The sequence below is a fragment of the Schistocerca gregaria genome, chromosome 2 (genome assembly GCF_023897955.1).
Source record: "Schistocerca gregaria isolate iqSchGreg1 chromosome 2, iqSchGreg1.2, whole genome shotgun sequence".
Taxonomy (NCBI): domain Eukaryota; kingdom Metazoa; phylum Arthropoda; class Insecta; order Orthoptera; family Acrididae; genus Schistocerca; species Schistocerca gregaria.
Window position 1 is genome coordinate 669,120,220 of NC_064921.1, and position 144,179 is coordinate 669,264,398.

Sequence of the window (144,179 nt, forward strand, 5' to 3'; positions counted from 1 at the left end):
ACCAAAGAATGTGTCGCGTCTTCTTTATATTTCGCCGATATTCTCCGAGAGTAAATTTTGACTATGACCGATGATCTTTCAACGTTGTGAATATGTTTAACACATTCCTTTACTAATTTTTATTCCCACAAATTGTAGTGACACTGTACTTTGCTATTTAGCGTGTAGGCTCACCTGATGATGGGGCTTGAAGCCGCAAAACCGGTTGTGTTTTAATAAACAACAGTTTTACCTTCTGCAAGAGGAGTTCTTTCTAACACCATGCCTTTCAACAGCTGCGGTTGCCAGGAATATAAAATTAGTTTCTGCTAAATTTATTTGTTGATAAAATCTTGTTTAATTGTTGTGGAGAGGAGCTTGCGCAGTAGCTGAGCAGCTGAAGACGTGCTTTAAACACAAATACACTCTCAGCTGAAACAAAAGAAGTCAGGTAACAAGAAGAGTCATTGTGTACCTTCTAGAACCTTACAATAGAAGACTATAACATTGTCAGTACTACATAGCCACTTTTGAGCTGGAATATTTAAGCAGCCGAACAGAATAAATCACGGACGGTACCCACAGCACTGTTGTAGGATGACACTGAACATTTTAGTCGGAATACGTCAGCTCGAAATTTAAAAGACAATGGGAGAACCAAGGTGGACGCATTAGGTGCTATGTATAGTGTGCCAGGTAGTTTCGGCGACTTTACAGATGCCATTCTCCCATCACTCTTATGCCCTTTTTTCCCCTAGACACCAATTTTGTTCGTGTACGCCACATTCGCTACTTCATATTTAGCTACAAAATCCTTGCTATTATTTTTTACTGTAGTTTTGTTTTCTTCCAGACGATTTCATGCAGTTACTTCGTCGTGTTCTTTCTGTGCTGCAGTTGCAGAAGGAAGGAAGAACGATCGAAGAAAATTTCGATGACGACGACCAGCATCGTTCTGATGGGAGATGACATTGCTGAACTACAACGGACAGTTATAGACGTGTTTCAGTTTACATTCAAAATAAAGAAGCTTTATGTGTTGCAGACGTAGTTGACCAGAGTAGTTTGTGTTTCTAATCAGCCCTGAACAGTGATGGCCAATATACAATTTCTCTTTATTCTTAAAGGAGATTCTTAGTAACTCTCAATTTAGTGAATAAATTTACTTCCATCTGACTCACTTAAATAATTAAATGCTGAAACGCATAGACGCAACTGATTCTACATTTTTCAAAAGGTATTTCATTTGAGTAATTGCAATGCATTACCGGGTCAGGCATAATTAAGCAATTCTTTGTTGTGCGTGTGATTGAATGTGAATGTTCTGACGCAAATGACAATATAAATGAAATTATTTTCAACTTGTTTAGTCTCTGTTTAATGAATTCGATTGTTGTGAAGCGTATTGACACCCGGAATTCTAAACTCTCCAGTACACAATGGAACTGGCGTCAGGTACGTTTCACGGGGGACTCCGTGCCTCCTGATGCAGTGAACGGAAGCGATTCGCATTACATGGTGCGATTTGCGCTGTTTACACTAACATCGCAGAGCTTCATTTTGTCTCACGATAGCCGTGATTCCAGCACGTGAAGTAAACCGGCACTGCAGCCAGCCGCTTGACGCTGATCGTGTGCACCATAGCTTATCGTTTATCGCGCAGAATTTCGATACACGTTAACCGAACAGCAGTTCTATTCTTATAGCCCTCTGCTGATTATTAGTATATTAATAGGCTACTGTGGTTGTCTAATGGTTGAAAATACGATTATTATATCAGACTTAGTGGGTCTCTTTTCTGAAGTTTAGAGCGAACAGCCAGTACTTAAGAACTGTTCCATTTCTTCTCATTCTAGCAAATTAAAAAAATCCAAAGTTCTCGATAAAATATATAGACTATATAACAGAGTTTTCGAAACTCTGCGCCACCGTAGAATAAAATTAAAGGGGAGAAATGCCACCCTGACGCTTCCCCATCCATAATCAGACACGAGAATAACACTAATACATATTGGTCTCAGTCAATTCCACTCTAGTTGGAGTCTAGTGATAATTATTTAGGCCGGAATTTCATCCTCTGGAATTCAATTTTTCCTGCTGTTGCACTTAAGATTTAATAAAAATAGCACACACAGCACATTATTAAGTATACTATGTGATAGTATTTTGTAATAAATCGTGACATCATAAAGTCGTATGTAAAATGCACCAGCGGCAAGACGTAATCAATACCTTCACTGCGCGGTAGCAAAGGTAACGTTACAGATGACAGTGCCACTAAGGTGGAGTTAGTAAACAGAATGATTCGAAAGTCCCTCACCAAAGACGATGACGTAAATATTCAAGAATTCGACTCAATAACAACTGCCAACATCAGTAACTTATAAACATACACATTAGGTGTATCTAGGTAGGTTAAATCTCCTAATAAAGGTAAGGCATCCTGTTCAGATTGTCTGCTAATTACGTTCTTTCACAGTATGCTAATACAGTAGCTCCATGCTTAGCAATCATATACCAACGCTCGCTCACTCGGCGAATGATCCGTACCTAGGGAATGGAAAGTTGCACGGATCACACGAATACCCATGAACGTAAAAAATTGTTAAGTGGTAACCCGCTGAATTACAGACCCACATCACTAACTTCGTTTTGCAGTATGATTTTGGAACATATACGGTGTTCTAAAATACTTCGAAGAAAATAATTTATTTACAAATAGCCAACAGGGTTTCAGAAAATATCGTTCTTGTCAAGCACAGCCGGCCGGAGTGGCCGTGTGGTTCTAGGCGCTACAGTCTGGAGCCGAGCGACCGCTATGATCGCACGTTCGAATCCCGCCTCGAGCATGGATGTGTGTGATGTCCTTAGGTTAGTTAGGTTTAATTAGTTCTATATTTTAGGTGACTGATGACTTCAGAAGTTAAGTCGCATAGAGCTCAGAGCCATTTGAACCATATGTGAAGCACAAGAAGCTCTTTGTTCTCACGAATGAGTGTCATCGACAGGGGATGTCGAATTTCTTCCATATTTTTAGATTGCTAAGGCTTTTGATGCCGTTACTCACAAGCGAATTGTAATCAAACTACGTGCCTACGAATATCTTCCCAGTTGTGAGACTGGGTTAGTGATTTCCTTTCAGAGACATCACAGTTCGTAATATTCGCCGAAAAGTGAGTCAGACAGAAGTGTTATCTGGATTTCCCCAAGGAAGTGCTATAGATCCTCTACTGTTATCGGTCTACATAAATGAGTTTTGACACAATCTGAGAGGTCCTCGTAGTTCGTTTGCAGATGATGCTGTCATTTACCGTCCTTTAAAATTAACAAATGATCTAAACCAGTTGCAAAAGTGGCACGCAGTTGACTCTGAAACATGAACAGTGTGAGATCATTCACGTGAGAACTGAAAGGAATCCGCTAAGTTTCGGTTACACGATAAATCACACAAATAAGTTAAACTAAATACTTACGGATTACAAATATGAATAACTTCAGCTGGGAAAGTCACATAAATAGTACTGTCGAGAAAGTGAAACAAAGACTACGATTTATTGGGAGAGCACTTACAAAATCCAACAGACCTGCTAAAAAGGCTGCCTATACTATATTTGTTCGCCCTCCTTTCAATATTACTACGCGGTATTGGCTCCGCATGAGAGGGAATTGACGGAGAACATAGAAAAAGTTCAAAGAAGGGTAGCTGGTTTTTTTTTCTTTTATCGAGAAATAGAGGAGAGAGTGACATGGATATGATACGCTAATTGGGGTGCCAATCTTTAAAACAAAGGCGTTTTTCGTTCTCATGAAATTTCAATCACCTCCAAACGCGAAAATATTCTGTTTGCGCCCACCTATATTGGGAGAAATTATCATCATAATAGTAGAAGAGAAATCAGATTTCTGTGATCGTTTTTCCCGCGCGCTAATCGAGAGCAAAACGGAAGACAAACAATTTGAAGGTGGTTCGATGAAACCTTTGCCAAGCAATTGACTATGAATTTCAGAGTAGTGATGTAGATGCGCACATAGATCGCCAGTCTTACAAACACTGCGTCGTTACGTTGAATCATGGAGGAAATCAGGATAATGCTATTCGCTTCTAAACATTCGTGCGAAATGTTGTGATTTTCAGAAACGAAAGTGAACTTTCTGTTACAGTGTACCCCGATAAGGATAACACTAACACTGAATCCGTTCACACTAACTTATTTTCTGTACCGCCATCCTATTCATATCAAACCAAAAAGTCCCGTCACATCATTTCTACTTCTATTGATATTGCCTGATTTTCGTCTGACCGGATATCCTTACCTTCCTTCCATTTTACTTCACTCAGCCCCACTGAGTCTAGCTTGAGCTTTTGCACTTCCTTTTCTGATTTTATGGCTTCCCTGCCAAAATCAAACTTCTGCCATCCCACTCTTCGGCTCGCAGAATCTAGTCCTTTCACTGGTTGTCCAACCTTTTTCTTATGGTCCCCTCCATCGTTTGGTACTCAGCTCCCGCAGAACTGAATTGGGGGAGAGGGGTGGAGGGCAATCCGGTGTAACTTGCCAATGGAGAGATCATCGTGACATTTGACCAGCTTCATGTCACGTATCCTGTGGATACACATTGTGTTTCTTTAATGCAGTGTTTTCTATTGCCTTCTGCAACCAAATGCCATTGATCATTGCTCATTCTTCCTCCATTTATGGGTAATCTGCCAGCGCAATGGAATGAAGAGGTCATGGTCCTCTGTCCGGTCCACCGTCGTCTGACGGGGCCGTTGAAAGAGCGAGGTCGATCCCTCATACCGGACATATTCGGACGCCACACTTGGGTTGGTTGGGTTGTTTTGGGCGAAGAGACCAAACAGAGAGGTCATTAGTCTCATCGGATTAAGGAAGGACGAGGAAGGAAGTATGCAGTGCCCTTTCAAAGGAACCATCCCGGCATTAGCCTGGAGTGATTTAGGGAAAGCATTGGAAACCTACATCAGGATGGCCGGACGCGGGATTGAACCGTCGTCCTCCCGAATGCGAGTCCAGTGTGCTAACCACTGCGCCAACTCGCTCGGTCGCCACGATTGATGATTTTATTTAGAATTTAAGCAGTGACTAGTTTCAGATACGGAACTCAGTAAGTTTTCATTTATAATGAAAGGCACTAACCTTTTTCATGGTTAGCTTCCCTAAGCTGTTTCGTCTCTTCCTTAATTAACTGAATTCGGTTTCTCTAAAATTAACTAATAACTTCTTTTTTTAACCAAAACTACTTCTTTAGAAAGTGCTATTATTTGATTTATAAATCATTTTATTTCATTTTTGTTTCAAAAGGCAGCTCCCTAAAAGTCGACTTCATGAATCGAAATAAATAGATGAACTGTGCCTCTACAAATCAAAAATCTTGTTAGACGATAAATGGATAGTAAATGAATTAATGACGAGCTTCTTGTCATCCATTTTCTTAAATACATTATTAGAGACAACATAGCTTCGTTGCATAACCACGCATGATAGCCTATTAATTATCGATCTTGCCGGTTTAGAAAGATACAGATAAGAAACAAAGACTGATAGAGGTATTATGACTCGGTGAAGTAAAGCCTGTCACTCAGTTCTTAAGGGAGGGAATGAATCCCATTCTTCTTGAGCTAAGTAATACGTGTCGTCCCACTCGTAAGGGATGTCGGGAAACGAGTTGTACAAATATTAGTAAAAGATGCTATGAAAATATATTCGTACATGACGTACCGCTCATGTAGCGTATTCTGCTAAATACATGTTTATGGAGGAAGGTATATGATTAAACTCCCTCACAGTGCGCTCTCCGGTCGTACGCCATAGTGGGGTAATTTTCATTTCCCATTTCGTTCGATCATATCCTTAGAGTTCTGCGTCAACATAATGTCTAGACGATTAATCTCCTAAGTGCGCTGTAACCAGGTTGTCTTCACGTATTCGGTTTGGGAACAAGGGATCAATGATTTCGATTCTTTGAGATAGAGTTTTGCTCCGGTTGCATCTGGAAACGTTTATTATTTTCCGTCTAACGGTGTGTTTCTCCTCCGAAGTTGAAGATTACACTCATGTCAAAGCTTGGCAAACTGTTTTTGTATTAAGTATCTGATGGGCTTGATAGCGAACTATGGAATTTATGCTACAAATGTTCAATTGCTACGACAAACAAAGAAATTCAAATGGGGAATCCCTATCGTAGTCTTTGTTTAATCAGCGCTGTAGTTATTAGTTGTCCATTACTCTTCAGCCTCGATCCTACGCTTCTTACACACGTCTTTATCAAATTGTTTACTGGTTCACTAAAACCCATTTTCTCCAAGTTTTAACCAAGGACTGGTGATTAACCCTGTAACTGTCTTTAGTAGAGTGCCGGAAAGCTTTTGCCAATCCCGTATTGCGTAGCCATGTTAAATGTACATTATCTCAATGTTGTTGTTGTTGTCGTCTTCAGTCCTGAGACTGGTTTGATGCAGTTCTCCATGCTGCTCTGTCCTGTGCTAGCTTCTTCATATCCCAGTACCTAATGCAACGTACATCCTTCTGAATCTACTTAGTGTATTCATCTCTTGGTCTCCCTCTACGATTTTTACCCTCCACGCTGTCCTCCAATGCTAAATTTGTGATCCCTTGATGCCTCAGGTCACGTCCTACCAACCGATACCTTCTTCTAGTCCAGTTGTGCCACAAACTTCTCTCCTCCCCAATCCTATTTAATACCTCCTCATTAGTTACGTGATCTACCCATCTAATCTTCAGCATTCTTCTGTAGCAGAACATTTAGAAAGCTTCTATTCTCTTCTTGTCCAAACTAGTTATAGTCCATGTTTCACTTCCATACATGGCTACACTTCATACAAATACTTTCAGAAACGACTTCCTGACACTTAAATCTATATTCGATGTTAACAAATTTCTCTTCTTCAGAAACGCTTTCCTTGCCATTGCCAGTCTACATTTTATATGCTCTCTACTTCGACCGTCATCAGTTATTTTACTTCCTCTCTAGCAAAACTCCTTCACTACTTTAAGTGTCTCATTTCCTAATCAAATTCCCTCAGCATCACCCGATTTAATCTGACTACATTCCATTATCCTCGTTTTGCTTTTGTTGATGTTCATCTTATATCCTCCTTTCAAGACCCTATCCATTCCGTGCAACTGCTCTTCCAGGTCCTTTGCTGTCTCTGACAGAATTACAATGTCATCGGCGAACCTCAAAGTTTTTACTTCTTCTCCATGAATTTTAATACCTACTCCGAATTTTTCTTTTGTTTCCTTTACTGCTTGTTCAATTTACAGATTGAATAACATCGGGGAGAGGCTACAACCCTGTCTCACTCCTTTCCTAACCACTGCTTCCCTTTCATGCCCCTCGACTCTTACGACTGCCATCTGGTTTCTGTACAAATTGTAAATAGCCTTTCGCTCCCTTTATTTTACCCCTGCCACCTTCAGAATTTGAAAGAGAGTATTCCAGTCAACATTGTCAAATGCTTTTTCCAAGTCTACAAATACTAGAAACGTAGGTTTGCCGTTTCTTAATCTTTCTTCTAAGATAAGTCGTAAGGTCAGTATTGCCTCACGGGTTCCGACATTTCTACTTATTAAACTGATAGTTCGGTAATTTTCACATCTGTCAGCACCTACTTTCTTTGGGATTGGAATTATTATATTCTTCTTGAAATCTGTGGGTATTTCGCCTGTCCCATACATCTTGCTCACCAGATGGTAGAGTTTTGTCATGACTGGCTCTCCTAAGGCCGTCAGTAGTTCTAATGGAATGTTGTCTACTGCCGGGGCCTTGTTTCGACTTAGGTCTTTCAGTGCTCTGTCAAACTCTTCACGCAGTATCTTATCTTCCATTTCGTCTTCATCTACATCCTCTTCCATTTCCATAATATTGTCCTCAAGTACATCGCCCTTGTATGAACCCTCTATATACTCATTCCACCTTTCTGCCTTCTTTGCTTTGAACTGGGTTGCCATCTGAATTCTTGATATTCATACAAGTGGTTCTCTTCTCTCCAAAGGCCTCTTTAATTTTTCTGTAGGCAGTATCGATCTTACCCCTAGTGAGATAAGCTTCTACATCCTTACATTTGTCCTCTAGCCATCCCTGCTCAGCCATTTTGCACTTCCTGTCGATTTCATTTTTGACACGTTTGTATTCCTTTTTACCTGCTTCATTTACTGCATTTTTATATTTCCTCCTTTCATCAATCAAATTCAGTATATCTTATGTTACCCAAGGATTTCTAGCAGCCCTCGTCTTTTTACCTACTTGATCCTCTGGTGCCTTCACTACGTCATCCCTCAGAGCTACCCATTCTTCTTCTACTGTGTTACTTTCCCCCATTACTGTCAATTGTTCCCTTATGTTCTCCTTGAAACTCTGTACAACCTCTGGTTCTTTCAGCTTATCCAGATCCCATGTCCTTAAATTCCCACCTATTTACAGTTACTTCAGTTTTAATCTACAGGTCATAACTAATAGATTGTGGTCAGAGTCCACATCTGCCGCTGGAAATGTCCTACAATTTGAAACCTGATTCATAAATCTCTGTCTTACCATTATATAATCTATCTGATACCTACTAGTATCTCCAGGATTCTTCCATGTATACAACCTTCTTTTATGATTCTTGAACCAAGTGTTAGCATTGATTAAGTTATGCTCTGTGCAAAATTCTACCAGACGGCTTCCTCTTTCATTTCTTAGCCCCAAACCATATTCACCCACTATGTTTCCTTCTCTCCCTTTTCCTACTGACGAATTACAGTCGCCCATGACTATTAAATTTTCGTCTCCCTTCACTACCTGAATAATTTCTTTTATCTCATCATACATTTCATCAATTTCTTCATCATCTGCAGAGCTAGTTGGCATATAAACTTGTACTACTGTAGTAGGCATGGGCTTTGTGTCTATCTTGATAACAATAATGCGTTCACTATGCTGTTTGTTGTAGCTTACCCGTACTCCTATTTTTTATTCATTATTAAACCTACTCCTGCATTACCCCTATTTGATTTTGTATTCACCTGACCAGAAGTCTTGTTCCTCCTGCCACCGAACTTCACTAATTCCCACTATATCTAACTTTAACCTATCCATATCCCTTTTTAAATTTTCTAACCTACCTGCCCGATAAGGGATCTGACATTCCACACTCCGATCCGTAGAACGCCAGTTTTCTTTCTTCTGATAACGACGTCCTCCTGAGTAGTCCCCGCCAGGAGATCCGAATGGGGGACTATTTTACCTCCGGAATATTTTACCCAAGAGGACACCATCATCATTTAATCATACAGTAAAGCTGCATGTCCTCGGGAAAAATTAAGGCTGTAGTTTCCCCTTGCTTTCAGCCGTTCGCAGTACCAGCACAGCAAGGCCGTTTTGGTTAATGTTACAAGGCCAGATCAGTCAATCATCCAGACTGTTGCCCCTGCAACTACTGAAAAGGCTGCTGCCCCTCTTCAGGAACCACATGTTTGTCTGGCCTCTCAACAGATACCCCTCCGTTGTGGTTGCACCTACGGTACGGCCATCTGTATCGCTGAGGCACACAAGCCTCCCCACCAACGGCAAGGTCCATGGTTCATGGGGGGATTATCTCAATAACCAGCTAAAAGATTTATCATTTATACAGTTGATCATCCAGCGGGGAGTCTTCGTTTTATTCTCTTGTTTTTAACGCGGTTTATGGTTTTGATGTCGGAGTTGAGCCACGTAAGAGGACGGAAATTTGACAGCCTATTACTCTAGGTAGAACTAACATTCCTTCAGTAAACTGTGATTGGAGAACGTAACCCGCTCAGGATTCATCATAGTTTACGGTGTGTCCGCTTATATGAAATCCCAAAATATTCTTAAAATTCTATGGACAATCAGTTTAATCCATTAGATTTCCTCTTGGGAGCGTCTATGATGGTGCGTTCTCATTTGTTATCCTAGCGATTAGCTCTGTGTTTTACTTGGAGCAATTCACGATGTTATGTTACTCAAAAAGTTACCTACCAATTCCTTTCTTGAATTCGGTGCTGAGTAAAGATCCATATAATATCTCGTTGATCGTGCTATGTTGAATATTTTCGTTTCCACCACAGTCTAAAGGCTTTATGATCAACTTTTGTTTGTCCCCATTTTGTTTCTCTAATGGTATGGTAGATGGATGCAATTTTATGGCTGATTTCTTTGATATATGCAGCTCATACTACAATGCAGATGATGTTTCGTGAACTTGTGCTCTTATCTGTGCGAATTGGACGGAACATTTCTTTATTTGTAGATTTCTGCGTTCCGCCCACCCTAACACTTGCTTCCGATAGCCGACCCGTTTGTTTGCACCTCCTTCCTTAACGCATCGTCGTCTGGTAGCGACGCGGTCACTTGCTACACGAAACGACTTACAAAAGGTTTCTGTCTTGTGTGCGTTCAGGGTTATATGGCAAACGCCATGGTGAATAAAGTTCAGCTCCCATACCTCACGATCTTGTGGATTATTTATCATACCGTTGGAGGTATTCATTCTAACTGGTCTTTTGGCGGAGAGGCTACTGCCTTAAGTTTATCGTATACTTTAGGGTGGATATGGATCCAGGTGTCTTTGAGGTCTACGCCTTGCGTTAAAAGTTTGGACTCTGGGCAGAAGTTATAATTCACGTCCTGATCTATGCAACTGGTGTCTCCTTCTAGTAATAAATTTCAACGTGTGATAGTAAGAAATACTGCGATTCAGTCTCCTGCCGTTTGTACTAGCGGGAGCGTATATATTGAGGAGAAGCATGTCCTCTATCAGGGCATTATTGCCACTCTCTGATTCTAGTCACGCTCCAACTGTACACTGTAAACGCTCCTTGTATAGAATTGCCGTTCTAGAGGCTTCACCTATATCGAGTACCGCATTAAATCCTGTTATATCTCAAGTGTTTCGCGTGGTCACTTCTTGTACAATACGTCTATATCTGGCAAATATAAATAACTGGTTAAGTATTTTAATTATACGTCTCATTGGATTCGGCTTATGCTGACAGTCGCTATTTAACGTGATTGCATGCTCACATCCTTTATTCAAAGTCCTCTGGCCAGACTAAGTTGCTTTCTTCCTTTTACGGAGTATCACCAGAAATACGCAATTATCATTCAGCCAGACCTGGAAATTCCAACGCTGTAGGTTGTACATGCCGTGTATTTTTGTCAAAGGCGAACCTAAAAGTATTTTACATGATCGAATCCATAGACATGATTTGCGGTACCTCCACTCCACAGCGGACACCCAAAGGTGCATGAACAAGAAGGATAAAGTGCTCACACGTTCGGTGGCTTCAAAGGGAACTCGATATCTCGTTCAGCAGCACTTTTAACCACTCAGCTGCAGAACGGAGCTCCGCACGTCCTGTCATTGTAGGTTGAGCATTAGGCCGCATCTGTTGTACCAGGGTGCAATTGATTGTAAGAATACAAAAACATCAAAATTGAACATTCGATCCTTTGCGCTTGTGATCACAATCTGGCATTTCTATCGCCCTTTTTTCTGTCTAGCATGGTATATTTGTAAATTACCAGAATGAGATTTTTACTCAGCAGTGGATTGTGCTCTGATATAAAACTTCCTGGCAGTTTAAAACTGTGTGCCGGATCGAGACTCGAACTCGAGACCTTTGCCTTTCGCGGGCAAGTGCTCTACCATCTGAGCTACCCATTTACGACCCAAGCCCCGCCCCCAAAGCTTTACTTCTGCCAGTACCTTGTCTCCTGCCTTGCTAACTTCACAGAAACTCTCCTGCGAACTTTGCACAACTAGCACTCCTGGAAGGAACTATATTACGGAGACATGACTTAGCCACTTCCTGGTGCTGTTTCTGCAAGGATCGCAAGAGAGCTTCTGTGAAGTTTGGAAGGTAGGAGACGAGGTACTGGCAGAAGTGAAGCCTTGGGGAAGGGGCTTGACTCGTAAATCGGTAGCTCAGATGGTAGAGCACTTGCCTGCTAAAGGCAAAGGTCACGAGTTTTAATCTGCCAGGAAGTTTTTTATTTATAAATTGTAGGTATGATCTGACTATCGCCTTGTACGTAACCACTTAGGGTATTAAAGTTGCACCTTTCTATTTAAATTTCATTCATTTATTACTGTGTTTACACTTCACTATATATGTTTTTATCGGTGGTTCAACATGCTGCACATGCATTATTTCAAAATTAATAATTTCTGCAGCTCTCTCTAACAAGCTTTTATTACGACACCAAGTTTTGCTTGTACTACACCTCCTAAATATTGATTTCAGTTGAACAGTTTCACTTGACCACAGTGCGTTGTGGGAGACGTTTCAGTGACATACTACTTTGTTGAGACTCGCTGACGCACTATGTGCATTTAAATCAAATACAATTACCATAATATATACATAAAAAAAATTGCATCACTTCGGTTCCAAGAGTTCCGAACCTGTACAGAAAATTGGAAAAGCTATCAACATCATTTCCGCCATTTTTCACTGCTCATGAAAACCAAACATTCCATGTTGTACCACCATACAGAGAGACCTTCAGAGTTTGTGGTCCAGATTGCTGTACACACCGGTACCTCTAATACCAAGTTGCAGGTCCTCTTGCATTGATGCATGCCTGTATTCGTCATGGTATACTATTCACAAGTTCATCAAGACACTGTTGGTCCACGTTGTCCCACTCCTCAAAGGCGGTTCGGCGTAGACCCCTCAGAGTGGATGGTGGATCATGTCGTCCATAAACAGCCCTTTTCCTTATAATCCAGGCATGTTCGATAGCGTTCATGCCTGTAGAACATGCTGGCCACTCTAATCGAGCGATGTCGTAATCTCGAAGGAAATCATTCACAAGATGTGTACGATGGAGGCGCCAATTGTTGTCCATGAAGATGAATGCATCGCCAATATGCTGCCGATATGGTTGCACTATCGGTCGGAGGATAGCATTCACATATCGTACAACCATTACGGCGCCTTCCATGACCACCAGCGGCGTACGTTGGCCTCACACAATGCCATCCCAAAACATTAGGGAACCTCTACCTTGCTGCACTCACTGGACAGTGTGTCTAAGGCTTTCAGCCTGACCAGGTTGCCTCCAAACACGTCTCCGACGATCTTCTGGTTGAAAGAATATGCGACACTCATCGGTGAAGAGAACGTGTTCCCAATACTGAGCAGTCCATTCGGCAATGTGTTGGGCCTATCTGTACTGCGCTGCATGGTGTCGTGGTTGCAAAGATGGACCTCGCCATGGACGTCGGGAGTGTAGTTGGTATCATGAAGCCCATTGCGCACAGTTTGAGTTGTAACACGACGTCCTATGTCTGCACGAAAAGCATCATTCAATATGGGGTTGCCATCAGGGTTCTTCCAAGCCAAAATCCGTAGATAGCGGTCATCCACTGCAGTAGTAGTTCTTAGGCGAGTGATCGAGGTATGTCATCGACAGTTCCTGTGTCTCTGTGTGTCCTCCATGTCCGAACATCGCTTTGTTCAACTCCGAGACGTCTGGACACTGGCCTTGTTGAGAACCCTTCCTGACGCAAAGTAACAATGCGGACGCAATCGAACCGCGGTATTGACCGTCTAGGCATGGTAGAACTACAGACAACAAGAGCCGTGTACGTCCCTGGTGGGATGCACAGGAACTGATCGGCTGTCGGACCCCCTCCGTCTAAAAAGCGCTGCTCATGCATGATTGTTTACCTCTTTGGGCGGGTACAGTGACATATCTGAACAGCCAACGGGACTGTGTCTATGATACAGTATCCACAGTCAACGTCCATCTTCAGGAGTTCTGGGAACTGGGGTGATGCAAAACTTTTTGAGTACGCTCTAGGTTTCTTTATTCCTTTCATCAGCCTTAGTTATCATTACAGTTAATTTGATTTTAGACTAACATTTGGAATATCAGAACATAATGACGGTTTCTTAAATTTCGTGTGGCTTATATGAAATTTAGGGACTCCCTGCTTTTTTGGAATTACTAGTGTCACTCAATCTTTCAAATTGCAGCATCTTTTACAGCAGTGAGTGTTGCGATTGGATTTAGTATACTACCGTAAATCTTCACATTACACTGAGGTGACGAAAGTCATGGTACAGTGATATGGTCATGAACTGATGGCGGTAGTACCGCATACACGAAGCATAAAATGGCAATGAGTTGGTGAGGCTGTCATTTGTGATCTCGTGCCTCACGTATAAAGGTTTTCGAAGTGTTTATAGCACATGACGGGAATTAAAAGGCTTTGGATACGGAATATTTGAAAATTGGGATATTCTATTTCGAAAACCGTTAGGGAATTCATTGTGTAAAGAGCGTACAGAGAACACCACAGACAACTTAGTGACCGGCGCCTTCACTTAATGGCGAGAGTAGCGACGTTGGCGTATAGTTATCAGTACTAACAGACAAGCAACACTACGTGAAGTAACCGCAGAAATAAATATGGGATGTACTACGAAGGTATGCGTCAGAACATTGAGGCGAAATTTGGCGTTAATGAGCTATGGCAGCAGACGACCGACGCGATGCTGTGCTAACAGCACGGCGTCACATGCAGCGCCTCTCCTGGTCTCGTGACCATATTGGTTGGATCTTAGACAACTGGCAAACCGTGGCCTGGTCAAATGAGTCCCTGTTTCAGTTGGTAAGGGCTCCTGGTAGGGTTCAAGTGTGGTACAGACCTCACGGAGCCATGGACCCGAATTGTCAACAAGGTACTGTCAGGTTAGTGGTAGTTCCAAAATGGTGAGGGCTGTGTTGATTGGGTCCTCTGGTCTAACTGAACCGATCATTAACTATAAACCGTTATGTTCGGGTACCTGGAGACCATTTGCAGACAATCGTGGACTTCTGTTCCCAAAGACTTCTGTTCCCAAAAAACGTAGAAGTTTTATGGATGAAAACGGGCCACAACTGTTCGCGATTGGTTTGAGGAACATTCTGGACGATTCGAGTGAAAAATTTGGCCACCCAGTTCGCCCGAGATGAACACCATCGAATATGTTTATGGGACATAAACGAGAGGTCAGTTAGTGCACAACATCCTGCACCGGCTACACTTTCTCAATTATGGATTTCTATAGAGCCAACATGGCTCAATATTTTTGCAGGGGCTTCCAGAGGCTTGTTTAGTCCATGCTACATCGAGTTTCTACACAATTCCGGGGGGAAAGGAGGTCCGACACTATATTAGGAGGTATCCCATGACTTTCGTCACCTCATTATATTTTATATGTCTTACGGCTTTTCAGAAAAGCGATGGATCTCATATCAGAGATTACCTCACAGCAGTTCAATACATTTCTTGATAAAAGTATCTCCCTTTATTTTCAATATTTTAAATTCGTCTCTTTTTCTAAATAGTGTCATCTTCTCTCAGCTGTTGTATTTATCATTTCTTTGTGTCATACACGACGTGGTGTCATCAATGTTTCGTGCCCCGGCTCCATCTTTTGTGGCTAACAGCATCTACAGGCGTTGGCAGAAAAAACTTTGACAGTTTCTTGTTTCTCCTCTCAGTTCTAATGACTGTCACGAGTCTGTACCACGACCTATTCTTTTAATGGTTAACTATGAATTATGAACCATGGACCTTGCCGTTGGTGGGGAGGCTTGCGTGCGTCAACGATACAGATAGCCGTACCGTAGGTGCAACCACAACGGAGGGCTATCTGTTGAGATGCCACACAAACGTGTCATTCCTGAAGAGGGGCAGCAGCCTTTTCAGTAGCTGCAGGGGCAACAGTCTGGATGATTGACTGATCTGGCCTTGTAACAATAACCAAAACGGCCTAGCTGTGCTTGTACTGCGAACGGCTGAAAGCAAGGCGAAACTGCAGCCGTAATTTTTCCCGAGGGCATGCAGCTTTACTGTATGGTTAAATGATGATGGCGTCCTCTTGGGTAAGATATTCCGGAGGTAAAATAGTCCCCCATTCGGATTTCCGGGCGCGGACTACTAAGGAGGACGTCGTTATCAGGAGAAAGAAAACTGGCGTTCTACGGATCGGGGCGTGGAATGTCAGATCACTTAATCGGGCAGGTAGGTTAGAAAATTTAAAAAGGTATATGGATAGGTTAAAGTTAGATATAGTGGAAATTAGTGAAGTTCAGTGGCAGGAGGAACAAAACTTTTCGTCAGGTGAATACAGGGATATAAATACAAAATCAAACAGGGATAAAGCTGCAGTAGGTTTAATAATGAATAAGAAAACTGGAGTACGGGTAAGCTACTACAAACAACATAGTGAACGCATTATTGTGGCCAAGATAGACACGAAGCCCACGCCTACTACAGCAGTACAAGTTAATATGCCAACTATCTCTGTAGATGACGAAGAAATTGATGAAATGTATCATGAGATAAAAGAAATTATTCAGGTAGTGAAGGGAAACGAAAATTTAATAATCATGGGTAACTGGAATTCGAGAGTAGGAAAAGGGAGAGAAGGAAACATTTATTTTTTTTCATCAGTCTACTGACTGGTTTGATGCGGCCCGCCACGAATTCCTTTCCTGTGCCAACCTCTTCATCGCAGAGCAGCACTTGCAACCTATGTCCTCAATTATTTGCTTGACGTATTCCAATCTATGTCTTCCTCTACAGTTTTTTCCCCCTACAGCTCCCTCTAGTACCATGGAAGTCATTCCCTCATATCTTAGCAGATGTCCTATCATCCTGTCCCTTCTCCTTATCAGTGTTTTCCACATATTCCTTTCCTCTCCGATACTGCGTAGAACCTCCTCATTCCTTACCTTATCAGTCCACCTAATTTTCAACATTCGTCTGTAGCACCACATCTCAAATGCTTCGATTCTCTTCTGTTCTGGTTTTCCCACAGTCCATGTTTCACTACCATACACTGCTGTACTCCAGACGTACATCCTCAGAAATTTCTTCCTCGGATTATGGCCGGTATTTGATATTAGTAGACTTTACTTGGCCAGAAATGCCTTTTTTGTCATAGCGATTCTGCTTTTGATTTCCTCCTTGCTCCGTCCGTCATTGGTTATTTTACTGCCTAGGTAGCAGAATTCTTTAACTTCATTGATATCGTGACCATCAATCCCGATGTTAAGTTTCTCGCTGTTCTCATTTCTACTACTTCTCATTACATTCGTCTTTCTCCGATTTACTCTCAAACCATACTGTGTACTCATTAGACTGTTCATTCCGTTCAGCAGATCATTTCATTCTTCTTCACTTTCACTCAGGATTGCAATGTCATCAGCGAATCGTATCATTGATATCCTTTCACCTTGTATTTTAATTCCGCTCCTGAACCTTTCTTTTATTTCCATCATTGCTTCCTCGATGTACAGATTTAATAGTAGGGGCGAAAGGCTACGGCCTTGTCTAACTCCCTCTTATTATTCCCTCTTGGTTGTTGTACATATTGTATATGACCCGTCTCTCCCTGTAGCTTACCCCCTACTTTTTTCAGAATCTTGAACAGCTTGCACCATTTTATATTGTCGAACGCTTTTTCCAGGTCGACAAATCCTATGAACGTGTCTTGATTTTTCTTTAGCCTTGCTTCCATTATTAGCCGTAACATCAAAATTGCCTCTCTCTTGCCCTTACTTTTCCTAAAGCCAAACTGATCGTCACCTAGCGCATTCTCAATTTTCTTTTCCATTCTTCTGTATATTATTCTTGTAAGCAGCTTCGATGCATGAGCTGTTACGCTGATTGTGCGATAATTCTCGCACTTGTCAACTCTTGCCGTCTTCGGAATTGTGTGGATGATGCTTTTCCGAAAGTCAGATGGTATGTCACCAGACTCATATATTCTACACACCAACGCGAATAGTCGTTTTGATTTTAGAAATTCTGATGGAATGTTATCTATCCCTTCTGCCTTATTTGACCGTAAGTCCTCCAAAGCTCTTTTAAATTCCGATTCTAATACTGGATCCCCTATCTCTTCTAAATCGACTCGTTGTTTCTTCTTCTATCACATCAGACAAATCTTCACCCTCGTAGAGGCTTTCAATGTATTCTTTCCACCTATCTGCTCTCTCCTCTGCATTTAACAGTGGAATTCCCGTTGCACTCTTAATGTTACCACCGTTGCTTTTAATGTCACCAAAGGTTGTTTTGACTTTCCTGTATGCTGAGTCTGTCTTTCCGGCAATCATATCTTTTTCGATGTCTTCACATTTTTCCTGCAGCCATTTCGTCTTAACTTCCCTGCACTTCCTATTTATTTCATTCCTCAGCGATTTGTATTTCTGTATACTTGAATTTCCCGGAACATGTTTGTAATTCCTCCTTTCATCAGTCAACTGAAGTATTTCTTCTGTTACCCATGGTTTCTTGGCAGCTACCTTCTTTGTTCCTATGTTTTCCTTCCCAACTTCTGTGATGGCCCGTTTTAGAGACGTCCATTCCTCTTCAACTGTGCTGCCTACTGCGCTATTCCTTATTGCTGTATTTATAGCGTTAGAGAACTTCAAACGTATTTCGTCATTCCTTAGAACTTCCGTATCCCACTTCTTAGCGTATTGATTCTTCCTGACTAATGTCTTGAACTTCAGCCTACTCTTCATCACTACTATATTGTGATCTGAGTCTATATCTGCTCCTGGGTACGCCTTACAATCCAGTATCTGATTTCTGAATCTCTGTCTGACCATGATGTAATCTAATTGAAATCTTCCCGTATCTCCCGGCCTTTTCCAGGTATACCTACTCCTCTTGTGATTCTTGAACAGGGTATTCACTATTACTAGCTGTAACTTGTTACAGAACTCAATTAGTCTCTCTCCTCTTTCATTCCTTGTCCCAAGCCCGTTTTCTCCTGTAACCTTTTCTTCTCTCCTTCCCATACGACTGCATTCCAGTCGCCCATGACTATTAGATTTTCGTCCCCCTTTACATACTGCATTACCCTTTCAATATCCTCATACACTTCCTCTATCTGTTCATCTTCAGCTTGCGACGTCGGCATGTATACCTGAACTATCGTTGTCGGTGTTGGTCTGCTGTCGATTCTGATTAGAACAACCCGGTCACTGAACTGTTCACAGTAACACACCCTCTGCCCTACCTTCGTATTCATAACGAATCCTACCCCTGTTATACCATTTTCTGCTGCTCAAGGAAACATAGTCGGTGAATATGGATTGGGGCTAAGAAATGAAAGAGGAAGCCGTCTGGTAGAATTTTGCACAGAGCATAACATAATCATAGCTAACACTGGGTTCAAGAATCATGAAAGAAAGTTGTATACATGGAAGAACTCTGGAGATACTAAACGGTATCAGATAGATTATGTAATGGTAAGACAGAGATTTAGGAACCAGGTTTTAAATTGTAGGACATTTCCAGGGCCAGATGTGGACAGTGATCACAATAAAACTGAAGAAACTGCAAAAAGGTGGGAATTTAAGGAGATGGGACCTGGATGAACTGAATAAACCAGAGGTTGTACAGAGTTTCAGGAAAGAGCATAAGGGAACAATTGACAAAAATGGGGGAAAGAAATACAGTAGAAGAAGAATGGGTAGCTTCTAGGGGTGAAATAGTGAAGGCAGCAGAGGATCAAGTGGGTAAAAAGACAACCCTTGGGTAACAAAAAAAAATATTGAATTTAATTGATGAAAGGAGAAAACATAAAAATGCAGTAAGTGAAGCAGGCAAAAAGGAACTGCAAAATGGCTAAGCAGGGATGGCAAGAGGACAAATGCAAGGATGTAGAGGCTTATCTCACTAGGGGTAAGATAGATACTGCCTACAGGAAAATTAAAGAGACCTTAGGAGAAAGGAGAACCACTTGTATGAATATCAAGAGCTTTGACGGAATCCCAGTTCTAAGCAAAGAATGGAAAGCAGAAAGGTGGAAGGAGTATATAGAGGGTCTATACAAGGGCGATGTACTTGAGGACAATATTATGGAAATGGAAGAGGATGTAGATGACGATGAAATGGGAGATATGATACTGCGTGAAGAGTTTGACAGAGCAGTGAAAGACCAGAGTCGAAACAAGGCCCCGGCAGTAGACAACATTCCATTAGAACTACTGACGGCCTTGGGAGAGCCAGTCATGACAAAACTCTACCGTCTGGTGAGCAATATGAATGAGACAGGCGAAATACCCTCAGATTTCAAGAAGAATATAACAATTCCAATCCCAAAGAAAGCAGGTGTTGACAGACGTGAAAATTACCGAACTACCAGTTTAATACTCACAGCAGCAAAATGCTAACGGGAATTCTTTACAGACGAATGGAAAAACTGATAGAAGTCGACCTCGGGGAAGATCAGTTTGGATTCCGTAGAAATGTTGGAACACGTGAGGCAATACTGACCCTACGACTTATCTTAGCAGAAAGATTAAGGCATGGCAAATCTACGTTTCTAGCATTTGTAGACTTAGAGGATGCTTTTGACAATGTTGATTGTAATACTCTCTTTCAAATTCTGAAGGTGGCAGAGGTAAAATACAGGGAGCGAAGGCTATTTACAATTTTTACAGAAAGCAGATGGCACTTATAAGAGTCGAGAGGTATCACAGAGAGGCAGTGGTTGGGAATGGAGTGAGACAGGGTTGTAGCCTATCCCCGATGTTATTCAATATGTATATTGAGCAAGCAATAAAGGAAACAAAAGAAAAGTTTGGAGTAGGTATTAAAATCCATGGAGAAGCAATAAAAACTTTGAGGTTCGCCGATGACATTGTAATTCTGTCAGAGACTGCAAAGGAGTTGGAAGAGCAGTTGATCAGAATGGACAGTGTCTTGAAAGGAGGGAATAAGATGAACATGAACAAAAGCAAAACGAGGACAATGGAATGTTGTCGAATTAAGTCGGGCGATGGTGAGGGAAGTAGATTAGGAAATGAGACACTTAAAGTAGTAAAGGAGATTTGCTATTTGGGGAGCAAAATAACTGATGATGGTTGACGTAGAGAGGATATAAAATGTGGACTGGCAATGGCAAGGAAAGCGTTTCTGAAGAAAAAAAATTTGTTAACATCGAGTTTTAGATTTAAATGTTAGGAAGTCGGTTCTGAAAGTATTTGTATGGAGTGTAGCCATGTATGGAAGTGAAACGTTGACGATAAATAGTTTAGACAAAAAGAGAATAGAAGCTTTCGAAATGTGGTGCTACAGAAGAATGCTGAAAATTAGATGGGTAGATCACGTAACTAATGAGGAGGTATAGAATAGAATTGGGTAGACGAGGAGTTTGTGGCACAACTTGAGTAGAAGAAGGGATCGGTTGGTAGGACATGTTCTGAGACATCGAGGGATCACCAATTCACTACTGGAGGGCAGCGTGGAGGGTAAAAATCGTAAAGGGAGACCAAGAGATGAATACACTAAGCAGATTCAGAAGGATGTAGGCTGCAGTAGGTACTGGGATATGAAGAAGCTTGCTCAGAATAGAGTAGCATGGACAGCTGCATCAAACCAGTCTCAGGACTGAAGGCCACAACAACAACAAACGTTACTACAGGAACAGGATCAGCACAAACTGCTGCTGGTTATTCATCAACTTTATCTTGATCACCACCATTCATTTTTAAGCCAAAAGTTCCATTTCAACTCAGGATTTATATCTTAATTTCTCTGAATGCTTGCCTGAATGAGTTTTTTGATCCATTGGTAACTGAGATGACCGATTTGTTTAGTTAAATGTGCAATCCATTGTTGGTTCATCACAAGCTTGTATTGTTTCTAGTATTATTGCTAAGAATCTTATAGGTATAAAAAATATAAATTTAGGAATGCTCTAAACACAATTATTCAGTAGTTTTAATTCCATGTTCATTGTCACCTCCGGAATTACATCTGAATTAGAAGGTTCCCAATTTCATAACTGTCAACTTATAGACTCTTTTGAAATCACTGTCTTAGACATTTTACGTGACTTAGGGCCGTTAGCCTCGTCGACGTCTAACAGCACGTAGTAAGAACAAAAGTTGGAACAGAAACTTTTAATGCGGATCAGTGATTGTTACTCAGAACAGCCTTGAAATTAATCTAATTTGAACACAGTTGCTCGTAGACTATTTATCTTTGTTTTTAGGAAACTAGTCCAGTTTGCTAAACTGCATTTGCTAGCTAACTAAAGCTCGGCTCTCCACACTATTCCCTAGGAGATGAGTGATGAAACATGTGTTAGTTGTGATGAAAATTCTCCGTCGGCCAACAAATGAACTTATGTATGCAAAAGCGCTGAAGTTGACAATCGTATTTTAGAAATTCCTTTATTGCTATTACCGGCTGCCGGCTCCCAGAAAGTGCTCCACGTGGCATCATTCGCGTGGGAATTCGCTAGCTGTTTGACCATCCGTCCTCCTTGACCAGCAGAAGATGCTGGTCATGTTACTTTGCCTTCGTAATTCCATTTTTTCTGGAAGTACACTGTTCGACACAATTAAACAATCTCTTCTTCAAAAACCTGTAATTGTTTCCCAGTGTAACATAGAAGTTGAAATTTTTTCTCAAAGACGCCTACAACATTCCACTGTGCTGGTGAAAAGCGTGGTGTCCTGCGACGTCATCCTTGGGTTCGGTGACGTTTGCAGCAGCAATGTGTGATCAAATGGAGCCGGCTGCTGTGGCCGAGCGGTTCTAGGTGCTTCAGTCCGGAACCGCGCTGCTGCTAAGGTCGCAGGTTCGAATCCTGCCTCGGGTATGTATGTGTGTGATGTCCTAAGGTTATTTAGGTTTAAGTAGTTCTAAGTCTAGGGGACTGATGACCTCAGATGTTAAGTACCATAGAGCTTAGAGCCATTTGAACCAGTTTATCAAATGGAAGTTCATGTGAGGTGTAATGTGTGTTATTGAAGTTGCATTGGCATGAACGTTCACCACGACTCTGCTCAATGCCCTCCTGGACGCCTCACAAGATGGGCAGTCCCTGGCAACCCCTCCCCCCCCCCCTCCCCAATTTTTACCCACATTTCATCCCCTATTTTAGCACCTACGTGATGGAAGTCAGAACAGCGTCGCCAAACGTTTAAATCACGCTGTTGTCTTAGATATGATCGAGAAAACATTTCAGACACACCGCCGCCCAGAATTGACACGAAAAACCCTCATGGAATGGCAGTTGTGGCTTGGTGGTTTCCGTTTTGGGCATGTCTTTTATCCAGTAAGAGGTATACCGCAGATGGAGAAAAATAGTCTGCTGCCAGTGATAGAGGGAAGTGCAAGTGCACTCTGCATGAGATTGGCTATTTGTGCAAACACTGGTAAGTTGATGGGAACAAGCAACAGCTAGCACTTCGCACAAACAATGGTTGTCCCCATTTTATCGTTGCCATCGATGCAGGAATTTTCCCGACATTATTAGGCGTTGCAAATATTAGATCGTATTATTTCAAGTATACTGTTCAATAGTAGATCTCACGGTACTTCGATCTTCCCAGTTCATTAGAGACGTAAAGAAGATGCAAGAGCATTTTAGCCCCGAGACATCTGCACTGCATCAGCCAAGACAAGCTATAGACGTTTTTCGTTTAGTACTGTGTAGGAGAGCCATACTCTTAATTCAAACTGTGGGAAATGTGGTTTCGATTTAATACATGAGCAGTGAATTATAACGAACGTTACAATTCCATTTCAAGCACCCATTTCATTTGGCTTAAATCCTATTTTAAAGTTAAAAATTTCTGGATGGAAAATTTTATCATGGAAAGCAGTGGTGGTGTTGTGTTTTAATGTAAGTAAAGGGGTATATCAACTTTGTTGGGTCGTATTATTCAGTCCGCTATAACATCTAACTTTTGTATCTACGTGCATCACGATGTTCCAAAATATCTGATGAATGTCCGAAACGCGTACCATTGGAATAACGAAGTCAACTGGTATCCAGTCAATGAATGGCTTTTTTGTCAGCAATCTATTCAGCATTTTGCAAACTGCGCCTATTTATCAACATGGTCGCATACCTCCTTCAAGACTTCGTGTCGCAGCTACGTCCCATTGTTTCTTTTGCAAGCCCTCGTCACCAGTTTTGTGAAGGCCTCGTCGCTGCTGCTGTGGAGGCCGAGTTGTCACTGTAGTTGCGGTAGGCCGAGTTTGTGGGATCGTGAAACGGCTTCTGGTACAGTACACCGTTAAGACAATTTCTCCCTGCCACTATTACACAGCTATGGCCCGGTCGGGGTTAGATAACAGGATAAGAGAACGAAGGTTCTACAACGCTTCAACAAATTAGTAACCAAGTCACACAATCTTTGCGACTTGTTGAAATATAAGTCTGGAACACAAAAAAGGTCCTCAGTGGCTAAGTGGAAATAATACAGTAGTAGGTAAACTTTACAGCACATTGCAAATGCAATTACAACAACTGTCTGTTCAGTTCAAAGAGTTCACTAAGCGAAGTTCGCTGTCTAAGTCAGCCCTGGACGATGACACATAACCAAGTGCGCGAGAGCTGCTGTTCTATCTCCCGCGTAGGCTTCTGTCCGTTGTCGGCTGGTCATTGGCGGATTGTACTCGGCCAGCAATTGGCCGATGTGAAGTCAGCATCTTCATCCTCAGCACCGCCCAGTGCGTTGGTGGAACTCGCACGTGTGTCGAGTCTCCATGGCACTGGCATCAACCTCCATCTTTGAGCCTGTGGTGCTTTTACCCTGGCTGTGTCCTATTCTGACGACACAGCAGTTTCACTCTTTGCTTCTCTTTTATTGGCTCGAATTCGTTGACTCAGAGTTGAATGACTGATGCCTAAAGACCAGTACTAACATAGGTTTCTTAAATAATACTTTAATACGAAGTAAATTAAAATCTGTAGATTTCATTGTGGTATAACAAATGTTAATTCACATTCATGAAACTATATATTCAGTAAGTGTTCTAAATCGGGAAAACAATCTGGCTTCTCCGAAATTCTTTCCTTAGGGACGTGTCGAGCATTTACAGTTAATATTAAATTGTTTCCAGAAGGATTTTTCTCAAGGTGATTCAGTACTGACACTGTCACTGCGCTTTGGGGGAAAACATCTCCAGATAGACCGATAGATGAAGATAAGAAGTGAAGTGCATAATTTTGTTTAGCTACCATCTCCTAGATTGTTCACTAAACGCTTCGGACGAAGTAAGGTGGCCAAGTTTCAAAGAGGTACAAATGCGATTAACTATAGTAAGAGTGCCCAGATTACGAAAAAATAGTGTTCAAAGTGTCTATATCGTTGACGTATTTGTAAGTCGAAAGTTTTGTAGGCGTGACCAGAGTTTCGTAACATAAGACGATTATAGTAAGCTATATCCTAAGTTTGAAAATTTCTCAGGTATTCAGCTGGGTAACGTCGTCCAAGAGCTGCGATATTTCGGCAAGCCGACTTCTTGCCATCTTCAGGCGTTCTTGGGGTCTGATTGATGGATGCCGACTTTATATAATCTCCACCCCTCGCCCACAGCCTCCGTCTGGGCGCTTCCGAGCGGTCCGCGACCGGTGGTGGGGGAAGGGCGGCACTGCGTGGTGGGGGAAGCGCGCCGCCCCGCGACGGATCATGGGTCGCAGTCCTTCCGCGGCTACGGCCGCTTGCCGAATCTGCCGTCGTGGTGACAATGCTTCTTCTTCTTCTTCTTCGGGTGTTCTAACAGGTGCGGTTTTCAGTGCGGACTGTCGTTGTGTTTTAATCATACTCAAAGCTGGATCCCAGGCTTTTCTTAACTGGAAACCGCTGCTTTTATTTATTAGTTCATCATGCTGAAGGCACTGAGCTAGAAACAAATTACATTTTGCAACTATCTTGACGCATATTTTACCAACTGCATACTATACCATCGGCGATGCACAGTTTCTCTTTCGTTGGCCGATTCTTCTCGACGTGAAAGAACCTTAGATGTTATGAAATTTTCCTCGCTCTCGTACAAGGTGAAGTTGTTCTGGCCAGACGCCAACTTAGTTGTGTGCCAGTAGCTCACACTTCGACAGTACTGAGTTCCGATATGCACAGAATTCGCGCTTGTATCGCTCGAAGGCGGCGCAGTAGTGAGGTCTCTATACACCGCTTGACCACTTGTCTCGGTGGTATGTGGAAGGGCTTGCTTTGAAAGCTAAGCCCGATGTGGCCTTTTCTGGCCACAGTATGGAGTTTAAGTGCTCCTTCCCATATAGCAGTGCTGTAGTGGAATTAGTAAATAATATGAACATTCGAGACCCTCTTGCCGCAGCTGACCCGTTTTCTGACATACCCTCGCCATTTGCTCTCACGGCATTTTAACTGTGGCAATTGTTTAGCGTTCTGTCTAACTGTTCATCCCTATTTATTTTTTCCGTTGTTTCTTTAGACACACCGTGTGTAAAATGTAAGTACGAGAAATGGAGGCGGGTGACGAGAGGTCGGAACATGTAATGCACCCAGGAACACTGTAGCACAACATCGTTTTTGCGGTCCAGCTGTTTCATGGTGTCGGGAGGCACACACTGTCAGGTGGCTTGAGGAGTATGGATGTAGATGTAGATGTATACTGATTTCAAAAACTTTGAACTAGGTACACTCGTCGGTCAGCGTTATTCTCACCCTGTACTTCTTCCCGACGTGTGTCTTTCAGCAGTGCATTCCGCCGTGACTTCATTTTTACGGAAAACAATGCGCAACCGCAGCGAACTACATATGGGCAGAGGATGTTTGGCGAGTGGACTAGTTTGCCCGTTTCCCCGACTTAAATCCCATCAAGAACCTATGGGATGCTTTAGGTAGAGGTGTTGTAGCATATACACAGGCCTCAGCAACCATGCAGCAACTGCCCTGGTGGAGCAATGGAACGCTCTGCTACACTAAATCCTTACTAACTTTGCGATACACTCACTGGTAAACATTATTGCGAAATTGTACTCGCTCCTCACACGTGCGTCTTTTCAGAGGTGCATTAGTGGATGACAATGACCGATCGCGGCGAACTAGGAACGTGGAGGGGCTCTTACAACTAAAGGATAATCGGCGAGTGGACCGGCCTGCCAGTTCCCTCGACTTCCATCAAGCATGTGTAGGATGCGGTGGAGAGACTATTGTAGCGCATCCATAAATACCATCCAACAGTTGTCAACCGCGCAAGTGGAGGGATGGAACGCCCTACCATAAGAACTCCTTGCTACCTTTATGGTCACCACGGAAGTGCGTCGTGTGTATTGCAGTCAAATGGTTCGAATGGCTCTGAGGACTATGGGACTTAACAGCTGAGGTCATCAGTCTCCTAGAACTTAGAACTACTTAAACCTAACTAACCTAAGGACGTCACACACATCCATGCCCGAGGCAGGTTTCCAACCTGCGACGTAGCGGTCGCGCGGTTCCAGACTGTAGCGCCTCGAACCGCTAGGCCACTCCGGCCGGCGCATTGCAGACAGTGGTGATAAGATGCCCTACTAAGAACGATGTCCCATCTCTTGTAATATCCAGAAGACGATCAGGAATTGCGGCGACTTCGGTATAATTATTTTCTTTGAATAAAAGTGACTTTTCTTTTCGTCTCACTACGCGGCTCGCGTTCGTGCCGTTTATTGCTTGACAGCTTGTCTTTGCGGTGCCATCATCTCCTTTCCTTATTCGATTTGCTGGCGTCACTAAGGTGCTCGTTTGCTTCCCCGAGAGTAGCAGCAGAAGCGGTTATCGATAAGTGCACTGTCGTAATATTGTAAGTCGGCTGTTTAGGTTCTTATGTTGGTAACGACACGTAGCGCTCTATATGAAAATCACTGACTCTGGTGTGTGAAGGTTGTGGTTCGTTTGCATTGTTGGAATAGTCGCCATTGTAGTGTTGGGCTGTTGGCTGTTAACAGCGCATAGCGTTGTGCAGTTGGAGGTGAGCCGCCAGCAGTGGTGGATGTGGGGAGAGAAATGGCGGAGTTTTGAGAGCAAATGATCTGGACCTGTGTCCATCAGAGATAGTAAATTTGTAAGACTGGATGTCATGAACTGCTATATATATTATGACTTTTGAACACTATTAAGGTAAATACATTGTTTGTTCTCTATCAAAATCTTTCATTTGCTAACTACGCCTATCAGTAGTTAGTGCCTTCAGTATTTTTTATCTTTTATTTAGCTGGCAATAGTGGCGCTCGCTGCAGTGCTGTAGTTCGAGTAACGAAGATTTTTTTGAGGTGAGTAATTTGTGAAAGGTATAGGTTAATGTTAGTGAGGGCCATTCTTTTGTAGGGATTATTGAAAGACAGATTGCGTTGCGCTAAAAATATTGTGTGTCAGTTTAGTGTTGATCAGAATAGGTAAAGAGTGAAATGTCTGAGTACGTTGTTTCGTTCAGCTGTTTGAAAAACAAATAGCGTAAGAGTTTTATCAGTAATTCATAAATTTTTCTAAGGGAACGTTTCACAATCTCTGGAGCGACCGCTAGTATTTCCGAGTCGTTGTCTGTAGGAGTTCAGTTGGAGGACGGAGCGCCAGTGAGGTGTGGACAGACAGTACTCGCCGACCGCTGGCGACACACATGAACTGTGCGACCGAAGGAGATTGGAGCGGGAACGATCGCTGGTTGGTCGTTCGGTTTGCCGTCTCATTGGGCGACGTGTATTTGGTCACCGACCGCTACGGGTTCTCTGTGTGTGTGGACTTGTGATTCGTCCTTGTTGTTCCACAGTGATGCAGTTTTTAGCATTGTTCGAGTTCTTGTGGAACTGTGTGTAGCTTGTGAGATTTCGACTGAGCAGTTAATTTTGATGTTGTCTGCATACTGGAGTAGGCAGTCGGTCGGTTGGGACGTAGAAGCGAGGACGTAGAAGTCTACGCGGTCAGGTTATTAGCGTAGTGTTCCGTAGTGCGTTTTTCCTCGCCGTGTGATTCTGTCCGGCACGGTGTGTAGTTCGACAGCCCTTGGTTTTTGTTCATACTTCTTGAGTGGTTATTGTGCCTTGGCTGTATGTAGACGCCATTATTTGAAGACGTAGCGTTGCTGGTATCTTCGTCCTCGGCTGGTATTTTACGTTGTCGTGCCGTTGTTCGGCCGGAAGGGAATTGATTATGTTGTTGGTCGGTCCTTCAGCCGTCCCTGGGTCGGGTTGCTGTCTCATTACTTAGTCTTATTCTTGGCTGCCTATCTCACCTAACCTTACGCTAGAGTTACCTCCTCAGGCCGACCCTTGGACACTTCTTAGTACGACTATTCTGTTGTTTTGGATTCTGATTTTCTTTTAGTCTCAAGTACTGTGCGAGGCCTTCAGCCGTCTATTAATTTAGTTGCCTCAGTTTTAAAATAAGGCCTTCAGCCGTGCGTATTCTTTAAGGCAATTTTAGTAACCTGTGTTCTGGCCTTCAGCCGTATTGTTTCTGAATTCTTTTAAGGGGATGTGTGATTAAGTGTTTTAGCAACATAAAGTTTGTGTGCTTGTCAACTAAGAGCAGCTGATTTGGGCCCCTTTCCACAACCTGCTCCGATCTGTCCTGCCAAACCAGATTTCACATTTCTTTCAGTTACCTTCTGTGCTGTGGTGTGCTGTAGTGTACTGTAACCGTTCTTTCTATTTATGGTCCAAATTTCATCGGGCTATGCTACTTGGCACTGACACGTCAAGTGAAAATCTGTCTTGTCTTTAAGTTTCCTCAGGGGTGTCTATCAAGACCACCGCCTGAACGGTACCACTCAAAAAGACACAGCTGATTTCCTAGCCCTTCCTTCCCTTTTGTGATCTAGTATTCTATTTCTTGTGACCTCGTTGTGGATGGAAGCTTAAATATTAATTTCCCTATCAGAAAGCTCGTTCACAGTTTCCTAGAGTGCGCTTACGTAACGATTTCTAGCGATGAAACGCCACGCAGTGATGAGTGTGATGTACGCGGAGCTCTGCAGTGAACCGAGGAAAGGCGCAGGCAGCAGAAGAGTGTGCGTGCCTCCATAATAATTCAGAGCCCGCCACGAAAACACTAGCTTATGAAAAAGAGAGTTCAGTTACGCAGCCATAAGTTACACAAAGAGGAAAATGATAGCACATACTACATTTCACACGGTTTCGGTAACATCTTCTTGTATGAAGCGACGGAACGGCTGCAGTGACAACGTGTACACGTTCCTTTACGGCGGGCCCTGTTGTTTGTGCTGCCCCTTCTCCTCCCTGTATCGGCCAATATTGCGTGCGGCGATACGAGGTATGAAGTGTGGGCGGACCGCCTGGTCGTAAACCGGCAGACGCGAGCGAGCAAGCGGAACACTCAATATGAGAGGAGGCGTCCACGGTTTCTTGTGGCCTCACGAGGTGTACTCCACGGCGGTCTGCACGAGGTGTTCACAACACACACGGTTTCTTTGTTACTGACGTAGGGTAGACGTGTGCAGCATCGGCTAGCTTAGGCCTTTCAACTTTACTGTGTAACTGTGGTGGTTAACACTTTCAACACTGCCCTCTTTAGATGCGGCACTTGGCTGTGAACTAACATATTTAAAGGATGTTTGAAATTAGATTGCAAAGAACAGAAAAATGATAGGAATATCGTTCTTGCATCATTTAAAAGGAAAATGTTAGAGCTTTACACGAATGTGAGTTTATTTTACAATATGAAATGCAAATTGGTGTTATAATTAAAAAAGAAAACACAAAGATTTCGTAGATTAAAAAGGTTTACTTGGTCTCTCTCTTGAGTAATTCAATTATTAGTGTATCTAGAATGAAATTTTCACTCTATAGCGGAGTGTGCGCTGATATGAAACTTCCTGGCAGATTAAAACTGTGTGCCGGACCGAGACTCGAATTCGGGACCTTTGCCTTTCGCGGGCAAGTGCTCTACCATCTGAGCTACCCAAGCACGACTCACGCCCCCTCCTCACAGCTGTACGTCTGCCAGTACCTCGTCTCCTACCTTCCATACTATACAGAAGCTCTCCTGCGAACCTCGCAGAACTATCACTCCTGAAAGAAAGGATATTGTGGAGACATGGCTTAGCCACAGCCTGGGGGATGTTTCTAGAATGAAATTTTCACTCTACAGCGGAGTGTGCGCTGATATGAAACTGGTTCGCAGGATAGCTTCTGTAAAGTTTGGAAGGCAGAAGACGAGGTACTGGCAGACGTAAAGCTGTGAGGACGGGGCGTGAGTCGTGCTTGGGTAGCTCAGTTGGTTGAGCACTTGCCCGCAAAAGGCGAAGGTCCCGAGTTCGAATCTCGGTCCGGCACACAGTTTTAATTAGCGAGGAAGTTTCATTACTGTATCTAAATTTAAAAAAATACTATTGGAATGTCTAACTGGAGGTACCTGTAAGCTAGAGTATTTTAATAGTTGAGATGTAGTTAGGTCAACGTCACACTGCTTGCACCACCATCTACTTTCCTTCCCGATGCGCTTACCCATCTGTTTCTTCCCCCTGTCTGAACATACTTTGCAATACCAAGTAGTACTCTCCTTGTTTGCAGTGCATGGGACCTTCTCTGGAAAGAGCCTTGCAAATGTCCCCTCAATTTATGAGGATGAAACGGCTTGTTGTTGAAACATATTTGCGCCCTTTTCAGCCAATTTCTTCCCCACTTTGTGAATGAAGTGTACTAGGTATACGTTCTTCCTAGTCCTATCTTTGTATAAAATAAAACTGTTGACAGTTGACATGATAAACAAGTGGAAAAACAGCTTTTTCCACCACTTCAAAGTTTTTCGGGCAAACGAATAATAGCTGGAGAACTGATCTGCTCTGTCAACTCCAGCTATACTCTTGTTGTAATCAATAATAACGTCTGGCTTTGCAATTTCTACAATATTAATATGCTATTGTCTTACCTCAGACACGTTCTATGAATAGCACAGTGTCTTTATTTTTATTTTTATTTATAGTACTTCATTACATCGAAAGTAAAAGGGTTAAATTACAATGCTTGTAGAAAATGGCTTCGAGTGTTGGCCATTGTCTTTCCAGGGATAATATCGGTTGTTAATTATACATTTCATTGATACTTGTTGAGTAATAATAGTGCACTTAAGTATAGGAACTCATTGTTACTATTTCAGATTAGCTAACCAATTTTTAGCTCACTGTTTTATAGATATTGCAAATAAAACACAAAATTTTCACCTGACCGACACATAGAACAAATGCCCGCTTCTGCACTTGATACATGGCATCCAGTCCTCTTCAAATAACTCCAGACACATAATGCACTTTACAGTCTTTTCTGTTGACCCATTATTTCCAGTAAATTCCAATTTTCTTCGCTGCTTTGTAATTGGCTATATGTGGCCATCCTTTCCGTGATTACTTTAGTTAGGAACACCCAACGAATGTTCAGCTTTCTTCAACTCCTATTCGCACCAATTTTTTAGCTTTAAATTTCTTCTCTACGGTAGATATATTTTTCTAACTGTTGAAAACGCTTTAGCTGCTTCCCCTGCGGTCACCTTGGTGGAGATAAACTTACTCACAGCCATTTTCATGCACACTTTCTTCCATTTTCCACTTACTTGTTTTTCATTTTCCGCCATTTTAATCTAAAAAGAAGAAAGAAGAAGAAAACGTGATTCAAAATTCAAATTATTCTTGGCCAATACTGAATGACAATCCGGTAGCCAGTACTAAACGACAAACTCGCAACTGGATCTAGTCATATTGTAGGTTCTTTTACAGAAAATGCCATGAAACATTTTCTTACATAACACAGATAACGGAAATATAGCAACGAAATAATCACTTCCATTAAAAACATGTACCACAGGCGCCGTTATCTTCGGTGTATGAAGAGCTACATCAGCCACTAACAAGCTCTCAGAGCGGACAGAGCACTGAAAGAGACGAAGAAGATATCCGTCTCCAGTGCACATGGCTACACAAGCTTGTTTCTGCCTACTGTACAGTTCTGCCATTTTGTGCTGGTAAGAGAAATCACGGTAGTAGCTGGTGCTGTACTCCACGACTCTCCTCTATACCACAAGGTCATAACAACACAAGGAAACGGACACAAAACGTTTTTTTAAGTGTTTCGTGAATTCGGTACCTTGCTTGTTAACACACTCACTGAGGTCGCAATCTCACATTAACACTTTTATCTTCTCGCCTGCTATTCAACCATAGCCAAATCTTTCACAAACTGTCAGTCATAACTTTTTATTTTACTTCATATAATTATAAGAGTTGGAAAAAAGTAAGTAAACAGTTTCTACTCACCACACAGTGGAGATGCTGAGTTGCGATGGCCACAATAAAAAGACACACACAATCATTGCTTTCAGCCATTAAGGCCTTTGTCAGCAGTAGACATACACACTCATGCAAACGCAACTTGCACACGCATCTGCCTACACTGTGAGCAGCAGCACCAGTGCATGATGGGAGTGGCGACTGGGTGGGGGCAAGGAGGAGGCTGGGGCGCGGAGGGGGAGGGATAATATGGTGGGAGTGGCGGAAAGTGAAGTTTTGGAGTTTAGACGGAGGGTGGAAGAGAAGGTGCGGAGGGGGGAAGAGGGTAAGTAGCGGAAAGAAGAGAAATAAAACTAAAAAGAAATTAAAGGACTGGGTGTGACGGTGAAATGACGGCTGTGCAGTGCTGGAATGGGAACAGGGAGGGGGCTGGATGGGTGAGGACAGTGACTAATGAAGGTTGAGGCCAGGAGGGTTACAGGAATGTAGGATGTATTGCAGGGAAAGTTCCCACCTGCGCAATTCAGAAAAGCTGGTGTTGGTGGAAAGAATCCTTGTGGCACAGGCTGTGAAGCAGTCATTGAGAGGGGGGTATCATGTTTGGCAGCGTGTTCAGCTACAGGGTGGTCCACTTGTTTTTTGGGCACAGTTTGTTGGTGGTCGTTCATGTGCTCAGACAGCTTGTTGGATGTCATGCCCACATAGAATGCTACTTTCATTCTCTCATATTGTTAAATTCCATCCTGGATTTTCCATTGTTTGATTAAGTAAACTGTTTATTATTTCATCAGTCATCACCATAACTGTTAATATTAGGCTGGTGCCTAAGTTAAAAGCGTTTTTCCATACATTTAATAAACGCAACAGATACACATAACTGAGATCTCAGTCATTAACAACGTGTTCTCCTTCGCTGTTTGCCACAGTCTGCCAAAGCTGGGGTAACTTTCCGATTCCACGACTCTAGAAATCACGTGGATTTCAGGAAAAAGAATTCATCCAGCTTTGTTCGGAGTGCATTTTGATACGGTAAGGAAGTTTCTTGAAGGTTGTTCGATAGAAAGCCGAAAATGTGACCATCTGAAGGCGCAAGATCAGGTGACTAAGGTGGGTGTGGAATGACTACCGAACCAGCCCCCTGTATAGTGTTTTTCATCAGTGTAGCAGAATGCGGACGGGCGTTATAGTGGGGTAGCTTTACTTCACACAGTCTTCATGGTCGTTGTTCTTGGACTGCATCCGCAAGACATCTCAGCTAATGACAGTTATTGATAGCAGTGGCAAATACACCTTGGGGAAGCAATCAGTACTACACCACACCGTCGTTGTTCCACCAGACGCATAACGTTATCTTTCGCGGATGCGCGCTGGTCATTCCACGGCCAATTCCAGCTTTCTTTGGACTCATCCTTTCTTTTCCGTACGTTAGCATAAAGACACCATTTCTCGTCACCAGTAACGACACAGGATAGCGACGGTCGATGTTCTACACGAGCAAGGAGAGATGCAAATAGGACCATTTTGGCTTAGAGCTTGCGGTACCCGTACATCCGATTGTTGACCTTTCCGCTTGCATGCAAATGTCGCATAATCGTAGAATGATCACAGTTCGCCGTATCTCACAGCTCTCGATTACACTGACATTGATCATTGTGGGTTAATGCTTTTAAACGATATGCATGAAACCACGAAATTTTTCCCCAATGTCGACAGTCACTAATGTCAAAACGATCCTAATTAATACTAGAAACCATTTTCTTGCTATGCTCTGCCCAATGGCATTCTCCCCTTACACGGTGCAGACGTTTCTGGCTGCCTCGGCTGCAGCCACACACCTACCGAACTCAAACAGAAGCATGTGTTGGAAATGCTCCTATTTCTCCACTTGGTACTCCGTTTCCCAGAATCCACAGCTCCAGTCATAATCTCCAACTGACAAAATAACAATATGTTAACTCAAATGGCAACATCGAACTATAAATAAAAAATGACAATCAGTAAGTAAACCTATAGCTAGCGGAGTACCAACATGCAAACAAAAAAAGAATTACGCTACAAACGTAATGCACTGACTTAATAAATTAACCCCACAATGAGACGAAACGGTCACTGCCTTCATGGAACTACACTACTGGCCATTAAAATTGCTACACAACGAAGATGACGTGCTACAGACGCGAAATTTAACCTACAGGAAGAAGATGCTGTGTTATGCAAACGATTAGCTTTCCAGAGCATTCACACAAGGTTGGTGCCGATGGCGACACCTACAACATGCTGACATGACGAAAGTTTCCAACCGATTTCTCATACACAAATAGTAGTTGACCGGCGTTGCCTGGTGAAACGTTGTTGTGATGCCTCGTGTAAGGAGGAGAAATGCGTACCATCACGTTTATGACTTTGATAAAGGTCGGATTGTAGACTATGGCGATTGCGTTGTATCGCATCGCGACATTGCTGATCACGTTGTTCGAGATCCAAAGACTGTTAGCAGAATATAGAATTGGTGGGTTCAGGAGGGTAATATGGAACTCCGTGCTGGATCCCAACGGCAGTCGACATGACAGGCACCTTATCCGTATGGCTGTAACGGATCGTGCAGCCACGTCTCGATCCCTGAGTCAACAGATGGGGTTGTTTGCAAGACAACAACATCTGCACGAACAGTTCGACGACGTTTTCAGCAGCAGGGAGACCATGGCTGCGGTTACTCTTGACGCTGCATCACAGACAGGAGCGCTTGCAATGGTGTACTCACCGACGAACCTGGGCGTACGAGTTGCAAAACGTCATTTTTTCGGATAAATTCAGGTTCTGTTTACAGCACCATGATGGTTGCATCTGGTTTTGGTGACATCGTGGTGAACACACATTGGAAGCGTGTATTCGTCATCGCTACACTGGCGTATCACCTGGCGTGGTGGTACGGGGTGCCATTGGTTACACGTCTCGGTCACCTCTTGTTCGCATTAAGGCCCCTTTGAACAGTGGACGTTGCATTTCAGATGTGTTACGACCTGTGGCTGTACCCTTTATTCGATCCCTGCAGAACCCTACATTTCAGCAGGATAATGCACTACCTCATGTTGCAGGTCCTGTACGGGCGTTTCTGGATATAGAAAATGTTCGGCTGCTGGCCTGGCCAGCACATTCTCCAGATCTCTCACCGACTGAAAAGGTGTAGTCAATGGTGGTCGAGCAACTGGCTCGTCACAATACGCCAGTCACTACTCTTGATGAACTGTGGTACCATGTTGAAGCTGCATGGTCAGCTGTGCCTGTGCACGCCATCCAAGCTCTGTTTGACTCAATGCCCAGGCGTATCAAGGGAGTTATTACGGCCAGAGGTGGTTGTCCTGGGTACTGATTTGTCAGGACCTATGCACCCAAATTGCGTGAAAATGTAATCACATGTCAGTTCCAGTATAATATATTTGTCCAATGAATACCCGTTCATCATCTGCATTTCTTCTTGGTGTTGCAATTTTAATGGCCAGTAGTGTATGTTTTCGGTTGCCTTCCGTACAGTTATTGTACCCAGATGTGTACCTTGTCGTCCGAACCAAACAGACGGCCACAAATGTCTTTCTTCAGGCTCTAAAATTACGGAAGTCGCATGCCGGCAGATGGAGACTGTATGGAAGATATGTAAGATCTTCTCAGCGAATCTTCTGGAGCGTGGTCGATACAACCTTGACAATATTCAGTCCCAACAACAGGAAAGACATTCGTGACCTTCGATTTGCACGTCGCGGGACAATCTTGGTTCCAAAGCCAACCGCAAACATTTTTCCATGAACGCGCTGTCCGTCTTGTCACACACTGCGATAAATGTAGTATGGCAATTACTTCCGAAATAATAAACAGTTTCCTTATTTTAGTCCATCTGTCCTGTTTTATTTGGCTGCCCCTTATATTTCTATTACTTTACTAGAAGTGTGACATTTTTAATTATGATCGAATGGTGATGTGGACGATTAAGGCTACAGAGTAATCATAGGGGTTAACAAATGTTATGTTAATTATGTCGTTTGTTACACGAACATCAGTAATCGAAAATACAGTATGTCTGAGAAATTCCTGTACGCCTAGCGAGTGTGGAGAAATCGTTTCACACCGAAGTTCGGCTTAGCTACAAATCCTGACACTAATGATTAACCTAATATGGAAACGCTATCTGAAATAATAGTTATTTGATATGGTGACATGACGCACTCATATCTCATGAATGCTAAAGACCACCCCTTAACTGACAGCTGCAGCTTTTTATATATTATTATTATTTGGTAGTTAATTAAAATATTCTTTATTTATTTATTTATTTATTATTATTAAATATGCTTTATGTGTGCTTTTATTTTAATTATTGGTTTAGTTATTGGTTTTAGTTGGTTCCTATCTCCTTTTATATTTACTCTCCTGAAAACCTGGAAAATATAAATAATGCGTTTTAAATACCACAGGGGAGCAAGAGGTGTATTCCGCATCGGCGATGTCACGCAAATTCCTCGTCGTTTTCTGCTCCACCTGAAACTTCTAAAACCTTTACTCGATTCGCAGTTCGTTCGGCGCAACTGTGTGCTTTGTTGTCTGATGAGTCTGGATGATTAGTCTAACAATTTAGCAAGTTAAGGTTTATTAACTCGGAGATAATCTCACGACGAATTATGACCGTGGAAAACGCAGGTTAGCACTATCGTTCCAAACTTCATCTCCGAGCGAACTACGTCTCGTAATATGTGTACCGTGATAATTAACTAATTTCGGTATGGAGATGCACCTTGAATATTTGATGTTAGTTATTGGATTTTATTTTATGCAAAAAACTAATTGAACATTTAGAATATACCGTAATGGTGCCTCACAACAATACAATGTCTCTCCTCCCCTCACGTGTCCGTTCTCTTCATTTCCTTCACATAGTCCGTAAAACAAAATTTTTTGTTCGGTAAGACACGGAGATGCGTTCGTAGCACGGAACGTCCGATTCTCGCAGTCGGTGTATGCTGTTCAGCACAATGTAAATTCGTCGCCCCCCATCTGATATTCGTAGATACTGATAATCTCTAGTTCGTTCAAATTCACGGGGGGAGCCAACAATGCCAATAATCATAAAAACATTTTTCGAACTCCACCATAGCTGGTCTCAAGCCATGTTGAGAAAGGAGGACGGGCAGGAGTAACACCTCGTTAAAAAAACCTTGGTTCACCTGGCGTGGGTGATAGTCACTCGTGAGGGCCCCTTGCCAGGAATACGGCGAAGATCTCAACGGCAGCGAACGCGGAGGAGATGGACTCCGGTACGGCGGAGCTGGCGGAAGAGGCAGCCTCTTGTCCACAGCCAAAATGGACAGAGGGCACGACGGTTCCACATGTTAGTGGCGGCACTCCGACAGCGTCTGTTCCACATGTTAGTGGCGGCTGAATAAATAATATTCCAGGCTAACAACCTGGTCTTAATTTGGGAATTCAGGGATGACCTTAGATTCCCTACTCCTTACAATTTACAGCTTCAAGTCGCAATATGGAAAGTTCGCACATTGGATGCTCTACCCGAGGTGGTATCTCGGATGAGGAATCCACCATTACATCATGTAATGCAATGAGACCTAGGATTCTGGGGAGTCACTACATTTGCGATGAAGAAAAGATGAAATATATAGAAAAGCGTTCCAAGTTTCAGTTCAAGAAGAAGTACTACTTTGGAACCTTGAATGTAAATTCTCTTCTGAAAACTGGGAAAGAAAAGGAATTAGAATTATTTGTGCGGAAGAATGATATACAGATTATAGCAGTTCAGGAAACACTATTCTTAGATGAGGATGTAGTTGATAGACAACATTATAGAATTTATAAAGGGAAACCAGCAGTGAGAATAACGGAAAACATGCAGATGTTTGGAACAGCGTTTTATGTAAACAAAAAAAATTCGTAGATAGTGTAACAGAATTTAGATTGGATTCAGAAAGGATATCCATGTTAACAATGAAGTGCAAGAGTAAAAGTCACACCCTCATAAACTGTCATGCACCTATAAATGCTGACAACAGAAGAAATCTAGAGAAAGTAAATAAATTCTGGGATCTTTTAAAATCTGAAATTTCTATCATACCTAAAAAACGTTAAAATACTTATAGTTGACTTCAATGCGCAAATTGGGAGGGAAAAGAAATTTAGAACTATTGTAGGTCAATATCGAGCACACTCAAGAACAAACAGAAATGGTGAAAGACAGATCAACATGTGTAAAATGTTCCAGTTAAAACTCATGTCCACACATCCAAATCTAAACCTAGACGAATTTCAACTGGATCACGTAGCCATGTCTAAAAGGTACATATCGGAAATTATGAATGTTAAAATAGTCAGAAATGGGGAATTCGAATCAGATCATTATCTCTCTAAGATGAAATAAAATTTCTCCCATCTAAACCAAAAAGGCGACCAAGAAAGAGATTAGATACAACACCACTACAGCTAATATTACAAAAGAAAATATAGAAAAATATAGAGCATAAATTGAGACAAATAAGAAGGTGGTTGGCATGAACTCCAGATAAAAATAACTCAAGCAAAAGCTAGGATTAGCCAATAATAAAAAGAAGACATGATGGAATTAGGAGTGTGGAGAAGCACTAATACAAAGAGCTCAAAAATGGAGAAAATGGAGATGTTCGTAAAAAGAGGAAGACCTTCGACAATTCAGACAACAAGGAAAAGAAACATCAAAAATAATCCAGAAAATCAAAACGAACTTTCCAAATTGTCAGATTATTGAAATAGAAGAGAATTCACCAAAAATAATTCTAGAAATTTTTACCAAACCTTTAAATACATACTTAAAGGATATCAGACACCAAGTATTTGTTTCGAAGATGAAAATGGCAAAATAGGATTAAAGAATAAAGAAAACTGTGAAATTTTAGCAAATTTTTTGAAAAGTTGTTAAACTGTCCCGTTCCAACAGCTAAATTAGAATTTCCAGTGATACCTCAAAATCTAGAGGAAGATATCCCGCCAACAGAGCTAGAAATTCATGAAGCAATCAAAACACTCAAAATCAATGAAGTAAGTGGTGAAGGTTCCATTACAGCAGAATTATTGGTCAGAACCAAAAATCATAAAGGATCTTAGCTGCTTTTTGAGAACATTTAGAAAACTGAAAAGATTCCAGTTGAATGGAAAACAGCATTAACCCACCCGTTACATAAAAAGGGAGACAAACAAAATGTCAGTAATTACAGAGGAGTGTCACTTCTGCCAGTGGTATACAAAATATTATCAGAAATTCTGCTCAACAGGGTGGTAGATACTTTAGACAAACAACTAGGAGAATATCAGGGTGGTTTTCGAAAGGGAAGATACTGTGCAGAAAAAAATTTTAACTTAAAGTCAATAATTCGCCATAGAATGTTAACCAGCAAACCAGTACTAGTGTCATTTATAGATTTCAAGAAAGCATTTGACTGTATAGATAGAGAAACGATAGAAAAGATCATTAGAGAATTTGGTGTTAAATCAAAGCTAAAGAACATAATTCGTGAAACACTAACAGGTACAGTACCCAATATCAAATTTATGGGAGAAGTATCTCAGACTTTTGAAATAAAAACTGGTGTTAGACAAGGTAACAGTTTATCACCTTTCCTGTTTAACTGTGTTCTAGAAAAAATTGTAAGGATCTGGAATTCGGAGCTAAAAAATCACAAAATTGAACCAATAATTCTGGGAAAGAAAACAAATGGAATTAAGGTAAACTGCTTGGCTTTTGCAGATGATTTCGCAATACTTTCAGAAAACCTGACAGAAGCAGTTACTCAAATAAACATTCTGGAAAAGTTTGCAGACAGAACTGGTCTCAAAATTTCAGCTGAAAAAATAAAATTCATGACAAATGCACCAAAATACATAGAAACACAAATAGGTACAATAGAGCGAGTAAATAAATTTAAATATCTTGGAGAAACTATACAACAGAATGGACTAGAAAAATCTGCAATACATGTAAGAATTAACAAAATGGAAAGAGCATATGGTTTGACCAAAAATATTTACAACAAAAAATGTATATCTAGAAAAACAAAACTAAAACACTACACCACAGTGGTACAGCCAGAATGTTTATATGGATCTGAATGCCTAACGATAAACTATAAGATGGACAAACTAGAAGTACTGGAAAGAAGGATTATTAGAAAAATAATGGGTGCAATGAAAACTGCAGATGGTTAGAAAATAAGAAGTAATGAGGAGATCGACAAAAATATAGAGAAAATATCTGAAGTAATGGCCAAACGAAGGTTAACCTGTTTTGGACATCTCTACCGAATGGATGGAAATAAACTAACAAAACAGATACTCCTATATTTCTGGAAGAAGAAATCGACAATAGCATGGATTACAGAAGTAAGAAAAGATCTTGAAAGAAACAACATCAAAGAATCAGAAATAGCAGACAGAAACCGTTTTAAAAACAAAATACTAAATTTGGAAGGCTTTCAAAGCAGAATAAATAAAAAATCGAGAACAACATGGGCAGAAGAAAGGAATAGACTTCATGGGGAGAAAATGAGGGAATACTGCAAAAATAGGAAACAACAAAGGGAGAAGAGGAACTGAAGTTATTAACGTGATCCTAGTTGGTCAATACGATTGAAAAAAAAAAAAAAAATTCTTCGCTGGCGCAACATGATGTGATGACATTGGAAGCATGCATGGCAAACAAATTAAACGTCTATGACGTGACTGAATCGACGTACTGATATTACAAAGGGCGCAAGGCAGGAACGTAGTCTCATCTAGGCATCGATGAAGGAAACAGAAAACTCCAAGAGTTGGTTTAAATCCACGGAGATGCGATAGCACGGTTAACATTCGCTGAAGACGTTGCTATCCTAAGTGGAAGAGTAAATATTACTTGCCCTGTGCAGAAATGATATATGAGATAACATTACCGTCAAACTTGCTGACCAAGCAGAAGACGAAAGGATACTGCTATCCTGGAAACAGAGTAACACGTGGCGTATGTAGCACGCAGGACATAAGGAGACAAGAGCAGGCAAAGACAGCATTTCTAGTCAGAAGAGGTATGCTACTACCAAACTTCGGCCTTACGAGGAAGCCATATCTGAGAATGTTCGTTTAGAGCACAACATTATATGTAAATAATTCATAGACTATGGAAAAACAGGAATAGAAAGTACTGCAAGCATTGAAAATATGATACTATAAAAAGATCTCAAAAATTAAATAGACTGTGAAGATAATAAATAAGAATCATTCTCCGTAGAATCGGAGAGGAGAGATTAGGTGGAAAACATTGAAAAGAAGGAGAAACGGAATGACAGGACATGTGTTAAAAGACCACAAACCATATGAAAACAAGATGTTACAGTGCAAATTACAAAATATGTGTGAATTTCTAAGGGACCAAACTGCTGAAGTCATCGGTCCCTAGACTTACACACTACTTTAACTTATCCGAATAACAACACACACATGCCCGAGGGAAGATTCGAACCTCTGGCGGGAAGGGCCGCGCAATCCGTGGCGTGGCGCCTCTAATAGCGCGGCTGTAAATTACAATCACAGTTGTTAGCTCTCTTAACAAAAGTGGACGCACAAAAGGAGTCATGGGAACGAAGCGAGTTGAATTTTATTTGCGTAACGTTATTAATAACGATAGAAAAATAAAGGAGGAACCGAAATTGTTCATGTTATTTTAATTATGCTTCAATTTTGTAATATCAACAAGAAACGAAAAATGGTTTTTTTATTAAATATAAACCAACCAAAATAGTAAGTATGCCTCACTCACATCGTAGTTCTAGAATTTATTCGTGTACGTCCTTTGGAAATGGAAGAGTTCAGAAGAAGCTTATTTATTATGTGGAAAAATACTGTACGTAAAAGTACCAAGCATAAATATAAATAAATCTTGTCACAATGCGTATTGTTGTGAGACACAGTATGAAGGCCAATAGGCTCAGTGGCCCCTTTACTACTGTTCCAGTGGACTATAGTATGTCTCTCCCATTAATACAAAAAATAATTTTATTTGTTTCCATGGACTACGCATACTATCTTCACAGAACACAGAAGTCGTCTTAAGAACCACTTTTTATTTCTGCCTCATCTCACAAATTCATAGAAAATCAACATAAAATTAATTGCTCAAAAATAAATAAAAAAGAGTATAATAAAATGTTAAGCAATAAATTAAAAAATCAAAGTAACTTTTACAAAATATAACTAAGTTAGAAGTTGGTTTGATTTTATAATTTATCTTCCAAGGGTTTTTCTGTCCCTCTGTTTCTTCTTTTCAAAAAAACCATTTTACGGAGACATACTAAGCAATCTGAACTCGTGATGAAATTTTTTTGTGACGTGAGTCTGAAATAAATGATTAAAATAGTCTTGGTATAAAATAACTGCATTACATGGTCAAAAGAATTTGTACGACTCTTTAGTGGATATTAATACGTCATAGTGCATCGAACTCTGCTGAGGATACTTTCTGTGGGGTATCTAAATGTCAGTGAACGAATGGCAGCACATCTTCCCGCAAGACTCGAAAGCAGGCAAGGCAGAGATGGTGAGTGATGAGGTCTGGAGGAAGTCGACGTTGTAACGCAGACCAAAGGTGTTCACTGGGTTGAGTTCGAGACTCTGTGGAGACCAGACGATTTCACTAACTTTCTTTTCCTCTAACTATTGCCTCACAGATGCTGATTTATGACAGGGTGCACTATAAATCTTACAGAAGCCATAATCGTCTCTCAAATATTCCGCTCCTGTAAGCAGTACACTATGCTGTACAATGTGTTCATATATTTATATCCGAATTTAGTGTTTTCTGAAGGACAATAAAGGATCACTAACATAACCACGAAAAACACCCCCACGCCGTAACTCCGCCTCCCCCATACTTTACTGTTGGTTCTGAAAATGATGTAAGGGAATGCTGTCTGTGCGTTCGTCAAATCCAGACCCTTAGAGCGGAACTTCACATGGTACAGCGTGATTCATCACTCCAAATCACTCCTTTCGCGTCATTCAATGTCGCTTTTTATACCACTTCAAGGGTCGCTTAGCACTGACTAGGCCTACAGAAATGTGTGGCTTATGATAAATAGCTCACTATTCGTGCCCCATTCTTTTTAACTCCTAACGTACAACCATTTTGTTAGGTGGCTTACCAATGGCGCCTGAAACTCACGTGTGATTCCCCCTGGTGGTATCGTGCTATTTCATACGACCATCCTTCGCAATGATCGACGGTACTTGTCCATCAGTACATGGGGTTTGCCTGGTAGTCGTTTAGCTGTGATTCTTTGTTAGCATTTCCACTTCACGGTCATTGAGGAACTACAGAATTGTTGAAATGTCTCTTACGGATTCGTTACTAAGGTGACATTCAGTTACTAGTACAGATCAGAAATCACTGAGCGTTCCTGATCGACTCATTCTGCAGTTAGAATTTCTCTGCCGACAACGCTGTACTACCCGCGTCCTTTTATTTTTGCAGAACCTCCTTTCGTAACATCTAGTGGTCAATTCCGCGTTACATACAGGTAGCCGGGTAACTTGATTTGATAGAGTATAAATGACTTCCGTCTCGTTTATTTATTTATTCAAAAAATGATTCAGATGGCTCTAAGCACTATGGGACTTAACAACTGAGACCATCAGTCCCTAGACTTAGAACTTCTTAAACCTAACTAACCTAAGGACATCACACACATTCATGCCCGAGACAGGATTCGAACCTGCGAGCATAGCAGCCGCGCAGTTCCGCACTGAAGTGCCTAGACCCGTTTGGCCACAGCGGCCGGCCATTTATTTATTGAAGTATAATGCCAGACAATAGTCATATAGTAATATAGTAATGTAAATCTCTTTCCTCTGTGTACTGGGCCCTCATAAGCCTGATTCAACCTACACATATTCCCTTAGAAACGTATGGAACTCGTAATTTCTCTGGGGACTTCCACTGCTTCTGCTGTTTTTGTGCAGAGCTTTCCTGATTCACGAAGACCTTCTTCCCGTTGTCCTTCAGATTTACTCAGATGGGCATTTTTGTAATCTTCTCTGGAAATGTAGCGCGCCAATTATGTGCGTCATGTTAATGAAAAAACACAGCGCACAAATGAAAGTCAAATTACTGCCACTGTCATCGACCGCGATAGACAGATATCTATATTTGTATTCAGAGAGTCGGTGATAACTGTGAAAATAAACTCATTTAATGTAGGAGTGTTTCTAAATTCCCTTACAAATTCGTACGTCATGTAGATAATGATTTTTAATGATGATATGTGCGCAGGTACTAACAGTTTCTCTGTAGAAAAGGGAAACATGTTGTTGCATTATCCCATGTCTGGTGGAAGAAAGAGCAGTTCTCTGTTGCAACAGGAATTACTACATTTCTATTCCAAAAAATAACGGAAAACTACGACCAAGAAGAAGTTCATAATTCGCAATGAAGGCCCTTAGTCTTTCTCAAAGAAACCATCTTGGCATTCGGCACGGATGATCAAGGAAAGCCATAGCAAATAAATCTCCATCCCTGTACTGCTGTGCTGGATGTTCCTTGACGTCTTAACACATGTTCCTTTTACTAATGTTTTTCATTCTCGCCTCCTCAGCCCCGTTTCTGCAGAGAACCTGCGACGGGTCAGGCTCTTATCGCGCAGTTTCCTTTCCCTGAAAGAAAATCCACCTACCTCGTTTCTTAGGTAGTTGCTGCACTCGCCTCTCCTGATAGCAGCTACTGGAAAAATTGCAGAAAAGCAGTGTTGAAGAAACTGCAATTTAATAGCCGCTCACCGGAGGCCGCGATACATGTTTGCTGAAATACAATCTATGAGCAATCTTCCTAAATAAATTGAGTTATTGGAATGGTAGTAATTGTTTACTCAAACGAGAACGCGAAGTTGGTAATTCTATTTAAGCTCTTTATTGTCTTTAAGCCTGATCATCAGCCCGCTAATCTACGTTTGAAGAAAGTTCAGTTCACAATTCTATCCACACTCAAACCCCGCCAGAATTAGCTTTCAAAGTTACGGAATTTACTTAACTGCAACACAGACGATTTTCTAACATACACGTTTGCAGTCGATGTTCAATAATAGTTCGTTTTTTAACGTTAATGCTCGCCATAAGCACTTAGTAAAAGTTTACGAAGTACCGCCACGCTTTTAATTATTAAAGTTACTCGCGTCTTTCGCGGAACGAAAAGTCACAACTCGCTCAAACTCACACTACGCGTTACTGGACTCTTCCAGTCTCAAATCGCACAGTACCGAACCGATGAAGCCGTTTTATGACTTCATTTTACACATTATTCGCGAGGACACATCAAGCATGTCTCTTCTCGATCACAGTTCCTTCGCGACCCCTCCTCCACTCGCGACTCACTCTCCTAGTCTGCTAACCGTCCTCGCATCTCATTGGCTCACACATCACACAGCCAATCAGAATTAACTCTTTGGGTGCGCCTCGCGCCAAAATCTAGCACGCACCAGTCATGACTTCTGAATCATTTACGTCATGATTTCTTGTTACACAAAATTTACTGTATAATTTAACAAACCGAAAGGAAAACTAGACTTTACTTTATTTCCAGAAATTATTTAAATACTCGCGAACGTTCTGGCTGCTTGTACAATACCATACACTCTTGGACATCCGACATTCACTAAGATGGGGAACCACTGGCGACTCTGTTCCCACGGTTACATCGTCTGAACACTTGCGAGTTCCAACCTAGATTTTATACACTTGCAAAGAATGGCGAATGTCCCTCTTTCATTCACTCAGGCACACTCATTCACTCTCACCTACTCATATAAAATAACTGTTCACAAAAATTCAAAACATTTATGGTTTTAACAAAGTTATAGGTGAATTTCTAAAAGTAAAATTCTCAAAATAAATACAAAAGCACGGAAGGTGATTTTGTTTCATAGTTGGATGGTCACTGAAGGTGATCTATACATAATGGTATTTATTTAGACTCGAAAATTGTAGAAATTTGCGTTTTCTGTAAGATTTTTCTAATTTCCAAAATATGCAGGTTTCAAAGCTCAAATTTGGATGACTTATTTTTATTCATAACAGAAACTAGTATATTAACATTTAATTTCCTCAGGTTCCTCAGTTAGAAGTTATTAAAGATGAAAGTTCCACGTTATACACGCGGCTAGTTAGCGCACAGGTCTTACATTCTCACGGTACAGACATGCCATATGGTCGTGACGTCAGACGAACGGACACCGGTAATCTGCCCGCTACAGCACATATGCTAATCTGATGGCTACTTTACAGTCTGTCTACATTTCAAAGTAAATATTTGATAGAAAACTGAGCGCTCGCACTAGTTGCGACGCCACACACCTCCTGAGGAAACTAAATTTTTTCATTCATGACAAACTTTTAGTTTTCTAAAAAAATTTCTATTAAAGATTTACTCAAACTGCTATTTAACATTTATAGTTCCTGTACATCAATCATCCACTTATACCTAGGGCTGACGACCTACAAAACATCTTATATCTAAACATGCACTTTTATCATCATTCAAAAAAAAAATTTTTCAGATTACAAAAATCTATTTACAAATTCCTGAAAGAGAAAACAAACCTAAATACTATCTTGATGTACGTCACACGCACACTAACACTACTATCGCTATGGTGAGCGTCACTTTTTTACCACTTACACTTAAGATTTTGATAGCACTCGTAGTTCAACCGGGTCCTGCTTGGGAGGTCCATTTCAAGTCTCGTGCTACCACCTCTGTTTACTTCGGCGCACCTGAAACATCAGCTGGCCTCAGTTCCCTTTCTAACTGCTACGTCTTAACCTACAGCAGCGATAAATGGCGCTATCTGCTTGACTCTAAAGTCTCATATTTTTGATAAAATTTACTTTACAGTATGTACAATTTTCAAACTTTTTTTTTTTTTTTTTTTTTTTTTTTAAGTGAAAAGTGAATTGACTTTCCTAATGCAGTACCGAAGTGGCACATTTACTCTTTAATTACTTCTTCATCTCATAATCAAACAAGTTATGGTTACATAAGAAATACTAAGAAAAACAATTCCTACAAATAGTTCACAAATACATAATAAATCTCCGCCAGCACTGGTGACTCTCCAGTTCCTGTACAATACACAACAATATAAAATATACACAAAATTATCAATATTACAATTCTGTCTCCAGGCAATCTCCTGTAGTCCTGTATCATAAATTAAACACTGAAAAATACATATTTACTTATTCATTTATCAACACTACAATCCTTATACTAATCTCTACGACAAACTTGGGGAGCTTTGTGTGTCTCTGGTCAAAAATGGAATCGATGTCATGGGTACTTTCCTCATCTCACATATCTGGAGTTACTTCAATTTCTTGTCAACATCAGGTTTTCTCTAGTCACATTCGGGTTTAATTTACAACTCTCATACTCATACTTCACACACTCAGGTTAGTATTTGTTAAAGCGTTTCCTACTAATCTGCGAAACCTCGTTACCCATACTTTCTAACATACATCCACCTCCTGAGTTACCAACGTCGCCTCAGCTCTGTTTACATTCGTAGCCTCACTTCCTTTTGTTTACAAACATCTCCTCTGTTTACCAACAAACGCCACCTCTGGTTACCAACATTAAGCTTTTTATTTACTCACCTTCGTAGCCTCACTTTTTCCTAATATCGAGCTAGCCAAACACTATGCTCATTCTTTCTCCTTTTCTCACATATTTCTCTTCATTTGACAGTCAGTCCTGCTGCACTGTCCCTTTAACTTAACTTCCTTTACCCCTTTGACAGTCAACCTTGTTGCACTGTACCTTTACTCATTTTACCACTAAATCACCTCCTGAGGCTCTGACTTCATTGAACAGACAGTTTTGCTGTACTGCTCCATTTCCTTTCCTAAACATTAGCTTAATGCTACGTCTTAACATATCGTTCTGTTACTTAACAAACAGCTTCAATGTTCGTCACCATATTTTCTGAGGCTCTTACATTTCTTAGTTATTTTACCTTTCTAAGGGCATTACTCACACCTTAGGCCAAACATTTACTTTACTGAGACTTATTACTTATCTGAGGTATCTTAATCCTTTTTGATTTTCTCTTACACTCATCCCTTACGCTTAACCTATACTGCACTGAGGTTCTTTCCTACTCATTACTTAAACACTTTATCACTTAAAAACTACGATAGAGAAGAAGGAAAGACGATAGAATTTTAGTTCTGAATGAAAGAAGAGGTAGGTTGACAATACGGAAAAGAAAGTGGAAGAAATATTGTCAAACGACTCGAGACCTAGTGCTCGTCACGCACTTAGCTCTGCAAAGAGTGCAAAGCTCTCTGAGGTATCTACTCACTCCTGGCCACGTCTCTCTTTTGAACATATCTTTTCAAATCCACAATGTTCCTAAGCCCTAACACCTTATGTGATTTCACAAACTCCAGTCTATAAGCATTTGGGTGAGGCTTCTCTACGATTCTAAATGGGCCCACGTACTCATCGGTAAACTTCTTTGTTTCTGACGTAAGTTTCTTAGATCTTTCCCTAGTTTTCACTAGCACTAGATCCCCTACCTGAAAACTAGTGGGATCAGCTCTTGCGTCATGCCTTCTCTTTCTTTCCAGGGCCTTCTTTCTTATATTAATACGTGCCAGTCTCTCCTTCTCTTCGATGGCTATGTCTGTGAGATTTGGAAACTCGACCAGGTCGAATAAAATATTATTCGGCCTAATGTCACACATTAGCTCTACTGGTGCATATCCTGTGGCTTCATGCTTCAGATGGTTTATTACTTCTTCGAAGTATTCAATATAATTGGCCCAAGCGGAGTGTTTTTTATGACAATATGTTCTACACAATCTGTTTAACTCCTTCATAATTCGCTCACACATGTTCCCTTGAGGAAAGTACGCGGAGATTTTTATGTGATCGATACCTCTCTGTTGTAAACATTCACTAAATTTCTTAGAGATAAACTGGGGCCCATTGTCTGACAATATTGCCTTTGGCACTCCTATCTTCCCAAAATAGTCCTTCTCCAACTTATTCACTAATACTTTAGAGTTGGCTTTCTTAATTGGGTAAAATTTTACGTACTTAGTAAACCCATCCACCATCACAAACACATATTCACATCCCCCTCTAGACACTGGTAGTGGACCAAATAAATCTACAGCTACTAAATCCAGCCGATTTTGTGGTTCTACTGAATACATCTGTCCTTGGATAGTTCTATTGTTGGCCCTAACTTTCTGGCAACGATCACAGGATTCTAATCGCTGTTGCACCCTTCTCCACATATTATCAAAAATTACCACTTCACTTAACTTAGCTATACATTTACGAGCGCCATAATGCCCATACTTACAATGTACGTAGTCTATAAGTGCATCTACATGTTGCTCCGGAAAACATATTTTCCAATTCTCCTCACTGTCTTTCCTGCGCCTAAATAAGACATCTTTATGCACTTTATAGTAGACCAGTAATTTTGGGTAGTCTGGATGACCTAATCTACTCTTTACTAATTTAATGTTGTCATCCTGGTTCTGTTCCCTCCGTAGGTTCTTACAAATGCGCTTAATTAAGCCATCGTCCTGGAGCTGCATGATGGCCAACATTACTTCATTATTATCGGTATTTCTTAAAGATTTCCCTTCTTGTCCTGTATCTTTCACACTTCTTGATAAGGCGTCCGCCACGATGTTCTCGGAACCCTTAATGTATATCATCTTATAATTAAATTGCTGTAAATACAGGGACCACCTTCTTAATCTAGCATGTTTTAGCTGACATGAGTCTAAATATGTAAGGGCACTATGGTCTGTGTAGATCCAAATTTCATGTCCTAAAAGGTACTTTTCAAATTTTTGCAGGCCGAAAATAACAGCTAATGCTTCAAGTTCAGATATACTATAATTTTTCTCGGATTGTTGCAATGACCTGCTCGCAAAGGCTATGGTCTTGTGGACTTCCTCTTCTCCTTCTTTTTCCAACTGAAATAGTTCAACTCCTAACCCGTAACCACAAGCATCAGATCCCAGACAAAATGGTTTCGAAAAATCGGGATGGTTCAAAATCTTACTATTAATAAGAGCTTCTTTCAATTCTTCAAACGCCTTCTGACACTCAGAAGTCCATTTATAAACTACATTTTTCTTTAAGAGTTCTCGCAGGCACGGTGCATTGAATAATTGTCCAGACACAAATTTTCTATAAAACCCAAACAAACCAAACATCCCCTTTAATGCTTTACGTGTTGTAGGTGCAGCATAATCCCTTATTGCTCTAATCTTTTCTGGATCCGGCATGATACCATCGCCACTCACTATGTGCCCCAAGAATTTAATTTCTTTCTTCACAAATTCAGTTTTGTCTAGCTTCAATTTCATACCCCCCAATTTTATGGCCCTCAATACTTCATCCAATAACATACAGTGTTCCTCCCACGTTAGTGTCGATATCAAAACGTCGTCTACATACACTGTAATTCTTCTTAGTAGATGGTCCCCTAATACCTGCGACATAGCTCTTACAAAGGCACATACACTTATATTTAAACCAAACGGCACCACCTTATACTGATAACATCTACCTTCGAATAAGAATGCCGTGTACTTTCTTGATTCCTTTGCTAACGGTAGGTTCCAATATCCACAGGTCACATCCATGGATGTAAAGAACTTAGCACCTTTAAACTTTTGTAGCAGTTCTTCAATATTCTCCGGACGGTCACTCTCAGGTAGTACTATTTTGTTTAATGCTCGAGCATCCAACACTAGTCTAATTGAGCCATCCTTCTTAGGAACTATGACTAGCGGGTTATTGTACACACTAACAGCCCTTTCAATAATTCCCCACTCTAACATATTTTGAATTAAGTCACGTACTGCCTCCTTATGTACTTCTGGGATTGCAAATGGTTTTTTGAAGAAATGAGCGTCTTTCTGCACTGTCAAAAAACACTCATAATCCTTTACGAGCCCTGGTTGATCTTAGAAAACTTCGGCATGTTTGACTAATATTTGTCTTAAATCGTTTTTCCTTGCTTCATCAATATCAATTAATTCTAGTAATTTCTCCTCGATCCTATTTCTGACACTCACAAGCTCAGACGGATCCTCTACTTTTTTGCCACCGTACTCATTATAGCCCTCCAAGAATTTCTCTGTTTTACAAATACATATAGGAAAATCATTCTGCTCAGGATCCTCACATAGCTGCTTACCGATGAAAGGTATAGTAATTAGTTTACCCTTAATTTTTACCATAACATCATTGGTAGAAAAATTCACCCATCCTTCATATTTATTCAAAAAGTCAGCCCCCACCAATATGTCTACACTCAGTCCATTTATAACTAAGAAGTTCTGTCTTATTTCTACTTCCTTAAATGCTATGGGTAGAAACACTTCCTGTTTTACTGTCTTCTTAGTCTTACCGGTTGCTACTACAATGTTCAAGCCACTTACTGGCATCTTAACCATCTGTTTACTGTTAGGGAGTTCATTTACCAAGTTCTGGGATACTGCACAGACTTCCGATCCAGTATCTATCAAACATTTAACTGGTTCATTTAATACTCTTAGCTCTACTATCGGTTGCCCTAAGTACTCTTTATTTATTTTGGGTTCTGCTTCCTCCAATAAATCTTGCACAATTTCTCTCCTTTCGAAGCCTGTCTTTTGGGTGGCAATCACATTCACACTTACAGGGTTTATTTCATGCTTATTATCACCCTCAATTCTAGTGGCAGCTCCTATTAGCCTATCCACTATTGCTAAGTCAAAACATTTTTCCAATGTTTCCCCCTCTTTCTCATTAACCTCCTTTTCTACGACCCTATCCAAGGCGTCGTCATTAACCTCTACCTCCTCCTCTAATCTATCCTCTTCTTCGTAACTATCTACAACATCAATTATCTTATCAAGCACAGTCACAACCCTGCCATTATTACTGTTCTCACCCCTATCCGACAGCTCTTCATTAGTTTTACTGTGCATAATGTCTTTCTGATTATTACCCTTATAACTAGTACTTAGTTCTTCAATAAGTGGCTTCTTATGATTATTCTTACAGTTAATTGGTTCATTAACCTCCACTTGACTTAAAGCTACTATCTCTGTCTGTTTTACGTTATCCTCCCTAAATTTTGTAGCAACAACATTTATGTTAGGTGGTCGTTCAGGCTGCTTTCTTATGAATGGTTTTGCCAGCGGATTTAACTTTAAACGCTGTTGCCTACGATCGCCAGCACACTCGTAGACAATTAATGGTTTTCCGAGCGCGGTGCGTCATCACTATGCCTCCAGCTGACCGCCTCACCTCCTGACATCTGTCGGCCGCTGTCATACTGCTCGCGTTCATTGAACCTGTTAACATATGTTCTTCCTCTACCACGTGAACTGCCACGGTATCCGCCGCCTCTCTGAACACCCATCCTATTAATGTTTACATCCGCGCGATTGTCATTCTGCCAAGCAGGCGGGCGATGCTCCCTCCTCATGTTTTCTTCTTCTTTTTGGACGGATTCAACCCTTTCTAAATACTGTACGAACTTGTCAATGTTATCTCGGGGCGCAGATATGATCTTAGTTTTCCAGTTCCACGGTAGCTTATTTTCTACCCCTAATATGATCTGTTCTGTTTCTAACTTATTACTAAGGTAGGACAGAGTTGTTACCCACCTTTGAACAAATCGTTTGATGCCCTCTCTCTTGGGGTCATACTTCTCTCCCGACCAGAACCGATTAAGAACATCCATCTGCTTACTCTTTCCCCAGTATTCCTCAAAGAACGCTAATTTAAATTCTGACAATTTCGCGTATTTTTCAGAGGCTAAATTCCCCCATACTCTGGCCTCTCCCATCAAATTTGAAGTGATAAAGCCTATCTTTTGTTTATCGCTCCATACTTTCGGCAAAACGTCTTCAAAATCGTTCCAAAATTCTCTGGGGTGCATGTTCTTACTTGGGTCAAATTTTAAAAACTGTCTGTGGGTAACATACGCAACCTCGGTAGATTCAATTATTCCACTGGAAATTATACTACCACTATGGTTAGAAACACACTGTTCTACTTTGGTTAGTCTGCATTCATGCCCACAAAGTTGCTCATTCACACTTTCACTGAAATGGCTTATGTGAGTCTCTAAATTATTGACCTTATTTACAACTTGCTCTCCAAGTTTCTCACACCGAATTTTGGTATCATTTACTTTACATTCTAAGGCGGCATGATTAATTTCATTGGAATTCTCTACCACTTTTATGTGCTCACATACTTTATCTAATTCTACATCAACATGGGATTTAAATTGCTGTTGATCCTCAGTAACCTGTTCGATTCGTGTCGTCAATTCACTTTGCACTTGAACAATATTTTCTGTACATTCTAGTTTAACCTGCTGTATTTCAACATTTACTTTACTACTGAGCACTGCTAAATCTTGCTTCCAACAGTCTCTGAGATCGGATATTTTGGAATCTAAATCAGCGCCCATTTTAGTCATCTCATTACTTAAATCAGATCCTAATTTAGACATTTTTGAATCCATTTTACTTGACATATTAGTTTCCATTTGTGACATATTAGTTTCCAATTTTGATATACTGGAATCCATTTTTGACATACTGGAATCCATCTTACTTGACATATTGGAATCCAACACGTTCATCTTAGTTAATAGATTCATCAGCATACTGGCGACATTATCCTTCGCCCCCTCATTTGCTGATACAATGTCCCTATTAACATTAACTACCGGCATGGGTAACTGTAACTCACTGGGCACTGACATATTTGGATCTGACTCCAAACTATAATTAACATAGGATGAATCAGTCAAACTACTACTGAAATTGGGTTGAGACACGTCTAAACTAAAATTCATGGGGTCATTTTCCCCTGTCTCCATCCCACTATCACAACTTAGTTCCGCCTTTTTGTCACTTGGTTGAAACTCAGCCATTTTTCTCAGTTTGACTCCACAAACACACAAAGTTTTCAAAAGCACTGTACTTAACTTTGTGCTTCGGCGTGCTGCGTTGCTGCTAGATGAAACTGCGGGTCCGTTCACCATACACTGCAATGCTGTACCAGTTTCCGGGCCCCCGCTCGAATCAGCGCTGCCAACTGCCACTGCTGTCGTCGCCTCTGCGTAGTCTCCGTAGCTCGTCGTCTGCCAGACGCCGTCGTAGACTGCTATTCCAATCGGCGCGTAGTCACCGAAAAATTCTTCCGTTCCGTACAACACATTACAGTTCACGGACACTTTCACTGTCCTTCCTATTCACGTGGCGATATCAATTTGTACGCTACACAGTTCCTACACATAGCGAACACTTCTGTATTGTCCGGTAATTGTCACTACTGCTTTTTTTTGAAATTCACTGGAATTTACTATTTTTATTTCCCGGCCGATGCACCACTTGCGACGGGTCAGGCTCTTATCGCGCAGTTTCCTTTCCCTGAAAGAAAATCCACCTACCTCGTTTCTTAGGTAGTTGCTGCACTCGCCTCTCCTGATAGCAGCTACTGGAAAAATTGCAGAAAAGCAGTGTTGAAGAAACTGCAATTTAATAGCCGCTCACCGGAGGCCGCGATACATGTTTGCTGAAATACAATCTATGAGCAATCTTCCTAAATAAATTGAGTTATTGGAATGGTAGTAATTGTTTACTCAAACGAGAACGCGAAGTTGGTAATTCTATTTCAGCTCTTTATTGTCTTTAAGCCTGATCATCAGCCCGCTAATCTACGTTTGAAGAAAGTTCAGTTCACAATTCTATCCACACTCAAACCCCGCCAGAATTAGCTTTCAAAGTTACGGAATTTACTTAACTGCAACACAGACGATTTTCTAACATACACGTTTGCAGTCGATGTTCAATAATAGTTCGTTTTTTAACGTTAATGCTCGCCATAAGCACTTAGTAAAAGTTTACGAAGTACCGCCACGCTTTTAATTATTAAAGTTACTCGCGTCTTTCGCGGAACGAAAAGTCACAACTCGCTCAAACTCACACTACGCGTTACTGGACTCTTCCAGTCTCAAATCGCACAGTACCGAACCGATGAAGCCGTTTTATGACTTCATTTTACACATTATTCGCGAGGACACATCAAGCATGTCTCTTCTCGATCACAGTTCCTTCGCGACCCCTCCTCCACTCGCGACTCACTCTCCTAGTCTGCTAACCGTCCTCGCATCTCATTGGCTCACACATCACACAGCCAATCAGAATTAACTCTTTGGGTGCGCCTCGCGCCAAAATCTAGCACGCACCAGTCATGACTTCTGAATCATTTACGTCATGATTTCTTGTTACACAAAATTTACTGTATAATTTAACAAACCGAAAGGAAAACTAGACTTTACTTTATTTCCAGAAATTATTTAAATACTCGCGAACGTTCTGGCTGCTTGTACAATACCATACACTCTTGGACATCCGACATTCACTAAGATGGGAAACCACTGGCGACTCTGTTCCCACGGTTACATCGTCTGAACACTTGCGAGTTCCAACCTAGATTTTATACACTTGCAAAGAATGGCGAATGTCCCTCTTTCATTCACTCAGGCACACTCATTCACTCTCACCTACTCATATAAAATAACTGTTCACAAAAATTCAAAACATTTATGGTTTTAACAAAGTTATAGGTGAATTTCTAAAAGTAAAATTCTCAAAATAAATACAAAAGCACGGAAGGTGATTTTGTTTCATAGTTGGATGGTCACTGAAGGTGATCTATACATAATGGTATTTATTTAGACTCGAAAATTGTAGAAATTTGCGTTTTCTGTAAGATTTTTCTAATTTCCAAAATATGCAGGTTTCAAAGCTCAAATTTGGATGACTTATTTTTATTCATAACAGAAACTAGTATATTAACTTTTAATTTCCTCAGGTTCCTCAGTTAGAAGTTATTAAAGATGAAAGTTCCACGTTATACACGCGGCTAGTTAGCGCACAGGTCTTACATTCTCACGGTACAGACATGCCATATGGTCGTGACGTCAGACGAACGGACACCGGTAATCTGCCCGCTACAGCACATATGCTAATCTGATGGCTACTTTACAGTCTGTCTACATTTCACAGTAAATATTTGATAGAAAACTGTGCGCTCGCACTAGTTGCGACGCCACAAACCCTCTCACTGATTTTCAGAATATTTCTGCAACTTCGCACTCTCCTCTGCATATAACGCTGAATTTTTCTGTGCATTATTGAACTGGTGTCTTTGCTTTTAGTTTCCCCGAGAGATATTATCACTGTTCTATATGCTGAATCTGTCCTTCAGATACCATTTCCGATTCGATTTTCTTACATTGTTTCTGTAGCCATTGCGTGTGTCTGATCAATTCTGTGATTACAACTTTTAGGTATGTCTGTTCCTGTTAGAGTGTACTGCCTTCAAAGTCACTTCATTCCTCAGTACTTCAGTATCCCACTTTTTAATGCGATGATTCTTCCTCATGGTTCTCTTAAACTTCAATCTACTCTTCATCGTTACCAAATTGTGAGCTAACTCTCCTCTTGGGTACGACTTACAGTCCAATATAAGATTTAAGCACCTCTGTCTCACAGCTATGTAGTTCAGCTGGTTACTTCCCGTGCGTCCAAGCGTTTGCGAAGCGCACCTCTTTCTGTTGTGATTCTTGGCAGTATATTTGCCATTGATAGGTGCAGTTTATTGCAGAAGTCAGAGTCTTTCTCCTCTCTCATTGCTACTACAGTTCTTGTATTCTCTGGTAACTCAGTCTTCCATTCTTTCCACGACTAGGGGTTACCGCTGTATGTTAGATTTTCATCTTTTAAAAATGACTTTCCCACTTAGTGCCCTCTTATACGAGTATGCTGACTATTCACGCGCTTATAACGTCGGCATGTTACCTGGACTGTTGCTATCGGCATTTGTTTACTGACATTCCGATGGTAGTAATCCTGTTACTGAACTGTTCTTAACAACTTAGTAAACTGTTCACAGTGAGTCATACTTTTCTGTACCTTCCTATTCATAACTAATCCTACCCTCATTATGACATTCATACCGCTGATATTCCATGCACCGAGTGATAGAACATTACAATTTCGTTGACTTCTCAATGTGTTTTTCGCGACCACCTTCTCCTTGCCTATTTTCTGGATGTCGGAATGTTGGCTAATTCGGAATTTTAGCGAATGAAGAGATAATTAAGACACTTTTTCAGTTACAGAACGCACTTCCTGTGGATGCCATTAGATCTTTAATGTCCGCGGCTCGTGGTCTCACGGTCGCGTTCTCGCTTCCCGAGCGCCGGGTCCCGGGTTCGGTTGCCGGCGGGTTCAGGGATTTTCACCTGCCTCGAGATGACTGGGTATTTGTGTTGTCCTAATCATTTCATCATCATTCCTGCAAGTGGTGAGATTGGGCTGAGAAGAGGTTGGGAATTTGTACAGGTGCTGATAACCGCGGAGTTGAGCGCCCCACAATCCAAACATCATCATCGTCACCAGATCTTCAATATCTTCTGCGTTACCATGCTATACGTAATTTATCACTGTTGCGCGTTTTGAGACAGTTTCACACCCTAACGACATTATGATGAGCTGAAATTCTTCATGTTCCTTCGCCCTCTACCACAAGGCCATGGAAGATTGTCATTTTTCGGAATTTAAACAGTGGATGGGATCGAATTTGGGCCCAGGACGTTTTGATTAGCAGTCGTTATGCGGGGGCGTTCAATAAGTAACGCAACATATTTTTGCCTCAGTCAATTTTTGTTGAAAAAAAAAAAAACGGAATTTGATGCGGGACATCGTGCAGTTTTCCCCATACAGTTTCATGAAGTTCCGCTAGGTGGCGAGCTATACGTTGCTTTCAAAATGGCTGCTGTGACGGAGGTGCATTCCAAGCGTAGAGCTGTCATTGAGTTTCTTTTTGCATAAAACTAGAACATCATTGATATTCATAGGCACCTGCAGAGTGTCTGCGGAGATCTGGCACTGAACAAACACACGATGATTCTATCATCATCGAAACAAGGTCGCGAAAACGTGTCCGATCTCCTGCGTCATGGCCGACCGCACGCAGCTGTGACACCTGCAATGCTGCAACGTGCGAACACTCTCTTTCGTGGTAAAGAACGGATCACAGTCAAACACCTTGCTGCTTTGCAGGGCGTATCTGTTGGTAGTGCTGACACACTCGTACACCAGCTGGGGTACTCAAAGGTGTGTGCCTACTGAGTTACTCGCCGCCTAGCAGAAGACCATAAAGAGCACCGAAGGACCATCTGAGATGAATTGCTTTGCTTGCTCGTGCGAGGCTGATGATACAATTTTTCACCGAAAGGAAACCAAACGGTGATCCATGGAACGGTGCCACACCATCTCTCCTCCAATGAAAAATTTCAAATCCACACAGACAGCCGGTAAAGTCATGGTGACGGCCTCTGCAGACTCCGAAGGGACCCTGTTGATGTCCTCTCTCATGGTGCAACGGTGAACTCTGAAGTGCATTGAGACTTCCTCAGGAAATGGAAGAAACGACTTCAGCGCGGTCGTTGACACCGAACTACAAACGAACTTTTCCTTCTTCAAGGCAACACAAGGCCTCACACAAGCCTGCGAACCCGAGAGGCCCCAACAAAACTTCACTGGACTGTCCTAAACCACCACAAAGCCCGGATGGATCTCACACCTTCCGTCTTCCATCTGTTTGGTTTGATGAAGGACTCACTCCGCGCGAAGCAGTATGTGGATGATGGGAAGGTTATTGATGCAGCAAGGCACCTGACGTCGATCAGTAGAGTGGTCTCATGCGGGTATCATGCTTTCTCAGTAAGGTGGCGTAAGGCTGTCACATCGAACGCAGATTATGCATAAAAAAAAAGTTTTGTAGACAAAAGAGTGGGGAATAATATGGTGTATTGGTATACCGAATAAAACCAATCTGCTTTGAGAAAACCAAATGTTGCGTTATTTATTATCGCTCCTCGTAATACTCCTACCCCATTCACCGAGCGAGGTGGCGCAGTGGTAGCACACTGGACTCGCATTCGAGTGGACGACGGTTCGATACCGAGTCCGCCATTCTGATTTAGTTTTCCGTGATTTGCCTATATCCCATCAGGCAAATACCCGGATGGTTTCTCTGAAAGGGCACGACGACTTCCTTCCCCATCCTGTCCTAATCCCATGGAACCGATGACCTCGCTGTTTGGTCCCCTCCCCGGAATAAACCAACCAGTCTAGCCCATTTACGCATTGACGACAAGATAATAAGCGATACTCAAACTGTCCTAGGAACAGGCCTGGTGAATGTAGTTATACGTCAAATATTGGAAACAAAGTGACAAAAAGCCCGAGTATCTATAATTCAGCTACAATGTATTATTAAGATTGTCAGCATGTTTTGTTATGACATTCAGATTTGCCAATATACTCCTCTGCTGAAAATCTGCTTGGAAACTGTGCAGGCTCGTATAACACACCGTTAACTAAGACTGTCTCTCATTAGACATTTCAGTATAATGGCGAAGTACAAGTAAGATTGCCCATTTGATAACTACCCGATACGAGAAGAATATACAGTGTGAAGCAAAATTCACGCACACAGGCTTCGCAGCCCGACTCCCTCACATGCCAGCGATAAAAAAATGTCTGTCGCAAAATTTCGTCCGGCGAGTGCATCCAGCAGAAAAAGGACGTTAAAGAGTGGCAATCTTGGGACACTGTAACAACATGTCTATTTAACTAGCTTTGTCAGCCACATGTTACTTATCCTCTGCAGTTGGTGCAGAGGATACAGTTTTGGGTTAGCATGCAGGAGGTCGTGGTTTCGATCCTCGGTTGGGGTGCATTTTTTTATTTTCTAATTTGATTATGACATTTCATACTATAACATACGCCGTTTCTTACGTACATGTATCTTAAATTTACATTATGTAACTCTGAACGTACAAATACTTGGTTAGACAAATAAGAAATAGACAGTTGAAGCAAATGACCTGTCATAGGATAGAATAACTACAAATACAAATCAGTTTCGACATGCTAAAGATGCACCCGTTCCACGTAATGCGCATTAATCCTCTGACAGATATTGTTCTGCATGATGCATTCCGACGTATCTAATTGTGAAATGTTCTGTTTCGAATTACCCTGTGTTCCTGACGGTAACAGACGCGACGTTTCCACAGTCCCATCGATAGAATAATAATAACAATAATAATAATAACGCATTGAAATACATACAAACAGCATTCGGTTGCCAGACTCAGTGTTGAAAGGCGTGGGACCTTGGTGATAACACATATAAATAGTAACCGAGTTTGAACGTTATTCGCAAAGCACATTGGTAGTCCTATTGGTAAGACCCTAATGAAATGAATGATCCTGGACGAGGCAAGAATAATAGTTGCTACTGATCTCTTGAATCATTCGAGGAGGATACAAAGAAAACAGGTTTCGCATCTAGTGGATGAAGTAATTGTGATATTCCATGACATGAAAAGGGCGTTTTTTAAAGCTGACAATTTCTGCGATTGTACTATGTAAGTGCAAGTGTTTTCTAAAGGACCCGCAGCAGTCGCTGATGACAATTAAGATGCCAGGTACCGTACCGCCTGTACTACATTTACCAAATAAAAAACATAAGCCTCAACCCAGGATCGAACCATCAACCTGTTGCAAGCTAACCCAAAGCTCTATTCACTGCACCAACAGTACTGCACAAGAACAGTGTGCTGACAGAGGTAGTTACTATACATGTCGTTACAGTATGCCAGATTGCCACTCTTTAACGTTCTTTTTCTGCCGGGTGCACTCACCAGAAGAAATTTTGTGGGAGACATTTTTTATCGCTGGTATGTGAGGAGTTGCGCTTCGAAGCCCGAATGTGCGAATCTCGGTTCAGCCTGTATAAGCAAGTTACGGTGGAACAATAGAAAACTACGTAAGTGATACTTCGGTTTCGTTAATAACCTGTAATTCGTTATCTTGATATAGGGTAAGAGTAAATATGCAATGTCTTAAGCTTCCTTACCAGGCTAAATCTTCTTGTTCTACATGTCCGGCAACCCCCACATGGTTTTAGAATGGCGTTAGGCGTTTAAGAGTATATTCTTGCTGCATTTTCTTATCACATCTCCGTACTAGTTTAGAGAATAGCTCGTCCCCATACGGGCACTTAGTAAAAAGAACACACTCTTAGAAATCGGATTAAACTTTGCATATATCTTCACACAGATTTGCATATCCGGATAAAATCAAGGTATTAGCAATGTGATTCCCGAGTAACACATCGTCCTTCTGTAAGACGGGGATGAAATTTTATAAAGGGAATCATCTTTCTTACTAAGCAGTGCTGACTGGAAGTCTCAGAAAGTCCTGTTCCAACTAACATAATTTCTTCTACATTTATTGAGATCACTCTACATTACCGTTTTCTTAATGCGTGTTTCAGGTTAGGACATTTGATTTAATCATGGTTGACGGAGGTGCTATCAGTGACTTGAGTGAGGCGTAACAACACTTCAGTTGCTTAATCCATTACATAACAACAGCATGGCAGCACTATAGAACAACATTCAAACACCTGCACAAAATAAGTAAAAATGAGAAATTCATAATTCAGTGCAGTGCTAATGAACGACTGTGGTGCCTTTCACATTTAGCTTGTGTGTCAGTTACATTATGTGGAAAAGTAACTCTTTAAAATGAATTTGGTGCCAGTAACTATAATTTAGTAATTTATTATTCTGCTTTTTCCTTTTTGGCCATGTGAGAACCATGTTAATATAGGTCAGTTTTGTTTCTTCTGGTTTCTACTCTTGTCCAATATTCTTTCATTCTCATACGTTGCAAACCTTCTTCGCTCGTGTATCTATGATGATTATGTCCTGAGTCCAGTTCTGTCTATAAAAACAAAGTGATTTTCTGCTTTGAAATGTATTCTGTTGTAAATCTCCGTTCCTGTATTCACTTTTCTTCCTGATCCCTTTGTACCTTTTGGATCCAGCCTACTCTGTTTATTTGTTTACAACGAACTGCATCATCTGATGGGTTACATCATCTGATTCGCTGTAAGGTTTGGCCGAAGAATATACACCTTACTTTCTTGTTGTCTAGTGGCCGATCTCCTGTTCTTCGAGGTCCCAATATCTTCCTGAGAATTCTTTGCGCCACAAGTTCTGCTTACTTAAGTACATTTGCTTTTAGTATGTTCAAACTTTCTGTTGCGAATAAGTCTTCACAGTGGATCAATATCAGGTGATTCTTATTGTAGATGTGTACAGGTAGTTGCTATGCTAAATCCATTCTGTTTATACGTTCTTCTTTTTCTATCAGACACGTTTCTATGCACTCTCCTGGACCTTCTGGATTGTTCTTTCTTATTTTATCGTGCATCTAGTAAAAAAAATGGTTCAAATGGCTGGGCGCACTATGGGACTTAACATCTGTGGTCATCAGTCCCCTAGAACTTGGAACTACTTAAACCTAACTAACCTAATGACATCACACACATCCATGCCCGAGGCAGGATTCGAACCTGCGGCCATAGCAGTCGCGCGGTTCCGGACTGCGCGCCTAGAACCGCGAGACCACCGCGGTCGTGCATCTAGTAGCTGCCTTTATGTCCGTAATATACTGCGTCTCCTTGATAAAGAAGATTGTCTCTACAATAGCGTAGTTTGGTTACCGCCACTTCTATTGATTTCGACAATACCACTATATCGTCTGTGAATGTCAGACTGTCTACCCCTATCCCAGATTTCTTGTATCCCAGTCGTATTTCATCCACTCCTTTCACTTCTCGTCACCATTCCCTGGTCATCTTATCAAGCTCACAGTTGAGCTCCCTGTCTGACTGCTGTTTTGAACATCAAGGACTCTGTAAACTATTCTCTGAACTTGACCTTGGATGTTGTAGTGCTTAAGGTCTGTGTAGTTAGTTCACGGGATATTCTGTCCATACTCAACCCCAAAATTTGGAACAGTGTTGGTCTGTCTAGAAAATCAAAGACTTTCTTGACAGGAACGGTTTAAGGCCCAAGCGACACTCGGCGCACTGACCTGAGAGGAGCACCTGAAGCGTCCCTAATAAAAAATTTGTTCGTACGATAATTAGTACTGAGAACAGTCTGTTATCACGCTCACTATATTCAGGTTTATTTTAAAGGTCTCAAAGAGATCAAGGAACAGAAATTTATGTATGAGGGTGGGAGAGAAGAGAGGAGGCGTGTATTTTGGAACAATTTTTCACGTGTGGGAAAACGTTACGTCACCGGAGTAAATTTTTGTAACTTTAGAATGAGAACGCAGCATACATAAACTGAATTCTACCATTTGAAAATGGAGTAAGAGAATTTATGAAATTTCTAGGGGCGAAAATCTGGGAAGTGTTTCAAAATAGAGCTCTCCCCCCCACAAACTACAGATATATTATCTTAATGAAAGTATAACACGTTGTTCGTAGATGTAGAAGGTATACAACCCAAGTGCTATATAAATGTTACAAAAAGTTAAAAAATGGTTCAAATGGCTCTGAGCACTATGGGACTTAACATCTATGGTTATCAGTCCCCCAAAACTTAGAACTACTTAAACCTAACTAACCTAAGGACATCACACAACACTCAGTCATCACGAGGCAGACAATATCCCTGATCCCACCGGGAATCGAACCCGGGAACCCGGGCGCAGGAACGCTACCTCACGACCACGAGCTGCGGACACAATAAGTTCGATAATATGAGTTACATATGGGTGCTGTTATTGTGTTCTGTACCCGTCGTGCCCGTTTGAAACTGCATGGCAGACAGAAAAGCGAAACACATCAGTTCCCACTTTCAAGTTGAACAATTAGGCGATTGTCACTGGCTGAGACTTATATCATGCCTGACGCCCATTCTTGCCGTAAGACGCTCTACTAGAAATAGGATGGAGAGCGTCTCTCTACTAGAGAGGGATATGGTCTAGTGAGGGCTTGAAAACGTGACTGGAAAGTAAAATGCTGAGCTGTGATTCGAAGATCTGCATATGTATAACAAAAACATTTTCCTGGTTGGCCTGTTTCCAAATAAGGAAAATAGCTTAGGAAAGGGGAGCGAAGGGGTTGGGCAATGGGAATTGCTTAGAAAGGGGCATGGCTTAGGAGAGAGTGACGGCACGTTGATTAACAAGGAAGCGTTGATTAGGAGAGGAAAGGGGCGGTGTTTAGGAAGAGGACATAGCTTAGGGGAAGGAAGCTGCAGGATGGAGGATGATATCGGGGGGGGGGGGCGAATTAAAGCTCATATTTTATCCAAAGACTACTTGGGGTACTTCTAAGATAGTCTTTGCCACACATACGATTCCAACATTCACTTGTTCAACCTAGTGACCGCTTCTATTTATTAAGTTGGTTGCAGCGTCAGGAAAATCGACGTGTCTGTCACATACGTATCTTTCACCACCATTATCTCTACCTATAAATCACTCTCCTCGTACATCAAGTAACTACTTTGCTAGGAATGACCTGCGGCATGTTTTAATACTGTAGTACTAAATTTTCTTTGATATAATTCACATTGATGTTAATATTTGAATGGTTCTTTGCTAACGAATGATAAGAGCAATTCAGTTTTGAGAATTAATCTATTACAGTAAGAATGACTGGAGTCATCTAGAGGCTTTTTGAAAAACAACGCCTTCCTACCTAAGCCAAAAACTTAATTAACAAAAACTCATGTGTGTAACGGTTTCACCAGTGTTCTTTATAGTGATCTTTAAATACATGTGTTTGTGTAAAAACGATATGAAGTTATTTTGAAATAATACTCTTTTATTAATAGTGCGTTAAGACAGGTTAGACCACGATACGTACAATGGAAGAAGAAGTGCAAAAGTCATGAATAATCAAGGAAAAAAGAACAGGTCATTGAACTGAGGAGAAAGTTGATCCACAAACAAACAAAAAAATGATTTGCTACTGTGTTCAGAATTTTGTGTAACATTTAATAATCTGTGCTCAACTAAACAGCAGGAGAGAAAGAAACACGTACTTCCTTTATTGCTGAACTCCCCATTTTCACACAGATAACTTCGATTTGGATCTCTTAACTCTGCTTCTTGCAGTGCACGCAGCATTTTGCGAAAGACATCGTAATGATAGCATTTCTTGGTATAAATTTAACACTAGTTCGTGTACACGCCAGTGCTATGTTCTTTTCGTGGTATGTTAAAGCGGTAAATGAAAGGAGTGCGTTCCCGAACAAGAGTACACATTTGTAGAATCTGAATCATATATTGTTATGCAATTTACGTTGCTACAGACGCAAAGCCTCAGAGGAATGAAGTATCATTTATAATGTCCTCAATGCAGTTGTATATCGTCAAGATGCCTCATGCAACCTTGGAAGACACTGGCCTACGTCGCTTCTTTATGTCACAGTTGATTAAGGACTCTTTCCAGTGGCCCCTCCGGCCGGAGGTTCGAGTCCTCCCTCAGGCATGGGTGTGTGTTTTGTTCTTAGCATAAATTAGTTTAAGTACTGTGTTAGTATAGGGAACGATGGCCTCAGCCCTTAGGAATTCACACACACACACACACACACACACACACACACACATCACACACACACACACTTTCAAGTAGACTTAAGTGGACAAAGTAGCACCGTGACGTACATATCCTCAATTGAAGAAAACCTTGCCTGACGTACTGTGTAACACCGAGTCTGTACAGAAACTTCGTCCTACGGGAAGATGATATCTTCCAGACGTTTCAGAATTGGATGCCGTGCACTGTTCGCTCAACAACAGAAGCGTAATTGTCTACAGCACGTAAATAGATGTGTGTGACTCCGCCTAGTCCAGTGTTGTAATTGCCTCTTTACCCACTGACGCTGCAGTCAGTCGCCCGTGACAGAAAGGTCCAATTCAACTTAACTTTACGATAACCACACATTGACCTGCATCTTTGGCTACATGCCCGTCGGCGGCTATACGGTGAAGGGTTTTGAGTGGATACGTGGAGAGAAATACTCTTGCTTATATCCCAAATCTTGGGAATGGCTTCTAAGGAACTACTTTCGCTCTCTCTCTCTCTCTCTCTCTCTCTCTCTCTCTCTCTTTCTCTCGCTCCGTGTACAGGCCCTGCCGGGCGCATCGGTACATAAATCTTCTGCCAATGGCGTCATGGAATGTGGTGTGGAGGGCCGCAGGGTCACCATATCGCTCTTCCTGCCAGTGTCACTTTCCGTGACCTGGAGCCGCCATTGCTCCGTCAGGTGGCTACTCAGCCAGCACCAGCACCACGAGGCTGACGGCACTCCGTTCCACTCCACTTACCGAGGAAAAATCCCTGGCAGTACTGGATATCGAACCCTGATTGTCCCATGAGAAATCAGCCATGCTGACCACTCAGTTAATGAGGCGCACAGTCTAGGAGCAACACGGTCATAATCTGTGCTGCTGTTATTCAGCTTGACACGGATCCGTTTTGACAGCACAGCAGTAAACATTCACGATATTGCCGTCAACAGACAGGCGCCGAACATTATATTCCTGTCTCGAGCCACCGTTACCAACGTTGATACAGTGTTGGCAGTTCACATACTACGTGTTGGAATTTCCAGCTTCGCGTAAATCCACAGAAATTCCTCAATTAAATTCAGATGACTTTATATATTTCGTTTGTTGACGGAGCCCTGTCAAGAATACATGGTTTAATAACTCCGCGTGACGGTCGAAACCACAGACCATTGTTTCAGAAATTCAAAAGTCTTTGTTACAGGATCAGTATTTTCAAGCTTAGTACTTGTCTCTTACTTCAAAGACGGGCTTTATTGTCTTCTATTAGCTTACGCACAAATACTGGTTATACGTCACGTCTTTAGAGGCGTTCAGTTCTCAATTTTCTCTCTTGTGCTGCCAAAGCGTGTGTATTCACAACTTACTCTTCATTTAAACGTGTCACATTTGCTAAGTTTGTTAAAATGTTGACACTCCATCTTTAGGCTTTCACACTTGAACAGTACCGTTAAAGGTATTGTGCAGGAAGAGCTTAAATTCAAGCAAATTGTAACTGTTTTAAGGTATTGATTTTCCTTCCTAACTGGTTACACAGTGAGGTAACAAAAGTCATGAGGTACTTCCTAAAATCATGTCTGATCTCCTCTCGCACAACGTATTGGTGCAACTCTGCGCCGGCCGGAGTGACCGAGCGATTCTAGGCGCTACAGTCTGGAACCGGCCGACCGCTACGGTCGCAGGTTCGAATCCTGCCTCGGGCATGGATGTGTGTGATGCCCTTAGGTTAGTTAGGTTTAAGTAGTTCTAAGTTCTAGGGGACTCATGACCTGAGCAGTCAGTTAAGTTCCATAGTGCTCAGAGCCATTTGAACACTTTCTTTCTCTCTCTCTCTCTCTCTCTCTCTCTCTCTCTCTCTCTCTCTCTCCTCTCTCTCTCTTTTTTTTTTTTTTTTTTTTTTTTTTTTTTTTTTTTTTTTTTTTTTTTTTTGCATCTCTGCATGACATCAACCCTACAAGTCGGAAGTCCCCTGCAGAAATACTCTGCCATTCTGGCTCTACAGCCATAATTAATTGCGAAAATGTTGACGGCGCAGGATTTTGTGCACGAACTACCCTCTCGATTACGTCTCATAAATGTCCGATGGGATCCATGTTGGGCGATCTGGATGGCCAGGCCAAATCGTTTGCTCGAACGAATGTTCTTCAATTCAAACTCAAACAACTGTGACCCTGTGACATGGCACATTCCTATGAATCCCATGAATGGCTGCAAATGGTCTCCAAGTATCTGAACATAACCATTTCCAGTCAATGACGACACTGTCCATTCTAGGTAAACATAGCCCACACCCTTTTGGAACCACTTCCATCTTGCACAGTGCCTTATTGACAACCTGGGTAGTGTGGTCTGCGCCAAACTAAACCGTACCATCAGGTTTACCAAATGAAATCAGGACACATCTGACAAGCGCACGGTTCCCCAGTCTTCCAGATATCATCACGAGCCCATGAGAGGCACTGCAAGTGATGTCCTGTTGTTAGCAACGGCACTCGCACCGGTCCTCTGGTGCCATATCCTAACGAATACGTTCGTCCTACGTTCCGCATTGATTTCTGCAGTTATTTCAAGCACTGTTGCTTGTCGTTTAGCCCTGACAGCTTTAATCTAACACCGCTGCTCTCGGTCGTTAAGTTAAGGCAGTCGGCCACTGCGTTGTTTGGGTGGGAGGTAATGCCTGAAATGTTGTATTGTCGGCGCACTCTTGACACTGAGCATCTTGTAATACTGAATTCTTTAACGATTTCCGATATGAAATATCCCACGCGCGTAGTTCCAATTACCATAAAAAGTCTGTTAATTGCCATTGTGTGGTGAACAAATTAGTCACAGAGCTGGAGCACGAATAAATTATTTTTTCTGTATCTGTTTTCTAATCACTCGTTGAACCCTCTGTACTTGCACTGCCGAGAAAATATATGGCGACCCGCGGTATTTTGCACGGGTAACGCACCTGCCAGCCTGCACAATTTTTCAGAGTATCAGTCTGCAATTTAGCCTCGTCGCGTCCTCGGGCAGAAACGTGAGGTAGGGTTATGGAGACAGAGATAGATAGGCAGGAAGAGAGAGACGGAGACAGAACAATCATTCAGATTTTTATTTGCTCGGCCGTACTGACTGTAGAGAACTGGAAACAAATGCGCCCGCTGCATTAAAAGAATAAAACGTTTCATCGCGTCCATGAAATCAATTTAATTAAATTGGGCTTTGACCGCCGACGTGTAGCAAGGCAGGCAGGAGCTCCAGCCGCGGCACGCACACGCCGCTGCATTCGGCTGCTGGCCCCTCCTTTATGGTGGCCACAAATAATAGCTATCTGCGTTCCCCAGCTCTTTCATTTATGACGAAAATCATGGAAAATGATGCATTTCAGTGCACAAAAATACACAGTAAGACCTTACTGGAGATACTTGCTGGATGTCTGAAGAGGTATTACATATACACTCCTGGAAATGGAAAAAAGAACACATTGACACCGGTGTGTCAGACCCACCATACTTGCTCCGGACACTGCGAGAGGGCTGTACAAGCAATGATCACACGCACGGCACAGCGGACACACCAGGAACCGCGGTGTTGGCCGTCGAATGGCGCTAGCTGCGCAGCATTTGTGCACCGCCGCCGTCAGTGTCATCCAGTTTGCCGTGGCATACGGAGCTCCATCTCAGTCTTTAACACTGGTAGCATGCCGCGACAGCGTGGACGTGAACCGTATGTGCAGTTGACGGACTTTGAGCGAGGGCGTATAGTGGGCATGCGGGAGACCGGGTGGACGTACCGCCGAATTGCTCAACACGTGGGGCGTGAGGTCTCTACAGTACATCGATGTTGTCGCCAGTGGTCAGCGGGAGGTGCACGTGCACATTGACCTGGGGCCGGACCGCAGCGATGCACGGATGCACGCCAAGACCGTAGGATCCTACGCAGTGCCGTAGGGGACCGCACCGCCACTTCCCAGCAAATTAGGGACACTGTTGCTCCTGGGGTATCGGCGAGGACCATTCGCAACCGTCTCCACGAAGCTGGGCTACGGTCCCTCACAACGTTAGGCCGTCTTCCGCTCACGCCCCAACATCGTGCAGCCCGCCTCCAGTGGTGTCACGACAGGCGTGAATGGAGGGACGAATGGAGACGTGTCGTCTTCAGCGATGAGGTTCGCTTCTGCCTTGGTGCCAATGATGGTCGTATGTGTGTTTGGCGCCGTGCAGGTGAGCGTCACAATCAGGACTGCATACGACCGAGGCACACAGGGCCAACTCCCGGCATCATGGTGTGGGGAGCGATCTCCTACACTGGCTGTACACCTCTGGTGATCGTCGAGGGGACACTGAATAGTGCACGGTACATCCAAACCGTCATCGAACCCATCGTTCTACCATTCCTAGACCGGCAAGGGAACTTGCTGTTCCAACAGGACAATGCACGTCCGCATGTATCCCGTGCCACCCAACGTGCTCTAGAAGGTGTAAGTCAACTACCCTGGCCAGCAAGATCTCCGGATCTGTCCGCCATTGAGCATGTTTGGGACTGGATGAAGCGTCGTCTCACGCGGTCTGCACGTCCAGCACGAACGCTGGTCCAACTGAGGCGCGAGGTGGAAATGGCATGGCAAGCCGTTCCACAGGACTACATCCAGCATCTCTACGATCGTCTCCATGCGAGAATAGCAGCCTGCATTCCTGCGAAAGGTGGATATACACTGTACTAGTGCCGACATTGTGCAAGCTCTATTGCCTGTGTCTATGTGCCTGTGGTTCTGTCAGTGTGATCATGTGATTTATCTGACCTCAGGAATGTGTCAATAAAGTTTCCCCTTCCTGGGACAATGAATTCATGGTGTTCTTATTTCAATTTCCAGGAGTGTATATTCTGTTGGCTTATAACAATCACTACATCATCAGCTGAAGGCATATCTTTCACAATGATAAGACCATTACTTTCTAAACGTGTTATACTGTTTTATTATAATTTCTCAGTTATGAAATATTGATTTTCTGTAGAAACGTACAGTGTTCAAAATTTGCATTTGTGTGTGAAATGTCCACTCAGTTTGCCACTTGCAAGGAATGAGAATGGGTATATATCAGAACTAATCTTCATTTCCTCATTGTGTGTAACAAAACTACTGCTGTATCCTGGGGCTTATATCCTCCTGCGTTGCGACGATGTCTGTCGGGTTGCCTACTCGGCAGATGTCAACAATAAAATAACATGTTTATTGACAAGCTGCTCTCGTAAACTGACATATGGCCGGGAGAGCGGTGTGCCGACCACATGCTCCTCCGTGGTCCTCCAGGGACGCCTGCGAGCTGTGAATAACAAACGTTATTAACATTATTCATCTTTATTCTTTATGTCTACATATTTGAAGCCTTCTGCCCCTTGAGGTCACTGAATTATAGCGTGCAACATGGTTGTCTGTAATGTAAGTCTTTCTATGCAAGAGAAGCAGCGTGCTGCAGTCGAATTTCCAATTCGCAGCGTTTTTCCACGCATGGAGCACTCTCTCGTTCGGCATGACAACGCCCGACCACACACAAGCACTGCGACATCTGCAACAATCCAACGGTTTGGGTTCAGTGCCATTGATCATCCTCCAGACAGTCCTCGCTTTGGTCCCACACGATTTTCATCTGTTTCGAAAATTTAAAGTACATCTTCGACGACATGACTTTGACAGTGATGAAGCCAGTCCAGCAGAGGTGAGATCGTGGCTCCGCCAATAAAGTGAAACATTCTGCAGTGACGGTATCAACAAACCAGTCTCTAGTGGGGAGAAATGTGTTCGCCACCAGCGTGACTATGTTGACAAATATGCTCAAGTTAGAAAAAAGTGGCACGCTGTGAACAACTAGAGATAGAATGTTCATATCGACAGGAGGTGTACATTAGTATGTTGTGCAGAAATGATAAGCATTTCAGTCACCTCGGTTCAGCATGTGTCCTGTTGCATAGCAGGCACAGGGTCGGTCATCGGTCATGATAACTTGTTCCATGCGTGATGGCAGCGACGGATATCAGGCGCGAATGGCGTCCTGTGGTATAGCCATCCAGGCTGCATTCATCTGAGCCTTAAGTTCATCTGTGGTGGTTGGCACAGGGGTGACACCACGGCACCTATCGTGTCACCATAGCCCATACATTTTCGATTGGCGACAAGTCTGTTTATCTGGCGGGTCAGGATAAAGGCTGACATTTTGTGACACCAAAAATTTACGTGTATGTACAGCGACATACAGCCATGCATTGTCTTGCTGAAAAATGGCGTCTATTGTGTTGTGCAGAAAGGGCAGGGCTACGGTTCACAGGATGTCATTCATGCAGGTTACACTGGTCACAGTGCCCTGGACACGCACTAATTGTGGTTTGTGGTTGTACCCAATAGTACCCCACACAGTAAGGCCTTATGTTAGCGCTGCACGTCTTGTGCAAATGCAGTGAATGTGCTGGCGCTCCCCGTGCCTGCGGAGAGCCAAAATAGGGCCATCATTTTCAAGCAAGCAGAACGTCATCCGGTGCCACTCCTGTCCCCAGTGAAGTCGTTCCGTACACAGCTGCCCTCTAGTGTCTGTGCGCGTTGGTCAAAGGTAGGCGGAGAAGTGGACGACGCACACGTAATCCATGTCATAATAAACGGCGACGGACTGTCATGCCTGATAATGTGCGAGGTGTTAACACTCTTCCAACGTTGCGCAAAATACGGGTAGGATGCAGATATGTCCTACAATGCCGTTTGGGTGAAGTGTCGATCTTCTCTGGCGGTGGTCTGCGTAGTGCGATCTGACCCATCTCGTCGTATTCTACGGCCTTCCGTGAACCATTCTGCACACACCCGTACCCAGTAGCACACTAATGCTTTGAGTTGGCGCTGAAGTACTTCTCCCATACGAGTAGAAATTTCCCGGATGGATACATCGCATTCTCTCATACCAACATCGCGCTCTCTTTCAAAGTCACTGATCTGACGGTAAGCGCATACGTCTGCGAGGCATCCTACACGTACGCTCAAGTCACACTGATCCATTACCTTCGGTTTATAGCGACAACGATAGCTGCCGGCATATTTTATGGATAGGTGGTGATGCGCCACAATATCGAAGTTGACCTTGAATCTGCCGGCCGACATGATTCCAATGCTAATTATTTATGCAGAACGTAGTGATCTACATGTCCTTGGAATATGAACGTTCTACCTGTATTCGTTCAAAGAGTTCTGTTTTTCTGAACAAGAATGTAAATGTGTAGACACGAAGAATAAAGAAGTAGGTTGTTAATAACGACTGTTTTATATAGGAAGAATTAAGAGATTTCACATAAAATATTCGGGCGCATTACTTTTCAGCACGCCCTCCTATATTCAAGAATTTTCTGCTATTTCCTGTACAAACACGAAATCAAAGATTTTGTTGAGTTTGATAAAGTAACTCACGACTCAATGCAGAATCTCTTCTACAGCTCACATAGATCTTAGGATTAAATTTCAGGGGCACTCGAAAATTTTGAGCTAAGGACAATTGTATTCAACAAACGATTAGAGATAAATTTTCAAAAGCTGTGCATTTCCGTTGTTTCCCATCCGTTGAACCTACAATGCACATTGCACATCACTATCTAGATGCGATCCAGAAATTTGAAAATTCACGCTAAGATGCCTACAACTTTTCTTTATAATGAAGCAGAAGCGTGGCACCCAGCAAAGTCATATTTCGGTCTGCCGGTGTTTCAAACAGCAAGGTGCCGACACCTGCGAAAAAAATTGCCTGAGCTCAAATATCGTGTTAAGTCTGAGATCCGTTAGTTATGTTACATTGGCACCAAATTTCACCACGATGGTAAGGTCCACACAGCGTCTCTTACCCACATTTCACATCTTCTTTTGACGCCTCTGTGATGGACGTCAGAACTGCGATGCCCTCACACGTTTTTCTTACGTGTGGCCAAGAAAAATATTTCAGAATCACCTAAAAATCGACACGAAAAGGCCTTACGAGGTGGGAGAAAGGGAGTCAATGAAACCACCCTTTTTTTATGCGCTGAGTAGCATACATTTCGTGGCTGAGTATGACAGTTCGGCAGGCGTGATGAGAAACATGTCGACGTTCTTGACAACTTCTGCTGACACCCCCGGACGCTTCGACCCTGCTGTAAGGACATCATGGGCCAACAACGCCACTGAAGGTGATCGCACCCCTTTTGGAGTACAGTGCGACCACAGTTTTCGCTCTGGTGCCTACGGTGGAACCACTAGAGACCGTTCAAAACAGTTCGACGAAAGCAGTAAAGGGTTTTTATGCTTCCTCAGCCTGTCATGTTTCCCGCCCTTCAAAAATGGTTCAAATGGCTCTGAGCACTATGGGACTAAACTGCTTAGGTCATCAGTCCCCTAGAACTTAGAACTACTTAAACCTAACTAACCTAAGGACATCACACACATCCATGCCCGAGGCAGGATTCGAACCTGCGACCGTAGCAGCCGCACGGTTCCGGACTGCGCGAGACCACCGCGGTCGGCTTTTCCCGCCCTCGTATGGTGTGATCACAGGAGGTATTATATTGAAACATGCGTTAGCAAAACGGCAAATATTCCCTCTAAGAACCCGCAGTTTGTCAACATGCTCATGAGACCTGCGCGCATTGTTGAATTTTGAAAATGTGCCTGTATTTCGACAACCATTCAGAAGAGTGGCGCTCCGCTGCTGCTCTAGCGTTAGAGACTAGGCATCCCTTTCAACACCCCTTAAATTCCACATGTTTGAATAACTTTGTAGTCCGCCCCGATAACTGAGTGGACCCCGCCGACGACTCCAGATCTCTTTCACCACCACACAATTCCCATGGACATTGGACAGATTCACGGCACAGGAGCATGGGCCGACGATGTTGAGGAAGATACGCTCCCTCCACCGGATGAGTTGCCTCCGCCGGACAAGGCTGCCTGTTAACATCAAAAGCGAGACACTGCAGCTGATGGGACGGGACTTCCTGTCGGTGCCCACCTCTTACTTCCCTTGGTGGTGGTAGATGCGCGTCCACCACCACTGAAACAAACGTACCGGTTCGCCACACTGAACATTAACATGATCGGCACTGCACCCAAGCTGCAACTCCTATGTGACATGCTTCGGTCCTCTGACGTCGACGTCGCGCTTCTTCAGGAAGTACGCGTTGCCACACTACCACCAGTCTACTGCTACGACTCATACACGTCCACATGTGATCAACCAGGACGTGGAGTGGCTTTCTACATACGCGAAGGAATCCCACCCAAGGACACGACAATCCTTCTCTGTGGAAGAGGCATGGCTGCTACCATCTTCGACACGCGCGTCATCAATATCTACGCTCCGTCTGGCTCCACGAACCGTCGGCAGCGGTTTACTTTCTTCGGACATGACGTGGCGCCCCTGTTTTCTGGACGCTATGATCGCCTTATCATGGGAGGCGATTTCTACTGTGTCCTCCATCCGCAGGACCAAATGCCTTGTTATTCGCCATGCCCGGCGCTGCTCACCTTAATCGAAGATTTTCATCTAGTGGACGTTTGGGAGAAAATTCATGGCAATACTCCCGGCTTTACCCATTATACAGCACATTCTGCGAGCAGACTGGACCGGTTTTATGTCTCTGGCCACCTTGGCAATGAAGTCGCCCAAGCTGAACGATGGCCCCTTGCATTTTCGGACCACTGTGCCGTTATTTGCTCCCTGGCTCTGCCACCTCAGTTAGTGTTGCGCAGCAGAGGTTACTGGAAGCTTAATACCTCCCTCCTTAATGATCCACACTGCCGACAATATATTGCCACTACATGGGCGTCTTGCGAAAGACGCCTTCCGCAGTACACATCCACGTTCCATTGGTGGCTCAAAAGTGCCAAACCTGCGATCAGAAAGGTCTTCATACAATGTGGCAAGGAAGCAGCAGCATGGCATAGAGACACCACAAATTTTCACTACGCCGTCCTCCGTGAGCTCGATGCGCTCCCTCCATCACCTGACCCCCATAGGGAACGACAACGTACTAAAGCTCGTCTCCTCTCTCTTCAAGGTACACGACTGCATGGTGCCGTGGTCCGTTCCCGGCGACAAGACGAAACTCCATCCACAATCCATGCCGCATCCGACCATAGTCGTCGACGTCGACTTTTCGTCCCCAACATCACGACCTCCGATGGTGTTCACCACACAACATAGGCGGCAGTGGTGTCTGCCTTTGCTGAACATTATCGCCAATTTTATGATGATGAACCGATGGCGACGCCCATTCCTGATGATCTCCGTCTTTCCCCTGATCGGACCCTCACCGTAGCGGAGTCAACGTCCATGATGTCTGCAATCACCGCAGAAGAGGTGGTAGATGCGATCAACAAAGGGGCCAAGAACAAATCACCAGGACCAGATGGTCTCCCAGTGGAGTTTTACCGGGCGTTCACCACGTTAATGCTTCCTCGTTGGACGGAAATGATTCAGGAACTCTTTACTCCGTCCTTCCCAATTCCACCTGAATTCGTCACTGGCATTCTGCTACCTGTGCCTAAACCGAAGGGAGGGTCTCATGTCTCTGCATAGCGCCCCCTTACACTACTGAATGCAGACTATAAAATCTATGCACGCCTCTTAGCAGCGATTATACGCACCGTCTTACCTATGGTCCTTTCACCTGAGCAGACTGCACGTGGTTGTGGGGCCACCTTACAAACAGCCCTATCAGAATGCCGTGACCTCATTGCACTGGCGTCGGTTTGTCGCTTTCGTGCAGCACTGGTATCCGTCGATTTCACGAGTGCCTTTGATAGCGTTCGACACCCATTCCTCCTCATGGTGGCGACATGTATGGGGTTCCCATTACTTTTTGTCGATGCCATTCGCCGGTTACTACTTCCCGCGGTCTCGATGGTACAAGTCAATGGGAGGCTTATAGGACCGATTCCTATACGCCGCTCTGTGCGTCAAGGATGCCCTATGTCTAATTTACCATATGCCATTGCACTTTAGCCCCTCATCACTGGACTTCCCTCTATACTGCAGTGCCTCACTTTGCGTGGCTACACCTTTAACTGCAGGGCTTATGCGGACGATCTCCTCTTTCTCGCCTGCTCCTCCACGGAACTCAATGACACCATCCAATGTATTCACCAGTATGGACGTCTTTCTGGTAGCATTCTTAATGTCCGTAAATTGACTATGATGCACATTGGGCGCGGCCTCCCGGCTATGGTGCCGAACCCACTCCCAGTCAGTACCACCCTTCGTTACTTGGGTATCGAATTTACGAGCTCCACACACCACACAGTGGCCCTGGCATACCGGCGGCTTTTGCAGTCGATTCGGCACCATGTCCGCGGTCAAGTGCACCGTAACTTCAACCAACTCCAACGTGTGTCCTATGTCAACATGTATGTAGCCCCTATTCTGGTACACGTCGCCCAGATCCTCCCAATGCCGTTACTCCTTGGCCGCCGCATCCAATCAGCCTTTGGATATTTCGTGTCAGCAGGGGCACTTTTCAAAGTCCGCTACAACACCCTAACATTGCCTCCTGCAAAAGGTGGCCTCGGACTCGTCAACTAGCGGGCACGATCTTCTACACTCTTTGTCCACACTCTGTTGCGGCACTGGCAGGGGACGGTTCCGTCCTTAACACGCAGTCTCTTAGAGATCCTCCGACCAGCTTCTCTCGATCCACCGATCAATGTGGCACCTATTTCTCCATTATTGTACCACGTCGCCAATTGTTTCGTAGAACTCAGCTACGTTCGCGCCGATCTTCCAGTCACCCGTCCTCCCCATACAAAAGATTATTATCGTTTGTTTATGCTGTCCAACCCTTGCGACCCCATGGTGCTACGGCATCCTGACATTAACTGGCGCACGGTTTTGGGGTGTGTGCATGCACCCTTTTTACCGTCGTTTGTGTCTGCACTCTGCTATGTTTTAGTCTATGGAAAATTCCCGACTAATAGTCGACTTTATCGCATAGGACTGGCCACTTCCCCACTCTGCCCTGACTGTCAGCTCGAAGACACAGACGAGCACCGTCTTACGTGCCCCCTGAAACAAAACGTATGGCTCATCATCCAACGAATCGTGGGCTTTTACCTCCGTGCCCCGCCAACGACGGTAACCCTGATTTCCTGTTGTTGGCCCAGACATTTCACTACCCTCTTGCTAAGCACCATACCCTCATCTGGTTTCGTGGACAGGCTTTAGAATACCTCTTTCAGAGTGGTCCGCTTACAGTCCTTGACTTCTGGTACAAAATTGTGACCGCACATAGCACTCTCACCCGAAAACCGTCTTACCGACAAACTTTTGCCGGTAATCTCCGCAGCGTCTTCCTTTACCCCCCTCAAAGTTGGGGTGTACCATGCCTATCTGTCACATGATGCAACACCCTTATCCACGTTCTCATGCATCGACAAAAAAAAACGAAGACAGAATATGTTACATTTTGTTGTATTTAATGTTTTTATTTTTAATATTTTTTTTGTTTAACTAACAGTCATTTGTATACGTTTAAATGGTACCTTGAAGAACTCTTGCATAGTGAATATTTATGTACTTCTAGTTTGTTCAGTACAAATTATTAAAAGAACAAAAAAAACAGGATCTGTTATATTTTGTTGCAATTAATGTTATTCTAATAATCTGTTTGCCTAACACTCATTTGTATATGTTTAACTGGTACCTTGAAGAACTGTGGCTTTGTGTATATATATGTACTCTCCGTTTGTTCAATAAAGATTTAAAAAAAAGAGCGCTAATGCGATACTTCCTGGACTCGAGTAGGTGCACTGGCCCCGGATCGAATCCGGCCGGCGGAGTAACGATGAGAGCCGGTATGCCGGCCAGAAAAAAAAAAAAGTGGTCAGCGTGACGGATTTCTATCTTACGGGGCCGGGTTCGATTACCGGCTGGGTCGGGGATTTTCTCCCATCGGGGACTGGGTGTTATGTTGTCTTCATCATCATTTCGTCCCCATCCGGCGCGCAGGTGGCCCAATGTGGCATCGAATGTAATAAGACCTGTGGCAAGGCAGCCGGACCTGCCCTGTAAGGGGCCTCCTGGCCAATGACGCGAAACGCTCGTTTCATTTCCAATAACATTGTATACAGAGCGAACAAAAATACGCGCACTCGGACTTCGCTGGCAGTACAAAAATGTCTCTCACAAATTTTCGTTCTGCGCATATGTCAGGTAGTAAATGGCCGTTAAATATTAGCAATGTGGCAACGCTGGAATTACATGTACGGTAACTACCTCCGTCAGGAAGTGGCAGTACTACTGTGCAGTGGAGAGCATTTTGGGTTAGCATGCAGGAGGTTGAGGGTTCGATTCTAGGTTGACGTTTACTTATGTTTATTTTCTAAAAGTGGTCTCCATAGTACGATATCTGGCGTCTTAATAGTTATACAGCGATTACAAAGGGTATCAAAAAAAAAAAGAAAGAAAACTGCCGTTACGTGCTACGAACACAGAAACGGAAGAACAATCGCCTTTATTGCTCAGCTCTTAAAGAAACGCTACTGCTGTCATCAAGGCCGCTCTGCTGGAAGTTGGCCGCACTCTCTCCATTCGCCACCTGCTGATGGCGTCACGTCATGCGCCGCAATGTTGCCCGTGATTCCGGAGACTGCTACAGTCGCTGGTCCTCGCCGCCCTCCACCCCGTTTGGCCAGTTCTGTAAGACCATGGGATGAAGGTGGATGTACTGGTCACCTGTGGCCCTCGGACTGCGCCGCTGCTCCCAGGACAGGACCGGACTCGAACCCGCGCCCTGTCCCAGCGCTGCTATGCCTCCCACAGCATACACCTCGCCCAGACCCCAGTATGCCAGGTGGCAAGCGAACGTGTCCTGTAGACTCGAGTGGAACAGAGCCCCGCCTGGACCTGCTGTAGACCGCTGTCATTGCCCTCTTTCAGGCAGAATGTGCAATCTCCAAATTCCAGTCTGCCGTTCCGTCCTGTCCCAGAGGCAGAATATACGAACTATTATTCTTGCCACGTTCAGGTCCATTATATTTCGTTATGGCCTTGCGTCATCAGTATGGATAGCAACGTGGTTTGCAAATAATTTCTGTGGCTCATTCGTGGAGGGTACAGAGAAGACCAGTTTGGAATCTAGTGGATCCAGTGGCGTGAAATAATTTGCGTCCACGACGTGCAAAAGGTTTCTTTAAAACCTAACCAATTGAAATGATTATATTTCCATTTCCGTGTTCGCAGTACGAAAGACCCACTGTAATTTCTTTATGCGGATTAAGGCGTCAGATATCCTATTAAACAGACTTAGCAAATAAAAATAAAGAAGCATAAATCCGCAGATGAACCCTCGACCTCTTGTATGCTAACCGAAACACTATCCACTGCAGAGCACTTCTCTGTTTGGTGACAGAGGTAGTTACCATACCTGTGCTTATAGTGTTGCCTGATTGCCCATTTTTATCGTTCACTTCCTGCCCGAAATATGCACAGGACGAAATTTTGTGAGAGACGTTTATGTATTGCCAGTACGTGAGGAATCTCACTACGAAGTCCGAGTGGGAGAATTTTTCTTCGCTCTATGTAGGCAAATTATGTACATATTTGGAGATGTAGTCACAATACATGTAACCTCAAAATGTGTACTTTGAGAACATGCTTCTCGCACCGTATTTTCAGACACCGCCTCTTGCGCGTCTATGCAACACATCCATATAAAATCGATCATTTAGACGATGTAGGAGAGAGCGGAATGCTGGGAGGAACCGTTACGCAGTCGGCGCGTTACGAGCCACACTTTGACCGATGTTTTCCTGCAATTCCCGTGAGAGGGCCGCCCCTTCGCGGCCGCAGTGTACAAAGCGAGTTTCCAGCCAGGCTACAGCGGTGTGTGACCGCGAACGCGGGCCGGCGCGGCGCGGCGCGGCGCATCGGCACCGGAAAGCGGGCGCCGGGACGCCGGGCGTCGGCCGGAAGCCGGAAGTGCTGCCGCTCCGGCAGTTACTGTAGTTCGCACACGCTGCCGCGGGTTGGGGGAGGGCGGACCGGCGGCGCTGCGAGGAACGGCGAAAAAAAGGGAAAAGCGGAGAGGAGCACGTGAGGGAGGGAGCAGCCCTCTGGAGCCGTGTTCTGTTCCGGCGCCGGCCTTCACGGCAGGTGAACGCTCGCTAAACTGGGCCTCCTCACCCACCCCCGCTGCCACTTCTCTACGGCGGAGCCCTGCGGGCGAGACACCGGCTACAAGCAAACACGCAAAGTTACCTCCAGCACCTACCCCCCCCCCCATCCTTTAAACAGTTACGGCGCCAGTAACTGTAACGGATAACAGCCGACCTGCGATCCTTCATGTGCGTCATCAGATACTTTGTACGACAGCTGCTAGTATTACCACTACGCACATTTACATATATCTTGTTTCACTATCAGAGCCGTGCCATACAGACGATCGCAAGACTACATCGGAGGACAACTGTAATTTTTTTAAAAAAATTGTCGAAAAATGTGCTGCAATAGGTTTAGAAATACAATATTTGTTATCACCATCGCTTCCATTACGCTGTTACCGCGCTTCTTTTGGCATCCTGTGAGAAAAACGTTAACTGTAAACAGTACTACACTCTTGCAATGAGCTTTAAAGAATGGGACCAATGAACCGCCAAGGGCTGCTGCAATGTGTGTTTAGTCAAGGAAAAACAGTTGAAAGACCATCTTCTGACTGATTTTCATCGTGTTAAATAAACATTCGTTAATGTGATATATATATATATATATATATATATATATATATATATATATATATATATATATATATAAAAACAGAAAGAAACTTCCACATGGGAAAAATATATTAAAAACAAAGATTCCAAGACTTACCAAGCGGGAAAGCGCAGATCTCTGCCCTTAACTCTTTGCCTTTAAATATGTCTGTTTGTGCCTGTGTATGTGCGGATGGATATGTGTGTGTGTGTGTGCGAGTGTACACCTGTCCTTTTTTTCCCCTAAGGGAAGTCATTCCGCTCCCGGGATTGGGATGACTCCTTACCCTCTCCCTTAAAACCCACATCCTTTCATTTTTCCCTCTCCTTCCCTCTTTCCTGACGAAGCAACTGCCAGTTGCGAAAGCTCGTAATTCTGTGTGTGTGTTTGTGTGTTTTGTTCATGTGCCTGTCTGCCGGCGCTTTCCCACTTGGTAAGTCTTGGAATCTTTGTTTTTAATATATATATTGAAACGTCCCCTTTGAAAAATTATACAAGACTGGTCTATGTGAAACGTCCTCTTTGAACAATTATACACGAATGTGTTTAAACAGACACACAATATCTTTAGCGCAACGCAATCTGACTTTCAAAAATCCCTACAAAAGAATGGCCCTGACTAACATTAACCTATACCTTTCACAAATCACTTACCTCACAAAAAATCTTCGTTACTCGAACTACTGCAATACAGCGAGCACCACTACTGCCAGCTAAATAAAAGATTCTAACTACGGAAGGCACTAACTACTGATAGGTATAGTTAGCAAATGAAAGATTTTAATAGAGAACAAACAGTGTATTTACCTTAATAGTCAAAATATATATGATAGTTCATGACATCCAGTCTTACAAATTACAAAACTCCGCCATCTCTCTCCCCACGTCCACCAATGCTGGCGGCTCACCTCTAACTGCGCAACGCTACGCGCTGTTAGCATCCAGCTGCCGCTGCCCAACACTACAATGGCAGACAACAATGCAGACTAAACACAGACTGCACACGGCACAGCCAGTGATTTTTTCATACCGAGCGCTAAGCGGCGTTACCAATAAGAAAACCTAAACAGCCTACTTACATAGCCCCCATGCTCCCCACAAAAAATTTTTACAAATTGTTTTGGGCAGTGGCCAATAACGATTTGATAAAATTTTTCATAATTACTATAACAAAGATATCAAATACACACACTTATTGTTACAATGTTGGTCAGAAGCCAAAATTTTCTCACAGTCCATAAAGACAGTCCTGATCGTTCATCACAGTAAAATTGCAGTGTTTTTTTTTCAAAGTCTGAGCAATAAAAGAAATTGCACTTGGAAGTAGTGGATTTCTAAGCAGTCTTGAAGAAGTAGTGTTGTCCTTCCAACGAAAGACAGTGCTGACTCTTGACATGCAGACAGGTAATGGGCCACAACAGAACAAACCCACAGCAGAGTCAGTCGAAGTTTTGAAGAATATTGGTAGGTAGGCCATCACAGAGTAGACCCCTTGTAGTCCTGGTAGAGATTACGGTATTGGTGGGCCACCAGAGGTGCAGACCCACTGCAGTCCTTGTAGAAATAATGGTATTGGTGAGTCATCAAAGGTGTAGACCCACTGTAGTCCTTGTAGAGATGGCCAGCAGCCATCTGTTTGACTGTGCAGGTGCACAATCACCATTGAAGAGTCTTGCGGATAATATAGCAAGTCCATAACCACCACATGTGCACTCACAAAAATTGTTTTTGAAATGTCCTTACAACCAGCAATGCTGTTATCCAGTCCCTTACTGAATTATTAACACACGTGCAAACACTATCAGTCCCTACTTCTCACATATTGTCCATATACTATGACCAACAGAAATGTGTGCAGTGAAATGTAATTTACAAGTTACTTAATTTGATGAACTGGTGTCAATTACAATATTATAACATAAGAATACAATAACAAAGGTACAAAATACATCATTAAAGAACATAACAATACAGATAACATTAGCAGTAGTACAGGCTTTACAAAAGAATCGAAATAACAAATACATCAGTGTTACAAAAATTACGACATAAGTACATACATAAAAGATCAGAATAACTTTTGAAACATCAACTTCACACATGAGCATTAGAAAAAAACAGAATAAATAACGTTTAAACATCTTTACGAAGTAAATAGCATGTTATTAATGCAAATTATATTTGAGGATAACAGTATTTCTCATCATAGTCAATGTAGCTTAGTATTAGAAGAGAAAAAATTCTATGAAACAGTACACAGAGACAGGAAGAAAACAAATACACAAGGGTACACAAACAAATAGCAGGATAACACAAAAGGAAAGGACAGGGTTTGTTTTACTGCAGTATTGTGCAAACAAAACTTTCTTTACTTCTCGGAGATCTCCCTTCATTCTTCATTATTTCCAAAAAGTCCTATCTATACCTGCTTTCTGTACTTTCCTCATATAACCTCTCAGTGCATTTCTTCAAATCCATCGCAACTCATTCTCTTATATATGCTACCCCCTCTTAAGCTAACTTAAATCTACTGAGCTCAGATGCTTAACTAAGGGACGAGGCAATGCAGCAGCACAAAACAATTAATACAAACAGCAATGAAAAAAATGGAAATTGGCAAAAAAAGGCAGCAATATTACAACTAATATAAGGCAATGCGCAGCAAACAAGAAAAATAAATCAGTAGTCAAACTAGCTTAACAGAGTAATACAAAGTGATATTTAGTAGCACTATGCCAGGAAAACAGCAGCAGCAAATGCAGTAACTTATATCTAAACATGGTAAAGCTCAAGCATAAAAATATTACACTAAAGACAACAATGCAGATAAGGGAAATGTATATTCACATCTTAATATCTATGTAATTAAACTGGTGCACCACAACAACTTATTGTAAAAAAAAAATTACCATGTACTTGAAAAGAAAATTATGTATGCAGTTACTGTTACTAGTCCCTTCTTATTGTTCTTTCCTTTCCAAGTGCTCCTTTTTGAAGAATGTGGATCATAAAATCGTTATTAAATAGATCTGTTGACAGAAAGTGTTCACATTAGCAAATGCATTTAATTTTATTTTACAAACCCAATGCTGCAACACAGCTGGAAACTAGATATCAAATGGAATAAGCAACTATGGACAAAGCATAAAAATATCATTCAATAGTCATGTGACATTTCATAAGTTAGTAGAATTCTCTCAACTCTCGTAGAAAGACGTTTGTTATAATCAGGTGTCAGATGTATCTTTCTCAGTAATGAGCGTGTCGCATTTGCGGTGTTTTCTACAAAGGAATGTCAATAGCGAGGATAATGGACTCCCTTTTTTTTACCTGTGCCTCTGAAAGGCACAAACTAATGGCTTTCTTTTGTCAGGTGGTTGTCGCGCAGCTGGGTGCCCACGACGCATTACGTCCAGGTGGTCACTTAATTGTCTTACCGAAATATTTACGACACCAGTTTCCGCTACAGTGGCAGTCTCATATAGAAAAAAATTGACAGGTCAAGAATTTGCGTTACAAATCTGTAGAAATAAAATCACTTAAAAATAATAGTGTTCAAAAATTTTCGACAGCATAGTGATACATTCACGCATATACATAGTTTTCATAACTCTTAAAGTACAATTCCTGGTTTCCAACAACCTTTTTCACAAACCAGAGTCCCTAACCACTACTCATTATTCCTTACCTTATTCGTCGACACTTCTTCAATATTTCATCATAACAGATACTTAGCATAACCAAATAACTCATATAGCATCAGCTTACACATACCTCAGCAGCATAATTCACCTAGTCATCGTAATAATATCATAACACCTCAATTAAATTCTCAAAATCGTCGTAGCTTCCTCCAATAATTTTAAAACCTAAAAAAAAAATTCTCTGCTCATGTCAAAAGTGTCATCTACCTCAAAGTACTTTAAAAATCATGATCCCATACCAAATACATCATTCAAAACTCTCATAGTATCACAATGGTTCCAAAACAATATGAACATTTCACAAAGTGCAGCCAAAATACCATTTCGTAAGTGTGAAGTTATCCAACAGTGTAATTACGTAAACATCTGTCACTGATGTAGTAAAATGAATGTTTGTCTCTCCCAGTTAAATGATCAGATAGCTGTGCAATTAATGTGTTAGAGAGATACGGTACCGATGTGTAAAGTTGTATAAGCAAATACCATATTCGCTAGGGCTCCTTGTGCTTGCCATACACATGATACACCCCCCTGAGGATTAATGTAATTATATCCTCAGGTGTTACAGATTACAGCAATGGAATGAAATGTATCACGGAAAACTTTCTTTGTAATTCAAATATGTTGAAAAATAAATAGTTTAATGCGTGTCCTGTAGCGCTAAATGTGCGTCTTGCTGTAAGACAATCTCTGTGGAAGTGTCGTAGTTATTGTCCTCCGAAAGCTACGTTCTGCAGAAGTCAATGTACTTACCTCATGATAAATAAAAGTGAAATGCTTTGCGTATAGATATCGTATTACTACGCTTATTGCTGTGATGAAGTAAGTACTGTACTGTAACGTATTGTTGTGCTACAGAAAAGGCTGTCTCATTGTAGCTATACCACAAACGTTACTACTAAAACATGTTTTACTTTCCAGAATAATACAGAAAAACTGTGCAGATATAAAACAGATAAACTGCAAAAGCAACATTGTAAATTGTCACTCATTAGTAGCGTCGTGATAAAATCATGTAGCTGTCACATAAACTAACCACTGTATCATCTGGTATCTCACAGAAAGTACTTTAAATCCAGAATGTATTTTCAAGTAAACCAAAATGTTGCATTAAAATCTCATTAGCAATACTGGTAAATGTTCTAAGTATGTGTGCTTTATAGTCGTTACGTAATCGTGCAACTAACAAGCAAGAATGTACACACGCAATAACACTGTGATGTCTGTTCACTATAACAATGCACACGTAAATACTGTCTAAATATGTTCCGTAGGTTCTAGTCTGGATAGTAAACTTCAAACATTGTTGCATGTTAACAGTTTCTCAGTGTGACAAAGCATACTAGAAATGTGAAGTGAAATGTTATATGGCAAAGACAAAGTTAAAAAGCAGATTATCTTTCAATAAACGGTTTTACATGTGAAATGTAGTACAACCCTTTACTCTTTCTAGTGCTCAGAGTTAACTTGAACGCAATTATCATGCGGTATACGTCGGTAAAGAATACTCGAATTTTTCTCAAGGTTAGCGTCTATGTTATTTTTCATTGAGCCAGCCGGCGCACGCGGCTGCCTGCGGTGCGGGTCATTGTCTGTCTCTTTGTTGGCGCGCGCCGTTATTGGGATTAGGAGACCTAGCTTCTACAAATTCACCTTGACGAGAAGGCCCTGACTTGTTTGAAGCTCGCCAGTTCTGATGGAATTCAGCTCTGTCGTTTTGTCGGTAGTTTACATAGTTTCTTGTTTGTCGGTCATGTGGTGGAGAATTTCTCTCGGAATCGTAACTGCGCGCTGAACTGTTGCGTCTGAAATTATTCTGTCTCCCTTGATAATAATAGTTCTGGTTACCATATTGTCTGCTTCTATGGTTGTCTCTGCGATGTTCATTACTACGGAAATACGATCTTTCTCTGTAACTATTATTACTCCGCCAGTGGTTGTCATATGGGTGGCGTTACCAATAAGAAAACCTAAACAGCCTACTTACAATATATATATATATATATATATATATATATATATATATATATATATATATATATATATTGGAGCATCTGTCCTGTGCTTCTTACACACCTGATAAACCCATCATCCGAATCCTTCTTAGCCTTCATCTCCTTGTGACTGCTATCAACTTTTCAATCTTATCACTAAGTTATCTGACCATAACATATTGCTACTCTCTTTCAAATGCTTGCAAGAAGGGATTCATCCTGCTGCAGCTTCAACATTACAGTTCCAAATGAAACGCATTTGCTGGCACCTGCGCAGGCTATATACGCTATCTGATCAAAAGTATCCGTACACTCCTATCTAATGTGGAACTAACTAATACATGTCAAGATAGTAAGAGCGATCAGTATAAAGAGAGGTGTCGACCATTGTGTTGTCAGTAGAGAAACAGTAGCAGCAGAATGGGTCAGTAAAAAGCACTCAGTTCCTTCGATCAGCGTCACTGAATGTCATATGGGTAACAAATCCACCAAAAACATTTCAAACTACAATGAAAGTGCACAAGTGTCTGTTAGTGTGATTGTGAACAGGAAAGGCAAAGGAACAATCACAGTTAAATCAACACCAGGCAGACCACATACAGTCACCGATAGGGACACAGGGAACATGCAACATTACAGGGGGCTGTATAACAAATCGCATCAAATCAGCAGAAGGAATAACTCGTGAGTCAAAGTGCTACCAACAGTCCTCCAAGACAACAACTATATTGAGTTAACAAAAGAGTATAATAATCGAGAAACTTCTCACAAATCACATCCTTTAGCAGTATTGTTTAGCGATGCTTGAAGAGCAACACCACTGGATAGTGGATGGCTGGATCCAAGTGACTGGGAGTGATGAACCGTGCTATATCCTGCATCAGTCCTATGAATGGTTGAGGGTGTTGTAAAAGCCTGGACGACGTAGTGTAGTTCTGTGTCAAGTGCGGAAGAAGTGATGTTACCTTATGCGGATATGTATTGAGATTAGAGCGTGGCCGCCTTATTGCGCTTAAGAAAACGAAAAATATGGACACATTTTGCATCGTTATGTTGTCCAGTGGTGGATCGTTTCTGACGCAAATGAGTTTATCAGCATGACAATGTTTTTCTTCTTTTTTTTTTGTCGTCTGTCTTTTGACTGTTTTGTAGCAGCCCACCACAGGTGCGTCTCCTGCGCCAACCTCTTCAACTCAGACTAGCATTTGCACACTACATCCTCAATTACTTGCTGGATGTATTTCAGTCTCTACCTTCCTTTGCAGATTTTACCCTCCCCAGCTCCCTTTAGTACCATAAAAGTTACTCCTTGATTTCTGAACAGATGTCCCATCATCCTGTCCCTTCTTCCTTCCAGTATTTCCCATATATTCCTTCCCTCTCCAACTCTGCGGAGAACTTCCTCATTTATTATCCATTTAATTTTCAATATTCATCTGTAGCATCACATCCCAAATGCTTCTGTTCTCTTCTATTCCTGTATTCCCACAGTACATGTGCTCCAACATGCATTCTCAGACAGTTCTTCCGCAAATTTAGGACTACGTTCAATGTTAGTAGACTTTATGTCCAGCAGTGTCCCTTTTGCCAGTGATAGTCTGCCTTCTACGCCCTCCCCTCTTCTTGCGCCATGGACTATTCTGCTGCCTAGTGTAACGGGACATCCTCCTCTAGCACTACGTTTTCTCAACAGCAGTTGAAGATGACAGGTCAATATTATCTCAGTTGCTTTTCTGAAAACTTTAAAATAATTTTGTACACAATATGTGTAAGCTAAAGTTTATGAAAAGGAATTACTTTATAAAATATTTTAGTTTCGATGTTATAATTGGTAAGTACTTGTTCTGAATGTACTCGTAAATTATTTTTTAGAAATATTTGAAATTACGAATTATTGGCACAGTTACAATTTCTATTGTTAATTATCCAATCCTGTACTTTTTATTATGAATATTTCTGGATTTATTTATGAAATAGTAATCGAAATTAAAGCTAATAAAAAATCATTTCTTAATAAAAATTGTAAACCCTTTAGAATATTGTTATTTCCGCAGAATGTGGGGTTCGTAAGCACTCCTGTGGTACGATCCGGTGTATTTTTTTTATTTTTGCCCGAAAAATGTAATTTCTGCTTTTCCACGTGAAAAATCAATGTAGGCTACTTTATGATATACTAAAACGTTACAAAATATATTTACTTAAGAAAAAGCTGGAAGAACAATCTTCAGGTTTATTTTGTTCAAACCAAACGTGAGGACCTGATGTGACATTTTTTAGCTTCAATAACCAGACCCCTATACAAGAAGAACTGAAGCCAACTCAACATGACAACATAAGTAAACTAGAAAGTTTGTTGTAATCTTCCCTCCTCTCAAATCTTCATAAAAGATTTTAATGTGGACAATAGATGGAAGTAGGAAGGAGGGGGGTAGATTACACTAGGTACCAAAATTGCTTAACTTCATGTGCTTCCTATCATAAGTTCTAATGTAAAGTTTCTCGCTATTCTCATTTTCGCTACTTCTCATTACTTTCGTCTTTCTTCGATTTTCTCTCAAACCATATTCTGTATTAGTTACGCCGTTTTTCAGCCAGTTCTGTAATTCTTCTTCACTTTCACTGAGGATAGCATTGTCATCAGAGAATCTTGTCATTGATATCCTATCACCTGAATTGTAATTTCACTCTTGAATCTATTTTCTATTTTCTTCATTACTTCTTTGATCTATAGATTGAGTGGTAGAGGCAAAAGATTACATCCCCGTCTTACATCCTTTTTAATCCGTGCACTTCTTTCTTGATCTTCCAGCTTTACTGTTCCCTCTTGCTTCATGCACATATTGAATATTACACTCTTTCCCTATAACTTATTCCTATTTTTCTCAGAATTTCGGACATCTTGCACCATTTGACATTATAGGTCTCATTGTGCAGGTCGACAAATCCTATGAACGTGAATGTGTCTTGATTTTTCTTTAGACCTGCTTCTACTATCAACCGCAACATCAGAACTGCCTCTCTGGTGATTTCACCGTTCCCAGTATAGGATTCATCTTCATCTAACTGATAGTCAATTTTCTTTTTCATCCTCCTGTATATTATTCTTGTCAGCAACTTGGATACATGAGGAGTTCAGCAGATTGTGCTATAATTCTCATTCTTGCCGGATCTTGCTTTCTTCGTAATTGTATGGATGACGCTTTTCCAAAAGTCTGATGGAATATCGCCAGTGTCAAACATTCCAAACACCAGCGTGATTAGTTGTTATGATGGCTTTAGATTTACGGCTGGATGTTATCCATCACTTCTGCGTCATCACTTTTAAATTCTGATTTTAATACTGAATCCCGCATCTCTTCCCGTAGACACCTATTTCTTCTTCTATTACGTCGTGAGATACGTCCTCGCTGTGAGAGAGCCCTTCGATGTCCTCTTTCCACTTACCCGCTTTCACTCTGCGTTCAGTATTGGAATTTCCATTGCCCTCTTAACGCTACTACTTCACATTTTTCATGCAGCCATTTCGTCATAGCTTGTCTGCATTTCCTATTTCATTCCTAAGTGATTTGTCTTTCTGTATTACTGAATTTCCCTGAAGTTTTTCTACTTTCTTCTCTCCTTGATTAACTGGAGTAGTTTTTCTGTTACCCATGATTTCTTCGCAGTTACCGTCCTTACACCTAAGTTTCTCTTTCCAACTCCTGTGATCTCTCTTTTTAGAGACATACATTCTTCTTCAACTGAACAGCCTACTGAGATACTCCTTATTGTAGTATCTCTAACCTCAGAGAACGTCAAGCGTAAATCTTTATTTCTTAGTAATTCCGCTGCACCCTTGTGATACTTGAACAGAATATTTGCTATTACTAGGTGAAATTTATTGCAGAACTCAGTTCCTCTTTCTCATTGCTGGTATCAATCCCATCATCTCCTGTAACCTTTTCTTCTACTTCTTCCCTTACAACCGCACCCAATCTTCAATGACTATTAGATTTTCATTTTCCTTTACGTACTGAATTAGCCGTTCAGTATCCTCATATATGTTCTGTATCTCTTCGCTTGCCATGTCGGCATGTGTACCTGAATTCTTTCCCTTTTTGTTCGTTTTTGTTCTAGTGATTTGGTCTGGGCGGGGATCATACGACGGCCTTTATACGACCCCTCTCATATGACGTCTCCCTATGGTTCATTGTTGAATTCTGAAAACAATATATAGGGAGAGAGAGTAAGAGAGACAGAGAGAAAGAGAGAGAGAGAGAGCAGCCAGTCCTCTGACTGAACACTCTGAGCAACCGAGCCGGCACCCCAAGGCCACGGTTGTACGTTGTCATAAGACAGCATCTGTAATGTCAAGCTTTGGGGATAATTATATTCCTAAACAGACCGGGCTACCCAAGATCTCTCCCTACCTGCGGCCAAGAGAAAACCTTTGGGTTGTGTTAAGCCTTTCACTTCGCTCTAGTCTCCAGTGTTCAAAACCACTGCTTCCTCTGGTTTCGGTACTTGAATACCACAGACATCCAGAACCCCACTGAAAATATTCCGAATAACGATCAATCCGTCGTAAAGGTGGAGAGTATACACAACATACATACACAACATACATTAATGTTCACTAATAGTTCTCTGGACAGGTTTGACCAGATAGTGCAATAGTTCCTTTTAATTACTTTCATAGTTTAATTTCGTACTGAAATACACTGAATTTTTATACATGTTTTGTTTGATCCACCCTCCAACAAGCTACAAGAAGCATCCATGTATTGTTGTCAACACTGAACACGGTATCTCTCAAGCTGTGTAACGAAAGACATTTATAAAATTGCGTCGCTCATATATAGAGGTAGTATGATCTTACAAACTAGTTTACGTTACAATGTTTTGTAGAAACGTGCACAGAGAATTAAATAAAAAGCTCTATAGATGAGTGCAACGTGTAATAAGTGACGAACTATTGCAATTGGATTTCATTATCTTTTTTAAATGAATGAAATGACTAATATATTGGGAGGGAGACAGTTAAAAAAATATTTAAAAACGTAGAAAGAAGACACACCCAGAACAGAAATCAGACACGTAGCCTACGACACATAGCCTATGACACTGCCACACTTTGTTTACACACCGGTACTTAATGTGTATCGAGACAATGTGTAGTCTGATGTGAAACGTTTGAGCCAGTCCCGTCTCAGAGTGGATTAGACACGCATGTGATATATCACTTCACTTGAAGTAATAATATAAAATTTTTTATTTGTCTATACCGCAAATTTATACAGTGATATGATCGGTTTCTATAGCGCTAGCTGTTGTGTTGAGGCCTTGCTCCTACTCAGTCAGCAAGCTACAGCTCAGATGGGTTGTGCAGGCATGGACCTCACAGGGGACAGTTCTTCGGACGTCAGACAAGGGATTGTTGTGATCCACCCGGCCACCAGATGGCAACCCAAGTGCTGCCAAACATCGCTGACTCCACAGCCCTTCTTTCCTCTGGAGACCACATTACGGTAAGCTGTACTTGCAGTATCCTGCTCCCAGCAGTTTTTAGACCTGGGTCAGGGCCATTTTTGACAGTTAGATCCGAGTGTGTTTCCTGGGCCAGACGCCAATTGCAAAAGCATCCCCACAATCAGGGTCTCACTCTGGAACCGCCACTACAATGATGACGCCCACTACATCGATTTTCGCCTCCGGGAGCTGCCAGCCATAGACCTAAACCATTCATGGCCTCTACATCGAAGAGACGTAACCTTCGACTCTGTGATCAGAAAATAGACTTTATACTATTTATCTTTGTTTTTCATCAGCAATACACCAAACTTTTGTGCGTCCCTTCGAGACTGCAAAGTTTGTTCAACCTCTCGGGACTAACATTTCCACTTCCCTTCCGAACTTTAACTGTGGCATGCTAAGCTTATCGACATTGGATAATCAAACTTTCAGTTTATTGTCACGTTTTCAGGCCTCTAGACTACAGATATTGATTGCTCTTTCAAAATTCAAGTTGCGTATTATTTCCAGTTATTGATTTCCTAACTAACTACCTTCGGAGTAGATTGTTTATGTGTGTCACAATAAACTTCATATTGTTTATACCTCGCTGTTGTTCCTGAATCGTCTTCGGCGGACACATATCTAGCAATCGTCTTCAAATGAAATTGTCATTGCCTTGTGTGACGCGCCGTATGCCGTACAACCAAGTACTGCGTCATGATTCAGTACGTGAAATAGAAACAATCACACAGATTCCTTTTAATATCTTGACATCTATCTAACGAAATACATTCAAAATAAATTGGTCGTTATTTACCTTAAGTCGCCCAGGCGGGAAATAACGTCTGTGTTTCATGAAATATTCAGCAGCACTACCAACATAATTACACTAGACAACCGCCCTGGCTTTCAACTGGTAGCACTAAGTAACCTCAGCAGGACAGTTTGTTTTGGCGTAGCGGTAATAAATAGATTGCGCAAACGTTGCTCGTAAATCAATCTGTCTTTTAGTGAAAACCGTATCAGCACTGTAATTCCTCAGATTAGCCTTTACATACAGACAATACAGACAGAGAAACGTAGCTGAGGACTTCAATTTATAATATGTGTAGACATTACTTGAATATCTGCTATTTCTACTGCCTCACCCGCAGTCTTCATTAAGACGTATTTGGCTGACTGCTGAACGTCCAGTTTCTGTCGCTTGGGGCACCATGCAGACTTGTCAAACTCCATTTTCACAGCCTCAGACTTCCCTTCGACGGAATGCTACAAATTCACGCCTCCACTCTCCGCTCCTGCTGTTCTAATATGCAATACGACAAGCCTGCAGTTCTCCTCCGACGCAGGAAACGAAATACAGTTGCCATGGACACAATACCGTTCTCTAACTACCAGTCACGAACAGCGGAGTTGAGATTGTAATTTATTACCAAGAAATTTTTGTGGCTCATTCTACTACTTCTGCTGGGAATTTCCACATAAAAGTTGAATTCCTACATATCATAAAAAACCGTGCAGTAAAGAATGCTCTTTTTAGATATGTCCATTCCTCTTCAACTGAACTGCCTACTGAGCTATTCATTATCACACTGTCTATAGAATCAGAGAAATTAAATCATCTCTCTTCATTCATTAGTGCTTCCATGCCCCACTTCTTTGCATATTGATTCTTCCTGACTAGTCTCTTAAACTCAGATTGCTCTTCATCTCTACCAGATTGTGATTTAAGTCTGTATAAGCCCTTGAGCCACCTTGCGGTCCAATACCTGACTTCGGAATCTCTGCCTGACTATGATGTTATCTAATATCATGCCTTTTCCAAGTAAACCTTCTTCCCTTGTATTTCTCGAAACAGACTATTCGCTTCAGGAGCTGTCAGCTACAAACTAAATCATTCGTGGCCTTCGACTCTGTGACCAGAAAATGGACTTTGTACTACTTATCTCGGTGTGTCATCGGCAATACGCCAAGCTTAAATTTTGTGCTTATCTACGGGACTTCAAAGTTTGTTCATCCTCTCGGGACTAACATTTGCACTTCCCTACCCTATGGCATGCTAATTTCAGATGGTAATATGAAATTTACTGTCGAACACATTGTCTTTCTCCTTTCTCATTCATACTACGAAGTCCGTATACTTTCCTAATCATTTCTTCTACTTGTTATCCTACAATCGGTTTTCAATCCCCCACGACTATTAGATTTTACGTAGTGAACTACTCGTTTGAGTATACTTATACGATGGTTGGAATTAACATGGTGGTAACTCTTTATTCACAACCGATACAAAAGAGTTACATGTTTGCACCTGTTACTGACCTTCAAAGTAGTGACCAGCGTTGTGGAGAACCTCTTGCCAGCGATGTGGAAGGCGTAGTATACCGTTAGCAGAGCCTGTTTTGTTCATGGTGCGAATAGAGCGGTGTACTGCCTGTCGAATCCCTGGAACAATTCTGAAGAGAAAGCCACGATGTTGTTCCTTCATCCACAGCTTGCGCTGTATTCGCCCATGCATTGTATACTTGTGCTGTTGTTTTTTGTAAGTTTCTATGTTATCAGAACGATATCTAAGGTAAGAATTAAGTGAAGTGATGAATATTTGTTTTTATGTAGAAAGGCCCCACTTCCAGACTCCACTAAATGCTCTAGAATAATAATAATAATATCCTTAACGATAGTCGAATAGTTTTAATGCAGGGTTAACTTTGAGAGAAGAATTCAGGTTAAAAAAAGACACGAAACCTAGACTGACGACTCGTAAGGAGATAATAAAAGTTCATGATATTTAGAGAGAATAGAGCAATCATTGCAAGTGTTGTTGAGTAAGAATGCAGTCGCCATGTGTACATGCAGTCAACATCTTTTTGAGCTACCGTGGGAGGGAGAAGAGAATTATGAGACTCAAGGCAGCGGATATTCCACAGATCGCTTGGGGTGCTTTGACTGCAATGTATGATAGCACTGTGAGGAAAGGAAATGTTGTGTAATACACACCAAACAACAAATCAGAGAACATTGCTCACATGTATACACTACTGATATATTGTAATTGTGTTGAAATACCAGTAATCATGCAAGCGTCGTATATTTTGAGAAGCAATACAGAAATTTCAGGCGTGCAAATATTTAGTTTGAAGGTCCATTGTGGTTGCATGTTTCAAGGTATAATGCAGTTTTATTTTTCTTGACTTTTCGTATTACGATAAGCAGCCTGTGTGTATGTGTGTGTGTGTAAATATAAACGATAAATACTTTGATCAAAGTATTTACTGTCGAGATGTTGACTCTGTCATCGTCTTTCAAGATACCACTTTGGACGTGTTGTGTGTGAGTGTATAAACAAAGTAGTTGTTCCCCTTTTACTGTAGAACATCGTAATAAAACACCTTCCTTCATTCCTTCCTTCCTTCCTAAAATCTTATTGCCGTTTAAAAGATAAAAACATTTTACTTCATTCCTAAAATCGTGTTTAGCTACGGTGTTTGAGGGTGGCGGTATTTTTATTACTATTTTGCAGACATTTTAGAACATTGTGACATTTGACAAGCATCACTGATCATCATCATCATCATCATCATTTAAGACTGTATGTGCCTTTCAGCGTTCAGCCTGGAGCACAGCCCCCTTATAAAATTCCTCCATGATCCCCTATTCAGTGCTAACATTGGTGCCTCTTCTGATGTAAAGCCTTAACCGATACCAGGTACCTTCTCCTTAGTCTACCCCGACTCCTCCTACCCTCTACTGCTGAACCCATGAGTCTCTTGGGTAACCTTGCTTCTCCCATGCGTGTAACATGACCCCACAATGTAAGCCTGTTCGCCCTGACTGCTACATCTATAGAGTTCACTCCCAGTTTTTCTTTGATTTCCTCATTGTGGACACCCTCCTGCCATTGTTCCCATCTACTAGCACCTGCAATCATCCTAGCTACTTTCATATCCGTAACCTCAACTTTAATGATAAGGTAACCTGAATCCACACAGATTTCGCTCCCATACAACAAAGTTGGTCGAAAGATTGAACGGTGCACATGTAACTTAGTCTTGGTACTTCCTTCTTGCAGAAGAGAGTAGATTGTAGCTGAGCGCTCACTGCATTAGCTTCGCTACACCTCGCTTCCAGTTCTTTCACTATGTTGCCATCCTGTGAGAATCTGCCTCCTAAGTACCTGAAACCGTGTTTTGTGTTCACATATCTTAATCTCACCCAGCCAGTCTATTGTTTTCAACATATGATCCTTAAATAGTATGAATAAGAGTGGAGACAGGTTGCAGCATTGTCTTACCCCTGAAACTACTCTGAACCATGAACTCAATTTACCGTCAACTCTAACTGCTGCCTGACTATCTATGTAAAGATCTTTAATTGCTTGCAAAAGTTTGCCTACTATTCCATAATCTCGTAGAACAGACAATACCTTCCTCCTAGGAACCCGGTCATATGCCTTTTCTAGATCTATAAAGTATGGATACAATTCCCTGTTCCACTCGTAACACTTCTCCATTATTTGCCGTAAGCTAAAGATATGGTCCTGACAACCTCTAAGGGGCCTAAACCCACACTGATTTTCATCCTATTTGTCCTCAAATAATACTCGCAGTTTCCTTTCAACAATAACTGAGAAGATTTTACCCACAACGCTGATTAAAGAGATACCTCTGTAGTTGTTAAAATCTTTTCTGTTTCCATGTTTAAAGATTGGTGTGATTACTGCTTTCGTCCAGTCTGAAGGAACCTGTCCCGACTCCCATGCCATTTCAGTTATCCTGTGTAGCCATTTAAGACCTAACATTTCACTGTATTTGATAAGTTCCGACTTAATTTCATCCACCCCAGAGGCTTTGTTGCACTGCAATCTATTGACATTTTCTCCACTTCCTCAAATGTGATCCTATTTCCATCATCATTCCTATCCCATTGTACATCGAAATCTGAAACATTACTGATTCCTTCTTACTTCCCTTTCGAAGACTGTTAATTACACTCCAAAATGGTTTTCCAGCAGCTTGACCCAAAGTATCCAACCTGTTACCAAGGTCTTCCCAAGATTTCTTCTTGGATACTGCAATTATCTGTTTGTCTTTGTTTCTTTCTTCAACATAATTTTCTCCGTCTACCTGAGTTCAGTATGTAGTCATTTTTGATACGCCTTCTATTTCCTTTACAGGCTGCCTTGACTGTGTCATTCCACGAAGCTATTTGCTTCATCCTACCTTCACACACTACTGTTCCAAGACATTCTTAAGCCACTTCTAGTACTGTGTCCCTGTACCTTGTCCATTACTTTTCCAATGATTGTTATTGACTACATTCAACTAAGTGGTACCTTTCTCAGATCACTGTTATTTACTTGTGCCTGATTTCCTTATCCTGAAGTTTCTCCACTCTTATCCTCCTACATATGGACCTGACCTCCTGCACTTTCGGCCTCACAATATTATTTTCACTGCAGATTAAATAGTGATCAGTGTCATCAAAGAATCCCCTGAATACACGTGTGTCCCTCACAGGCTTCGTGAATTCCTCATCTGTTATTATATAGTCAATAACAGATCTGGTTCTCCTGCCATCCCAAGTATACCGGTGAATGTTCTTACGTTTAAAAAAAGGACTTTCTGATTACTAAGCCCATACTTACACAGAAATCCAAGAGTTGTTTCCCGTTCCTGTTGGCCTCCATACCCTTTCCAAATTTACCCATAACCTTTTCATACCCTTCTGTTCGATTCCAGTCCTGGCATTAAAATCACCCATGAGCAGAACACTGTCCTTGTCCTTTACTCTAACAACTACATCATTGAGTGCCTCATAAAAACTATCCATCTTATCTTGATCTGTCCCTTTACAATACGAATATACTGACACAATACTAATTTTCTTGCTAGACACTGTCAAATCTATCAACATCAGTCGTTCGTTTACATGCCTTATTGCAACTACGCTGCCAGCTTTACCTTCTTCCCAGAGTAGCCCCCATTGATATTAATAGCTCCCCATCTCGTTACCATTAGTTTGCCGAGTCGTATTTTAGGAGTCCCTGGTTTGTCAAGTAGAGGTTGGACTCCGTCACCTCGAAAGGTCCGAGGCATTTTGCTCTAATTGTTGCCAGCATAATATTTAAAGTACCAGGGAAGTAAGTTGCTAGACTTACTTGCCCCGGGTCCCATTGAGTTTTACCCCTAACGGTTGAGGGACTAGCCAGTGGGTTTGTTAGTCTTTGCCGTCTGAGCACAAAGGTGACCACGACTCAGAAGATGTCCGAGATGCCCTGCCTTATTCCAAAGTAACTGGTGTCCCGACTGTCGGGACCACTTACTTGGCCACTCATACGTTGCCCGTGGTTCATCAACTAGGACATGACTACAGGAATCCACACCACTACCACTGATATGATAAATAATTAATTTGACGCTCTTCTGTGTCTTACACTACGGTACAGCAGTCAGACTGCAAGCATTTTACCAGTGCAGCCGTCTGTTGGCGAAGACAGGCAAAAAAGAGGCATAAATGGGCACTCCGTTTTATTTCGCGCTTATCTTGGTATTTTATTTAAAATAAAACTCATGATCAAGAACTACTTGTAACTTCGTTAGTTAGATCGCATAAGCACCAGGTGTCGGTCTTTAACTATTGATGGAGGGTGTGTTTGACACTCGTCTGTCATTTCATTATCAGTGATATAAAGCTTCCAATGAAATTCATAGATAAAACTGGTAGGACGGTCCATAAATGACTTTCGTATCCAGTGGTGAAGACATAATTGACAAATCTTTTGGTGTCCACGATTCAGGTCGATTGTTTATTTTATATGTAAAGTTCCTGCAAACGCTATTTTTGGACAAATAATTCGAATATTGTTTTAACGATGGCTAAAATACTAGGCTCTGTGTGGAGGATGAGGGAAGAAGGTGGCACATTATGCACCGTGTGTGTGTTTTGTGCAATTTTAAATAAATATCACGGAAATAATACAACTTGTCGCCATCTTTATGGCTGATTTTAGTACTACACTCCGATTTGTTGTAAAAGAGAGGAGGATGGGGGGGGGGGGGGGTGGCCATGGGGTACAACAAACACAACTGCACTAGCTGCATATTTTTAAATTTATTTTGTTTATTTATATTACTTGTTTGCCGAACCTACATGCCAACTCGTTGCCTCCTTTTAATACTTCACTGTGATTGGCTTGAGAGAGAGGAAAGGTTTCTAAATTTCCTGCTAGCGCAGCTAGGTCATATCCACCATTTTCGACTTTTTGAGTGTCTGTTTCATTTTTAATACAGCACTGTGATTGGCTGGGTTTAGGATAAGTAAGGGGAGAGGATTAGGAGGAGCATGATTCCGTCCTCAGCCATGGTCACTGTCACATTTCCAAAGTAACTGCTCTATCCATGGGTGTAGGCACCCCAGAATTCAAGGTAAATTGGTTTTCAGTAGTCAGTCCAGAGTGTAGATGTGTCATAGGTATGTTTTCCGATTCCTCATTCTACGTCTTTCGAAGATCTGCTTCTCTCAGAAGCAGTTCACCATGTAGTCAGTCATGATACAGTTACGGGTCATTTTTGTTATCTTCAGTCTGAAGATGGTCCGATGCAGCGCTACACACTAGTCTTGTGTTTACAAGCCTTTTCATCTCCAAATAACTACTCCGACCTACCTCCTTCTCATTCTTCTGTAGAACCACATTTCAACAGTTTTTGTTTTCCTCAGTCTGAACCGTTTATCGTCCATGTTTCACTTCCAGACAAGGCTGCACTCCAGACAAAAACCTCACAAAAGACTCTCTAACTTGTAAATCTATATTCCATATTAACAACTTTACATTCCTTAGAAACGCTGTTCTTACCATTGTCAGTCTACGTTTTCTGTCCCCTCTACAGAGGCCATCATAGGTTACTTTACGGCCCAAGTAACAAAATTCATCTACTACTTTCAGTGTCTCGTTCCAGCTTCAAATAGTTTTTATTGTGCAATTTAACTAACGAATTAATGATATGTACCTCTTGATTATGAATTTTATTTTAAGTAATACGTCGAAACACGCGAAATAAGATGAACTGCCGATTTATGCCTCCTTTTTGCAAGTCTGCACCAACAAATGGCTGTAGCGATAAAATGTTCAAATTCGACTACATTTCGTTACCCTTATTTTCCTTTTGTTAGTGTTCATCTTATATCCTACTCTCGAGACACTGTTCATTCCGTTCAACCTCTCGTTCACGTCCTTTGCTGTCTATGGCCGAACTGTAATGTCATCATGGAACTTCAAAATTTTTCTTTCCTCTCCCTGAACTTCAATTTCATCAGAAAGTTTGTTGTTTGGTTTCCTTTACTGCTTGCTCTACGTGTAATTAACATCTAGAATAGGCTACAATCCTGTCTCACTAACTTCTCAACCATTGCTCCCTATTAACTCTTCATCGTTTGTGCCTGCCATCTGGCTTCTTTACAAGTTGTGTATAACCTTTCGCTCCCTTTATTGTACCCTTGTTACCTTCAAAGTTTCAAAGAGTGTATTCCAGTCGACACTGTCAAAACAGATCTTCAAACGCTATAAACTTAGGTTTGTGTTTTCTTAGCCTATCTTCTAAGATATAGGCTCAGTATTGCCTCGTGTGGTCCTACATTTCTTCGGAACCTAAGCTGGTCATCCCGAGGTCGCCTTCTACCAGGTTCTTTCCCATTCTTCTCTAAACAATCCCTGTTAGTATCTTGCACGCGTGTTATATTAAACTGATTGGTAATTCACATCTGTCAGCATCTGCTGTCGCCTGTTTCATACATCTTGCACGCTAAGTGGAATGGTTTTGTTATGGCTGGTCTTCCCAAGGCCTCTCGCGGAGATGATCTTGGGGAATTTATCACTTTGAACATTGTAAAATGCACAAAAAACCCCTTATTTAACATTATAGAGCTGCCCTTCTATAGTTTTTGTCAAAAACATATATTAGCTTCACTAAAACCGATATCAAAGTGATCCATACCTTACAAGAAACCCATCATGCTAGGGTATTTTGCGACGTTAACAGATGCTTGATATTATCTTGTTATGGTGATATGTACTGTTCGCCTGGGAGTGATAGCTTCCATTAAAAAGACATTGCGGTCTATGCTTTAATAACTATATGCAGCTAAATGTTTCTTGGACTGTAGAATAACACTGTGCATACGAAAAACACATGCATGTTGCCTGCTGTAAAACGCAAGTATGCTTATACGTCTGTCGTTGCGAACACAAAAATTCAACTCTGCAACCAAAAAATAAAAATTGTTTATATTATTTACAAAAAATACGTAATATTTCGAGTATATATCACATATTTAGTACTATTATTGTAAATTAACTTTCTGTAATAGTAAACAAATTAAAATATAAATGGGTCACATATTGACGTTACTGTTACAACGCTTTTTGATGACGTTTACTTGATTTTTACGAAATACATCACTCTTAATACTGAATACAGCTATTCTCAGGGTTTTATCCTTCAAGTCAGAACGCATTTATGCATTTCTCACACTGTAACAGTAATGTGGAGTTGCATGTCATGTGTGAAAGTAATACATGGAAATACAGTAATATGCATGACTGGAAATTAAACACATGTAACATTTTAAAAGCAACATTAATTTTATTAGTCATTATTAAAACATGATTATTCTCGCTCATTCATCATCGTCGACTGCATGCCAATATTTAGCACACAATTGTCCCTTGTTCACGTTTAGCTCTGTACGCCCGTGCTGAATGCAACCATGAAGTCATACAATTCAATACCCACACGAACTTTATATCCCATAATACATTCCACTATGTAATGGACACGCTCTCTGACACTGCTGTGCACAGTATCTCCGCATGTTCAGCCAGATGACTGGTAACCATCTGTAATACAAAAAAAAACTAAGCGAAAGTTTCACAGATGGAATTTCGGTGGTGTCTTGTGACACCTGCTTTGAACTGCAGACGGTAAATGACAAAGTTTGGATGGATATAAACGAGGTGGTGTAGCTTGTCTGACTAGTAATCGAAACGTCGCAGTCATGTATTCTAGCCCAGCCACTGCTTAGATTTTTAAGATTTTGAATGAAAATCATTAGCAGTGGAGGCCACAGATTTTCAGCATAAGAACTCATCTTCCTCCTGTCAACGACCTAGTCGAAGAGAGTAGACGAGCGGACAGAGGTTCAGGGGTCCGCTCTTGTTATTGCGGAGGGGGGGGGGGGGGCAAACTGCCTGTAGAAGGTGAAAGAACAAGCATGTGGCCTGTAATTGAAAATGTGTCATGAAGACCTCTCCATTGGCAAAAGATTCCGCATTAGTACATCATTCGGATTTCCTGGAGGGGAATGCTCACAGGGAGTTCACCATGAGAGGAAAATGGAATAACCAACGAAAGGGCAACACTCCACGAGTCTGAGCGTGAATGTCAGAAGTTTGAAAGTGGCAAGGAAGCTAGAAAACCTGGAAAAGGAAATGCGAAGACTCAAATGTAGATATAGTGGGGATCTGTGAAGTCAAATAGATAAAAGACAAGCATTTCTGTTCAGAAGAATATAGGTTAATATGGACAGTAGCAGACACGATGTAACAGGAATAGGATACATTTTCAATAGGAAGGTGAATGAGGTACTGTGAACAATTCAGTGACAGCGTTGTTCTCATCAGATTCGACAGCAAGTCGACAACGACAGCTCAGTTATACATGCCCTGTCATATGAAGATGAAGCGGTAAAAGTTTATGTTGATACTGAAAGGATAATTCAGTACGTTCAGTGAGATGTAAATTTAATAGTCATGCGGGATTGGAATGTGATTGTAAGAAGGAGTAGAAGAAGGAGTTACGGGAAATGTGTGCGTGTGGTAGTAGAAATCAGAAGGAAGAAAAACGAATATTTAGAGCGGCAATAATTTAAGCTAGTAATGGCGAATACTCTTTTCAAGAATCAGACGTATAGGAAGTACACTTGGAAAAAACCTGGAGACACTGGAAAATTCCAGGTGGATTACATCTAGGCCAGACCGATATTCCAAAATCACATACAGGTTGATTCTTATATAGAAATTACAGCAACCAGCCACTTTTAATAACACTATTTATTTACTAAATAGCGCCGTTACCGGTTTCGAGCCGATAGGTTCATCATCAGACGGCTATTTCACGTTTTACATTATAATTTCAGTTTTGATTCCCCATCTGACGAAACTTCCTTGGGGTGGTGATGCCAGTGAAGAATCCGCGCTTATGTTCCACTGCTGGTTGTTTAATGTCTTGCAACCAGCAGTGGAACATAAGCGCGGATTCTTCACTGGCATCACCACCCCAAGGAAGTTTCGTCAGATGGGGAATCAAAACTGAAATTATAATGTAAAACGTGAAATAGCCGTCTGATGATGAACCTATCGGCTCGAAACCGGTAACGGCGCTATTTAGTAAATAAATAGTGTTATTAAAAGTGGCTGGTTGCTGTAATTTCTATATAAGAATCAACCTGTATTTTGTATACAGCCACGGGCTCAATATGTCAGTTTTTGACAAAATAGCAAAATCACATATATGACTGTAAGGCATAAACAGAAACAGATCAAAATTTAGTAATGATGAATAGTAAATAGATGTCTACTTTTTGCGTGCAGGAAGCATTTCGACCGACGATTTAGATCATGTAGTGTATGTGCAATGCGGATTAGACAAATTTCTGTATGCACATGGCCACACTGCTCAAATTAAACATGATTTTATTGTTACTAATAAAGTGCCAGGAGTTGATTATACGCTGTCTCTGGTCAGCCGCGTGACCCTTATGGCAAGGGTGGGCGCTCAGTGTGTCTTTACCCATGTATGCTGCAGGCAGCTTCTAGGATCCATGCGTGGTCCTACTGACCATACTATTAATAACACTGCACACGGTACATCTCCAGTCGACTAGTGGCAGTCGTGACTGTGCACAGCCCGAAGCTGATGGCAGTGGTGGGGGCAGCAAGTGGGATCGAGGTGTGCTCCTTATGCTGCTGGTGCTACACCGCATTTGAGGTGCGGGTCAGCCCTATGGCGTGGCCCAGTCTGGTGCACTTTGAACACATCACTGGAGATGGCTTAGGAAGTGGTGCGAGGGTACTGCCTAGTGCGATATTTGTTTGGATAAGTAAACTTCCCTATCTGATCCTACAACTCACATGCAATATTAATTGCTTGGACGTCAAATATCTCGTATATAACGTTAACCTACGCATGTCGTTGTTGTTGTGGTCCTAAAATATCCAAATGGCTCTAAGCACTATGGGACTTAACATCTGAGGTCATCAGCACCTAGACTTAGAACTACTTAAACATAACTAACCTAAGGACATCACACACATCCATTCCCGAGGCAGGATTCGAACCTGCGATTGTAGCAGCAGCGCGGTTCCGGACTGAAGCGCCTAGAACCGCTCGGCCACAAGTTGTGGTCTTCAGTCCAAATACTGTTTTCACGCAGTTATCCATGCTGCTCCATCCTATGCGAGTCTCTTCATCTTTGAATAACTACTGCAACCTACATCTTTCTGTATTTTCTTACTGTACTCATCTCTTGGTTTCGCTCTACGACTTTTATCTCCCATACTTTCCTCCAGTCCTAGTGATCCCTTGATGTCTCAGAATGTGTCCTATCAACCGATTCCTTCTTTTGGTCAAATTGTGCCACAAATGTTTTGGCTCCCCAATTCTGTTCAGTACTTCCTCTTCAGGTAATTGATGGACGGACCTAATCTTCAGCATTCTTCTGTAGAAACCTTTTCTACCTTTTTATCTAAAATGTTTATCGTCCATGTTTCACTTACATATATGACTACACTCTATACAAATACATTCAAAAATCACTTTCTAAGACTTAAATCTATACTCCATGTTAACAAATTTCTCTTTTTCAGAAATGCTATTTATGCCATTGCCAGTCTACATCTTATATCCTCTCTATTTCGTCCATCATCAGTTACTCTGCGGCCGAAATAGCAAAACTCATCTACCATTTTACGTGACTCATTTCCTAATCTGATTCCCTTAGCATCACCAAATTTAATTCAGCTGCAGTCCATATCCTTGTTTTGCTTTTTTTGGTGTTCGTCTTATATCCCCCTTTCAAGACATTGTCCATTCCGTTCATCTTCTCTTCCAAGTCCTTTGCTGTCTCTGGCAGACTTACAATCATATCGTCAATGCTCAAAGATTTTACTTTTTTCCCTGAACTTTAACTCTTAATTTCTTTTACTGCTTGTTCAATATACATTTTGAATAACACCATGGATAAGCTACAACGCTAAGTCACTCGCTTGTCAACCACTGTTTCCCTTCCATGCCTCTCGACTCATATAACTGCTGTCTGGTTTTTGTACAAATTTTAGATACGCTTTCGCTCCCTATGTTTTACCCCTGCTACTTTCAAAAATTCGGAGAGAGTATTCCAGTCAAGATTGTCAAAAGCTTTCTCTAAGCCTACAAATGCTATAAATGTAAGTTTACCTTTACCTAAACTACCTTCTAAGATAAGTCGTAGAGTCAGCAGCACCTTGTGTGTTCCTACATTTCTCCAGAATCCAAACTGATCTTCCTTGAGGCCTGCTTCTACCAGTTTTTCCATTCTTCTGCAAAGAATTTGTGTAACTATTTCGAACTATGACTTATTAAAATGATAGTTTGGTAATTTTCACACTTGCCGGCAACTGATTTTTTTGGGATTGGAATGTCTGGGTGACCTCGAAAAGTAGTTGCGTACACTAATTATAGTTGAAAGTGAGTATTTAGATGACATTGAAAGTGGGCAGAGAAAGTATGTAGTTGAAAATATAGTCACCATCGAGTAGCTGTTTTTGACAATCAAAAAATTCTTGTACTTCATAGCTAGACCTAGAACAAGGCTGGAGATGCCTTGTTTTGAATGTGACTCTGGCAGTTACAGATGCGGCTAAAATTTCCTAAATACAATAATCAACATAAACTAGATTTTCATAATTGTACGTCATTTTTAAACGTCCATTGTAATATCACCTTGTCAGAATTATTTTGGGGAGTCTAATAGTGCCATCATAGTGCTTCGACCAAATTGGGTCGTAAATTGTAGCCATAAATATAACAGCTCGTCTACAGGGAGAGGGAAAGGGATTGTAGAATGGGAAGGAGTGACAGGTGTGGACAGTTCATATATCACGGACCGAGAAATCTCTTTGGTCAGTTACCCTTGTCGTATCGGTATCACAGCAAAAACCGGACTGGGAGACGCACTGTTATAATTGTAGCATTTGAGTACAGATCATACCATTTCAATGTGAAATTTAGGTCCTCAGAGAACTTTGAAGGAAATGTTGTTTGAATGAAAAGCGCCTTTATCTCGTATTTACTGGTTTTAGTGAACCGGCAATAAACTAAGAACGTAAAACTATTTTATTGCTACAGAGTATATTTTTATAGAGTAATTACGGAAATAAGAGAGGTTATGGTACCCACTGAGATGCATTCAGTCATTTTTCTTCTCTCCATGAGTTTGCGAAGTACCTTATGATATAAGTGGCTCATATTGTATGTAAGTAGGACCAAATGGCGGAAGTCTTACCCAAGTCAAAAACGTATTGGGAAAATTTTCATAAAATATATTTTTGCCTACCTAATTAAAACGGTGTGGTTCTATGCCACAAGGGAATTATGCACTCCCTTAATTTATATTTCGTCATTCGCAATAACTCGTGGAACGATATGAAATGTTACCACTATTACAACAGATTTCCACTGACAGCTTAAAAACGTAGTTAAAAGAAACTCTATAAACTAATTTATTTAAGAGCAGTTGAATGGAATGGATAGTGTCTTGAAAGGAGGATATAAGATGAACATCAACAAAAGCAAAACGAGGATAATGGAATGTAGTCGAATTAAGTTGGGTGATGCTGAGGGAATTAGATTAGGAAATGAGACACTTAAAGTAGTAAAGGAGTTTTGCTATTTGGGGAGCAAAATAACTGATGATGGTCGAAGTAGAGAGTATATAAAATGTAGACTGGCAATGGCAAGGAAAGGGTTTCTGAAGAAGAGAAATTTGTTAACATCGAATATAGATTTAAGTGTCAGGAAGTCGTTTCTGAAAGTATTTGTATAGAGTGTAGCCATGTATGGAAGTGAAACATGGGCCATAAATAGTTTGGACAAGAAGAGAATAGAAGCTCTTGAAATGTGGTGCTACAGAAGAATGCTGAAGGTTAGATGGGTAGATCACATAAGTAATGAGGAAGTATTGAATAGGATTGGGGAGAAGAGGAGCTTCTGGCACAACTTGACCAGAAGAAGGGATCGGTTGGTAGGACATGTTCTGAGGCATCAAGGGATCACCAATTTAGTATTGGAATGCAGCGCGGAGGGTAAAAACCGTAGAGGGAGACCACGAGATGACTACACTAAGCAGATTGAGAAGGATGTAGGTTGCAGTAGGTACTGGGAGATAAAGAAGCTTGCACAGGATAGAGTAGCACGGAGAGCTGCATCAAACCAGTCTCAGGACTGAAGACCACAACAACAACCATTATTACCTTCTTCTCTCGGTCTCTGACTAGATGTTACATATTATGCCAGCCTTGCTGCGGCAAGTCCACATCAACATTAATAAAAGGTCTAGCACTGTGACAGATGGACTGCATGGGACACACTCATATTTAATGTGAGACTCTGAAGTACTATCATTTCGTTAGCAGAAAAGCACGACTTCGTTCTGAGCTAAAATGTTCCAAAATGGATGAGTCCTCCGTAATTACCTTCCATCTTCTTAAACATTTGATTAAGACACACGGAGCATGCTCCTGGCAAACTTCTAGTTTGCTTCTATATAGTCATCGCAGCTTTGGAATTTAGTCTATCAAGCAGACCCGTTGCTGCGAATCGACAATTCTTTTTCTGAAATCCACTGTTACAAAACCGTTATTTTTATGGGAAACTAGAGTTTTTCCTGTATGTGGAATATTCCTCTCTAAATACCGCTTAAAGGGGATGTATACGAAGTAGAAGAAGAAGAGCGTGTGATCTACAGAGGCGACTATCCATGGAGTGGAAGTTACTGGAGGTCAAATGGCCCCTGGCTCCCTACAAATATCTGCTTCCGCACAATAAACGGGAAGCACAGCTATCCAGAAGTTCAACTTACCGGAACTGACAGCCGACGACGTCGCGTCAGCATTTTGGACGCAGTGTCGGGATAATATTGGCGCGAAGAGTCGACGTATTATTCCTCGTTTGGCCTGAAGATTAGCTGCTACTAGCTGCTGACATTTCATTTCTCACGCTAGGTATTTACTGCCACATCAGCCATTCTACATGTTAGGGATGCAGCGAACGTACTAGGATGCACAACGACGTCAGTATGTGGCGTACATTGTTATGGCATCCACCTGCGTCACCAGATACATTACACTTATTTCGAGCTCACATCTCAGGCCTGATAGACTGCAAGTGACATAATTAGGGATGGTTGACGAATTAGTAACACAGCTGGTGCCGTATTGCTTTCCATCTAGTCCGCAAAGTCTTGCCATTATGTCGACATCCAGAAGGATATCGAAGGTAGTCGGCCATGGCGAACTTACAGGAATCATTTTTACGTCCAAGTCAAAAAGAAATATGAAAGTAACAAAAGCAACAGTACAAAACTTGTAACACAACCGGTCCTTACCAAACTGGCAATTGCCGATAGTGTTAACCTTCTGTGAAGAGTGTAGCCTGATCGTGACTGCACTCAGTGACAAGAAATCGGACTATGATTTCGTAACCGCGAAGTAAGTGAAACAGTAACAACAACAAAGGAAACGGGTTTTGACCTGACGTTCTACTAATGCAAAAGTACACTGTAATTTTATATACATACGGTCGCCACTTTAATTAGGCTGTGCGGTATCAAGTTTTATACCAAAGCGGAAGTAAACTTCACCAAAGAAAATTAACCTCACTTGATACCATAACTAACCTCTTCTAACACCGTTACTCTCAATATTCTATACTAACTTGCCTAAGGAAACAACACAATAGCTAACCCTTACGCAGAACAATAAACGCCGTAAACGCGGCAATACATACAGTCTCACTATAAAACTTTCCCTGGCAAAAATTAGTGTGCAGTGTGATTAAATAGAAATTTATTGAAATTTGTGGTAAGGTCTTATGGGACCAAACTGCTGAGGTCGTCGATCCCTAAGCTTTCACACTACTTAATCTTACAGGGTGTTTCAAAAATGACCGGTACATTTGAAATGGCAATACAAACTAAACGAGCAACGATAGAAATACACCGTTTGTTGCAATATGCTTGGGACAACAGTACATATTCAGGCAGACAAACTTTCGAAATTACAGTAGTTACAATTGTCAACAACAGATGGCGCTGCGGTCTGGGAAACTTTATACTACGATATTTTCCACATATCCACCATGCGTGGAAATAATATGGCGTAGTCTCTGAATGAAATTACCCGAAACCTTTGACAACGTGTCTGGCGGAATGGCTTCACATGCAGATGAGATGTACTGCTTCAGCTGTTCAATTGTTTCTGGATTCTGGCGGTACACCTGGTCTTTCAAGTGTCCCCACAGAAAGAAGTCACAGGGGTTCATGTCTGGCGAATAGGGAGGCCAATCCACGCCGCCTCCTGTATGTTTCGGATAGCCCAAAAGCAATCACATGATCATCGAAATATTCATTCAGGAAATTAAAGACGTCCCCCGTGCGATGTGGCCGGACACCATCATGCATAAACCACGAGGTGTTCGCAGTGTCGTCTAAGGCTGTTTGTACCGCCACAAATTCACGAAGAATGACCAGATAGCGTGATGCAGTAATCGTTTCGGATCTGAAAAATGGGCCAATGATTCCTTTGGAAGAAATGGCGACCCAGACCAGTACTTTTTGAGGATGCAGGGACGATGGGACTGCAACATGGGGCTTTTCGGTTCCCCATATGCGCTAGTTCTGTTTATTGACAAAGCCGTCCAGGTAAAAATAAGCTTCGTCAGTAAACCAAATGTTGCCCACATGCATATCGCCCTCATCAATCCTGTGCACTATATCGTTAGCGAATGTCTCTCGTGCAGCAATGGTAGCGGCACTGAGGGGTTGCCGCGTTTGAATTGTGTATGGATAGAGGTGTAAACTCTGGCGCATGAGACGATACATGGACGTTGGCGTCATTTGGACCGCAGCTGCAACACGGTGAACGGAAACCCGAGGCCGCTGTTGGATCACCTGCTGCACTAGCTGCGCGTTGCCCTCTGTGGTTGCCATACGCGGTCGCCCTACCTTTCCAGCACGTTCATCCGTCACTTTCCCAGTACGTTGAAATTTTTCAAACAGATCCTTTATTGTATCGCTTTTCGGTCCTTTGGTTACATGAAACCTCCGTTGAAAACTTCGTCTTGTTGCAACAACACTGTGTTCTAGGCGGTGGAATTCCAACACCAGAAAAATCCTCTGTTCTAAGGAATAAACCATGTTGTCCACAGCACACTTGCACGTTGTGAACAGCACACGCTTACAGCATAAAGACGAATTACAGAAGGGCGCACCCACAGACTGCGTTGTCTTCTATATCTTTCACATCACATGCAGCGCCATCTGTTGTTGAAAATTGTAACTACCGTAATTTCGAAAGTTTGCCCGCCTGAAAATGTACTGTTGTCCCAAGCATATTGCAACAAACGGTGTATTTCTATCGCTGCTCGTTTACTTTTTATTGCCGTTTCAAATATACCGGTCATTATTGAAACACCCTGTACTTAACTCGAACCTCCCACGGGTGGAGCCGCGAGGACCGGGACAAGACGTCTTCGACCGCGCGGCTACCCCACGCGGCACAGTATAATGAACAAATACAGAAGGAAATATGAGTCTACTAGCAGTAGCATAAACTATTACTTTAATTAACCATCACAAAAAACTTGAATTTCAAACAGTACCAGTTACTATGGGCTTCAGAATTTTTTACCTGAAACTACTCTATACAAATGGGTAATACAGCTACATCTACATCTACATCTACATTCATACTCCGCAAGGCACCCAACGGTGTGTGGCGGAGGGGACTTTACGTGCCACTGTCATTACCTCCCTTTTCTGTTCCAGTCGCGTATGGTTCGCGGGAAGAACGACTGTCTGAAAGCCTCCGTGCGCGCTCGAATCTCTCTAATTTTACATTCGTGATCTCCACGGGACGCATAAGTAGGGGGAAGCAGTATATTCGATACCTCATCCAGAAACGCACCCTCTCGAAACTTGGCGAACAGGCTTCCCCGCGGTGCAGAGCTCCTCTCTTGCAGAGTCTGCCACTTGAGTTTGCTAAACATCTCCGTAACGCTATCACGGTTACCAAATAACCCTGTGACGAAACGCACCGCTCTTCTTTGGATCTTCTCTATCTCCTCCGTCAACCCAATCTGGTACGGATCCCACACTGATGAGCAATACTCAAGTACAGGTCGAACGAGTGTTTTGCAAGCCACCTCCTTTGTTGATGGACTACATTTTCTAAGGACTCTCCCAATGAATCTCAACCTGGTACCCGCCTTACCAACAATTAATTTTATATGATCATTCCATTTCAAATCGTTCCGCACGCATACTCCCAGATATTTAACAGAAGTAATTGCTACCAGTGTTTGTTCCGCTATCATATAATCATACAATAAAGTATCCTTCTTTCTATGTATTCGCAATACATTACATTTGTCTACGTTAAGTGTCAGTTGCCACTCTCTACACCAAGTGCCTACCCGCTGCAGATCTTCGTGCATTTCGCTACAATTTTCTAATGCTGCAACTTCTCTGTATACTACAGCATCATCCGCTAAAAGCCGCATGGAACTTCCGACACTATCTACTAGGTCATTTATATATATTGCGAAAAGCAATGGCCCCATAACACTCCCCTGTGGCCAGAGGTTACTTTAACGTCTGTAGACGTCTCTCCATTGATAACAACATGCTGTGTTCTATTTTTGTTAATTGTTAATAAGAAAAGTTTAGATGCAGAATAAATAATTGTACTGGTTGCTGCACTTGCTCAGTCTTTACTTTTATTTAACGCATATGTTAAGTAGCTTTTGGGGTTCCTTAAACTGGTATGGTTTGAAGAACCATCATCAGTTGTAAATGAAAACACACAATTAAGAAAAGGGCAAATATCTTTCCTAACAACTTTAAGTATAATGAATAATGCAAAAGTAGTTCAATAGTTAACAAATTGTCATTGCACTCCAGGTCAAATTGGATTTGTAAATGACTACCCAACTTGAAAAACCACTTTAAAACAACATACACAAAGCAAAAAACAATTACAGGTTACAAATCCGTTGAAAGTTAAATAAAACTGCTGTCTTTTCATAACTTTTACGAAGAGACAGCTATAAGAACTTTATAATTTTGCAATTGATTATTTTGATGGCAGCTTCTTATGTAATGAAAAGCTTTTAGCGTGAACACACTTAAGAAAACTGAAAGATGTAAAATTATGTGGAGTAAGTCATTTACTACTGCACAGAAAACTAAACAAATTTCATACTCCACAAAGTTAAAAACATGCAATATATTTTACTGCCAAATTTGTCATTCTAATAAAACAGGATAATCGGAATTAATTCACTTAGGAAGGACCCTGTCTAGGAATGTGACTGGGTACAACCACGTGTGTGCGCACACAAGTCAGGAGTTCCACAAAAACGTCTTATTCAACACATATTATCTGGTCCATTGGATTTACACATCTAGATAACAATTCTGCTAAAAGTGATTGAGCTTTTGGCAAACTTCAGTGGCTATAAAATTGGCGGGAAAGCAACCATGGTTCCTGATGTTAGTCACGCCCTGATTTAATTCTTCTTGGCGTCATAAATTTAATCGAATGGGACCAATAATGATACGATGGTCGGTAGGACCATTTTCATTACATCCAAGACTGATTTACATGTTCGCAAGTTCTTCTTGCCTCAATTTATACATCCAAATCAACCACAATTGCTGACCAAGACTGCTGCTAGCCACTCTGTCTCACACTCGACTATGCCACTCGCCGCAAAGTATTCAAGCGCATTGCGCGCCAAGTCCACCTTTTCGTGTCTCGCTAAACTACTTCTGTAACGGAGGGGCGATACTACAGTTTTTACATCTAACTTCCCTACTTATGTGCCAGTAAAATATGCATAGCTTTTATAAGTTATCACATTCACTGAGTATTACGTATAAAACCAGAGGTACACTTACAAGATTATTTCTTAAAACGCAAAATTACTGACACTCGTCTTACACATTTACACAGTCAAAGGTCTTGACTATGCAGATACACCAGTGTACAATGTCAGCAGAAAACTTATACGAAATATACATAAATACAATGATTACTGGCGTTACAAACTGACACTTCCTAAAAATTTCAAATTCAATTGTGTGTGAAATCTTATGGGACTTAACTGCTAAGGTCATCAGTCCCTAATCTTACACACTACTTAACCTAAATTATCCTAAGGACAAACACACACACCCGTGCCCGAGGGAGGACTCGAACCTCCGCCGGGATCAGCCACACAGTCCATGACTCCAGCACATGAGACCGCTCGGCTAATCCCGCTCTGCTGACTCTTCCTCTTTGTAGCTTTACGAGACTAATAACAATATTTCACAATGAACAACTTTATTTAATTCTGTTTACTAAACTCCCAATGGAACGTAAGCGCGATCCAGGAATGTATGACTGAAGTAAGTGAATGCAATGAAGCAGCTGAAACAAATTGTTACGTTACGCCAGTACAGAGAAACAGGGTACAGCAGATATTCGCAATTGCAATGGAACAAACGAAGAAAACTTACAATATCGACTCGGGTACAGTTTCTGTAGTGCAATGGATAATGACGTTACAGTGCAAATGTCATGATTCTGCTCCTTGCAGTGACCTTAGAGATGGTACACTGCGGATAAGCATTACTTGCTAGCTGCACGATGTGACTGCCTGAAGCAGTGTCTGTTCGTGTTCAGTACTGCTAGTATTTCAGTGTACGTTATGTTGTTGGACATTACGGCAATCGCAGACTAGCATTCCATAGAGGGTATACATTTGGTGTCTCAGAAACAATCTTTAGTGTTCAAAAATATGGCAGGAAACGTCTTCGTCTTCGATACTGTGAAACAAGTCACTCCTATCTCAAGCTCTTTTCAATTCCACATTTTTAGTAATAATAGTATGGAGCAAAACAAGTAAAAAAGTATCCTGTAGACATAGGCTCCAAAGTGCGTACCTCTGGTCATTGACCATTCCTCCTGGGATATAGGCCTACATAGTCCTTCCTTAGAGTCGTCAAGCACGTTTTCTCTGGTGTTTCAGCAGACACTTGAAATTTAAATTTATCAGTGCGTAGTTACACTCAACCCAAACAAACACCGCTCATCTCGTCTTTCATGCGACACCCATTGTCGACGGAAAGCGACGGTTTTTTTCCCTTTAGAAACGGAACTTCACATGCTCATTTGATGGGGAGGTCCCAAATTAATCTAGTGCAATATTTGTTACATCGATTTATGTTAAGAGGGACAGCAAAACAAGAAGAGTTACCAGCACCGAAGGAGCGACTGAGCAGCCCTCGTTCATGGAGATGGCGGTCAGCGCCAGCAAGGGCAGCGCTGTCACGGCTGGAGTACTGGTTAGTCTTCCTGTTTGGTTGTCCCTGTTAACACATGTCGATGAAACGAGTATTGCACTAGACAAATCTAGGACAACTCTTCCGAATAGGCACATAAAATTTGGGTTTAAAAATCATTTTGTCTGTAACAGGAAACAAATCGGCGCTTTTCGTTCACGCTGCGTGTTGCAAGAAAGACATGACGAGCAGTATTTGTTTGGGCTTACTCCAGCTAGAGACAAAATGTGCCTGACGACTCTAAGGAGGTAAGGAGGTATATTTTTCCAGAAGGAATGTAACATCCACTAGGTCATCATTGTAGGAGTATATGGTAACAAATTCACACCAAAAGAAAGATAAGTGTCAAAGTAAAGGGTACCCAAAGAGTCGCATCAACATACGTTGTACCACCCATCTGGCGGTAGCGCAAGCTTTTATTCTCGCATGCAAATGATCATAAACGTTCCGAATGGCATCTTGCGTTAGAATGACCCAAGAATCTGGCACGTTTTATTGCAATTTGGCAATGGTTCTTGCAGACCCTGTAGCAGGAGTACGTTCCCCGTTCACCACGGACCTATAGCCGAGCGATCTGGTGATCTTGCTGGTCAGGGCAAGCGTTGTAGAAAGAGCACATTACACATTCCGGAATAAGCCGCTCACCAGGTATACGCCGTACATGTATGCTTCCACCACTCTCAGACAAACAGAGCCCACTATCATCACTGCCATCAGTGCCATTCCACCCTCCAGTCTTTTACTAAACCAGAGTAGCTGTGCTTGCGGTATTATGGTCAGAGGCACACATCACCTAAGTCTTCTTGCAACCAGTTTTCCAATGGTTCTCCCGCAGAAGGTTCGATTCCTCCCTCTGGCATGGGTGTCTGTGTGTGTTGTTCTTTGCATAAGTCAGTTTAAGTAGTGTGTAAGCATAGGGACTGATGACCTAAGCAGTTTGGTCCCTTAGGAATTTACACATTACCAGTGGTTCTTGGTGATGCAGCAGGTGTAAAATGCGCCCGAGTTTCTTCACCAGATAATATTCGGTTGACCACCGCTGCTCGCACAATGCGGTGACCCTGACGAGCGTCTGTACTATCTCCAGACATGCTCTATGGGTGTTGGAAAGTTCCACGTCCCACTGCTGAAACCAGCATCACACCACCGATACACTGTGTTCAACAAGAGTAGCAGTCCATCTATCCGTTCATCCGGCTTCCGCAGCTCCACAGTCCGATCACGATCAAATGGCTGAAGTTGTTCAACAGGAATTATACGAATTTATTGGGGGGGCATGGTTGTACCCTTGTTGCGAATACTGCCTGCAGAGTCAAGACAGAGAGCGTATAGACAAGCTTCCTGAGTTCGATCTGATCGACAATGACCGCAACAAATGAGTCACTAACACTGCAACCCCTCAGCACGCACATACCACTGAACACAGTCCTTGAAAGAGTTGGTTTTTTCTGCGACAGAGTTTGTTTACAAGATGTTGATAAAAAGTATTCCATATTTTGAGAGTTGGTAATACTGAACAAAAGAAAAAAAGAAAACTCTATTATACATGGAGCCTAAACAGCATAGCTAAAGAGCAATGAGTAATTGTTCGTCTTTGCTGCTGTGAAACGCTACTCTTTGCTTTCATGAACGATCCACTGAATGCAATAAATGAATGACGAAACAAATCAAAAGACATTATTTCTTGCTGTGAAACAAGAGCATCAAATGTGCCAAAATGAGTTGTATATGATGCGAACGTAAATATCAAGCGACGCTATAGCTTACTCTGTTACCACAGCTTTTACTTCTCATTCACATTCGTCGGTTTGGGCAGTTCACAATATCAGTGTAATGTACCCTCATTTGTTTACAGCTTTCTGTGGTCGTTCATAGTAGCAAACAGTTTACGCAGAAGAGATGCGTTTCATCGTAGCAAAGATGAACAGTTGCTTCCAGCTCTTAGGGTATGCACTTCAGAGCCCATATTTACTAGTGATTTCTGTATTTTTTGGTCAATACTACCACTTCTCACAATATGGAATACCTCTTAATATCCTACGTACACTGAAGAGCCAAAGAAACTTGTACACCTACCTAATATCCTGTAGGGACCCCGCGAGCACGCGGAAGTACCGCAACACGGCGTGACATGGACTCGACGAATGTCTGAAGTAGTGCTAGAGGGAATTGACACCATAATCCTGCAGGGCTGTCGATAAATCCGTAAGAGTACGAGAGGGTGCAGCTCTCTTCCCAACAGCATATTGCAAGGCATACCAGATATGGACAATAATCTTCATGTCCGGGGAGTTTGGTGTGCAGCGTATGGGGTGTCGCATTGTCCTGCTGTAGTTGTACAAGTCCGACGGAATGCACAATGGGCAGGAATGGATGCAGTAGATCAGATAGGATGCTTACGTACATGTCACCTGTCAAAGTCGTTTTTAAACGGATCAAGGGTCCCATATGACTCCAACTGCACACGCCCCACACCATTACAAAGCCACTACGAGTTTTTACAGTCCCCTACTGACATCCAGGATCCATGGATTCATGATGTTGTGTCCATATCCGTAAACGTCCATCCACTAGATACAAGGGTCACCTCAAAAGAAATGCACACTACTTTTGTAAAAATACAGTTTTCATTCTGCATGTGTGGAAGTTTTATAGTGTGTAGATACATCCTTCCCGCTTGTTTTCAAATTTAGTTCAATCTATTCCTGTAAGTGGCGCCGTCACAGCATGTCTTCAAGGTGGCTGCTACACTTGACGTTAGTCAGGAGCAACGTGCTGTCATAGAATTCCTGTGCTGTGAAAACGAGACAGTGGGAACATCTAGTCGGTGGGCAAGCAGATTATGTGATGAAAGCGAGCACGGCAATATTGAGGATAGTCCTCACAGTGGCACACACTCCAGGCAATGTGCAGGGAGTTAACGACGAGAAATTCTGATGCATATGTGACGACGCTGAAGAAACTTCAAGCTCGACTGAGTTGTGTTCGACGACATCAGCAAAAGCAGGATGTTTTGCTATTGCACGACAATGTACGGCCACATGTGAGCCAAAAAACCATGGAAGCGATCGCAAAACTCGGATCGACAAAAGTGAAACACCCACCTTACAGTCCTGACCTGGCTCCATGTGACTATCATATCTTTGGGAAAGACTCTCTTCATGGAACAAGGTTTGAAGATGATGACTTCCTTGTCCATGCTGCCAAACAGTGGCTCCGACAGGTTGGTCCAGAATTTTCCTGTTCAGGTATACAGGCTCTGATTCCAAGATGGCGTAAGTAAGTCGAGAGGGATAGAAATTATGTGGAGAAATGAAAATATTGTTCCTAACGGATGTATCTACACACTGTAAAACTTTCAAACTTGTAGAATAAAAGGTGGATTAAAAAAAATTGTGTGCATTTCTTTTGGAGTGACCCTCGTACAATTCGAAACGAGACTCGTTCCACCAGGCAACATGGTACCAGACATCAAAAGTCAATTGTTGGTTTTGGTGGATCCAGGCGAGATGTAAAGCATTGTGTCGTGTAGTCATCAAAGGTTCACGAGTGTGCCCTCAGCTCCGAAAGTCCTTATGGATGATGTTTCGTTGAATGGTTCGCACGCTGACACTTGCTGGTGGCCCAGCTTTGAAATCTATAGCAATTTTCGGAAGGGGTGCACTTCTGTCACGTTGAAAGATTCTCTTCAGTCGTCATTGGTCCCGTTCTTGCAGGATCTTTTTCCAGCCGCAGCGATGTCGGAGATTTGAAGTTTTACAGGATTCCTGACATTCACGGTACACTCGTAAGATGGTCGTATGGCAAAATAACCAGTGCATCGCTACCTCGGAGATGCTGTGTCCTATCGCTAGTGCGCCCACTATAACACCGTGTTCAAACTCACTTAAGGGGAGTTGTAACGTCCTATCCTGACAATGTTAAATTTAGTGACTTGGCTTCCCCGTATTTGAGGATCCACTGTAACCATTTACATGAAACTTTTACAGAACATTAAACTGTATGTTCTGAGTCTACTGTACTTTTTTTCTACATCATCCTAAATAATTTTAATTATACATAACATTACGTTCTTCTTTTAGTTCAGTAGACTCAAGGTATGTGTGTTATTATTCCCTAAAATTTGAATTCTTTATTCGAAGTGGTTTCTGAGATTTAGGGAAAAATGCAACAGAAAATTTAAATTTTCAGGAACTGCTGGTGGAATGGAATGTTCATGGCTATATGAAATGTTTGAGTACTGGGCATCGCGGTAATTGCAGCATGAATCAGGTCCAGGAGGGCAAAGGTGGTGTACTGGTTTTCCATCAGTTGACAGACTGTGGAAGAAGTTATCCCATATTGTCTGCTTCGTTTTAACCAACCCTCAGTATTATTTCTAATGGCCATACCATAATACTGCTGTAGTTCACCATTCATTTTATCTGTCATCTGCCTCTTATTGTTTTACCATCAGAAAGTTTCTTTTTTCTCAAACTTTGTTTCAGCTTCGTCAACACGATGCCCATCCTATTCTGGACATGACCAGCACATTCGAGTTTTGTGATAATCTTCTCACCATAATGTCGAGCGGCTATTACACTGTTATATGCTTTTGAGACTCCATTACCTAAGAACTTAGGGTAACACACTCCCCTTTCGTTCACAGATCGCCAACATTTCATTAGCTCCAGGGGCCTCCATACCACCACTCGATCCTTCATAATTTCTGTCACAGATATGCACTTCTTCATTGCCTGATTTACACTTATAACAAAGTTTGGTTAAAATCTGGAAATCTATTACCTTTTCAGTATCCAAACTGGTCACTGTATTAACAGAATACTTAGAACTGTAGCCGTGCTAGTGCCAAGCGCCATTAAAAGTTACTGGTATGTCAGTCATACCATCATTTATTTTACCAGCTTAGTTTGCAGCACCCTTCATTGACTCACATTCAACAGTTTCCACAGCAGCTCCAATAAATCCTGCACACTTGTCGATTTTACAATATGGGTGTGGCATATCATCATGGCACAAATTGTTTCTGCTACAGTGTGTCCTTTGCCAGTAACTCTCAAACCATAAAATCACCTAACATTTAGTTCAAAATAATTACCTTTACACTTATCAGAATTCCAAAATGAATGAGTATATTTACAACTGGCACAATTAATAACACGTTTACTGGCTAGTACATTTGATACCCCATCGTTCTCATGTAAACTAAATGGCCCTCCTCATATTTTACAACACACAAATGAACCTAACACCCTTGTTAGAATGTGTAAATCTGCCACAATATAACTTAACCTACCACTGTTGTTTTGAGAAAACTGTGTATCACAACGTTTTATTTTAATCTTCGAAGCACTAATGAGTGTTTCTCTAGATACTGACGAGTTTGCCTGTATTTCATTGTCTGTAACTTCACAGGCCACAAGCTGAACGTAATGTTTCCGTTTATTCGAAAATTTATTACCATGAAAAAATGGTTCAAATGGCTCTGAGCACTATGGGACTTAACATCTGAGGTCATCAGTCCCCTATAACTTAGAACTACTTAAACCTAACTAACCTAAGGACATCACACACAACCATGCCCGAGGCAGGAGTCGAACCTGCGACCGTAGCGGTCGCGCGGTTCCAGACTGAAGCGCCTAGAGCCGCTCGACCACACGGGCCGGCTATTACCATTAAACTCACGTTTCATAAAAACACTTCGTTTTGGCGTCATACTTTACTTTTTGAGAGATTTACGAATCTATTTGTCACCTTTCCTCGGAAAAACGTTAGTACTTCGACATGCAACTCGTGTTTATACCATAAAACGATACAATACTGTTTTTGACAGTGCTACCACAGCAATCCACAGCCTTCTATATAAAAATTACCGATTTTATTATATCTTTAACGCACTTAAAAATTATAACATTTTCAACCAGCGTAGATTATATTTGAAAAACTAAAATAAAATACTTCCCATGTGAATTTTTAATATATATCATTGTATTCGGAAAATTGCAAATATTATAATGAGATAAAAATCCGAAATTGTGAAAAAAATTCCTTTCTAACTCCCCTTAAATCTTGATTATCCTGCCGTTTTAGCACCAATAACTGATCTAACAACTGTCAGACACTTGTTATCTTACATAGACGTTGCCTACAGAAACGCCGTATTCTGCCTGTTTACATATCTCTGTACTTGAATACACATACCTGTACCAGTTTCTTTGGCGATTCAGTGTATAATATTTACTGCTGTGGCACCTCACCCCAAGCTTGACAAAAATCTCCCACCAGTATTTGTGATCACTACCTACTGCCTCACACAAAATGGGAAATTTCCGTAATTTAGTAAGGATCCCTAGTAATACTCTTTCTTTCAGGCTCTATTAGAGTCATCAGTAAGTCTGCAATGTTTTGCTTTCGATATCTGTGATTATAATAGTTTAAGATTTATAATATTTGCATATGTCGTCAACAACTAATGTAAGTATAAAAGCTATTGAGACAATGTCCTTTGTAAGAGTTTTCTATTCCACTGTGAACGCCAGTGTAGAATCGTTCCTCAGCTCTTAGGTGCGTATGTCGTCATTTTTTTCCGATGTCGTTGGATACCTGTCTCACCTTCCACGTCAAGATTCTTGAGATTTACCTGGACAGTTAATATTCCGTAAATAGTTTCGATCGCAACATATGTTTATTTTGGCTAGAAGAAGGTTTCAGTCTCTAATTTAGACGAATTTCAGGCAGTACGCACCATGATGGCGGCTGGTGGCGGTGGATAGAGCAAAATCTGTAAGAACATGGACGTTTGTGCAGTTGACGGACGTTTCCTTAGGAATCTTGCTCCTTCCACCACCATCATGATGCTTGTCGCCTGAAAATGGTCTAAATCTGCGGTGGCCAAGATTTCGGCTCACGGGCTGTGCAAGGCCTAAGGGCCAAAGCGCTCAGCCTCACTTCACATTTCTCCCAACTGCCACGCCGTGCTGTCTGAGTGCGAGAAAGGGGCAGAGAGATAAACAGTGGAAGTGCCGCATTTAAATGGCAGTACACTAGTACTGCATACGACTTGGTTTTATATTTCGCATTCCTCAACAAAACAGATCACAAACAAAACAATTTCCCAGTTTCTCAGTTTTTGGAGTACTGAAGACTTTTTTTTTTTGTTTTGGTCATCAGTCTACTGACTTGTCTGATGCGGCCTGCCACGAATTCCTTTCCTGTGCTAATCTGTTCATCTCAGAGTAGTACTTGCAACCTACGTCCTCAATTATTTGCTTGACATATTCCAATCTCTGTCTTCCTCTACAGTTTTTGCCCTCTACAGCTCCCTCTAGTACCATGGAAGTCATTCCCTCATGTCTTAGCAGATGTCCTATCATCCTGTCCCTTCTCCTTATCAGTGTTTTCCACATATTCATTTCCTCTACGATTCTGCGTAGAACCTCCTCATTCCTTACCTTATCAGTCCACCTAATTTTAAACATTCGTCTATAGCACCACATCTCAAATGCTTCGATTCTCTTCTGTTCCGGTTTTCCCACAGACCATGTTTCACTACCATACAATGCTGTACTCCAGACGTACATCCTCAGAAATTTCTTCCTCAAATTAAGGCCGGTATTTGATATTAGTAGACTTCTCTTGGCCAGAAATGTCTTTTTTGCCATAGCGATTCTGCTTTTGATTTCCTCCTTGCTCCGTCCGTCATTGGTTATTTTACTGCCTAGGTAGCAGAATTCTTTAACTTCATTGACTTCGTGGCCATCAATCCTGATATTAAGTTTCTCGCTGTTCTCATTTCTACTACTTCTCATTACCTTCGTCTTTCTCCGATTTACTCTCAAACCATACTGTGTACTCATTAGACTGTTCATTCCGTTCAGCAGATCATTTAATTCTTCTTCACTTTCACTCAGGATAGCAATGTCATCAGCGAATCGTATCATTGATATCCTTTCACCTTGTATTTTAATTCCACTCCTGAACCTTTCTTTTATTTCCATCATTGCTTCCTCGATGTACAGACTGAAGAATAGGGGCGAAAGGCTACAGCCTTGTCTTACTCCCTTCTTAATACGAGCACTTCGTTCTTGATCGTCCACTCTTATTATTCCCTCTTGGTTGTTGTACATATTGTATATGACCCGTCTCTCCCTATAGCTTGCCCCTACTTTTTTTCAGAATCTTGAACAGCTTGCACCATTTTATATTGTCGAACGCTTTTTCCAGGTCGACAAATCCTATGAACGTGTCTTGATTTTTCTTTAGCCTTGCTTCCATTATTAGCTGTAACGTCAGAATGGCCTCTCTCGTGCCTTTACTTTTCCTAAAGCCAAACTGATCGTCACCTAGCGCATTCTCAATTTTCTTTTCCATTCTTCTGTATATTATTCTTGTAAGCAGCTTCGATGCATGAGCTGTTAAGCTGATTGTGCGATAATTCTCGCACTTGTCAGCTCTTGCGTCTTCGGAATTGAGTGGATGATGCTTTTCCGAAAGTCAGATGATTTGTCGCCAGACTCATATATTCTACACACCAACATGAATAGTCGTTTTTTTGCCACTTCCCCTAATGATTTTAGAAATTCTGATGGAATGTTATCTATCCCTTCTGCCTTATTTGATCGTAAGTCCTCGAAGCTCTTTAAATTCCGATTCTAATACTGGATCCCCTATCTCTTATGGACATGTATGAAGACATATTGCTATAATTTTGGTCTCGTACCAACCATCGACAGTTTCAGTTTTGCAATTAAGTTGCCAAGTAAGTGTGACTTATTTAGTTTCATAATTGAAAATAGTCTTTCACACAAATACTTTGATCTAAATATTGTAGCACTTTTGCAACTTTATTATGAAGACCTCTAAAGTCTGAACAAAGAACTTTAGATGCCCAGGACAGTTTTAACGTTAAAAAAATTGCAATTAAAACTGGAATTACCTTGCAGGTCACTCAGTTACATCTGCACATGTGCAGGGGTGCTTCCAATTGAAATGTCAAACGGTCTCGAAAACAGATTTAAGACTGAATTGTAATCTAAATCTTTATAAGACTATCGTTGTAATTGTTGCAAGGACACAATGAAGTATTAAAACCTCGAAGTTTCTTTAACGCCAGTACGTTTACAGAACCGGATTGTCTTTGTCAGAATGCGCCTCTTCTACAACGCGATTTTCTTTTTGAATGCATCTCCATCATATCAGAAAGAAGTTACGTTGCGAAGTATCACTGTGTGCAGTGTAGTGCTGTCAAGTGCACTTATAATGCAAAGTCTGTAATCCATTCCGAATGTTCTACTTTTCATTCCTGCACTCCTTTTTTCTTCATGAATTCATCAATAGCGAAATTAAAATCGAAAAATCGTTCCAAGCGTGGCCTTTGACGTACCCAATATGCTTTGGAGTAACATATGAACACTTCGCTCATTTCCATCGAAAACGGATGCAACTGAAAATGGAATAATGGGAGTGGCTCAGAAATTTTACTATTTATAGCACCAATTTTTCAAGTGCTCCGTGCCTGCGAATTTAGCACAAAGTGCTTCTTGGTGCACAGAACAATGACTCCCGTCTGTCGATCGTTACAATTGTTTGCTCTTTCATTGTCATGTAAAAGTTTAAATTCTTTCTCCATTGTGCTATAATGTCGTTTCGTAGCAAATAAGCATTACCTGTTGCTTATGCCAACTGACAATCCTCATTCCTCTCTTCTGTCATTCACGTCCACGCCAGATTGTCTCTTTTTGTGTAAACAGCCGCTGGACCTATGAATGTCCTTTACACCAACAAACAAATAGTGAAGGCTAAACAGCTCTGACAGCACGATTTTGACGAACTGAAGAAAGTTGGGCCGACCACAAAATGCCGCAGTGCCAAACGAAATGTCGCTCTGTTTCGGGTAGTTCCGAGAAGGAACGAGAGAAGCCGAATGACAGGCCAGAACTCGGCCCTCACGCGGACTGTACACGCCCAGGTCGTACACAGTCGTCTCTTTCCGATCAATATGAACTCTAATCTTTCATTACGAATAACGGTTCACCATATATATCATTCCTTCTTGAAAAAAAAGGAACATAAAATATAATATTCGATATTAAACGACTATGAAAGTAGTATAAAAGAAACAAACCTTGTTTCTTTGTTCTCTCTCCTGTTCTTTCGTCTTCTTGCTTCTGACTTCCTAGCTGAAGGGCGCACATAAATCACGGTCTGTAATTAATTAATGTACTCATATGTAGTGTATTTAGAATTTCTGCTAAATATATATGTCAGTATCTAATGCAGTATGTGTTTTTGTTATCAGCAAGAAAGTACTTTCCCTGTCCCCTTTATTTAATTAATTACGTAACAATTAAATGTTGCCCTGGCCATTTGTAATTGCATTATTGAAGCGACGCCATTGCTGTTAAAATTGACAAAAACTTCTTAATAGTCGTTTAAATCTGAAAGTTTTGAATGTATTTAATTTTAATAAATGTAAAACGGCGTCTCGTAGTAATTTCCATTTCATTTTAGGCCAGAGGTACAGTTCTTTTGAAAAGAATTATTTTAATTGTGTACGCTGCCATTGCACCTAAGTAGCCATAGTGGAGCAGAAGAAAATAATTATTTGAGTATTATATTTCATTTTCTTATCGCGTAACACTGAAGAAAAATATTTTTTATCCATCATAGGTAAGACGGATGACTTCACGTTGGAATACGTATGATGTTTTGGCAATAGCGCCCTGAGAAATAAAATTTAGCCGTGGCTTTTAATGAACGCAAAAGATATTTTCTTTAAAAAACATTTTCATTCCGAATTAACGGAACATTTTTCTCTTTTCAAAAAGTTACGCGATAACTGGCGTCCAGCGTGGGGCTCAATGTTCCAGAAATTTATGTACATGTAAAGAATATATTTTCCAGATAAAAAAATTAGTATATTTAATCTGTTTCATGTGTACGAGGATTATTAATTCCGATGTAAAGAGAAAACTGAAGACCTGGAACCCACCATATGACTAAAAAAGAATAAAGCTGTCAATAAGAACGAAGATCAGATCTTCTGAAAATATCTCTTGCCTTCGTGTGTCGTGTTATTTGCCAGTACTCATGGTTCGTACCGAACGGTGGTTTTTGGCAAACTGTGATTACAATTGGCAAGGAAATTTACATTTGTTGTAGATTTTGTGTAGAATTGGAAATTGTAGATTGTGTTACTGTTATTTTTACATTTGTTGTAGATTTTGTGTAGAATTGGAAATTGTAGATTGTGTTATTGTTATTTTTGTGGTGATTACCGTGTGAAGATGTTGTGCTAAAATAATGTCTCGTTCAGAATCCATCAGCTTACGTAGAAAGACTAGGATAGAGGTCGATGTACAAAACAGACTCACGAGAGTACAGTGATAACGAATTAGAGGAAATCCCCACGGGATCTACCTCGCAAAAAATATGCAAGACAATTGCAAGACAATATTGCTAATCATGAAACCGAAATTGCACAGAGACAGAGCGTAGTGTTGATAGCAATGTGTTACGCGATACATGCCGTCCGGCCAACCACAGCGGCCAGCGAAGAAGGTGGACAAGGGAACAGTTAATATGATATGGCACCTAGATCCACGGCGTCGGGTTATCTTTACTGATGCATGCAGAATCTGTCTGAAGACTGAAGTTCTTTGTAGAACAGTGAGGAATCGGGCAGATACCAATTCGCGAATCATGCATGCAGTTCCGAAGGTTGTCACGTTCTGAGCCAGTGTCACGTGGAGACGTCCGACGTCTCTCAACGACATAAAGGGTAATTTGATAGACGTGTTGTATTTGGGCAGCGTCTTCCACCCTCTCGTCTATCACTGAAATCAACATTTCGCCCATGGGTTCCTCTTTTAAGATGGCAGCTGTTGTATTCACCAAATTAGTTTTCGCCCAACGTAAAGGTAGCATGAAGCGAACTCCTAACACAGAAAGTAGTTGCATGAGTTGGTGTGCTCGCATACTGAAACTAGGCTCGTCTCAGACTAAATTAAGTTGCAACAAAAATTATGTTGGCAACACAATTAAAAATAATGTATTTAAAGCACGTGTACACACATAAATAAACTCCTGGAAATTGAAATAAGAACACCGTGAATTCATTGTCCCAGGAAGGGGAAACTTTATTGATACATTCCTGGGGTCAGATACATCACATGATCACACTGACAGAACCACAGGCACATAGACACAGGCAACAGAGCATGCACAATGTCGGCACTAGTACAGTGTATATCCTCCTTTCGCAGCAATGCAGGCTGCTATTCTCCCATGGAGACGATCGTAGAGATGCAGGATGTAGTCCTGTGGAACGGCTTGCCATGCCATTTCCACCTGGCGCCTCAGTTGGACCAGCGTTCGTGCTGGACGTGCAGACCGCGTGAGACGACGCTTCATCCAGTCCCAAACATGCTCAATGGGGGACAGATCCGGAGATCTTGCTGGCCAAGGTAGTTGACTTACACCTTCTAGAGCACGTTGAGTGGCACAGGATACATGCGGACGTGCATTGCCCTGTTGGAACAGCAAGTTCCCTTGCCGGTCTAGGAATGGTAGAACGATGGGTTCGATGATAGTTTGGATGTACCGTGCACTATTCAGTGTCCCCTCGACGATCACCAGAGGTGTACGGCCAGTGTAGGAGATCGCTCCCCACACCATGATGCCGGTTGTTGGCCCTGTGTGTCTCGGTCGTACGCAGTCCTGATTGTGGCGCTAACCTGCACGGCGCCAAACACGCATACGACCATCATTGGCACCAAGGCAGAAGCGACTGTCATCGCTGAAGACGACACGTCTCCATTCGTCCCTCCATTCACGCCTGTCGCGACACCACTGGAGGCGGGCTGCACGATGTTGGGGCGTGAGCGGAAGACGGCCTAACGGTGTGCGGAACCGTAGCCCAGCTTCATGGAGACGGTTGCGAATGGTCCTCGCCGATACCCCAGGAGCAACAGTGTCCCTAATTTGCTGGGAAGTGGCGGTGCGGTCCCCTACGGCACTGTGTAGGACCCTACGGTCTTGGTTTGCATCCGTGCGTCGCTGCGGTCCGGTCCCAGGTCGACGGGCACGTGCACCTTCCGCCGACCACTGGCGACAACATCGATGTACTGTGGAGACCTCACGCCCCACGTATTGAGCAATTCGGCGGTACGTCCACCTGGCCTCCCGCATGCCCACTATACGCCCTCGCTCAAAGTCCGTCAACTGCACATACGGTTCACGTCCACGCTGTCGCGGCATGCTACCAGTGTTAAAGACTGCGATGGAGCTCCGTATGCCACGGCAAACTGGCTGACACTGACGGCGGCGGTGCACAAATGCTGCGCAGCTAGCGCCATTCGACGGCCAACACCGCGGTTCCTGGTGTGTCCGCTGTGCCGTGCGTGTGATCATTGCTTGTACAGCCCTCTCGCAGTGTCCGGAGCAAGTATGGTGGGTCTGACAGACTGGTGTCAATCTGTTCTTTTTTCCATTTCCAGGAGTGTAATTACATTAATCCTCAGGGGGGTACACGCTTACTTTGTGTACCATGTGTTTCGCAAGCACAAGGAGCCCTAGCTAATATGGTATTTACTTATACAACTTTACACATCGGTACCATATTTCTCTAAAACATAAATTACACAGCTATCTGGTCATTTAACTGAGAGAGACAAACATTTATTTTACTTTATCAGTGACAGATGTTTACGTAATTACACCGTTGGATAACGTCACACTTATGAAACTGTATAAGTCTGTACTTTGTGAACTGTTCATATTTTTTCAGAACCATTGTTATACTATGAGAGCTTTGAATGATGTATTTGGTATGGGATCATGATTTTTAAAGTACGTTTGAGGTAGATGACACTTTTGACATGAGCAGAGAATTTTTTTAGGTTTTGAAATTAGTGGAGGAAGCTACGACGATTTTGAGAATTTGACTGAGGTGTTATGATGTTGTTATTACGATTACTATGTGTATTATGCTGTTGCGGTATGTTTGTGATCAATAAGCTGATGCTATATGAGTTATTTGATTATGCTACGTATCTGTTATGATGAAATATTGAAGAAGTGTCGACGAATAAGGTAAGGAATAATAAGTAGTGGTTAGGGACTCTGGTTTGTGAAAAAGGTTGTTGAAAACCAAGAATCGTACTTTAAGAGTTATGAAATGTATGTAAATGCTTGAATGTATTACAATGGCGACGAAAACTTTTTGGACCCTGTTATATTAATAGAATTTTGTTTCTACAGATGTGTAACGCAAATTCTTCACCTGTGAAATTTTTTATATGAGACTGCCACTGTAGCGGAAACTGGTGTCGTAAATATTTCGGTAAGACAGTTAAGTGACCACCTGTACGTAATGCGTCGTGGGCACCCAGCTGGGCGACAGCCACCTGGAAACAAGCCATTAGTGTGTGCCTTTCAGAGGCACAAGAAAAAAAAAGGGAGGATATTATCCTCGCTATTGACATTCCTTTGTAGAAAGCATCGCAAAAAACGACACGCTCATTACATGGAAAAGATACTTATTTACTTCTGCACACCTGATAATGACAAGCGTCTTTCTGCGAGAGTTGAGAGAATTTGTATTAACTTATGAAATGTCACATGACTATTGAATGATATTTTTATGCTTTACCTTTCATAGTTGCTTATTTCATTTGACATCTGGTTTCCAGCTGTGTGGCAGCATTGGTTTTATAAAATAAAATTAAATGCATTTGCTAATGTGAACACTTTCTGTCAACAGATCTATTAAATAATTATTTTATGATCCACATTCTTCGAAAAAGGAGCTCTTGGTATGGAAAGAGCAATAAGAAGTGACTAATAACAGTAACTGTATATATAATTTTCTTTTCAAGTTTTTGGTAATTTGTTGTAGCATTAGTTTTGTGGTGCACCACTTTAATTACATAGACATTAAGATGTGATTATAACTTTCCCTTATCTGCATTGTTGTCTTTAGTATACTATTTTTTTGCTTGTGGGTTTGTCATGTTTAGATATAAGTTATTACATTTACTGCTGCTTGCTTTGCCAATTTCTATTTTTTTTTGTTATTGCTGTTTGTATTAATTGTTTTGTGCTGCTGCATTGGCTCATCCCTTAGTTTAGCATCTGAGCTCAGTAGCTTTAAGTTAGCTTAAGATGGGGTAGGTTATAAAAGAGAACAAGTTGTGATGAATTGGAAGAAATGCATTGAGAAGCTATAAGAAATGATTTGGCCAAAAAACAAGTTTTGAGATATGACGAAAGATCTACAGAATGAAGTTTTGGGTTGGACTGTAGTACCAAATGTTACACTGAAAACAAACCCTGCCCTTTCCTCTTGTGTTATCCCACTATGCGTCTGTGTACCCTTGTGTATTTGTTTTCTTCCTGTCTCTGTGTATTGTTCATAGAATTTTTTTCTCTTCTAATACTAAGCTACATTCACTATGATGAGGAATACTGTTATCCTCAAATATAATTTGCATTAATAACATGTTATTTACTTAGTAAAGATGTTTACACATTATTTATCCTGTTTTGTTCTAATGCTCATGTGTGAAGTTGATGTTCAAAAGTTATTCTGATCTTTTATGTATGTACTTATGTTGTAATTTTTGTAACACTGATGTATTTGCTATTTCGATTCTTTTGTAAAGCCTGTTTTACTGCAAATGTTATCTGTATTGTTATGTTCTTTAAAGATGTATTATGTACCTTTGTTATTGTATTCTTATGTTATAAAATTGTAATTGACACCAGTTCATCAAATTAAGTAACTTGTAAATTACATTTCACTGCACACGTTTCTGTTGGTCGTAGTATATGGACAATATGTGAGAAGTAGGGACTGATAGTGTTTGCGCGTGTGTTAATAATTCAGTAAGGGACTGGATAACAGCATAGCTGGTTCTAAGGACATTTCAAAAACAATTTTTGTGAGTTCACAGTTGGTGGTTATGGACTTGCTATATTATCCACAAGACTCTTCAATGGTGATTTTGCGCCTGCACGGTCAAACAGATGGCTCCTTGCCATCTCTACAAGGACTACAGTGAGTCTACACTTTTGATGACCCACCAATACCATTATTTCTACAAGCACTGCAGTGGGTTTGCACCTCTGGTGGCCCAACAATACCGTAATCTCTACCAGGACTACAATGGGTCTACTCTGTGACGACCTACCTACCAATATTCTTTAAAACTTCGACTGACTCTGCTGTGGGTTTGCTCTGTTGTGGCCATTACCTGTCTGCATGTCAAGAGTCAGCACTGTCTTTCCGTTGGAAGGACAACGCTGCTTCTTCAAGACTGCATGGAAATCCACTACTTCCGTGTGCATTTTCTTTTACTACTCAGACTTTGAGAAAAACACTGCAATTTTACCTTGATGAATGATCAGGACTGCCTTTATGGACTGTGAGAAAATTTTAACTTTTGACCAACATTGTATCGATAAGTGTGTGCATTTCATTCCTTTGTTATTGTAATTATGAAAAAAAATTTTCAAATCTGTATTGGCCACTGCCCAAAACAATTTGTAATTTTTTTTGTGGGGAGCATAGGGGCTATGTAAGTAGGCTCTTTAGGTTTTTTTATTGGTAACACCACCGCCACGTAGCGCTCTGTATGAAAATCACTGGCTGTGCCGTGTGCAGTCTGTGGCTGGTTGGCATTGTAATACTCATCATTGTAGTGTTGGGCAGTGGCAGCTGGATGTGAACAGCACGTAGCGCTGCGCAGTTGGAGGTGAGCCACCAGCAGTGGTGGACGTGGGAAGAGAGATGGCGGAGTTTTGAAATTTGTAAGAATTGGTGTCATGAACTGATATATATATTATGACTATTAAGGTAAATACATTGTTTGTTCTGTATTAAAATCTTTCATTTGCTAACTATGCCTATCAGTAGTTAGTGCCTTCAGTAGATTGAATCTTTTATTTAGCTGGCAGTAGTGGCGCTCGCTGTATTGCAGTAGCTTGAGTAACGAAGATTTTTGTGAGGTAAGTGATTTGTGAAATGTATAGGTTAATGTTAATCAGGGCCATTCTTTCGTAGGGATTTTTGGAAGTCAGATTAAGTTGCGCTAAAAAATATTGTGTGTCAGTTTAAGCACAGTCGTGTATAAATTTTTCAAAGGGGACGTTTCAGCACCTGAGGAAAATCACAACCGAAACATCAGTGAGCCGGCGGTCGGAAAAGCTAATCCGCCACGTTGCTGTCCTGTTTGACTGTGGATGAGGCATGTCGTTCTCCTCCATCTGGGTGTCGGCGGTTAGCTTCAGGTGGGCCCCACTGCAGGTGATGAAGTCGAGGGTGGCCGCCGGCCACGTCTGTAGGTCCCAAAGGCGGCAGGCTGCATCGAAATCATGTGATCCTGAAAAAGAAAACACCCTAGTAATTCTATCTAAATTCTCATGCACACTGTGTGACGTCAATTGATTTCTGTGTCGCATTGTGACACTTTTATGAGTTTGAATGCTGTACATGATATTCCCGAGGTGCTGTGAACTTCGTCTGGTACATTGTAATGAATATTCCACATTGACTGTAAAAAAATTTTGTCTCAACTGTTGCCGGCACTCGGTCTGTAGACGTGCGAGCTGCTTTAGATAAGACGTGATCTCCCATGCAATTTTTGTATCATGTAGCGTGGCTCTGTACTAAGAGACAAATATTAAAAATTCATCTACCTTATCGTACTGCTAACCGAGCTTTGTCATATGCAACTGGGAAGTTTGAACAGAATTCAGGGAGTCGATTTCCTTCAGAGTGAAATGAAGCGGTTTTGACATGTGAAATGTCATTTCGTCGGCAGAATAGATTGAACTCCTGCTATGAAAATGACTCCTGTTGTCTGTAACAACTCCAATGGAGAAAATTCTTGAAAAGGTTTATATAGTTTTCAGGAAGTAGTACATGACATTTGGCTCACATATGAATATTTTAAACGTGTATCGACGAGAATCATCCAGTAGCTTGCACAGAAGGGCCCAGAATTAGTGACATGTAAAACTGACCCCAGGTCTGATGCCGATGGAAATGGAAAAAATTAAGGAGGAGCTGGCAGGAATTTTTGCCTTAAGTCGCATTTAATCAGCGCCACATCTGTGTCTTTATATTTTTCCCATAGTAATTCTCTCTGCCAATGTGCTTGGTTATGATGCATAAGTGGCACTGATATAGCACTTCAAAAACTTTGGACAAAAGCACTTTTTGAAACCACCACTGATTTCTTTCTTTATCTGAGTGTACTATAACGGCACCTTTGCAGACAGTTAAAGCAAATTTCCAGTTGCAGTATGATTTAATTTCTCGTTGACTAACTCTTTATAGAAAGGTCACTCCAATTGAATGTATTGTTTGATCTTGGACAACGCCTGGTTTTCGGCACAAGATTTATCACTAAACTGGAATCCAATGGAACATTTTCCATGGTTTCTTGGCTAATTATATTGAAAGCAAAACATCTGTCAGCAGAAGAATTGAAATTTTTACGGTGCCCTGTCGACATGGCAAATCTTCATTCGAGTATTGAAAAGTGGGCCTGAAAGCTACTTTATACTCCTACTTGATAAAAGCAGTGCCAAACACAGCAAGCGTTGAGCTGTTCCAGAAGGAACAGTATAATTTTGTCCAAATATAGCCACCCGTGTCTTGTATTCTGTAAATAAAATGAATTCCCAGCCATAAATATATTCATGAAATTGCTTAGGCCGCCATAGACAGATAGTTCACAAAAAATGTATCTAAATGCAGTACCGCATCATAATGTAAAGAACAGTTATAATGTAAAAAGGACTTATAGTGGCCTTCTTCTGCGTCTATTGTACTCAGTAGACCCAGTAGTCTACTGCGACATTACACCCTACAAGAACTATAATTGTGACGGAAATGTTAGTTTCTCCAGTACAGCGTGTTACGTTACAACAGGTTACCTTTATGTCATAATCATGAAACTTTTTAACAGCAAAGATGATAGCAAGAGGTTCATTTTGAGTCTGACTGCAATTCCTCTCAGCAACTGTCAGGTTTTGTAAGTATATACAAATGGCCATTGTGAATCATATTGTCTATGTGACAAGACTGCAAAAATTCCGTATTTGGAAGTTTCTGCTGTAGTTGTTAACATTTAATTTGGAACATACTTGGTGAGACATTTAGGGGTCTACTAAACTTTATTTTAATTTATTAAATGCATAGTGGCATTCATCTATTCATTATTCCAGAACCGTTTTTTTGCTTTCCATGACAATTTATGAAGTGGTTAGGTTATGGATGCTGCTTGTAGAATGAACGTCCTGCAGTAATTAATTTGGCCCACTACTGCACATAATTGCTTGAGATCTTTGGGAGCCAAAAGGTTTTCATTTGTTTCATTGTGTTGTGGTACTGGACTGATACCTTGTTGTAACAGAATATATTCTAAAAATTGTACTTTCTGCCAGAAGAATAAGCACTTATCTTTGAAACATTTTAAAACAGATGTCTGTAAAACCAAAATTTCAAATTATGCAACGTTTTTGCAGCACTTTTCCGTGAGAAAAAAGGCATCCACGTAGTTCACACTGTTAGGACCTTTGCAGATTAATTGTCGTAAGTATCGTTGGAATAAATTTGGTGCACAGGTAATCGGTCACAACGGAATATTTATGACCAGGACCGGCCACAGCATGTCAAGCTCCGTGCGTGGTCCCAATAATTTTTTTAAAAAATTCCGCCTTTTAATGGCGAATATTATTTGAATTTTTATCACGTAACGCTTAAATGTGTGTGATTATCTTATTATGTTGCCTGACTGATTTCATAAGGCACACTTCGGTTTTGACACCATTTTGTTTAGTAAGTGATTTTCGTGATTGGGATGAAATAGTCTTCGTGCTTGTGATTAATATCACTGCGTGCAGATGAACGTAACTTTCCTTAATTGAATCTGTCCACAATCTGTTGGTCCCATCTTGTTTCATGTCCCCTGTGACGTTCACAAATAATCGCGTTCATGATTTGTCCATGAGAGCTTTGTTTGACGCATCGTAAACACACAGGAGTCTTCTTTGCGAAGCATGTCAGGTAATATTAGCGCCCATTCCCCAAGTTGAAAGGCAACGAGTTATGCAATGATGGATTAATCAAACAAAGCAGCTTGTCGAATGTACTACTTGGCGAGTGCATAATAAGAATTTCACGAATGAGATAATCGGCGTAAAGCACCCTGCATTTGTCATTTGTCTTTTTTCCACAGAAATTGCAATTTGTAGCTATCCCTTGTAATTGTGCTATCAACTTCTTCTAATCATCGAAAACCTTTGTGCTTTGTTGCTGCTATGTTCACGTGTGCCTCTAAACAATGTTCTCACATGTATACAGTTTCTGAATACGAGTTTGCCACCGGATCTACTTCTGGACAAGGCTATTGAAACAAAAATTTCCACCCCGCTGAAAGCAAGAAGAAAAGCCTTGGTCTGAACATCATCTGACGATATGTGAGTGTTTCTCCATGATGAAGACATAGTTGGGCCATGCTTCTGTCTTCTGGTTGAAAGCTGAAAATGGTGATGAAAGCATCTTACAGTTTTCTTGGACACGTTCCTGTTCTGCTTTTACTTTGACCAGATGCGACACGAGTAATTTTTGAGCGTTGGATAGCTCTTGCATTAATAACGTGTTGCATGTAGCTATTCAGACTGAGCCTTTTTTGAAAAATAAGAGGTAGAACAGTACACAAATTCTCACAAAACTGCCTGAAAAGGAAACTGGGGTTAGCTGCCAGATCGTGGAAAAGAATAGTACTATATGATCGTTCCTTTCACAACGTTGAATATTCGTCATTTCCTCTGGGGACACCATCTATAAATTGTGGCAAAGTGATCCAAACAGAATGTTCATGAGCAGTGACCAGTTATATCAGCTTTTACAAGTAGTTATATGTTGTGAGCAACCACTGATGAAGTTACCAATATTTGACAGGTTCCAGCTCTACATGAATATTTATGGGAACACGTCCGGGTTCGTGGGATCAAACCACATCAAGAGTAAGTCTTTAAGATGGAAAGGCAGGAGATCCTGCCTTGTAAAAGTAAGATTGTGTTACCCACGATAAATAAGGCGTCATGAATCAAATTCACCAGTTGAAAAAACCTGATATGCTAAAACCACGTTAACACCGCACCAAGAAGCGGCGGACAGCATCCCTCCAACCGAACGCAGTACAGGGCCACACTGCCCAGTTCCCCGTTTGAATGTTGTCTTCGTCCTCGGGATAATGGTACACACCACAGTGCACCGTAACTGCTTGCTGGTTGACATACACTGTCTTCTCCCGTTCCTTCAACTACGTGTTGCGGGGCCAGCCCCGTTCGGCGCTATGGTCGGGCTGACCACAGTCCATGTGAAATCCAGCTCTGTGTGCAGAAGTAGGAGATCTCTGGCAACATGCCTCCATTTTCTCCGAATGGTGAATAGATAACTGTACTTTGTCCACCTCGTCATTAAGTTTTGCAGTGTACTATAATTAGTCCTCGTGGTTTCTGTCACACTTGCTCTACTCGATTCTCCATGCTTTGCTGAATTTCTTCTGAAGCCGAGGCAATGAAATACATTTTTCTGAAATGTTTTACTGATATGAAACCTCAAAACTGATGATATTTTCACAAATACCTTCCCACAATCACTGTACCTTACAGTGGACATTAATTTGATAATAATGAAATTTTGTGGCCTAGTTGTACACACGAAACGCTCGTCTGTTCTGCAGCCTGTTACTTTAGAAATAGTGGTCTGACTGTCCGAAACCAAATACCATTTGCCGCCGTACTTGCGATGTGTAGTGCAAGACGGTATTTTACCTATTTTCACAAAATTCTTCTGCGACAAACAACTATCGATATGCAATGCTAGTACACATACACATCGCAAAGGTAAAGAATGAAAAATGAGGAATTAAACGTAGAGACATACATGAGAACTCCAAGTTAAACTCCTCTCCGTACAATTACGATCCTTAACACTCGTTTCAATTATAAGACAAAATCCTGCGTTGCATTATAAAATTTCTACTACGGACTTCAGCCATACGCAATATTCTAGCAATAAGAAACTAAACAGTTACAAATATTAAAATGACTGGTTTGTTTGCGTGTCCGTCCTCCGCAGCAAGCACCTAAATATTTCTTTTGTAAATAAAAACCGCCTTTTCCTGCTGTACTATAATTTATTTCTCCCAGGCCCGTTTCGCCTTTTTTTTTTTTTTATTCTAAGACATCTTCAGTGGGATCTAGAACGATACGGTATTGTTCTGATATGTGTTATTTTCAGATTCTAGAGCAATTCATGTAGAGTTTTTATGTAGACAGGTAATTACGTACAGTTCTTAAAGTTTCTGATTAACACATGCGTTTCCCCTCGTGTGTTCTGGACGTAAAAAGTCATATATTTCTATATTCCGAACTTTCTCCTTCACATTGCTCATATTGTTTACGCTTATTTTTGTGGTGCACTACTCCTCTTCTGCGACTAGTTACAGATACTTTCACGAAGACTGTGCTTTTAAAGACGAAAATACTGTGAGCTCACTATGTGTCCCCTTCTGTTTGGTTTGTTTACGTACATGTTGTCAATCTAACGAAGCACACACTGAAAACTAACGTCTATTCATGCTCTTTATATCTGTGTGTGTACGTATGAGAGAGCTAAAGAGTGTGTGTGTGTGTGTGTGTGTGTGTGTGTGTGTGTGTGTGTGTGTGTGTCTGTGTGTGCGCGCTCGATGGGGTAGGGCGGGGAGAGGGAGGGGGGGTTATAAGGGCTATTTACTAAGCACTCTACAACTCATACTGAACAAACGCCAACACCCCCCCCCCTCCCCTGCCCCGCACCATCACACACACACACACACACACACACACACACACACACACACACACAGATATAAAAATCATGAATAGACGTTAGTTTTCAGTACATACTACGTTCGGTTGGGAGACATGTAGGTAACACATATTAAAGCTACAATATTTACGTCTTTAAAATAAAGTTCCAAAACAAATACCTATAACTAGTCGCACAAGAGAAATAGTCTCCACAACTCCACAAAAGTACGCTAAACAACTGGTTCAACTGGCTCTCAGCACTATGCGACTTAACTTCTGAGGTCATCAGTCGCCTAGAACTTAGAACTAATTAAACCTAACTAACCTAAAGACATCACACACATCCATGCCCGAGGCAGGATTCGAACCTGCGACCGTAGCGGTCACGCGGTTCCAGACTGAAGCGACCAGAACCGCACGGCCACACCGGCCGGCTACGCTAAACAAGATGAACAGTGTAAAGGAAAAAGTTCAAAATATAGAATTATGCTTATATCTTTTAATGAAATGGTAGTGCGACCTCCAGACGACAAACGCATGTGTCAGCCAAAAACACGAAAAAGTATAAATAATCAGTTGTTTACATAAAAAGCGAAACCTGATATGTTTTCTAATTTGAATATAATACATACCAAAACAAAACTGTATCGTAGAATACCCCACTGGAGATGCTTTTGAGTAAAAAAAAAAAAAAAAACGTCGAAACCCGTCTGCGAGAAATAAATTACAGTGCAACAAGAAAAAGCGGTTTTTATTTAAAAATCAAATATGAAAAAATATATTACCTCAACACTTGAGCTAGTAATCCGTTCATTAATATTTGCTCAATATATTCTGTATTCCTCAAAAACACATTGTTACAAAATCCTTTTCAAAATATGCTGGCTGCACTACATGGCAGTTCAGCTTCCATCCTTTTCAAACTGAGTACATTGCCAGATTGTCTAACACACACTACCTTCTACTCTCTTTAAAAGACGTAATATCTCTGATCAACATCTGTGATCTTAAAAACAGACTTACAAAGAATATTTACGTATCCATAACTACAGAAGTTGTGTAACTTCATCAAATTCGCAACTTTATTTATATTTATGGGCAAAACTTCTCGAAAATCGTCATGTCAAATAAAACAGCCGCCTTCCATGTGCTCTTACCCAAAGTAATGCGATGCTGATGTTTCAGTAGTTACTGTTTCAGATAATGAGACAGAAATATGTTTGTAAATAAAATAATCAGTAGTAAGCGCACATTCAGACAACGCCTGTCACACGAAAATCAAGTATATTCATTAAATTAGTATTTCTCTCTGAATTAGTCATTATCTTTATATTATTCATTAGCAGTTACTTAAGCTGTATGCAAAGCCACATTTCACATACAAACTGACATAACTGGCAGCAGTCATACTCAAATATCAAGTCTCTAGCATAGTTCTAAGACTATCCATTCACTGTTTTCGTCTTCTAGGGGACTCACATGCCTGGCTGTACAGTAAAAGGATCTACCAGCTACACATTGACGACAGAACCCTGTGGGGCGATGTGACTAGGATACTAGTTCGCATGCCCCATGTGGCCGCGGAGGTAAACGCTAGTCGACCGCAATATTATTGCACTTGGAGGTAGGCGCTTCTTATCGTGAGTCACCGAGTAATCGGGGTTGATAGTAGATACACAGCTGACCTGAAAGTATTCACAGGACGACGTGTTCTCCTTAACTCCACTATACGTGTTTACTGCAACCACACCATGTGTTCTCCTTAGCAGCCAAGCGCAATAAGACGTTGGCTGAGTACTATTTCGTCGTGGTTCATTTTATGCAAGCTGAGATATCTTTGTTCCAATCGATTTGCATAACGTCAACACATCTTAAAGCCCTCCATATATTCCGTTGCTGTATGAATCCATTCTTATCACCGTAAAAGGTGGGTGGCGGGGGGGGGGGGGGGCAGATTTTAAAGAAACACAATTTTAAAAAGATATATGAAAATCGAAATTCAGTGGGATTACTTGAAATTATATTTGGCACCTAGCCTATGTATTTATAGCACAGAAAACTTGTTTTGTATCTGTCGCGTAGAGTCAGGTCATTGGAGTGATAAGGAACTCTTTTTGAATATAGGAGAATAAGAAGTAAAATTTGTCTGGTTCTAAACAGTTCTATTCAATAGAAAAAAAAACTAAAAATATTGCATGAATTGAGACTTTTTATTTTGTTTTCTAAATATGAAATGTTAAAATCTCAAATTTTTTAATAGTCGTATCTCCAGAAGTAACGAAGAGCCTTCGAACATCATATTGTTGACTAAAAAATAACTCCACATCTTTTTCCCTCTAAGTAAGAAATTGTACATGCATACCATGTAAATGACTACTTAGCTTTTCCATGTACTTTAATCACAGCATAATGTCCTGGCCCGAGAAATGTGCCAGGTGATTCTTCATTTCCGTCGAATTCTTTGTATTCTTCTGAAGAAACACTGACGATTATTCTTTTTATTCATCTCACAGACTGCGAAAACAGACCGTACATTTTCAATTAGCAAACCATAAGGCAGATTAAAGTACAACTACTTTAAAGCTGATCTTTTGCTTAGTGAAATGGGATTACAAATTTGATTACCATGTACTTAAATTAAAACGATGCAATTACATTGGTAGTTACAAATAACGTTCAAATTAAGGAAATTCAGTAACACGTCCAGTGTTTATCACAGAGGGAACAGAACATTTACTAAGAGTGTCCCATCCTTTTGACTGGAGGTCTGAGGCACCACGACCGTACACCTCTGTAAGAAAATTAAACACCTGCAGACGTCCTTACGAACTTATTGTGTAGCTACCGGTACACGGTTAATGGTTAGAGAAACGATATCACAATTGTAGAGTGTCTGCGTACACCAGTTACACTGAAGAGCCAAAGAAACTGGTACATCTGCCTAATATCGTGTAGGGCCTCCGTAAACACGCATAAGTGGCGCATACTCAACTAATGTCTGAAGTAGCGCTCATGGCAATCGACACCACGAATCCTCCAGGGCTATCCATAAATCCGTAAGAGCACGAGGGAGTGGAGATCTCTTCTCAACAGTACGTTGCAAGACATCACAGATATGCTCAATAATGTTCATGTCTGTGGTGTTTGGTAGCCAGCAGGACTGCTTAAGCTCAGAAGAGTGTTCCTTGAGCAACTCTGTAGCAATTCTGGATGTGTCCTGCTGGAATTGCCCAAATCCGTCGAAATGTACAATTGACATGAATGGATCGTTACGTATGTGCCATCTATCAGAGCCGAATGTACACCTATCAGGGGTTCCATATCACTCCAACTGCACAAGTCCCACGCCATTACGGAGACTCCACCAACTTGAACAGTACCCTGCTGATATGCAGGATCCAGGGATTCCTGATATTGTCTCCACACCCGTACACGTCCATCTACATCTACATCTACATCCATACTCCGCAAGCCACCTGACGGTGTGTGGCGGCTCGATAAAATCTGAAATATAACTCGCCCAACCAGGTAACATGTTTCCATTCATCAACAGTCCCATATCGATGTTGAGGAGCCCAGGCGAGGCATAAAGCTTTGTGTCGTGCAGCCGTCAAGGGTACACGAGTAGGCCTTCGACCCCGAAAGCGCATATCGGTTGTTTCGTTGAATGGTTCGCACGCTGTTACTTGTTGATGGCCCAGGACTGAAATCTGCAGCAGTTTGCGGAAGGGTTGCACTGCGTCGATGAACTATTCTCTTCATTCGTCGTTGGTCCCGTTCTTGCAGGATATTTTTCAGCCGCAGCGATGTAGGCGCTTTGGTGTTTTATTCACTGTACACACGTGAGCTGGTCGTGGGGGAAAATACCCACTTCATCGCTACCTCGGAGATGATGTGCCCCATCGCTCGTGTGACGACTGTAACACTATGTTCAGACTCACTTAAATCATACAGAACGAGATTTTAGCTTTGCAGTGGAGTGTGCGCTGTTATGAAACTTCCAGGCAGATTAAAACTGTGTGCCAGAAGGAGACTAGAACTCTGGACCATTGCCTTGAGCTTGCAAGTGCTCCACCAATTGAACTACCCAAGCACGACTAATGACCTGTCCTCACAGCTTCAGTTCTGCCAATACTTCGACTAATGACCTGTCCTCACAGCTTCAGTTCTGTCAGTACCTCGTCTCCTGGTGTCCAAACATCGCAGAAGCTGAGGATCAAAATTCTTCTGGGTGTTGTAGCGTGTCATTGTATAAAATACTCTGATTTTAAACTGAGAAACGAACGTTTCTATCGTATTACAACGGCCTTGTCCTCAGGCAAGGTTCACTTTAACGTAAAACAATTTTTCTTTTAAACGGTAGCTGCGTAGCCGATCGATGAGTTCCATCTGCACTTGCACGGGAAAGCTTTCAAGTGAAACGGCAAACGGATATAAAATGGCAGAGACCTCAAAACGTTTCGAAAAAATGTACTTCTAATTCATTCAAGGCCACAATGAATTCTTGAAATATCATGTTTTGTATAACGCCACTGAGGTTAGGGAAATGTACTGTTCTTTTTTTTTTTTATCAGAACATGTCCTGTTCAAAACTCTGCTTTCTTGCTAAATGCTTCTCCACCATATCTGAAATACGTTCGTTGTCACCTAGCAATGTCTTACTGTGCGCAGTGTGCAGAAAAGTCCACATAAATTGCGGGGTTTGCAGTCTACTTCTGATGCTCTATTTTTCGTAACTGATTTCCTTTTTCTTTCATAAATGTACTTTTCGTTAGTTTATAAAGTCTCCGTAGTCTTCGTTCAGTTTCATCGAAACCTGCTGCAACTGACAGTGGAATAATGATACGACTCCAGAAAACTTACTACTCCTACTACCTATTTCATCAAGTGCCCTGTGCCTGCAAATTTAGCACAATGCGCTTCTTGATGTACAGAACAATGAATCCCCTTGCAAATGTTTTGCTCCTTTATTGTCAACTAAATCTTTAATGCGTATCTACGTGTTGCTGTTATGCCGTTCAATAGCAAA